Source organism: Taurulus bubalis (assembly GCF_910589615.1).
Source record: "Taurulus bubalis genome assembly, chromosome: 14".
NCBI lineage: Eukaryota > Metazoa > Chordata > Actinopteri > Perciformes > Cottidae > Taurulus > Taurulus bubalis.
Window position 1 is genome coordinate 16,449,798 of NC_136602.1, and position 102,848 is coordinate 16,552,645.

At 41.4% G+C, this 102,848-nt stretch overlaps 7 protein-coding genes across 11 annotated transcripts in view; 6 read left to right on the top strand and 1 right to left on the bottom strand.

Annotated features, from left to right (window-relative positions):
- Nucleotides 1–4,395, top strand: part of sft2d1 (SFT2 domain containing 1) — an 11,275-nt gene extending 6,880 nt beyond the window's left edge. The window contains exons 7-8 of the mRNA XM_079230182.1: nucleotides 1,624–1,653; nucleotides 3,771–4,395. Coding sequence (XP_079086308.1) covers nucleotides 1,624–1,653; nucleotides 3,771–3,810 — 70 coding nt within the window. The 3' untranslated portion in view covers nucleotides 3,811–4,395. The remainder of the gene's footprint in view (nucleotides 1–1,623; nucleotides 1,654–3,770) is intronic.
- A 2,288-nt stretch (nucleotides 4,396–6,683) lies between these two features.
- Nucleotides 6,684–7,451, top strand: prr18 (proline rich 18; the record flags this gene model as incomplete). The annotated part of the gene is made up of 1 exon (XM_079229910.1): nucleotides 6,684–7,451. The coding sequence occupies one exon, from the start codon at nucleotides 6,684–6,686 to the stop codon at nucleotides 7,449–7,451; it is 768 nt and encodes a 255-aa protein (XP_079086036.1).
- Nucleotides 7,452–18,870: 11,419 nt separating this feature from the next.
- LOC306746690 (uncharacterized protein) lies at nucleotides 18,871–19,999 on the top strand. Its single transcript, XM_079229642.1, has 6 exons — nucleotides 18,871–18,962; nucleotides 19,128–19,188; nucleotides 19,304–19,357; nucleotides 19,449–19,588; nucleotides 19,698–19,800; nucleotides 19,891–19,999. The coding sequence occupies exons 1-6, from the start codon at nucleotides 18,922–18,924 to the stop codon at nucleotides 19,930–19,932; spliced, it is 441 nt and encodes a 146-aa protein (XP_079085768.1). The 5' UTR covers nucleotides 18,871–18,921; the 3' UTR covers nucleotides 19,933–19,999.
- Nucleotides 20,000–20,930: 931 nt separating this feature from the next.
- tbxtb (T-box transcription factor Tb) lies at nucleotides 20,931–23,766 on the top strand (the record flags this gene model as incomplete). The annotated part of the gene is made up of 8 exons (XM_079230301.1): nucleotides 20,931–21,136; nucleotides 21,232–21,496; nucleotides 21,683–21,817; nucleotides 22,076–22,137; nucleotides 22,249–22,310; nucleotides 22,396–22,572; nucleotides 22,885–23,014; nucleotides 23,463–23,766. 8 exons carry the CDS (start codon nucleotides 20,931–20,933, stop codon nucleotides 23,737–23,739), a joined length of 1,314 nt encoding a protein of 437 aa, XP_079086427.1. The 3' UTR covers nucleotides 23,740–23,766.
- Nucleotides 23,767–28,316: 4,550 nt separating this feature from the next.
- On the top strand, nucleotides 28,317–75,400 carry pde10a (phosphodiesterase 10A; the record flags this gene model as incomplete). 5 transcript variants are annotated; one of them, XM_079229276.1, is made up of 22 exons in its annotated part: nucleotides 28,317–28,389; nucleotides 55,075–55,206; nucleotides 62,050–62,078; nucleotides 63,536–63,659; nucleotides 64,396–64,445; nucleotides 64,568–64,708; nucleotides 64,972–65,127; nucleotides 65,981–66,031; nucleotides 66,544–66,602; nucleotides 66,905–66,956; nucleotides 67,567–67,709; nucleotides 68,253–68,345; nucleotides 68,607–68,793; nucleotides 69,843–69,985; nucleotides 70,793–70,876; nucleotides 70,965–71,115; nucleotides 71,214–71,369; nucleotides 72,151–72,323; nucleotides 72,463–72,574; nucleotides 72,713–72,793; nucleotides 73,411–73,499; nucleotides 75,042–75,400. In XM_079229276.1, 22 exons carry the CDS (start codon nucleotides 28,317–28,319, stop codon nucleotides 75,139–75,141), a joined length of 2,379 nt encoding a protein of 792 aa, XP_079085402.1. In that variant the 3' UTR covers nucleotides 75,142–75,400. The 5 variants fall into 5 exon arrangements, with proteins under 5 accessions (XP_079085402.1, XP_079085403.1, XP_079085405.1 ...); XM_079229277.1 differs by having other exon boundaries at nucleotides 63,539–63,659; XM_079229279.1 differs by lacking the exon at nucleotides 28,317–28,389 and adding an exon at nucleotides 45,513–45,591.
- A 4,384-nt stretch (nucleotides 75,401–79,784) lies between these two features.
- On the top strand, nucleotides 79,785–83,023 carry LOC306746621 (uncharacterized protein C6orf118-like; the record flags this gene model as incomplete). Its single annotated transcript, XM_079229554.1, has 9 exons — nucleotides 79,785–80,381; nucleotides 80,554–80,676; nucleotides 81,103–81,162; nucleotides 81,741–81,865; nucleotides 81,953–82,014; nucleotides 82,300–82,484; nucleotides 82,680–82,733; nucleotides 82,823–82,884; nucleotides 82,975–83,023. The coding sequence occupies 9 exons, from the start codon at nucleotides 79,785–79,787 to the stop codon at nucleotides 83,021–83,023; spliced, it is 1,317 nt and encodes a 438-aa protein (XP_079085680.1).
- A 7,850-nt stretch (nucleotides 83,024–90,873) lies between these two features.
- oit3 (oncoprotein induced transcript 3) lies at nucleotides 90,874–98,146 on the bottom strand (the record flags this gene model as incomplete). The annotated part of the gene is made up of 9 exons (XM_079229617.1): nucleotides 90,874–91,038; nucleotides 91,207–91,306; nucleotides 92,143–92,555; nucleotides 92,718–92,878; nucleotides 93,543–93,665; nucleotides 93,779–93,901; nucleotides 94,704–94,814; nucleotides 94,910–95,284; nucleotides 98,095–98,146. 9 exons carry the CDS (start codon nucleotides 98,144–98,146, stop codon nucleotides 90,874–90,876), a joined length of 1,623 nt encoding a protein of 540 aa, XP_079085743.1.
- Between the last annotated feature and the right edge of the window lie 4,702 nt (nucleotides 98,147–102,848).

Consider the following 102,848-nt stretch of genomic DNA (forward strand, 5'->3'; position numbering starts at 1 on the left):
TGTTCATACTAGTTTAAGTATTGCTTTCTGACTGCTGCAGATAACTCAGACTAGATGACTGAGTAAAGAGACCAACGGGGCTGGTCAGCTCATAATAAGCCCTGTGAGTGACGTGTACGGGCATGTCAGCACTTGTATGTTCATTAATTTGAACATATTTGCACAGCAGTAACAAAAGGCTTTCAGGTTTGTGAATGTGCATAGAAACACAAACCCCCAGCAGCTCAGGAGGAGGGGAATGGACAATTTGATTGCATCACTGAGCAAGGACCGTGTCGGCTTCATCACTAGACTGCTGTTGCACCTACGTGTTGTACACTCACTTCCGCTCGGCCTGCTTTCTCAGAGGCATCGCCATGGTAACCACAAGCCACACATCTCAAGCGCATTCTTAACAGACGGGTGGGGGGGGGGGGGGGGGGGGGGTCATGAAGCATGGGGCACGCCCACGCAGGCACTCGGACGTCTGTGTGAAGGTGGTTCTGTAATAAGACACACACACACACACACACACACACACACACACACACACACACACACACACACACACACACACGCGCGCAAAGTCTAGTCCCGTGAAGTGACCATAGGATGCTGACGCAATACTGACTGACACTGACTCAATACAGGCAGTGGGAAGTTAATCAGAAACATTGACTTAACTTTATTTTGTTTAGATATTCAGGACATTCATGTGAGAGATGCTTCCAGAACTCGTGATAACCCTTAAAGCTCACAGATGAGGGTTCCCTGCTCACTGGGGGTAAAGTAAGATGGCAGTAAATCGGGCTTCGGATGTAGTTAATCATCCAACTGCCGTACCAAATTCCTCACATATTTCAAATGTAGTAGGTGCTTGATCAGGGTTTTTTTTTTTTCTCTCTCTTCACTTCAGCAGTAATCATTTCCTGGACAGGGTATTGTGTTTTTGTTGTGCTCCGTATTTGTCTCCCAATCCATCTGGACTCATGAGTGCAAAGATTACAGTGTATCCAATTCCTTCTCAAATTCATCACGTTTGGTTAATCCCCTCGCAGAGCGATCTTAAAAGACCCTTCGGCCCAATGATTACTGCTTAACTTTTAACACGTATTTTACATGTTGGTGTTCTGCTCATAAGGAGGCCGTTATTATGCCGCTAATGAGATCTACATCTACTTCAAATCCTGCATTCTTTTTGGTGTTATTTTATACTTTTAATCTATAATCTCTTTGACATCACATCATTACAATACAATGACGTCATTCTGACGAGCATTGTTAATAAAACATGTGTACCTTCAGTTAAGATCCTGAGATTTGCAGTGACTACATGTTAAAATACAGGAGGATGTGTTTGCAGTCATCTACAAGACATCTTGAACATCTATGTAATGACGAAGCTTTTGAAACACCACAGCTTGCGTCAAATATTTCCACAAACCAAATCTAACGTTGGATTCATCTGAGGGAAACGTTACACATTCATCAAATAATATGTGATATACATACTAATAGTAAGGTATTTTGAGAATATCTTTCTGATTTAGTTTGACATGCTCAGTCACAATATGTTCTATCTAAATAATGTCTTCTTCTGGCAGTAACTTTTCATCCTGACGTTTTTATATTTTTCTGTTTCAGGTATAGCATCTCTTACATTCCATTTGCCAGGTAAGACGACTTGATTGTATGATTTGTTGTGTCTGCGTTGACCTGAAGGTGATTTGTATGTCCTTTATGTTATGTCCAGTTATACGTGTTACTGACTGAATTCTGTCCATTTTATAAGAGCTACTATTCATATCTTCACAATGCCCTCTACAAACTAACTGGAGAGAATACTGTGTGTGACCCTTCAATGAAAACATGTTTTCATTCATCTCAAAACACTGTTTGCTGTTTTCCCCCAACATATGGCCGTAATTCTCCCCTCCCCCCAACGACTAGTGCAGGCACTTAATGTCAAGCAAATGGCAGCTTGTTGTTTCACGCTCCTCCGTGCTTTAGCGCTGTGACGCTATTTGCTTCATCTGTGACATCTAAACGAAATCATTTATTGTGCAATAGTGCTCTTTCAGGCAGATTTCCCTCAATATTTATCTCTCAAATGTAGCTTTTATATGACTTGTGATGAGCTTATGTTAAGCTCTATAGGGTTGACGCACAATGCAACATTTTGATTAGATCAAGACCCAAATAGTCTGTCCTGCATAAGAGAAGAGGATCAACAACTCTCATAAGTCGTTCTTACCTACTTTGTCTTTATTGTAGATAATGTGCAATATAGAGCCTAACAGCATTTAAATCTTACAGCGATTTATTTAGTAATTTCTTCAGAGTACACTACAGTAAAGAATTTGAATTAACAGAAAATACTCCCCGTTCACTTCTACTGTCCACCTCTATGTACCACCTCAGTGCTTCCCCAAACCAAGCACAAGGTGTGATGTTGTTTTGTCCGTCCAGCTGTAAGAGGGGTTACGTCTCATTTGGTGAGAAGTCCAAAGCCCCCCCACCGCTCCCAGCCCAAAAGCCTTGTGTATTTGGGCAACCCTATAATCTGTGCTGACAGCTGAGAGACCGCCCATAACCTCCCAGAGTGCCCCTCCCCCAACCCAAACGCTTATCACAATACAAAGCTGGGACAAAGACCTTTTGCCGTGCCACCCTTCCAAAAACCAAATTCCTGCAGACGTATGCAAATGTAACGGCCCCACCTTTAGCTGAATAGTGAAATTCTGACTATCACCTATTTATTTGTTTGTCCTTTGTTGTTGACACATTATTGTCTTTTCGCTTTAAGCTTCTTACTTTAATCAATTTTTCATCTAATTTAGATTTGATCAAGTATCTTGTTGTAGCGGAACAGCTTATTCTGATCACAGATCTGAGTGACGCATTAGACTTCCGGTCTGTTGGTCAAACCAACTGATACCGGTTAGCCACAACACCACATGGCCAATGGACTTGATCTTTTAATGTGTGTTACTTTGTTGCCTATTTATAACCTCTATTACCAAGACACTGAAACCTGCTGCACATGTACTTCCCACAGTGCTTTAAGGCTTCTGTTGCTCTGTGTTTAATCAGAAAGGAGGAGGGTCATTTATTTGTGCCATTTTTAGGGAAGCAAAATGGCATCAAGCCATAAGTGATTATTTATATATATATATATATATATATATATAAAAACAAACCTCAAGCTGTATTGGAGGAAGAAGAGGATTCTTTGCACTTGAAGGAGCTGGTCTCCCGTCTGTCCGCCGACCTCACCTCTTCCCTCCTCATCTCCTCCTTCCTCACCTCCTCCCTCCCAGACTGCTTATGATCCCCCTTTCTCCTTTTAACCTTGACTGGTCCCACACCTCCTCTACTGAAATTTCACCGTGGCTGGAGACAAAGTCTGCATAGCAACGCACCGATGGCGAGAGCAAACGGTGCGAGGAGGAAATGGAGCAGGCAACGACTGTCTATGGTTTCCATGGCGATCGCTCGTATTGCATCATCCCTCAATAGTACCTGGAGAAAGGGAGCCCCCATCACTCCGAGTGTGTGGTGCTTCCCCGACAAAACACACTCACTTATTCATGACGAGCCCATCCCAAATCATCTAAACAAAGGGTGGAAGTGCTTTTTATGTCGCGTTTAATTTTGTACGCATGACAACATTTTGCCTTTCGCTTCATTTTATTTTTTTTGAACACAATCAGCATTCCTTCATTGCTTTTCTCCTCTTTCTTGTCGTCTTTGCATTGTTTATAATGCTGGCTGTTTTTTGTTTTTTGCAGGGATGCTGTGATGAAATGCTTCACCACCTGTCTGAGTTAGGACTCCTTCCTCCACAATCAGTGAAGACTGGTCCTAATATGCAAACTGTAAGAACAGTAGCTCTGTAAAATATACATCTGTGTTGTTTATACACTATCTCCAGATTTTTACCATGGCGTGTTTCATACTGTGAATCCTCACTTTTTAAGTCCAGCTGAAGGTCTATAACTATAATCAGATTATAACATCTTGATGTGGAAGAGAGGAGCGCATGTAATGCTTAATATATTTAAATATATCCCGATGTGTTTTTGAAGATTTTAAACCAATTGCAGGGAAATTATTTTGACTGAGTGCCTTTACATTATTCATTCATAAATATATATCTATAGATATATACATTATTTGGTATATTACTGTTTATGCAGTAATGTTCTGTGTTCTCGCACACAAGCATTATTAAAACACATTCTTTATGTATGAGGCACTGATGTGAGGCTCTCAGATGCTATTCCATGTTTGTATATGATTATTTTCTTTTAGGTGATTGAGACACTGCTTCATTGATAATGCACTGGAATATTTGATATCCACCTTTTTTGAAGTTCTTTTTCCCAGTTAAAGAGATTAAAAAAGCAGCTCCTGTCTAGTCTGTTTGTCTGTGTGTAGCACACCTTCCCCCCTTAGCTCATCACATTAACGTTGCTTTCATGCCAGATGTAGCAATGACCCCGTTAATTACGCTTTTTTGAGCATTGTGATTTCGATGTGACCCAATAACCCAGAATAGCTTGCGTCTAGTTCCCTATGTTGCTTCGGCATGATGGCATAGCCTTTGAGGATGTGGTTGTCATGACAACCTCCAGAAAATTCATATAAACCTTCCTCCCCCCCCCAATCTGTGGTGCAGATGTTCACATTATCCGGAGGTGTGCTTTATTTTTGTATTTTATAGAATACCTTGGACCCGTGGTATCATGTATGGATGATATATTTAAAGCAGTTTCATGCATCAATAGCTCCATAGAAGGTCACAGGGCACCTTGTTTCCTTTGCGTAGCTGCAGGATTTGCCCAAGGTATAACGAGCATGCCTCCAGGCCGCCTCCTCTTTCTGCTTGATGCAGCTGAATAACAGCGTTGCACTTCCTGTTGTGCAGCCCCCACATAGTTTCATTAGACGCTCGGATAATGCTACGTGTTGGTGGTGGATTAGCATGGACAAAATCTCCCCTCAGTACTACTTTTTCAACCAACTTGGCAGGGACCCAGCAAATCCTTGAGCAATTAATCAGAGGGATAAAATGATTCTGTTGAGCGAAGGGCGTGTGGTTGTTTTTGTTATCGGTTTTCTTTGCCCGCTATTTTTGGATTACAGCGAAGTTTGAGGACGAGGATGATGGGGAAGAACCCTGACCTCGGAAATCTGTTCAGTCTCCCATGTGTTTCCTTTATCTGATCCATGTCAGCGAGGAGAGGATCCCACGCCACCACAACAACCAAAAGTTTGTGTCCCCTTCAGCTTAATGGTCCAGCTCATCTTGTAAAAAACTCTCCATGTCATTTTTTTGTATTCCAATAGTGAGTCAGTAGCTGCTGACCTGAATATATTTTTGGTTTTGTTGAAACATATTCTGCTACAGAAATGCAACTCAAGTCTCATAGAAATAGTAGAAAGTCAAACACAAAAAAGATTAAAGTATTGAACCACCATGGGCCCAGTGTTTTTCCTGTCTTTAAAGCAATTAATTTGTACACTATAATGTTAATTGTCTTTCCCTGAAATCCCTCATATTGATATAGAAATCACCAGAGCAGCTAAGTGGTTAAATGTTTCAAAAACTGTAAAAGCTCAACATCCTCTGGCAATGTCAGATAAACAGTCTAAAAATTGATTTTTCCTCTTAAACACTGAGGGAAACAAAATCATATTGAATACATTCTGTAACTGTCGGTGTGAAAGTGCAGATATCAGCAAAATGGAGGAGAAATCAATATTGTACATCTGTCTATTCCTCTGGATGTCTTTTGGGCTCCATGGCTGAAAGAACAACAAAAGACCTTCTACATACATCCTTTAATTGATATTTGAGATATTGACTGACTGACAAAGCATTGAGCCAATGACATGTGTTAGTTCAAGGACAGACAAGGTTATTTTACAGCAACAAGGACCAAACGGGATCTCTATGTATATCTACTTAAACTGAAGAATGCACATTGTGTGTTTCTCAACTTGTTTGCGTTAACAAGCTATTCGTAAAAAAATAATTTAGGCTCAAATTGATGCAGTATTTTCTGCTTCTTTTCCTATTAAAGTTACAAGTGATACTTTCTGCCACTGTGATGAAAAAATTAAGATCCTGGAAGTCATAATTATGAGATACTGTCTTATAATTATGAGAGAGTATATCATAATTTCTACTTAGTATATGAAATGGACGAAATATTAGTCCCATATAAAAACTCTTTATCAACCTGTCAAACACGTCGTCACTTTTAAAATATATCCATCCACACTATCCAACAATATTTTTCAGGCAGATAATAATGTAAATGTGAGCATGTGGGTTTAGTGACCGTGAAGCAGCAGAGAGGCGCTGTGAGGAAAGATGAGAGGACCATGAGGTGGATGTTGTTCATCGCTTGAGGAAGTAATTGTAAATTATGAAATGACATCACCACAGTTTTTGCCTGGCTTTGTTTGGTGCTTTGCGTGACCACGCCTTCCTGCCAGCCCCACCATAAAGCAGCCAGGCCGTGTGTGTGCACCAGTTGAACTCCAGTCATCGTGGACAACAGGTGCACTACAACAGCCCCTCTCCACCCCGCTGCTGGATAATGCCCGCAGAGCGCTGCCGGTCGCGTTGCGCAGGACTTCTGCACTTTGAACATTTGCACGTTTTTGTATCCTGATCTCTTCCGACCACAAATATGCCTTTTCCGCCCATCAGCCTCCACCAGCGGATCTCCTCTCCAGGCAGGGATCTATTCGGGAAAAAGAAAGCCAACGCAGTGCCTCCTCACACTGAGCATACCAGCAAATCCGGCGGAGAGAAAGGGGGATCCGATAAAGAGAAGCAGTCCACTTCTTGGACGTCGGCGAATTTAAGGAATTTGGGGCGCAAATCCCAGCAAGAGAAGCGCAAAAGCTCCGCTCAGAAGGCAGGTGCCGGCCAGGAGAGTCAGGAAAAGAGCTCCTGGCTGACGATACCAAAACCTCAGGACTCATTCGAGAGAGTCAGGCGCTCCAGCTCCATGGACTCCGCCAGACACCTCAACGGCAAAGAGGAAGGGAAGAAGGAGATCCAGTTTTCCCTTAGTCTCACACCGGAAGCCATTCTTGTCATCCAAAAGCGAAATCTAGAAAAGCAGATGATGGCAAAGCAGCAGAAGTGTTGCGCCTCGGCGGACTTCCGCCACAGGCGAGTTTTTCCTTCCAAAAAGACGCACGGGTCGACCAAGGGCTGCGCTCCTGTGGCCAAGGTGGAAAGCGCCGAGCAGGACATCACCGCCATCGTGAAGATATCTCTGTTGAACGATCAATACAAGTACGACGATGTGGAGTATGAGGAAGAGGATGGAGACGTGGATGAGACTGTCGTGAGGAAATGTAAAGAGTGGCTCAAAGGGGTCGAAAATGCCTCCGCTTTGGGAAAAGTCGACAAACTTTCTGCGCTCCCGCACCTTAAAGGCTGCTGACACCAAGACTTTTGATCTTTCTTTTTTCTTTTCTTTTTTTACACTGCAGACTGAAAGAATGATGGACTCATGAAAAGCGTGCACCGATGGAGGCCCGCTGTGATGGCATCTTCAATTTGAGTATTATAAATGAAACGTTCGCAAAAGAGGACAAAAGACTATCAACTCCAGAGGAATGTCAATTTGTAATTTGCTAAATTAGATGTCACACAAAAAACACACTTATTGAAGAAAATGAAAATAAGTAATCTACATTGGACATTTGGCATTCAACAGAAATAAGACATTAAAGCTGAATTGCAACCAATAGTGCTTCTTATGGTTCACAGGGATGCTGCTTTGCGAGTTTAATGCCTGTTCAATGTTTTGTTACAGTTTGAACTGAATACCTTAATATTGTCGTCCTTTGCACATGGTTTTTGTTTTCAGTGGGGCGCCTGTGTATTGGCAGAGGGGTTTGCGTGAAGGGACGTGAGAGCGTTCCTTTGTGCTGAGAACAATACTGTCAACAGGGCTTTATGTCCCTGCTGATGAAACCAAACGGGACTGTTCACGTGTTCCTCTAATAAGAGGGTTATATCCTTTTGTAGGGATTTATCAGCGATGTACAGTATTTAATATGTACTAAATATTTGTACTGTCTAACGTTTTCTCAGCTGATGACTTTATGCCATTTGAAGTAAAATTGTTTTTTTTTTTTAATTATGCAAGTGTCACTGATCTTTTTAAAGCGTTTAAAAGCAAATGTGTCTTGTTCCTCTTGGATAATTATGTTGCACAATGCTGATTTGCAGTCATTTAGACTTCTGGCCAGTTACCAGACTTTTTATTTATAGGATCTTGTGTTACTACCTGAAGCCATTTTGGCATTAGTGCTGTAAGCCTCTTAGATTTCATGTTAAGCAGGTTGACCGGTGTACCGAGGGGCCCAGGTGCAGGATCCCTTCAGGAAATTGCCTCCACTCTGCTTTACGTTTGTCATATCAAACCAAGCAATGCATAGAGGTACCAAGAATAAACAGCGTTGGTATACCTAATATCTGGGAGACAGCTTCACCCGAAGTGGCAGAACTATAGCAAATCTATTCCCAGTTGGAATTTAGGGCTTAATCCTGACATTCCCATACTTATGTGGTACTCTCTGAGCTAAGTTTTAATTATGTCTGCGGTAATGAACTTCATGAACTGCTCAGGGAGAAACAGCAGGTCAAGGAACAGTTGAGGGCTTCAAAACAAACCGGTATGAAAAGCAAAATAAAGCAGTTAAAGAGACATTTAGTCTTGTTGGTTCTTTTTAGCTGCCTTAAACTTTATCATGCTGACCATAAAACCAGTCAGGGGAAACTTTAAAGGAAGCATCAATCACATGCCAGCCGTTGACACAAATTAAACCTTCATGCAAGGTCACAAACATATTCAAAATGAGCGTACAGTGTGAAGGTTCCCCGCAATAAGGCTTAACTCCATTGTTCTCTGTAACTTGGTAACCATGTGGTACACTCTTAAGTCACACGTTGGACATAACCGTGTGTTTGAAAAGCCCATACACCAACTGGTAAGCTATTTTAGAAAAGTTACTCATTACCTCAGGTAACATTGTTGTTTGATACTATTTTGGAATCTTTTCTCTGAAGGTCAATAGAGGATTTACCATGAGATCTGAGTGCAAAGACCGTCATCGATCCAGCACTCTGGATGCACACGCATTACCTGTTGGTGTCAGAAAGGTATTTTAAATAACCCTCAACTCATGAGAGTTTCATATTTGATCCTGCTGTTATCCTGTCATTGTGGTCCGGGACAGGACATGACAGATTTCTCATTCATGTAATGTGAGTAAACAAACACGCCGCCAGAGTAAGACAAATTGTCCCCATTCAGTGTCACAAAAGTGTTTTTGTTGTTGCATGTTGTGGGCTGAGATCATGGCCGAGCCAGTACAGTGTGTACCAAGACCCGCTCGGTCCTCCGGGCCTCCCGTGATGATATTATCTACTGGCTCTGTGACCGAAAGTTGGGTAATCCTGCTCCATTGTGTCATTTCAATCGAGTCCTTGTTTGCGCGCCTCTCTCTGGTATTCACTGCTGTCTGGTACGCCTGAAGCTGAGCTGTTCTTGACTGTGTCTGTCCTGGGGGTCAGATGTCTGAAGTAGCTCAAATACTTGTATTCAATAGGAAAAGTAGAATTTAAAGAAGCAGAAGCTGGCAACACGTTGAGATGGTTGGCTTTGTTACAAGTGGAAACTCTTCATCATTTGGAGTTGTTATCCCTTTCTTTTCAGCTCTGCCTTTTTTTAATTTTCTTTACCTGCATAATCTAATCTTTATGGATCAGGAGTAAAAAAAAAGAAGAATAAATGTCTGCAGGCTTCTGTCCACCTCACTGCAGCATCATGGTCACTGTCTAGCAGAGTGACGTGGTACAGCCGGACAGCTGCATTATCCTCCCCTGATTAATTGTGGCAGGGAGCGCAGATGGATGCCGCCTTCGCCCGTCACTTACACTTTGCACACAGCAGTGAGCGCAAAGGGACTGCTGGTCCCTTTCCTCTGCCACGACAGTATTACTGTGGCAACGGAACAGATAAATCCTTCGATTCCAGCAGCTTTTGTGAGAAAAAGACAAAGCAGACACTTCCAGAACAGACTCGGCCCATAAACCTCAGTAATGTGGTCATTCAGTGGCAGTCTGTTAAGAAAAAGGCTTTTCCCTGAGACAGGGCGACCTCGTGAGAGAAGACTTGGATCAGAGAGTACCGTCCTCTCATAAAACTTCAAGCATGTTACATTCTTCATCTAATTGTTATAAAAGGGAGCCGGTAACTCCATGTTTTTCCTGTGTAGTTAATCTGCTCTGGCATGCATAATGTTACTGCCATTAGCCGTGCATTCTTTAGTAACATGCTCCACATTTTGCATTCTTTTCCATCTTATATTTTCTCTTTATACTCAGGGGCAAGACAGCATTTGCTTCACAGTGTGGTGGTTGAATTCTGCCTCTAAAACCTGCCTCTGCAACATCTGTTGGGTGTCAGTCTTTATCAGGATTAAATAAGGACACTGTTGCCCAATGACATACTTAGAGCAGATCACAGCCTTCCAAATGTGTTTCCTAGAGACATGCAGGAAATACAGTGACGGCTTTGTGGGAGAGGAGGTGGGCATATTCCTCCTCCGTATTCTTTATTTATTTTGTGTCTGGGTATTGCAAGAACACAATGCGAAGCTGTTGTGTGGGAGTTTGCTTTTGGCAGATGACAGGGATTACCAAAAATGCTTTCCTTTTGTAATCTTCAGGCAAGCTGGCTGACTCACTCCCACAGCATCTAAATTGAGGTTTTTACTGTTGACAGGGAAGGGATGAAGTCAAAGCTGAGCCCCGGAGGAGGAAAGCATTGCGTAACAGCGGTCCAGACCTGGACCAAGAGGCCAAGGCCCGGGCTCAGGCTCAGCTCGACCAGGTTGATAAATACTGAACCTTTTTACAATAAAAAAAACGACACATTCATTGTCACAAAGTGCTTCCGTATTGACTATAATTGATCAGTAAACAATACCGACACAAAATTTCCCCTTGGGGATTAATAAAGTATATATTCATTCATTCATTCACCTTTATCGTCGCTTTATCTTTATAGTCAATACTGAAGCACTTCCTGTATACTAACTCAGGTGGTGCTTACTTTTATCTCATGTCCTTTCAGTAAGTGTCCTTTCATTCCCTTGATTATCCTCCAGCGCCATCTGGAGGCGTACAGGAACATGCACCGTCTCCGAGACGCTCTGTGTCGCCGCTATGCCGCCTTGCTCAAGAACAAGGTTCTCTCACAGAGAGTGTGGCTGCAGCAGAGCGACGAGACAGCCAGAGCAAAGTCACAGAAGGAAACTAAGCAGGTAAATCAGATGTTAGCATGTCGAAACCGAGGGCTTTGTCTGAGTCCTGTGTGTATCGCAGAGGTCAAAATCTCTCTGGGATTCAGTTTGAAGTGTTTTTCCTAGTTTTATTTATTATTATATATTATATTCTTTGATATATTAAACACATCATATGTTTAACTTATATATTGGTGTCCATGATATCATGTTGATCTTTTTTTCCATGTCAGTGTTTCTCTTAGTTACCTGCAGGATGTCGTCACACTGTTACTCCATGCTACAACATGTGGGGGCAAAAATATATTAAATTAATTAGTTATCCAATCTTGAATATATTTTTCTCTCGACATGCACTACAACCGGGGTTAAGCAATTATGTTCATACATGGTCCAGTTTGTTCCAACTTTTCTTTATTGTGGGATCTAAGGACACAGTGGATTATTTGGTTTGTTTATTTTTTTCTCATTCATTTAAGAATAAAATTGTTTCATAAAAGTGTTTGTTTTGGGTATTTATCTCAGGACATGCTGTGTTTAAATAGCCTAGGGCTGTTGATTTGCATGCCTCTCTACACATGGGGGCATTGAGGGCAGTATTAGATCTAATAATGTCATATTTTTGGGAAATTACATGAGCCTTGTTTTTACATTTGTAACTACAAGAGAAAAGGTTTTCATGTAAACTGTGGAAGCCAAGTATGTTGGTGGGGGCCGGGTTTGGCTTCCCGGCTGCTATTTGCCTACCACTGAGCTGCACATTGTCTGGGCTCAAATACACAACCCTGCAATTCAAAGCCTCTCTGGTTCCACTACAACACCGCCACTTTCTCTTTTACTCCTCAAGTGACATGCATATCATTGAAAACATTTACAGCTGCTGTTTACAACGTAATCCTGTGAGTCTTTAGGTCCTGCAAACTATAGCCTGCTAACACTGTTGATGAATGGGACTTCTATTGTAGAAACCTGCTTTAGTTAAATGTTAACAAGCTGCAGATGAAACGAATCATTTGCAAGTGATGTTTGAGCCGTGAATCCATCCTACGGAAGCAAAGACAGGTCGTAACATTTTGAATCTTTTAAATACAGAATACCTTTATAGTGAAATTGAATCACGACTGCACTATTATTGTTGAAATTAAAAACACCACTGAGCATTGAAATGTAAATATTTTATTTTGAAAAATGTCTTATCTGAAATTTAGTTTTGGCATTTTTCTATATGTTTATCAATACGAGTGACCTTAAAACCACAAATTCAGATCGATGATTTGCAAAGTAAAATATGTCTAAGCTGTGAATGCAATGGCATTTAAACACCGACAATACGGTTTTAGTAATGGTGAAATTTCACACTTAGGTATTAAGTTGTTGATGAGACTCAAATTAGTAGGACCTTTATACAATGACCTTCACTCCCATCCATCCTTCCACTTCTTTTTGCTTTTCTTTTGTGTGTTTGCTTTTAGCAATTGTAGTTACCTGTTCTTGCATGTAATTCTCCTTCTCCGCCGTATCGGCTGCTGGGGTTGGCTCGTCTCTGACAGGGTGTGAAAAGAGCAATAAGCTTTAGAGAGTGGCTGCATAGAGGGGGTCTAACATGAGAGAGATCCTGTCTTACCCCCCCACCCCCAGTAAAAGCAGAGCTTCGTCAGGAGAATGTAAATGTCCTCTCTCATGACTTGCACTTGGGGGGGGGGACAAAACGAGCACAATAAAGGACTATAGAGGCCCTCCAGGAGGAATCCGCTGCTTCAAATTGCTAAGCAAATGAAACTACCCGTTGTTTCCTCAGCTCAGATCGAGAGGCTCTGTTACAGACACAGAGGTAAGGCAGGACCAAAGCAGGCAAAGGCAGGAACACCTGCTGGGGCCTAATTGGTCCTCGCTGCCGTTAATGGCTTCCTGTGGCTGCGTGTTTACTTCTCATTTGTTCTGTGTACTCTGTACCTCCTCTTATATTCTTCAGAAACAAAAGAAGTTGGCCTTCTCCAAGCTGCAGCACAATGACTCATACCTGAAGGCCCTCCCCAAAACCAGCTACTACCAGGTAGGTTTTGACTTTGATTGATGTTTCATCTCTCCCTGATATTCACAGTGTTCTGTCGCTGTATTTCTTTTCTGAGATCTTTGACCTCCAGAACCAGTTAGCTGAGCGAGGACATCTGAAGAGCCACCACGACGTGGAGGACTTCTATAGGTGCATCAGATATAATTGTCAGCCGTCTCTGCTGCACAAGAGTCTGGAGGATGTCAGGGAGAGGAGTTGAGTAACTGTTTGGTATATCAAATAAAAAAATCTCTTCACAGATCTATTATGGAAAAACCAGTATGACTTTGCATGTGTGTTGATGTAATTATTGTTAACAGTGCTGGAAAGCAGACCTGCAGCTGATTCGATGACTCGACACAAGACCTCAGAGAAGCACCGCTGCACTGCTGAAGATAGAGGAGAGGAGGACCAGTCCAGGTGGAGACAACCCACACAGTAATACCTCTGTATTTGTTTTAGATTTTCATGAGTATTGACCCCTGACCAATTATTCTTTTGAAATAATCATTATTTCTGCCGCCTTTTTTAAAAAGCCTCCAGCATTCTGTTCTTTTAAAGCAATAGTTTGACATTTTCCCCCAAAATTCGCACTTCTGCTTTAAAGTGACACGTAGAACTCTTGAGATTTGTTGGAAGATAATATTAAGCAGCAGCATAACATATTTTCACCAAATATCTTTCAAATAAATTTGAAAAATGATACTGAAAACAGTATATTCTGTATATTTGAGAATCTTCATGTCTGAAGTGTTATGTGTGAAAGATGCAGCTGGTGTTGGAGGGCTGGCAGGGTCATGGTGCTCAGCTGTAGAGGCCTCTGGTCTACTGGGGCTCTGTTTGCCTTCAAGAACAAACACAGACTCCACTGCAGGCTTGTTTAGCATTGACCCTCCTGAAACAGAGAGCTGATTACTCACGTAGAAGTGAGATGACCAAACACAAGCAGACCCCCGCTGTTGTGGAGACTCCCCTCCTCGGACGGCTGCTTTGACTCTGACAAACATCATCCAGGGGGAAATGTCGTAATTATGTCCGCAACAAAAGAGATATAGCAATTGAGCCAGTGGTGTCACTTCATGCCAGCACCGCGAGCAGATGTGGAACTGTTTGGAGAGTTCCTTCTCCTTTAAAGAAATATGGGCTTTCAGGCAAACGGCTTTCCATTTAACAAAATGTGGCAGAGATAATCTGAGAGACGACTTAATTGAAGATTTTGCTAACTGTTCAACCGACACCGTGTTTCCATTTTTACACTTGAGCTGCCACTCATTTCTTTCAGGACTTCTTCTGGCTCGAGTTGTCACCTAAAATGAAAATGTCTTTCAATGACACTTGACTGCACTTACAGTAAATTTGACTCTTCAACGTCATTCAGTGCTTACATTTTAACTGTAATTTACGCTTCTCCCAGCATCTATATTTTCCTTAGGCCCAAGTCCAACTGCCAACTGCTACAATTTGAACTACTACTGTTTCAAATTATACATTTCAAGAACAGGCAAAGTTACTTCAGAAAATGTTTCCTTTTCTTTATTGTAGATGATGATGATCAAAAAATATTACCTTGAAAGACCTTTGAAGAATTTTACATATAAGAAAACTCTCAAAAGCTTCATTTTTGCCCTGATTGGTCGGGCTTTCTGCAATTGTCTCTTTATTTCATAACACTGGCGATTAACCTAAGTGCTGTTAGTATCAAATACAGATTTCACAATTCATTCCACTTTCATTCCAAAGAAAATGATCTCCAAAGCATGTAGTTCAGATCCACCTGCTCACATCACCCTCGGTGTCCTTTGTGTTTAGTGATCATGTCATGACATGAGTCATGTCGTGAATGTATAACAGAACAGTGTCGGTCACCATCACCCTTTTTGTTAATTAGGGCTGAACTCTGTTTAGTAGAAGCATGTATGATGTTAGCACAAGGCTGCCACCGTGAAACAGCACATCGGATCGGGGACATTAGGAGCTTGGTAAGAAGGTAAGTGAAGGCTCGCGCTGACAAATCCTCCATCAGTGTGAAGTCTCACCGCTCCACAGACAAACATGGCACGTAAGCAAAGGCACATTTCCCACATGCGTAAGAAATACCCAAAATATAAGCAATTAGAGCTGAAGCCAAACATATCGGCAAAGTCTTTGTTTATTCTTTTAATTAATGAGCCAATTCATCCAGTCTGTTCTGCTTTGTGGCTATTTATATGCTTATTATTAGCTGCTATGATTTATTGGGCAGTTGAGGCAGCAATTTGCTATCGCTGTGGCCATCTGGTCATGGTCTCTTCAACATGTTGAATTTCACAAGTATGCATTACAGGTCTACAAAATTAGATTCACCAGGCCATGTCTATTATATGAATTGACTTCAATGAGTGGAACTTGCACATGAGACAGGGCTGGTCCAGCTGCCTCTTATTTTGTAGGATCTCGCTCGGCAACAATTAAATGAGTTTTTCATAATCAAGCTTCTGCACTAGCGCTGTACATATATGACTGAACAGGTCCACATCCTCATTGCTCCACCTGCCTGGTGTTTGTATGGGTCTGTTACCTGCTGCACTGTCCTGTGAGTAAACGCTGCCTTGCTCAGGAGTCCTCCCTGCAGCCAGTTTGCACCCAGCAGACAAAGTGTGTTGTCACCTGAGTGCGCAGTGTTATTGGGTGCGAGCTGCACCACACCATGGCTACTCTTGAGAAGTAGCACACCATTAGGAATATATTAACAACCCGACATTTTGTGTGCAGGTCAGACATCACAGCAATGAGGACGATAAATATGTTCCTCAATCATTATCCATTAGGTTAAATATTAAATGTCCTGTTGATGGCCTTTTGTTCTTCCCAGCTGTAGAATTTACTAGTTTTTTGTCTCTCTTTGTCTCTCTCTCTCTCTCTCTCTGTGTGTGTGTGTGTGTGTGTGTGTGTGTGTGTGTGTGTGTGTGTGTGTGTGTGTGTGTGTGTGTGTGTGTGTGTGGTAGGTTATTACAGCAAGGGTCTGGTTCAGAGGAGATCTTTGGTGGCAGCCAGAGGAAAGATGAAATTGAGCAAATGTTTCCCAAGGTTAGTGTCAAAACCACAAAGGCAGAAATCTCACTCAACAAAGTCAGTGAGGGGCAAATACACCTGGAGCAGTGATCACCCACTGCCTCCTCAAACCGACACACAGAACTGAGGACTTGATAATATATTTAATTTCTCGTTGCGTATTTTTTCCCACCACGTGTAAGTTACATCGTACGCTTAAAGGAGCAATGTGCAAGATCTGGCCAGCATTCTAGTTTGAAGCGTTGAAAACATTAACAGAGTGTGAAAAGGTTACAGTGTTGTATGTCAAAGATGTCTAAGTACTGTGTTGGAGAAATGTCTACTTTAATGAGCATGCTAACCAGCTAGCCCAGGCCAGTCCAGTCTTGTTATACCACTTGTTAATCGAGAGGCGGTAGAGAGTCCCTAGCATCCACTTTGGCCTCAGTCCAACGTAAAGGACGAAGAACCCTTTCTGAGTTTGAGGTGTTTTCTCATTTCGAACACTTCGGATTTAATCCGATAAACAAACTATCAAAACGTAGTCCGTAAAGCTCTCGCTTGGCGGCGCAGTAAACACAATATAGGCAGTGTTGTTTTGACCGTCTTTCAGAGTTTCAGCTAACTATTGCATTTTTAGTATTCTAGCCCTGTTGTTAGTTACTAGTTGGCTTTTTAAACAATTTGTTATAACCAATGACTGTTAATTATGATTGTATGGAGCCCGTAGTGGAGGGGAAATGCCGGCCCATATTTGTTTGGTGCATGTGGCTACATCTTGTATGTTATACTTTGAACAAACAATAAACTTGTTTTCTTTCATGCAGAGAGTTAGATAAGAGATTGACACCGTTCTAGAGCAGTTGTCAAAGGATAGGCTCACCATGCCGATGACCAAAAGAGCGAAGAGAAGAGTTTATGGTTTAAATCATGAAATTTGAGAAATATTATGAAGAGGCGCTAGAGGCATAGAGAGCATTATTCCACATCTTTCCAGTGATATACGAGATCAGGGGAGAGATGGTAATATTGGAGGTGAGGTTATGCTCAGGTGCTGAGATCAACACATACGGACAAGCACGCAGGGCTCATTTCTCTCTCACCTCCGTGTCAAACCGGGGCCTGAGCACACAGAGGATGAGCCGGCCTGGAGGGAAAGCAGGGGAAGGCAAACAGTGGTCAGACAAGACCGGTGAAAGCCAGCAGGCATGCAGGAGCATCACTCACCACAGCTCGGTGCTGACATCTCAGATCCTCCGCCTGTCACACCTATTGACATCCTGAAGGAGTCCATCCAGGGTTCAGGCTCTGGGTGTTTGTGAGGCACCTACAGTACGCATGTGTGGGAATACGTACCACTTTACTTTAACTCGGAATAGTATACGATATTCATAGCGTCAGGGAGCCGGTGATCAACTCTGTGGTATGAGGTCATATTTAGTTTTATTTGAATGATATTACATTATACTGTTATGTTCTTTAATTATTGAATCCAATATATTTATGTGATAAATGAATGAGGATGTATTAAAGGAGAATACCAGTGTTTCATCATCTTTGAGCCCATCAAAGGATATAGTTTATATGAAAACTGTTTGACTTGCTTTAGATATGTCAATGTGTTTTTCCCAACACACATTTTGCCAGATGGCTTCCTTTCATTTTATTATGTTAATCAGCATTGTTTTAATCAATCTTCACAGATAAACTACATTACCACGCAGCAATGCCAAACTTTAAGTAAAATCACAGCATACCCTACTGGGTGGAATGTAAATTAATGGTGGCCTGGAAGGATAATATCAGAATCTGTCATGTATTTTAAAATTCTGGTATTCTCCTATAAAAATGATGAGCAATAACGTTAAGTGATTTGAAGTAAATGGTTAAAAGATAGAAAAAAACACTCTTTCCTTTTAGCTTTACCAAAGCAAACTGAATGCAGACTTGACTGTGAAGTTTATTTGAGTTGCACCTACATTGTATCCTTTGAGGAATGAATGGGCCGGGGGATCTGTAGAGCACCATATACATCAATAACATTAATTCACAGTGCTGCAGGCCCACAACAGGAAGTGGCCTAGTGTGACAGTTAGCGGGTGGAGTGTTGGAGGAGGAGAGAGAGGCGCCAAACGAGACACTAGCATTGTGGGAAATGACACTGGCTGTGACACCTATGACTTTTACACCATGGCTACCTCAGCTTGTATACAAGGGGACTTCTCTTTTTTAAATTACAAAATGAGTAATGGACAAGGAAATGATAGATTAACGTAATATGTGCCACCCACAGATGAAAGCCCCCACATGTGCAACCCTACAGCCTCACTTTATGAGGAGCTTCCAGAGCAGGACGCCTGATTTGGTAGGTCAGCCGTCTTTTATTTACACTGCGTGGCAGTCCAGCACAGTGGTAAACGCTCCTGTTTACTACTTTGTCTCAATCACAGATTATCCCTGAGGTTCCTGAGACGAGCAGAAAAGCGGAGATTTACTTGAGTCGGCTGAGACGAATGCATGATCTTTGTTTGACAAACATGGCTTGCTCTAAACGGTAATTCAGCAAACAGGCAGAGACATCAAGGAAATGCTGCACTGACATGGACAATTAAACCTTTCTTCTATACGTTTAGTTCAGAAGCACATTAGGAGTCTTTCCACTGCTCTTTAAAACTGGGTGAGGTTTGTTTTTCTCTGCTTGCTGTGAACTCCGGTCCAGACTGCTGGACAGGGAGACAGACTCACTGAGCTGGCAGGAGGAGCGAGGCAACCAAGATTTGGTTAGTAACACAAACCAGCCACAACACAACACAACACTACAGAGCGCTATGGAAGCTAACACGTAGCTGCCACACACTATCTGCCTTAAACGTGTGTTTGTTTTTCCTCTGGAAGCCACCATGGCAACAGGTCACGCCAAATAAAGTTACCAGAAGGCAGGAGTTATTTGTGAGCATGACTCGTACACAGGATGTAAATCATGTGTTTCGTGAATTGAGTTATCAGCGAGATACTTTTTTCCAACCGTGTTCCTCCTTAGATGCTTCCCGTCATTGACTCCACACAACGGAAGACGAGCCAAACCAAGCGGCCGCCGCTCTGCTCTCAGAAACAGCCAAGAGGTGTCTGGGATGACGGGCCCTCGGGTCCTCAGCAGCCGAGCAGAATGACCTCGGCCAGGTGCATGGAGGCATACATGAAGCATATTTATTTGATTTGTTTGTTGGAGACAAAAGTCTGATTGTCACTCTGCATTGTGCATGTGTGTGTGTGGGTGTTTTCTTGGCAGACACCCGTTTTGTGAGACTCTGGTTTGGGACACAGCAGTGTGCTGCCGCAAAACACCTGATCCTCTATCCATTGAAGATGTGTGTCAACAAAAGCATGTGGAGGTTACAAATATTTCTCTGATTTAATTCATTTTTTGTAAAGATTGCATTGTTTATTTCAAAATGTAATTTTTTTTGTTTTTATACCTTTAGATAATTGACCATGGGATCAAGCTATGGAGAAACTACATATGATTGAAGATTTCACCACAGCATCTCTTATTATCTGCAATGTAATGTTATAAAGTATGTTGTAACATATGGAAAATATACATTTTATATTTATCTACAAACATGTTTATTCCATTTCATGTCACAATATTAGACTTTTATGTCATACAACATTTTAATACTTTATCAAAATATTTGTATATGTCCGTCAAATATTAATTTGAGTCATAGATAGATGTGTGTGTGTTTTCTGAAATAAAAGTTTTACAATAATATCATTTCACTATTTGAGCTGTGATCAGAATGGGTGATGATGCAGATGTAATTGTTAAGGACGGGGTTATTACACTTGAGCATCATTTTCATCTATTTGCTCGTGTCTATTTATGCAGTAATTTACATATTCATTCACTCATTTTAGAGAGCTTATTCTTTCACCAAATTGACAACATGTTAAACCACAAACACACAACTGAAAACGTCCCAAGTTTCTTGAAAATGGCCTAAACTGTTTTACCAACAATGTGTCAACATATAACATTTTGACAAGTTGTTATCATAAAAGTAGGCAATATTCCTAAATTTAAGAAACCATACTGGGTCTAAACCTGAGACCTCAGGGACTGAAGACCAACCAGGCTCAGCCTCACAGTGGTTTGGGTTCAGCAGGTGTGGCTTTGATCTAAGTGTCAATGTTTACAGGTTGATGTAATAAAGTGGGCTAAACTGCGTTATTCAAGAAGCTGCCATCCTGTGGACCTCAATGATATGGCTCCTCCGAGCCAATCGGTGGCAAGCCCGCAAAGATCAAAGAGGAGATGAGCCAACCATCTCTGCTCCAAACACCCATCCTGAGACGGAGCTTCTCTTCGGCCTATATATCTGGGAGCTGTTAGTGACGTCCACTGTCCTGAGATAACTGATTGTCTTTGTGGAGACGCAAAAAGAGGAAAGCGGTTTAGTTTTTAGTTTCCACTAAGAACTGTGATTACATCTATTCAGCCCTGGAGCTGCTGGACAGGATGGCCACAGGCGCCGGAGAGTGTCCCGGGAAGGCCAGTCAGAGCCGGGTGGACCACCTCCTCAGTGCCGTGGAGAGTGAGCTGCTGGCCGGCAGCGAGAAGGGCGACCCCACGGAGAAGGAACTGAAACTATCCCTGGATGAGAACGAGCTTTGGCAGAAATTTAAGGACCTTACGAATGAAATGATAGTTACAAAGAATGGCAGGTGAGCTTGAATACAAACACACAGTATACAATACAAAATACAATAAAATGTGAAATATAAATAATCATTTTTGATCATTCGTTCTTTTTATTCAGGCGCATGTTTCCGGTGATGAAAGTGAACGTGTCTGGATTGGACCCGAACGCCATGTATTCTTTTTTGCTGGACTTTGTATCTGGAGACAATCACAGGTGGAAATACGTGAACGGGGAGTGGGTCCCTGGAGGCAAACCTGAACCTCAAACCCCCAGCTGCGTGTACATCCACCCGGACTCTCCAAACTTTGGGGCGCATTGGATGAAAGCGCCCGTCTCCTTTAGTAAAGTCAAACTCACCAATAAACTCAACGGCGGAGGCCAGGCAAGTAGAAGAGAGCATGCGCGATATTGTATTTCCTTGTTTTTCTTCTTTGGAAGAAAAAACAAACAGTTCAGTCTTTTACATTTTCTTTTGAACATTCCCGAAATAAAAGTAAAAAATACACTTGGAAATTATACATCTTGCATTTTAAATAACCATCTTCGTGTTGAACTGTTTTTTCTTCAGATAATGTTAAATTCCTTGCACAAGTACGAGCCACGCATACATATAGTCCGGGTTGGAGGCCCAAGGAGGATGATTACCAGCCACGCTTTCCCAGAGACACAGTTCATTGCAGTTACAGCATACCAAAACGAAGAGGTTGGCAATACATATATGGCAATACACATATATATATATATATATATATATATATATATATATATATATATATATATATATATATATATATATATATTGAAAAAGTAATATTACTCACATCAATAATGAGTATCGTATGCGCGCGAAATGTGTGCGTAATTTACGCACATTTACGCACAGCATTTTGTATACCTTTTATTTTTAATGTTGGAAAAACACAATCATGATTTTTCTTGTAATTTATGTTTTGGATTTTAGATAACTTCTCTTAAAATAAAGCATAACCCTTTTGCCAAGGCCTTCCTGGATGTGAAAGAGAGGTAAGAATCCACATAGTTTCACAACAACATGTAATTAATGTCTTTAAGAAGTGTGAATGTTTAGTTTAACATTGTTTAAAGTATATCATGAATCAAATCAAAAATTTTCAGAAGTGATCACAAAGACACGAGAGAAGATGCTTTTGACAACCAGCAGTCGACTTATTCTCAATGTGAGTATTGTGTTATTTCTTCTGATTCCATGTCACATTGTGGTGCTCATATGCTTCATCATGTGTCTCCTCTCTGTGGAACCAGTAGGTGGTTGGTTTATTCCAGGCACAGGCGCTCTTTGTCCTCCTGCCAGTCCTCACAGCCAGTTTGGGAGTCCCATCTCCCTCTCGCCATCCCACGGCTGTGAGCGCTACACCTCCCTAAGAAACCACCGCTCTTCCCCTTACGCCAGTCCGTACGCCCATCGGACAACCTCGCCCAGTGAGTGTTCTCTTCCAGCCTTTACCTTCACACATCCAGGAGTTACACCACTTCCTCCCTGGCTATTAACAAGAAACGCAAACAAATGTCGCTGAGCACAGAATGTCTTGCATTCCTCTGGCTTTTGTGTGAGCGGAGCCACAAAGCTGTAAATGGTTGGGCTGGAATGTATGGAGAGAATAAACACACCTTCAACTGTCATACTGATATCAGGGGGACAGGAAGTCTTGAATCATACTGGGAAAGCAACAGGAGTTCTGACAAATATATTTGAAATCACAAGTGAACCAGTGCTTATCTCGTGTGTTACAGTCAGTTACTCCGATAGCTCGCCAGCCTGTCTGTCGATGCTCTCGAGCCACGATAACTGGTCCGGTCTACAGATGCCAACACACTCCAGCATGATGCCCATGGCCCACAATCCCACCTCTAACAACTCTAGGTTTGTGTTGTGATTTTTTTTTTATTGCATCAAATGAAATCATAACAACTCACAACCACAAAAAAGATGGCATAGACAGAAAGAATAACTCATTTACAAAACAAGAAAACAGAGCAGGACAACTGCTAAATATTCAAGTATCACAAGTGTAAGATAAACACAGATAATAAGATAAACATGCAAACAGTATGGTGAGAAAAGAAAAGACAAACGCTTGTATATCAGCCATTGTTGGGGGAAAAAAACTACATGAGTACAGTATTTTGATGCATTTCTTGTTTTAATGATATTCTGTGCACTGTGGCCTCTTCACATTCTCTTTAAATGTTAGATTTTTTAAATGTTTTTACAAAAAATAATTGCATCTTTAACCTTTTGCATAAGTTGCACTTCTAAAACCTCCAAAGAAAAGCTGAGTAAGACGTCTTCTCTCCGTGTCTCTGTCCAGCCAGTACACCAGCCTGTGGCCGGTGAGTAACTCGACCCTGACTCCCGTGTCCCAGAATGGAGGGATGAACAACAGCCTGAGCTCCCAGTTCCTCCGAGGGTCCAGCAGCCCCTACCCGAGCATGAGCCTGTCTCACTCCGTCACAGCGCCCTCTACTGGCTCTCCTCTGTACGACAGCGGCACAGCAACGGAAGTGCATGACACAACTCAGTATGACACGACCGCACACGGGCGGCTGCCTTTATCTTGGACTCCTGTGACTCCTCCGTCCCTCTGATGGAAGAGTCTGCAAGCTTGAAGAGAGACGGCCATTAAATGAAGTCTGCAGGCTGTTGGATCTGCTGTGATTTAAAGGAAGAATCAATCCCAAATTAAGGAGGTTTTATTTGTTGCCTAAAACCAAATTTCACGGACAAAAGGACTGTTTTGAGTTTTTGGGCGCTTGAATTAATCCTGAATGAATGGACACAGAATTCTTCACTTCTTAATTAATAAGAAACTTTTGAGTTTTGAAAGGCTTTGAGTTTTTGACCCTTTAAAAATGGGCTTTGGTCTCAATAAATCAGCAAGTGTTATGTGTTTTCAACTCAAGAAACAAAATTAATATGTTTGCCCTTATTTTTGATCGATTTTCACTAATGTTTTTGTTCAGCATAGCAGGATAAACTTATTTTTTAATGTTTGTAAACCAAAATCCATTTAACCTGCTTATATTAAGCATAGCTTCATGAAAACACAGCAGAAGGCAAAAACAATGTGGAGTTGAAAATTGTACATTGTTTATAATGTAAATGTGAAAGTAATTGAGGTGTAAATAGACAATTGCTTTGTACCACAGTGATGCCATTGAAGATATTTGGTTTCAGATTATTTAAAAAATGAAATGAAAAGGGGGATCTCATGTCAATATTCTGCTATGCAGATGATACAACCTCCATATCATAAATCATGTTAAGGTCTCTCAAGTGGCTGTTTTTTAAGCCAGCTACATGCCAATAAAAACTGGAATGTGCTTTGCTAAACTGCGCTTTACGTTGTTGTTTAGATTGTCCAAACTCTCCCAATTTGGTCACAACGTTCTTTTTGTTTTTTTTGTGCCATTGTGATGCCACACCACACCATGTGATTTAATTGACTGAAAAATAGGACGCATCCAGATTTTTGTCCCATTTATTTGATCCTTATATATAATGCCTGCTTGGACTATCCTCCAGTGACACAAGTCATAACCTACACGGGGTAGTTCACAAAGTCAGGTCCCGGGACCTCCAGGGTTGCTTCAGATTAATGGAGGTCCAGGAACAATAAGGGAAAGCTTGATTGAAGTGTTCTTTGGTTCCTTGGGACATACAATTGGGTCAGTGGTCTAATTCAAATCTGATTAGCGCTTCTTGATAAGATTTTCATAATCACAGGAGCACTGGTTTAATCGAATAATGAACCAAGCTCCCTAAATATATTGAGCCCCACTACAAAACACCAGATCTTTGTAAACACATCCCAAAATCCCCAAACCATTAAAATCCCAGTAGCCTTCCTATGCGTGTTTGCTAGTTTTGTTTGTTCATGAGTAACATGCAGGCAGCTGTTTATGATCAAATGTGCTGTACTGGTGCAGCAGCTGTTGCAAAAGAACAAAACAATAGTCAATGCAACATAAACTAAAATGAACTTGTTTTGTCCAAAAACAACATGCTGCTGTCATCCTGAAGGATCACACTATTATGCATGCTTGAATATGACAAGTGAACATTTTATTGGGTTGTTTGGTATTTTTTTCTTGTCATTTGTCAACATCGGTTATTACAATTTCTTTATTGTGTTATAACTTGTGATGTTAGCTTCAAAACGCAAACCCTCCTGCTCCCTTTCTGTGAGTAGAGAAGTAGAGAAGGAGAATTTTTCACACGTTGGTAAGGAATTACATCCATGTACATCTGAAAGAGGGGTTTGACTGCTGGCTGCATGGAGGGTCCACTGATGTCGGCTTATGAAACCCAAGAGATCAGCGCTCCGCTTTGGCCCTCTCACTCTGTTTCCATTCACGTCTCCCTGACATGAGGGCAGAAATTTCCCAAAAGACATTTGATGACGCATAATCATCTCCTGTGTCGTGCATTTAGTCAGAAAGGAACCAACTTATGTCACACTCACAAGTTCTTTAAATGCTTCAAACTGCAAAGTTGGATAATGCATGTTTTTCACGTTTAAATAGTTTCTGCAAATTCCAGTGAGCATAGCTATATCTTACTGAATATTCAAATTGAATATAATACTTTTAAAATGTAATGAGAAGTAAAACACACAAGCATTCTCCTTGTATATATGTTTTAATTAAGCTGCATATAGATGAGTTTTACAGTAGAGCACTCAGCAACATTAATAATATGTTCAGAGTATACTGTGTAAGGTGTTTGAATATTAAGACCTCGAGTGACTCAAAGCGCAGCATTATGGCTGAAGTGAGACGAGGCCAGTCAACAGAGCCTGCTCAGCCCAGAAGATCAAGGTCAGTGTTTGAGGACATCATTACAACCACCGACTGACAGGAAGGAACAGACATCTAATCCGTTAAATCGAATACACAACTGCATCTCACTAGTGGAGGACATGCTCTGTCTGTATAGTTAACGTGTCACCATGTGCATATACTATTGTGTGTGCTTGATTTGTCTGTGTACAGAGATATTTAAATGTCAGTAGTAATACGTCATAATAATCATGCAAAGACAAGATTATACCAAAGAAAAAAGGGGTTAATTTCTTCATTTTTGTGCACTATTTTATAAATAAATGCACTGCTGTTATTTAAAGGTTCATGCAAATTGCTGTTATAAACGACTGCAAATTGAATAGAAGAACTAAAGTAAAAAAGCACATTTTAGAATGATATACAATCATTCAATTGTGATTTGCTTTAAGAGCCAATTATGTCCTTATGAGGACTAATGTTTAAAGAGAGAAAAGATAATGCGACATCTATCAAAAAAAATCTAAAAAGCCATGAAGGCAGGGTATTTCTCTCAGCCTAATAATCCTATTATGATCCCAATGAGAGGAAAAAAAGCTCTCTGTCAAAGCAGGGAGCATTGACGCAAGCATGTCTTGACGTCAGTAGCTGCAGTGAATGAGGGATGGGAGGGGGGGAGAGCCAGAGAGAGAGAGAGAGAGAGAGAGAGAGAGAGAGAGAGAGAGAGAGAGAGAGAGAGAGAGGCGTGTTTGCCTTCAGAAAATACCACGAAATATCAGCGTCATTGCAACTATAGCTCTATAGCAAGAAACCCGCCACGGATGTGTGCATATAGACGCACACGCAGCAGCAGCAGCAACAACAAAAAACACCCAGCTTTTTATTTTCCAAACTATTTGCTCTGACATCCAAGTGACACATGTTAAAGGAAACAGTAAAACAGCTCTGGAAATCTAAACCATATGTAGTGAATGGAATACCCGGGAGTGTTCATAAACAAATCAGCATATGAGAAAATTAAGAGAGGAGGAAGAGTGTTACTCAACTGGTGTCAGGCACCCATCTGTGACTCTTACACAGCTAAATAAAATAAAATACGGTGTGAAAGTAGAAGTGATAATCTGACATGGTCTTTGCAGTTTTATCCAAATGGATATTTGAGTGCACGCACAGTCCATTGTTGCGTTGGTAAACGAGGAGCACTGATTATTTTTTTTCTCTGGCATTCAAGGCTGAGTCCACCGGAGGGGAAAACTGCCATCAAGCAATTTGTAAGAGCCAGACCGGTGGCGTCACTGCCTCCTCTATAGCCTATACGCGCAACACCATGCACGACTCTTCTGCTGCATTAATCACAGCGTTATCCTCAAGTTTCTCTCTGGCTCACTGATGTGAAAGCAACCCTGGTGGTCCAACACTTACAACATGCGTGTTAGTTCGATTTATGTAACTCTGGCACTTGGATTAGGAGGGTTTCCAGGAGCGTCCCATACAAATAGAGTGTGTTCTACTCTACGGTGGATTGGTGGTGTTGTAAAGGAGAAGGTAGGCTGCCGTACCGCGCGCTCCCCCATCTCCACCTCTGTACCACAGCGTCTCGCTGGGGAGGAATCCTCTCCTCCGTCACAGATGTTGCCGGAGAGCCTTATTTTCTACCAGCAGTTTAGTGCGCAGCGCAAATGCTGCCAACGGGACACGCGCTCTGGCGTGCTTTAGCGAGCAAACCACTTCCAGATAATCTCCGTTTATATTGGCCTATACTCTGCAAGATACCCAAGAGTTCCCGTTGTGCCGGCTGTGCGTCATCTATGACTGATTAGACTTTAAGTCTGACGTCGCCGAGCCCCATTCAAGCTAAACACCTCACACAACGTTGAAAAACGAAATTGATATTCAAAAAAGACAGGAAACGAAATGACGAAACCCACCACCTGGCAACCCACTTTAAGACGCGGATCAACAAGTTGCCTCCAGTGCGTAACTTCCACCGGAGCGGGGTTTGAGCCTATAACCCCGCGACGCACATGATCGACAAAGCACCGTGTCTGCAAATACTTATCATTTGTCAAGAGAAATACGCTCCAGGACTGTCATCCTTTCCGATAGCGGCGGGACTGAGGAGCTGACCGGCTCAATGCCTCGCTGCGTCTCCAGGTGCCCGGCTGGCCACCACATGGTAACTTTGCGCACACAGCACGCTGCAAAGAGGACATACAGAGAAGCGATCTGAATGAATGAGACTGAGATTAATTCGCGTTTCTCTTCTCGCCACCCCCCAGACTGTTGTTTGTGTTGTATATCCTGCCGGTTGAAGGTGTCTCACGTTATCAGCAGATATCGATTCAGCCGGTGGATAGATCCATCACTCGAATAGGGAGCAGCAAATGTCGAAGAAACGGAAAAGTCCTGACGACCAGAACTTTGAGGAATCCCCGTCAGCAGGATGCAGCGACCAAGGTAGGAGTCATGCTCAGAAATGAGTGAACGTTGAGCTGCTGCAGGAGTGCAGGCATGTGATACCTTCAGGGACTGCTTGGTGAAACAACAGAGCATGTGTTAGTAGGAACTTCAGGTTTATTGCGAAGTCCAAGGCACCAGGACTTGGTTAAACCTTCATGATGTGCAGCCGCTACAGCTGCTGTATTAACAACATACAGTATTAAACCTGGCTGGACAGAGACATGATGCAATGACATCACCTCTCCACTACAATAAGTATTTTATCCATAGAAAACAATATTGTGTGTTGCTGCAGGATTACTTTTTATAATCTCTCATCCATCCTGAGTGGAGTCACATTGTGTTTCATCAGGTTTGGTTGCAGAACAGACTCATCGTCAGCCACAGAAGGAAGTATGGGAAACAATGGCACAGAGTTGTTTCCACAGTATCACTCAGGCAAAGAATGACCTATTAAGGGAGAAACTGCACTATGGATGGTGGTTCACTGAGATTAGTATTTCCAGTTCAGTTGTAAACGCGGGGTGAATTTATTGTGTGAGTTCTGAGGGATGATCACAGCCAGAGCAAGCGCCCCCTTTTATGTGCACAGAGAAAATATAAATATACTGTTGTGGATACAAATAATAACCAGCAGCACAGACCAAGCACTCCATGTACATTTCCATTGGTAAATTAAACCAAATAAAATGTTTTACTTTACTTTCTTTAAATAATAGAAGCGCCATGATTAACAATAGTAAACTGTACATTATCAATAGTAACATTGTATATTCAGTGTGACAATTGAATGCCAATAGGAAACAATATCAATAAATAGTAAAAATGTAAAAGGCTCCCAGACTGAAAGTGATGCAAAACTGTTTGTGTCTCATTTTGGTCTTTTGGTGTCTCTTTGTAGCCGTATGACTGAGTTATGACTGATCAGTAATGCAGGTAGCAAGTCACTACTTCTGACTGGTTCACCAGAGGGGCCCCGGCCACTCAACTCTCATTGATTAATGTGGATCCTGCATTGAGTAGGAGAGGGTTATTTTCCACTGTTGCTTACTTACTGCTCTTCATTTAACAACAGACACACAACAATCTCTCTATCCACACTGACTGTAACACACGGTGATGTTACAGGTCAGGTCCCTTTGAAAATAAACCCTCGTTTGTGGAAGTCTTAATCCAGTCATAGGGATGATCACTTTGACTTGTAAAATATCAATCTGGTAAACAAAAGCCAGTACAAATAAATCCAGTCCCGTTCTTAGGTTATGCTTTACTTTCCCCAAAGTGCCTGTGATCTGTGCCCTGTGGAGTTGAAAACATTGGTTTAGCACATCCTTTACTGTCAAATTCAAGTGTTCTTCGTTTCCAAGAGGCAGTTTTTGAAATGCCTCGATGGGCCGTGTAGCTGCTGTTGTGCTGGCAGATGCATGACATGAGTTGTAAGTTCAAGGCCAAGAACAGCATCACCTTCAAGCAGAGGCGTGCCTGCCTGCATGAATACTGCTGCAGCATTGGAAACGGCTTGAGTGTGTGTCAGAGGTGTTTGCTGTTTCATTTGCATCACATTATTGAAGTTTAAAGCTGCGTTTGCCATATTTAGATTTGGGAAATTTGTATCCCTAATCAAGCATGTATACATCCTTTAACCTCAGCTTTGTATCTCTTTAACTACATCTACCATTTTACCTATGAAACCCTTGGAATTTACAGTTTTGTTCTACATAAAGTCTTAAAATTTGACACTTAAAGGGATCTGTTCACCCACTTTACAAAGACACTTGCCTGTAGTAATGCCAAGGCATGCAGATGTTTTGCTTTTCACCCGCCCAGGTTTTGAGATGTTCTGACCCCACCCTAATAAAGGGCAATGGGATTTAGTTTGTTGTGAATTTTTTATTCCAGAAATGTAACCAGCAGCATGTATTTCCATAAACAGTGCCCAATATCCAAAGATTTTTCATAAGAACTAGTTCTTTGATAGAAAGTAGGTTCAATAAAAACGATAGCAGTGAGGTCTGTGGATTCTCTTTTTAAAAAACATTTATTCTGGAAAGAGATTTTTTTTAATGTAATTTTTTTTTGTATTAGTGTGGAGGCAGAAATCTCAAAACCTCGACAAATTAAATCCCATTCATCTGCACGGTGAGATAGACGGTTTTTTTTGTAACTTGAGTAAACGGACCCTTTAAGACTTCAGTATAAACGCAAAGATGCTGTGCAAGAATTACAGTCAATGTCATGGCTTCCTCGGGCCGACAAACTTGTTTGTTTGCACTGAAGACGGGACCTGTTTGCATCACGGTCTTTGGCTCTGTATCTTTTTGGGTCTATGCCCAAATGAGAGTTTCCCTTGGCTAACATGGAAGGAGAGCCGGGCGCTTCCTTCCCCGACTGCGCCTGGCATCTGTGACTGCTTGGGGGGTACACGCCCACTGAACCCTCCTGCTCAAGGTCCTGCATGCTTTGATGCAGGACAGCACCACTACAACACAGCACATGTACATTTTGAACAGAACACTCTGCTTTTCATATAATTGATGAAGAATGGAGGACTTCATAATATAAATAAATGCACTGCTGTTGAATCTGTAAGCTAGCACCGGTCACTTAGTGTTGCTTCTGTCGCTGCTCCATTCACTGCCTCTGAGGGCTCACGCTCGTGTTTTATCATGGAGATGGCTTTTGTTCGCTCAGGTATCCCCGGTGGGGCCAGGAGGGGAGGTGTAGAAATGGGGGCATTGAGATTCATATCAGGACCACAATGCTTTTTTTGTCTTGCCTCTTGGTGTGCAACCCGGACCTGTCCATTACAGGGCCGCTCCAGGCCCCTCCCACCAACCACCACCACCACAGCTGGTCAGCAGGCCTTCGGCTGTGCAAATGACCAGCGATCCTCCATTATAGTAAGATACCAGTATAAAGCTCGGCATGAACCTTGATGTCTGAATACATTGCTCATTGGAATAGTTTTTTTTCCTTGTTCCTGGTGAATGGCAATGTGAGATAATTGAGCTGTAACCAGCATTAAGTAATATAGAGTATACATATAGACTGGACGCCCTGCCTCTACAGCAATACACCAAGAATATTAAGAATAATGGAGATTTCCAGCCAAAGTACATATAGTCCACCTCTGCTAAGACCAACTTATCTTGCTTCAATGCAACAAGATAAATATTATATCAGCGTCATTGCACTTTTATCTCCATTTCATTTTCATGTTGTGTTTTATTTTCATATATATACTTGTGTATATTTATATTTGTACATAGTAGTTAAATGTTTATGCTTACCTTTGTTCTACTATGTTGTCCTTGTTTTTAGTTTGTGTATTTCTGTGTATGTACGTTGAGGCAACACAAAATTCAGTCAAATTCCTTGAACAGTATGTATACGCATACATGGCCAATAAAGCTTATTCTGATATTAATAAAGGCATCTGCCTGTTGCTGATGAAAACAGCTCTGAAGAGAGCAGTGCCATTGAAAAGTCACACAAAAAAGCCTGCATGTGGGGTATAAAAAAAAAGGGAGTTTATATGATGGGTAGACAGATAACAATGTGATCTTGGTTTTCCTGCAACAGACCCTTTAGAGAAAATAGTTGCTACACATCTTCTCCATTGCAATAATGGTGGTGTTCCCACATTATTGACAGTACATAAATAAGAACAACCGTACAAAATGGCCTCCGCTCACAGGAACAAAAAGGCCCTGTTCCTCTGTGGTCAGTTAGAATTTCTCTTTCTCTTTGAATTTGAGTGTTGAGAGAATAGTTCCAGATCTTGTGGATTGGTTTGTCCTCATAGATTAAACTGAGGAACGACTCGGCGTCACACAATGTACAAGCTTTCCAGCGGCGTACCATGTGTGTCTCTTTAGCTTGGCTTTTTGCCCTCGATGTTGAAAGTGCAGAGGGCCGTACGCCACCATAGTGACGCCACAGAGCACTTAGTGCACAAAACCACATGCAAACTCGCATACTTTCAAATGCTCACACATCCTCATGAATATTCTCATCCATGTTCTTCTCTGAATTGAGCGGCCGCTCACAGCTTCAGTCTCCGTAGCCGCAGACGGTTAGGAACAAGCTCAACTTGTGCAAGAATACCACTTAGTGGTCGTAACGTGTATTGCAGGTCACAATACTGCACACAAAGATTATCATACATATATAATCAAACGTCTTTAATTTCATCCAATGTGTTGCATTTTTACATTTGCATTACATTTTGACCTTTGACCTCTATTCTTTGACAGCAGTTGATTGATGTCTTCATCAGTGTCCTCACACAGTTGAACACTAGGGGGAGCTAAAGTATTAAGATAAAATGGAGGGAAATGTTTATCATGTAGCAGACAACCAGTAATTCTGGATTAGCATATATATGTATATTCTTTTTTTGTAATTATTATTATTATTTACAGACTTGGTAATCATTGCTGAAAGGTTCCAGAAAAATGATTCATATGATCCTTTATTGTCAAAAGAAGTTTCACTGGCACAGTTTTAATGTCAACTAGCAGAAGGTAGAACAATGGAAAAAAAAACTAAATCCATCCTATTGTTTATCAATAGAGTAAGTGTTGTACAATACACGGAGGTTATTGGTTTATAATTACAGTTTACATTTGACAGCAGGCCTGAAAACAAGGTTAAGTCTTTCTTGAACAAGTTTGCATTCTAAAATACAATAAATCAGAAAAACAATGCTGTAGTTTCAAATCGAGTAAGGGCAAGACAAGGTTTGTGTGTGTGTGTGTGTGTGTGTGTGTGTGTGTGTGTGTGTGTGTGTGTGTGTGTGTGTGTGTGTGTGTGTGTGTGTGTGTGTGTGCGTAAGTGTGTTTAGTTCATGAATGGATTGTGTCCATGTGTTATCAGTAAACAGGCAGACCTGACGTCTGGCTGCTCGGCCGTCTTGGCCTGTTCTGATGTCTGCTGTGCAGAGAGATTGACAGGCCTGTACGTCAGCACCCATATTCCTTACCCATGATCACAATGACTTTGTTTGGTTTCTGATGAGGGCTGCAGGCAGCCCGCTACCGCTCAGCCCCCGGCCACTCCCAACATTAGTCTTGCTCAATATGGGCCTCTCTTTCTTTCTCTATTTTGGAAGCAAACAAAGAATACAATTTAAGCATCTGATCATTATTAAATATATGAGTAAAATTTTGTATAACAGTGCAATTAGGGATATCATTCTTCTTCTTTGCCCTGATAACATAAAGGCACATCAGGCAGGTTGTGGCTAAATTAAAGTGAACACAATTATAAAATTTAAAGAAAATAGTATATGTATTATTTTTTTGTAAATGTTGTGAGCTGTGTTGATGTGTTTTAAATATAATTTCTTCTTGGTGTGTGTTAAAGTGTAATGCTTGTACAGTCAGTCAGCAGCTACTCACTGTATACACACACACCGTACAGCGTCACACACGAAACACACACTGACGGGCTGTGTGACATCACTCAGCTGTAAGTAATGATCCGATCTGTGTGTTTGGTGGTTAAAAGGCTTAAGCTTGACCAGGACGTTGTGTGTGTGTGTGTGTGAGTGTCCGTGTGTGTGTGTGTGTGTGTGTGCGTGTGTGTGTGCATGTGTGTGCGTGTGTGTGGTAGAGAGAGCAGAAAGACGATTTAATGCAGCAATGAGAAGTATTCAGATCCTATAGTTAAGTAAAAGAAGTAATACCACAATATAACAATCTTTCTTCATTTTAAATATACTCTGTACAAATCTGGCATTCAAAATCTTAATTAGATAAAATGCATAAGTATTAGCATCAAAATATACTTAAAGTGCCAAAAGTATAAGTGTTCATTGTGCAGAATGGCTCATTATATATAATGTACAGATTATAATTAGTGATGCATTAATATGTGTAACTAATGTTGCAGCTGGTAAAGGTGGAGTCATTTCAACTGTAGAGAGCTAAACAAATATATGAATAGATTATACTTCGTTTTAACATTCTACATCTGCAAAGTAACTAAAGCTGTCAAATGAATTGACAATGAAAATACAATATTTTCCACCAAACTACGCAGACGTGTAAATTAGCATAACATGGAAATACCACAGTAAAGGACCGTAAAATTGTAAACAAATACGTTACTTGAGGAAGTGTCTTTAGTTACACCCACACAGGTTTGATGGAGGTGATTGGGTCATGGCTCATGTCTCCTGCTTGTGTTGTCGCCTATAGGACGTGACTCCTGCCAGCAGAGCTGCAGCTGCTCTCACTGTTCCAACAGCGTCAGAGGCACACACACAAAAAAAGAAATTGAATAATATTTTAGCTGTAATGTTGATAAAAATCATCATGCCAGTCAGCAAATCTGCGGTGGAAAGCAACATTTTAATAATGGAGAAAATGGATTACAAGCGGAAACAATAGCATTTAAATTTGTACTTTCTCATTTTATTTTCGGATAATATTTGTAGCTGTCTGTGTGTTTTTATATACATGAGTGAGCTCAACGCGTCATCGCACGTGCCAGCTCTCATGTGCACATCTGAGGAGACACATTTGACCCCCTGTTTTGCATCTTTTACAAGATTGCACAGTGAAGCGTTGCACATGGCTGAGTGACGTCAGCAAAGCAAATGAGCACTGTTTGTTTTGTTGTTGTTGTTTTCTTTGCCGAGCACAGACCTCCGACCACATGCTCATCATAATCATTCGCTAGAATTACAGATGTGATAATCTAGGTCAGAAGTGGTGCCATCAGAAAACACTGCCCGCTAATCTAAATAACCGGGATTAGCATGTGAGAGATGCATGCAAGTGTGTGTGTGTGTAAATATTGTGTGTATCGGAGAGAAAAAATGTAAATATATGTTTTTATCAATTTATTTCTGAATTCATGAAAGGTTGTTTATTTTCTCAAAACTGCACCTTTTCTTTCCTTTTTTCTTTTATTATCCCTAATTAATCAGTTGATGTTTAAGTACACTGCAGAGCCAATCCTGATAAATACTATTTAACACTATAACAATATAACATAAATAGAACATATAATATAATTCTGAACCGGTTGCTAGATACATCCTTTGATACTGATGTAAGAAAGCCATTTGGTTACTCTGGACATATCGGCAGTTGCATCAGCTATCTTGCCATATGTTGCATTTACTTTATATAAACATCAGCTAGATGGTGAACAGCGTGATGTTAGAATAATATATGTTACACTGTCGCTTTATCAGTAAATGTAAACAGCTTCCTTCAATTTCAGCGCTGTATTTTCATTTTTACGGGAATAAAATACACGACTGTTGGTCTAATTCAAATGTCCTTGAATGGTGCGGTATACTGTATTTGTTTAATGCACATGACGTGTGTGTGTGTGTGTGTGTGTGTGTGTGTGTGTGTGTGTGTGTGTGTGTCAAACACTCAGGCGGGCATAATGTGTGCCAGCTCTGTGACGTGGAGGACATGAGGCCCAGGTGGGTGCTGTGAGTGGCACTAACAGCATCTCCTGCTCGAGCCTCTCCCATCTCTGACTTCATTGGCTGCAGCTCTGACGCAGATGCACGCACCACCCTCCTCCCTCCCTCCCTCTCTGCACATTTCCTTTATCACGTTTTTCTTTTCTTTTTTTTACACCCATTTAAGGTTTTTTTCTTTTCTTTTTTGATTCATGTGCTTTCTGCAGTTCCCTCCACTGCAGCGCTCCACACAGCTCTACATTACAAATCTTTACCACCTGTCCGTTGTACGCTCGCTGAATGTGCTTTCTTCGTTTTTGATAGAAATTTGTCATTGATAGAAACCTTATCAACATGTCGTTAATTTCTCGCCATGTTACCCATGTTAATCCTCTTTCCTTTTGAATTGAAGTGTGCACTGCAAGAACTAAATCACAGTGAGCCACTGAGAGCTTTAGAGGTGTTATATGGTCACATTAAATTTGTCAGCATGTGGCACACAGGCAGACGACGGCATCCACTGTTTCAGTCAACCGCTGCATTAAAACGGTTGAAATGTGCAATGAAATACGTTCAACATGGATCACGTCATTACATTTTGTCCACAGTGTAGTTGCACAGCATATTTTTTGTCAATGGCAATCATGTAGTGCACAAGCTCTAAATAAATAAGCTATTGGAGAAAGAGGGTTTCTATTTTGTTTGGGACTGCCTTTTTTTAAATTTTGGCAGTAAAAAAAGTAAACATTACATTTATTCCTCCTGGTAGCATTTACAGTAATTATGTTGGCAAATTTACAAATATACTAAAACAAAAGAAAATTAGATAATTCAAAAGCATTTAATCTTTGGGAAGGGAAACTGAAAAATGTGTTGTGTGCTAACAGTGTGTCTGATGCTCTGACAGATGCTGTGGCAGTGCTCGGACGCTCCAAATTCTTCATTTTACAGTCGGGGTACGTTGTCCATGTAAAGGCCCATTTCTGCCGAGGACATGCTCAAAGAGCCCTGAAGCTCCGCCGGTAGACCAAGCCGGTAAGAGTTGCTAAAACAGTTGTTAGACCGGTGATGATTCACTATCATTGACTAGATTTTACTAGAGGTTATATTGTGTTGAGACTCTACCGGACTTGTGCCTAAATACTTGATGCATCATTTTTGTCCTTTACCATTGGCGTGTGGTAATTTTGCAAGTGAGGTATAGTTGCTGTTGTTTCTTGCTTGGTCTTGACCGAATCATTATCAGTTTGTGGTGTTTAACTATGAATTGACCAGATAAGTGTCAGACCTTAACAACCAGCTGTAAATAGGTTCTTGTTAGTTTAGAATTCAAATAGAAAAGCCTTTCAGAAAGATTGGTTGAACAATCATTCTCTCGAAGGGAGACTACTGAAGTCTCAAGCCTAAATTAAACTGGTATTTAATCTGTATGGCCTGCACCAAAATGGGTTGTATTATCCAGTCAGTCTAACCAGTCTGCACGCTGCCCCGGACCAGTCACGCAGTTTCATCGTTCCTTGCCCTTAAATCCTGGAGCACCATTGGCAGGTAGATATGGAGGGTATCCAGTTATGTTTTGCTGGTGACCCTGAAAGCCAGTCTTCTGGCTCCCACGTAGGCTGTGCTGTCAGGGTAACACACACAGCATCATCCTATATCACAAAACACACTTTAATGAAATAAACAGCAATGTGTGTCAATTATGAGTTCAACCCATCATCCTTCCCTAAACATGCTGTTACTGTCAGGGAGTCCATAAAAGGTAACTTTGACCAGATCAGCCTGTTTCCTGTTGACAAGCCAGTGCTGCACCTTCTGGTGGGACATACAAGCAACTGAAGAGCAAAGTTATCTGAGTGGACACTTGCCCTTGGTCACTTAGAGACCCAACATGTAACTCTGCTGTGTAATCTACACAGTGCTTTCACTGATGAGACAATGCTGACAAAAAAAAAATCTTCCTGTTTTAAGATTCTATTGTACTGGACTCTCAATTTCCTGCCACCAAGTTACAGCCTCAAAGAAGATGCCCATTTATCAAGCTCAGGTGGATTCCTGCCAGCTACCAAACTCAAAGCAGCTACTACATAATGGGTTATTTTGGCCCATTTCTGCAGCACTGTAAAGAGGTTGAGCATCACTTATAAATGTTTAATGTGTACATTTGGATCTCATTGAGAGAGCTTGGATCCAGATTTTATTTAATTGCAACAAGGAGGAAACCAAGATTCTGTTGGGCAATCGAAACATTCCAAGTATCATCTGGTTTAAAATCATTCTGGTTCAACCCAATAAATGTGCCACACTTTAGAGGCCCACAAGAAACACAGATTAAGTCAACCTTGACTTGCTCTACTCACCATCCTCTCTCCTGTTGTACATTCACAGTGGACCCACTAGATCCCATTGACCAGGCATTAAAGACCATTGTCGTGGTTCTGATAATCCAACACCCTCTGTGTGGGCATTGTCACCAATTTCAACAGAGGCGGGTGGCTGTATATGAAAGCCAAGACTTTGTTGCATTGTGGTGACACCACATCAATGTAATCCAGAGAAAAGCTCCTCTAATGCATTCAGGCTTTCTTGGCTGCCATTTTCTGAAAGAAACAGCAGTGACAAGTTACAACAAGCTACAAGCTAATGACAGAATTACTTAAGAGCACTGGCAGCATAAAAATACATTGAAAGATAAATACATAATACATACACAGTTATGTATTTGTTTGTTGGCTATTATTGTTTGATATAATGTATTTTATGTCACAGCAACGTAATGACCATGCTGATCATTTTTTATATAATTCAATTGATTAATTGCTGCAACCATTATAGTGCCAGTTGTATTTTCTCAGTCAGAATGGTGATGCAGTGGGAAATTCAACAACATTTTAGAATTTTTGGATTATCTCGTGTGCAAAATGTATTTAATTTGGAATAAAAATGAAATAAAAGATCCACATTTAGAGTATATAACCTGCAATTAAGTATGTACTTTTATATATTATGACTTTATTCAAACAATATGTAACAATATTCAATTCATATTCGTTCCATGTTTAACACACACCGAAAGATACATGCACCATAGTGACCCTCTTCTGTATCACTAACATTGCTTTAAATATTCTATCCGGCTTTCATCTATGCAGACCAAGATTAAATTAGACCTTTTTATTTATTTATTTGTGTAGGATCTTTTATTTTACAAGAACACATCAGAGACCACAGTAACACTGTATGTGGTTACGGACATAAACTATGTTACATAACGTCAATGTCAGAAAAGGTGCGAGGAGGAGAAGGAAAGAGAACAATAAGATTAATGGCTCTGGTGTCCTAATGATGTCTTAGAAGAAAAAAAACAGAAAGCGGTTCAGAACATTGAGCGGTAAACAAGATGTCATTTTCCCTCCTGGGACTGTGAGGACGTTTGAGGGAGCAACAAACCTTTCCTCTGGGTCGGTCTAATATACGACAATCTGACAGCAGTTATTCAAAATAGCAATTATTAAGACGACAGAGGACAGGCAATGATTTGTGTTTCCATTAACCTAAATTATGCACCTATCTCACATTTGTCCTAATGGATCACAGTGCAATGACGTCCATTGACGTCACGTTTCAGATGATCCGCATTGCAGTCGCATGCAAATGTGTGCATGCCAGGCTCTGTGTAAATGTGGAACTCCTTTCTTTTTATGATTTAATTTTTCAACAAATAAGAGTAAACAGAGACAGTAATATGCTCATTGGTCGTTGAACTAGTTGCGAGCCAAGCTGTGAAGATGTGCATAACTCCCTCAGCCCCCCAGGGACCCTGTATTTTCATGGGCCTGCCTCTGACGTCAATGCTCCGGCTGTCCTGTGGATTGTCAGAACAGACTATTCAGTTGGGGGGAGGGGACTGGAAGTCTCTGTGGTGTGTGTCTGCCACATGTGATGTGTGTGTGTGTGTGTGTGTGTGTGCCTACGTAGATGTAGCTATGGTCCTGTGTGTGTTCATGTTTGTGTGTGCTTGCATGTGATCTGTAAATGTTTCACTTACATCTGGGGCGTGTGTGTGCATGTGTGTGTGTGTGTGTGTGTGTGTGTGTGTGTGTGTGTGTGTGTGTGTGTGTGTGTGTGTGCAGAGTGCAAAAAGCTTGTACAGTGCTTTGAATCAGAAATGCGCTTAAGTGGATGAGGTCTGTAATGTGGGGGTAGGAGGGTACGTCTGTGTGTGAGCAAGCGCACACACGTCTGAAGATGTGCAGCTCTTATGGAGGGAGACTGAGGCCGTAGTCATCAGGAGGATGTTTGCTAAAAACAGCCGAGAGGGGAGAACAGTTTAAGCATGGCTGCCGACCACTTCTCTCCTCAGTCAGCTGTTGATCCCCCAGCGGTCGACAGTAAAGCTGGGCTTTCACCGACAGCCATAGGAACCTTCTACGTGTGACACACATATTAAGACACACAAGATTTCAGCTTCTTTCATCATCACCTTTTATATTTCCATACATTTCTCTTTAACTGGTATGATTCACAGATGGAGATAGGATTTGGTGGCAGGATAATGTTGTCAGAGAAAAGACTGCTTTTCCAAATTGATACAGATCAAACCGGAGAGAACCCCGACGAACATTTTGTGGTTGCTTAGTTCATTTATTCCAACTGTCTCCAAACAAATGAAAATATAGTGTGATGCACGTTGAGCTGCAAAATCCATTTGTTGACCAGTATGTCTGCCTATGATCTATGCTCTTCTGTAAATACATGATTTTTACATTATCCCTAATGAAGCACAATCTACAAGGAACAGAAAAATGTACTCAAGTACAATACATTAATACAAATGTAATGTAATCTACGTCTGCTCAAGTACAGTCAGAGGGAAATATTGTACACTTTAATCGCAATCATTTAGTTATAAGTTACATGGAATTTAAACATAAACTTTATTTTAATACTTATATATTTAAATGAAATTTGGGATGAGCTTAGAAAATATGATGACTGTTATAGATGAAATTACCCAACAGTAAATTAGACCTGAAATGATTACACTGTCCGAACAGTGTTGGCGATTGGACTGTTGGTTGGAGAAAGCAATGTGCTTTTGTTGAGAAAATAAGGAAAGAAAATTAGCAAGGTATAAAATGCAGGCCTTATCTGAAAGTAAATAATGTATATCATGTAAACAGTCTGTCTAATACAAAATGGCCGTATTTGACAAAAGGTGAACGGGCTGTTACATCCTGTGTGTCCGCTCCTCTGCTGTGTGCAGAGTGCTGATATCAGTGTGTCCGTTGACAGAAACCAGCGCTGAGCCCTTTATAAATCAAAATAATTAGCTCAACTTGAAGCAACTGAAAAAGTAATAATGAGAGAGAAGTAATAATAACATGTTTGATATTTTACACACATTTGGATAATAACACAAACTTGTACGTAGGTAACAATGCAGGATTTTTAACTATTAATGTCAGAAGTAACATACTAAATTGTGATACTCTCAATGGAGAGACTATACAACTGAATGTCTTACTATTATTATCACGGCTGCACGGTGGTGTAGTGGTTCGATCCCCGATCCTTCTGAGTGGAGTTTGCATATTCTACCCGTGTCAGTGTGGGTTCTCTCCGGCTTCCTCCCACAGTCCATGCAGCTTAGGTCAATTGGAGGCTCTAAAATTGCCCATTGGTGTGACCATGAATGGTCTCTATATGTGCCCTGAGATAGACTGGCGACCTGTGCAGGGTGAACCCTGCCTTGACCCAAATAGGCTAAGCAGTTTGGATCACGGAATGGAAAAAAGTAATTGGATATATATATATATATATATATATATATATATATATATATATATATATATACGTATATATATATATACATATACATATATATATATATATATATATATATATATATATATATATATATATATATATTAATTAAAACCTTGAAATGTCAGGGTCACCTCCCCGTCAGAGATGCCTAGCAACAATGTGTCCCTAACAAAATGCGGTTTGCTATGTGTACTTAAAATAGTACAGGTGACAGCTCAAAATGTGCTGTTGCTGCATCTGTATCATTTTCTAAAATAAGACTTATGTGTCTTAAAACAGAATGCATGCCGGTTTTATGTGCAAGGGCAAAAATACAGCTGTAACTTTAGTGCAATTTGTATTTATATTTTATGCTAATTGGGCTAACTAAACATAGTGGAAATGTGATTTTGGTTTGACAGGTCACGCTGGTCAGTTCACACAGTTATGTAATAATAATTCAAACTTGACAGCAGTTGCTCTGCCGCTTCGGTGAGCAGTGGATCAGAAGGGTTCACCGCTGGGTCACAAACAGAGTTGTGATCTACCACATTTTTCTATAAGTTCTTCACTCGTATTTGTCCCAAATAAACTCATAAACGTCCAGTCGTTTACTTTGCTGGGAATTTTTTCAAACGGTTGTCTTAGATCTAAATTCCCGTGCATGAGCTACTTGAAGTGCAGGCAGGACGCACAGCGGTGAGGCCTGAGGGAGCTCAGAGCTCTCTGAGCTTCTTCAACTCAGAGCTTCTCATTTCCCTTTTTGTGTTATTTGACAACAATCTCCTTTATTTGTTGTCATTAGTTTCATGATCCAGAGTAAAATAACATTAATGTTAATAAAATAAAAGGGATGAAAAGGTATGTGAATTTTCAGGACAAAATCTAAAGGATGTGCATCTATCCTCAAATGTTGCATGGTAATGGTTCTATTTCACCTAAATAGCTGCATTTATTTGGCTTTCCCTTCACTTAACCTTCACTTAACGTAACCTTCACTTAAACTCCCGAATTCCTGGACATTAAAAAATATTATTCGGTTATTATTACAAACAAACAGATGCATGCTTTATTGTATTACTATTACACTTTAAATAATCAAAAAGGCAGCATCGTACATGTGAAATAAACTGGTGTGATACTGTAAGATGCATCCCTCATTTTAAGGGCTTTTCTCATCAGGCTGAAATTGGAGAGAACCCATGATGTTATACCTCTGAATGGACCAGCTGCTCGAGAGTGTAGGAATGCCAGTGATTGATAGCACGCATGCTGACGCAACCCTCTCCCTCCTGATATGATCAGTATATGCTGCGGCCGTGAGGGAGTCCGGCTCACTGTATGCTGTATCATGTTGCCGACTTAGAGCTGTTGATGTGCCGTGTGAGCACTGATAACACAAGCACTCACCTACAAAGGTTGCAGAGATAGGGGGCTCATTTCATTTGGAACTTGATGTGGGATCCTCACTTAAACTATTCACACATATTTGTATTTGTATTGATTTAATCAGGATATAAAGTGACATTTTTACATTTAATGTGATCTAAGATCTTTATGTATGCTGTAACTTGTGTGTAGTTTTGCAATTTATGGTACAAAATGAGTTCCCTAGCAGGACTGTTTTGCTCTGACTTTGTCCTGTAAATTAACTGTGTCTCTTTCCTATGTGGATATTATTAGCGGAAATATAGAGATCGGTGATGATGCATTGCTGGGTAGCTTTAAGGCAGAAAGTGTAGAGTTAACAGGAACTATGTGGCCTTAAAGACGTCAGAGACAGCTAGTGGTACAGGAAATCCTCTGACTAACACTTGCATCTGAAAAGAAAAAGAAACAAAACTTGCATTGGGGTAATTATACCATAATCATGCCATTTTCTAATCTTTACTTTGTATAATCTGAATCATTGTCCAGCATTCTTAAAATTGTGTATCTGTGTATTCAGTTTCTATTTTTTCTTCTCCATATTGTCTTCAGTCTGTGCAGAATGTATCATCTGGTTGACCTCAATTTGAGGTTAATTAGGTTATTTTTTATAGTTATCTTTATGAGATTGGATATTATTAGAATAGGATTATAACTGGAGTCCAAATATTTAGTTGCACTGCAGATGTGCAGTTTTTTTTCAGTAGAAGTTTCTGCACCTCTTTTGCTAAAGGAATGGACTACATTCATGTATTTCATTGTGCCAATTCGAGGCAATATTTACAATTGCAATCCATGTACATGTGCGATCGTGAAATAACTCAATTGAATACATTCCTTAAGTAAATACAATTATCTGCCAATATTTTAAGTCAGGAGCTGAAATTTCAACAGTGACCCAGAAATAGGCAAAAAGACAAATCTTATTTACTTGAGACAAATTAACTTTATGGGAAATCTGAAGATGGATAAAACACAAATTAGACCTTGGTAGGATCAGTGTTTAGAGTCTAAACTTTAGACTGCGCCTGCTTGCTTGCTCACTCTCACACATACACACATTGTTAGTAGTTTCTGTATACATGCGTTCCTTATGCTGTATCATAATGAAAGTGATTTCAAACGTTTCATAAATGTATTCATAGACATTGATATTCTTTCTAGAAAGATCGCTTTTTGTCTGCTAGAGGGACTGTTCTGAATGCATATCGAACACAAGCCATGCATACAATTTGGCGTGGAAGTACCCAATGATCTAACTCTGCAGATTTATCCCTGTTTTTAACTCTCTCTATCTGCGGAGGAGGTCAGGGGTCAGGGACAGAATTCAGTGCCTTGCTAAGTGGCACATCCGTACGACAGTAAGACGCTTAACCACTGGGCGGCACCTTTTTCAATCCTTGTATGCGAAGGTTGACGCTCCATTAATTCGTCCTGCTGTGCTGTAAATGTGGAGGCAGCGTCTCCTCCTTGACCACTGAGCTGTGGCTCAGGAAACAGCGCGTCTCTGGAGAGCACCGGGGTTACATGACTCGGCCCCTTTACGCAGCCACGTTCAGGGACGGGAACAGCAGTTCAGCTGCGTCAATTCTGCGCTTCTCACCGGAAACGAGGACGATTTGCCCTTCAAAATAACCGTGAGGTGTGTCGAAAAAAGATGAATGAATGAATGAATGTAATCTCTTTGAACATCAGTGTTTTTTCGGCGATGACACACATTTATAAGCGCTCTGTCATGGTATTTGTGAATGTTTACAGGAAGCAAAACATATTAAATCAATGTATTTAAAGGCCAATGTAGCCATAGGCATCAACACTGCACGGTTACAGGAAATCCCTGAAAATGAATGCTTGACCTACTTAAATTATTGAAAAAAAATGTAATTACGTGCATTGCAGTATTCCTGGCTTACAGGACACCATACACCCTCATCGTGCAGTGGTTTGGGCTTTTACTTTGAAAACTAAAGCGGAAGCCGTGCGAGATAACTGTGGTTGACTTGACACTGGCGCGCTCCCGTCTTTCCCTCTCTCCTCGTGTGTGTGTGTGTGCGCGCGCGTGCGTGTGTGTGTGTGTGTGTGTGTGTGTGTGTGTGTGTGTGTGTGTGTGTGTGTGTGTGTGTGTGTGTGTTACTCCCGTCCCTCCGTGTCTATGCGTTGTCGTCTCCGCTCCCCCAGTCTGCTGCTGCACATCCACAGCGGAGCCACCACGCCGAGGAGGCGGGCCGACTGTAGCTACACCTCGGCCAGCGGTGCTGGGTCATAGCGCTGGTGGAGGGGGGGTGGGGGGGGGCAGCACACTGCTCTTCTTGCCCTTCCAAAACCGTGCACAGCCTGAAGCATTGAGGACACACCATCAGACCAACGCGTACTGGAATAGTTTTGCTTTTTGCCGAGACGCACCAAGTTGCAGCTGCAGAGGCGCACTTTTCTCCGTGGCTCCTCTCTCCTCCTGCGCTCTCAATCCGACATGGAAGATGGTCCGTCTTCAACAAGCTGTTTCAGAAGGTTAACGGACTGCTTCCTGGGTGCAAGTATGTGCTTTTTGACTAAACACTGTTAAAGAGTGAAACTAAATCCAAACTGAAATTTACGCGGAATATAAAAAAAAGCTTTGATTGTCAGGAACGGCTGTTCGTTATTTGCCCATGTGTCTCACCCAACTTTATGAATGACAGATTGGTAGCTGGTTTAGATGGGTGGGGACTTGAGTTGAGGGGGACCGGACAGGACAAAGTAGCGTGTGTCTAAAGTAGCGTGTGTCTCTTCAGTCCCTTTTCATACAAAAAGAGCGGGTTTATGCATCCCATCTCGGATGTGATCTGTCCGGTCCACCAGGAGGAGGACAGTCCGCGGAGCTGCAATCAGACATGGCATCAAAAAGCGAAGCGAAGTGGAGTGAGGACAGACAGTGGAAATGTTGTTTAGCCAGCTCCATAAGTCAAATTAAATAAACAAAATGATTCCTGCTGGGATATGAGTTTAAGGATATGGTTCAGGATTCATGTTCTTACATAAATGACTTAGCTTTTACAACTATATTAACACATTTATTATCTATTGTAATACTAGGAGTTGTATATTCATACAACATTCAGCTGTGATACATTTTTGTCCGACTCAAATTCATTATGGCTTTGGCGTCAGCTATTTCGCTTTTTTTTTAAAAGCTATTTTCGTATTGTCAGAGGCTGCTACACTCCGTAATTTCACAATATTTAAATAATAGAATGTATTGGGAAATGGTTGCCAAAATAAGAAATAATATGCAAAAGGTGTAGTGAATGTATTTGTATGTGAATGTATTTTTCTCAGTAAATATTGGCCTATAATATATTGTCCCACTCGGTGGTACATTTTATTTTACTGTGGGAAGTTCTACTTTGGGAGGCATTGTAATTTATAATTTCTGTGATTGTAACTTACTCTGTCTGTGTGCCACATGAATAGCACTGTTAGTGGTTCCATTTGTATAAGTGGCACCTCGAGTGACCTTTAGTGGCAACCCTGTAATAGCCAGTTAGCAGTGTGGGTCCTGGGGATACTGAGTGATGCCAAAATACACACATAGCAGTCAACTGCAGTCATGGAATGTATTATTGAGGTACAGTTTGTAGGTATCCCGCCCTCATACTGACCAAAAAAGGACACGAATTTGAGATTACACAAAGCTTCCACACTTTTTGAATTAACTAAACAACTGTAGCTGCAGCTGACTAAATATTCAAATTGCAAATGTGTCTAAAAAAACGATTATCTTATTTTATATTCAATTGTCTTGCACTATTTTCTAGCACTCTAAACAAGTCTTTCACAATATACATTGACCCGAGAAAAAGTTAATCATTTACTGCCTGCTTACACTTTTGTTGTAATTTGCATTATATGAGTGTCATCACTCACATTTATGCTGTAATGTTATAGCATACGGCTGTCAATTAATCTAGAATAAATGTAGGATTAATTTACACACTCTTTGCCTTCTCATTGCACGCTTCCCTGTGATCGGTTTGGGATCAGGGAATACGTTGATTATTTTTGACTGTCACAGAAACACATGAGCAGATATATTTTGTTTTTATATATTTATATAAAAAAAGTTTTGTTTTATTTTCCGGCAACTGCTGGCCTGTTTATCTCATTGTGGGTCCTTTCTGAAATGAGACTGCTTAAAGACAACATGTTGGCTCATTCACATTCTGGCTGCTCATGTGATTCTAAGCAGTGAGATATCCTGTGATATTATAAATAGCTGTTTGTAGCCTCAAGTTGCTGGAAAATATACACGGGTGTGCATGCTTTTGTGCATTGTTTGTGGATAGTTGTGTGGTCAGATTCAGAGGTCAGGCTGGGTCAGCCCTATTGTGATCTCTCAGGCATTTTCAAACCCAATTGGTTGTCAACGAATTGCTTAACTTCGTGAAGAAGGCTGTGTTGTCAGACAGGAAGTGCTCACGCTGGACATTTCCTGCCCCACCGCGTGCCTTCTCTCACAGTGAGGATTCCTCTCAGCATAGCCACTGAATAAATAAATACATATAGTGCTTGATGCAAATAAATATGAAAACGAATGCATGATTGTAATTTGAATGGCTAAATAATTCCAGATCGGGCTGAGCACATGCCAAATAGTCTCTTTGTGATTTGTCTTCAGTGTTTAAAGTCTCAGGAAATTCAAGCCAAAGAAAATGAGCTTGTAATGCAGTTTGAACCCTTTTTTTTTTACGTCAAGATCTGCGCAGGACTGGATCAGTTCCAGATCACAGTGCACGAGCTGAGCATTGAGACAGATGACATTCTCCTCAAGGCGTCCATTGACCCATCGTCAGCTTGCCGTGGGTTGCTATCTAAGGGGATGGGAAAAGGCCACATGCGTGTAGATTTCTTTACAACTTGTCCTTGTGTCAAGGCTCATAAAAGAACGGGGCGCTGGAGAAGACACACAGACCTGTGGTTCTCATTACCGGGTCCCCTTTAGCCCCTCTGCAGAGCGGCTGCAGAGTTCAGCATCAGTCCAGATGTTCAGCGGGGAACATGACCCCTGGTCACTGATGTGGCTCAGCAGTTGGGGGGGCAGATGCAGCGCTACATCGAACCACCGGTTTGAGTGAGATGTAAACTCCGAAGCAGCAACTGCAGCTTTAGTGTTAAGGCCCGCTGTCGTGGCTGCGTGATCTACCGCCTCTGGCTGTCTTTCAGGGAATACACAAGGAACTTTTGAGTTAATAACGCGAGTTGAAGGTGAAGGTTGACCTGCTATGTGTCTATAACTGCAGCTGGAGTGTTGCTGCTTGCCTGTGACCACACTATTAGGCTTTGGATCAAGGGACCTGCCTTATCTACATCTCAGTTTGCCATTTATTGCCCTTACCCTTTACATCTAATGACCTGTACCATGGAAGTGGAAATAATGCAAATTACATTTCCATGGAAATCTCCACCTCTCTGTTTCTCTTGAGTGTTAGGTGTGCATATTTGTGCAGCAATGTTTGTTTTCACCATGTGGGTGTGTGTCTCTGGAAGTGATCGGACTGCAGTTAGAGTCCAGGGGGAAACAACGTTTTCCTAATTTGACACCTTTTCACCGGCTGACTATTGATTGAGCCGCACCAGTCACCTCACCCTGGGCTGCTGTGGAATGTAGGGTGTGTGTGTGTGTTCACCTGCATTTGCACACACACACACACACACACACACACACACACACACACACATACCCAGGTTCACATGCACAGGCTCAATGAATAAATGAGTATAGCAGTGAGAGAGGAATCAAAGCGTTTTCATCTTCAGTCTTTTTTCCTCTTTGCCGCTCACTGAATGTGCGTGTTGGCCGCTGTGCTCCAGCCCGCACAGAGATAAGAACCACATGCTCTTCCCACCTCCTGGCAAGGGAGTCCCAGGCGGACCTGCTGACGCACGCACTCCCCCTCCCCCTCCTCCCCTTTCCTGCCTCAGCCTCATGTCAGGAAAGTGAAAAGTAGTACCTTGGCAGCTTGCCCTTGACTCTCTGCCAGAAGGAGTGCGCTTCAAGAAAAGTGGTCTTTTCCCTTTTTCTCTCATGTGCATTTTGCATCTATGTGTTGCAGAGGAGTAACATCTTGCTCACTAAGCATCAGCACCGCCGGGGTCGGCCTCTGCTGTTGACATTGCCGCCTGACATCGTTTGACAGGACCGCTGAAGACACACGTTCACTTCTATTCAGGCACTGCCACACAGAGGGCCAACTGCTTCATGGGAAATAGAGATGAGTGATGGAGATCGGCTGGAGCTGGCCATTGTTTTTAGGAGCTGTTATAATGTTCCTTTATCTGCATATGTGAGTTTATTCTTTCAATTAAACAAGCAGTCCCTCCAGGATTTGCAAATAAAGAAAGGGATGTAAATGGATATATTTGCCCCAAAAATGCTACCGTTCAAAAGTTTGGGGTCACTTAGAAATGTCCTTATTTTTCAAAGAAAAGCATTGTTTTTTTCAATGAAGATAACATTAAATGAATCAGAAATACACTATACATTGTTATTGTGGTAAATGACTATTCTAGGTGGAAACATCTGGTTTTTAATGAAATATCTACATAGGTGTATAGAGGCCCATTTACAGCAACTATCACTCCAGTGTTCTAATGGTACATTGTGTTTGCTAATCGCATAGAAGACTAATGGATGATTATAAAATCCTTGAATACCCTTGAAAACCCTTGTGCAATTATGTTAGCACAGCTTAAAACAGTTATGCTGCTAGTTATGAAGCTATACAACTGGCCTTCCTTTGAGCTAGTTGAGTATCTGGAGCATCACATTTGTGGGTTTGATTATACTCTCAAAATGGCCAGAAAAAGAGAACTTTCATGTGAAACTTGCCAGTCTGTTCTTGTTCTTAGAAATGAAGGCTATTCCATGTGAGAAATTGCGAAGAAACTGAACATTTTGGTCTGGGTGACCCCAAACTTTTACACAGTAGTGTATATCCATTTAGTATATCCCTTTTCTACATACAATACTGGTAACCTAAATAACTCAGGTCAAGATAAGTTACACCTCACTCTCAACTACAGTTGCACTTTCCTTTTAACAGCCTCAATTGTCTGTTAGCGTAGAAGCCTTGTTAAACGGCCCTTACCCCCAATGTGCATATTGCATCCACCAACCTTCACCTGCCATGTCTGACTTGAAAGTGAGCCCTCTCTACCCTCACACCTCAAACTAACCATTTTATTTTGAAAATGCTATTTCCGCCAGAGGATCATGCTATCGGTTGCGTGTGTGCAATGCGTGCGACCATGAGTGAGTGTGCACCTCTGTGTCTGTCCACGGCCAATTTGGCATTCTACTGCAGTAAACTGTACAATATGTTTGGTTACCAGTTATGATTGCATGTTAAAGAACCTCAAAACACATTTTAGTGCCTGCTTCCTACTGACGTAGACTACCTGTTGACTGCTCTCTCCTTACTCTTGCTCGGTAGAGGCTGCTAGTGATAACACAGCTTAGTGCTGTCGATCTGCTTCTCTGCACTCAGAGGGAGTGAATAACAGTTTGCAGTGTGTTTGGCGAACAGTGAACAAACTGCCGGTAGAAACACTACTGCAGAAGTATCAGCCCCTGCTTTGTGGTTCGCTTGTATTGTTTTCTCCAGTGTGTTTGGCTAACCGCTAACAGCTAACATAACTACCTGTTCACTGCGTTTCCTCTCTGCAATTCAGCCGCTGTTCAGCGTTGGTGAGTTTCATTTTGTTTTTGGCAAGACTGTATGACGTGTCTCACATGAAGACTTCGAGGAGATTGGCTGCATACATTTTGAGTTTGAATGAAGTGTGTTTTACGACTTGGGCCTTACCGCGTATTGGTGTCTAGACCTGCAGTGAGCCAATTGTGGGTTGTATTCATTCAATCACACAACACAGCAGTGGTCTTTGCAGACACACCTGGCGGAGATCTGCACTTTCTGCAGCGTTCTAGTTTGGAAAGAGTTTTGTCTGTTTGGAGACAAAAGTGTTGATCATCCATCATCATAACTTCAAAGAGTAACTAATGAACTGATGAACCTAAATTACAGTGAAATCTTAATGGGATTTACAAAGGATACCGTGTGATGTATGGATGAGTTTTTTCTCATCACAGAAATATCTCATATCAGAAATTCTGATATAAAGGTAGAAACCAAAAAAGAGAAAGAGGTAGTTAATCAGCAGGTGAAGGCGTCCTATAAAGAGATGTAGCGTCATAAATACTCAGGGGCTTTCTTTCTCGTGTGTCATTGATGCATGTTCACCTGTTCTTTCAGGACTTTTTGTGACTCAAATAAGATCTCACCATAACTGACTCAGCATGAGGTTTCAAAGCTGATGCTCATCTCAATACTTTAAAGGTTCCTATACTAATAAAGCATGAAATAATATGTATTGAAACCAGACCACATTGATTCCACAATCTGGTACCACGCACAATAAGGGTGCCCAGCCCAGGCTGTCTGTAACAAGGATGTGGGAGCGCAGAGACCCAGACAGACTGAGACTGGTTTGGCCTTCCCTTCCCAGTCCCAGGGTGTGGTGTGCTGCAGTCAAGATAAGTGTTATGCAACAATACCTCACTGAACATGAACTCAGGCTTCAGTTCTTACGCAGGAAGTCCAAGTCTGAGTCAGGCACCAAAATCTCTGCTAACTGGGCTTCAGCTGCTCGCAAACATGCTGCACAACAAGCTGCTTCCCGCCTGTATTTCTGTCTGAATGAGCGCCTTCATTTAGACTCAAACTCATTTAGGTGGGAAGTACGTAAGCACTGTATTTAAGAACCTCTACTTTACATAAATGTTTCTATTTTATGCCATACATCTATCCCACTAGATTTCAGAGGGAAACAATATACCGTTTCTCTACTGTATATATATGACAGCAAATACAGACTGTATATTAAAAAGAAACAAACGTTTGTAAAAGACTAAACCAGTAGTCCCATCCCGTTTGGCATGTGTCAGATGGTTTCATTTACATAATAGTTTAAGGCCCAATATTTTATTTCACAAAAACGATTTGTAAAAAGTCCAAATTATAAATAAAATTGTGTAAAACCAGCCAACTTTGTCCCCTACCCTATCAAGAACCTTGCAACCACAGAGATTTATTGTGTGACCACTTTGCACATCCTACAGTATAGAGACATGTAGATGTGATGTCATGGGAAGAAGGCTTGGGATGATGAAGATTTGGACTTATTTAATTTGTTCATTTTGATTTGTTAATGTTTGACGTGTCAGACATTGCTTTATTTTGTCTTGATGACGCCATTGTCTTCAGCAGCGTTGGCCCCAGTGGGAAGGAAATTTTACTGAGGTAAAAGAAGCAAAAAATTTGGGCCAAACCAGTCACCAAGCGTTTGCTTCTACCACAGCCGTCTCTCCCTCCTGATGGAGAGAGCACATGTGGTTCCCAGTGGGGTTAACCATTCTGGACCACAGCATATGGGACAGATCTGGCTGCACCTTTGCTTCGCCATCGTAGTCACAAGCCCAGGACACTGACGCATATCCCACAGCTCTGAGTGTCACTGCGGTCACATTAGGTTGAGCTGCGGCTCGATAGACTTAAGAAGAAATCAGAAGGAAAGTCTGTAAGGTCGACCGAAATTATCAAGAATGTTCAGACAAAAAGTGCCATCATTTCGTCAGCGCTCTTACATTTGCTTGAGAGGAAGTCGACCGTTGAAGGCTTTCCTGTCATGTGCACGAGCTTCCGTTAATGCATCATGATACTGTGTTACATTGACTCATCATAACATAGTTTAATAGGATATGTCTGGTGATAGTCTATATTTTGCTTACAAGTACAGTAAAAAGACCAAAACCAACCAACGTTTTGGCTTCTTTGGTTGTTTTTGGATTGATGTCTTCAAGGGACAAATGGGCTTGGAGGTGACAGTCGGAGAATACTGGGAGGCAAACTAACACATTGTTGGTTTGAGTCATTTTACAGAATGTTGACAATAACAAAAATAATGAATATGGCCAGCCTCATCCATTACGTAATTATAAGCCTTATAGTGGTTAGTTTTTACAAACTCCTGATGTTAGTAAAAACAAAAATGTGGTCACACTTTCAATCCATATTCTTGTACTTTTCAAAAGTGCATCAGCCAAAGCAAAAGGGGTTGAGTTGGGGGTCAGAAATGAACAGTGGCTGTTCTAGAGGGCCATGATTTGCTCTTTCTTTGGTGCCAGCTGGTAATTTTAAGCACAGGGATGTACCCAGAACACCATTTTAGCAACCATTTATATGCCCACAGTAAAATTCTAAGCACTGTCATTTGTTTTTGCCCTATGGAAATAGGACATTTGACTATTTCTATTCATGTGCACACATATGATAGCTAAATAATTTTCGACACAAAACCTGTATTCATAAAGTGATACAGCCTCCCTGTGTTTTTTTTTTTTTTTTTTTGTAATGTCACTAATCACAGTGCCTTCTTTGTTTCAAATAGGACAAAGTTGTGAGGGTATTTTGCAGCGCTTCCATTTTACTCCTCTCTGTGTGTCTTTCTGTCCCTTGCAGCTCCACCCACCCCCCCTTAACTTTCTCTGATTTATTAAGCCATATTCTGCCGATGTGCGTCAGAGCTGGCCAGGAGTCTCGTGAGGCGCTCCGTTCCTGAAGATCTGTGTCTCGTGTCTGGACAGCGTCAGACCGCAGCGTCCTCCACCCCTCAAACTTACCCCCACCTCTGTTTGCCTTATTTGCTGCTACCACAAGCCTGCTCAACCTATACACACCCACACACACACACACACACACACACACACACACACACACGGCGAATAGATCAAAGGTCGCAGGTGGCTGCTCAGACTGTTTACCAGAATAAGAAAACATTTTATTTATTCAAATGAATTGCTTTTCCTTAAGTGCAAGTTTTAAAACACTTTGTAAAGACATACAATAGTTACCTGTAGCTGAAGTGGATGCCTCTAACTCTGAATGCATCTGGTTTTATGTTGCATCTGGCACAACAGTCAGGTCTGCAGACATTAATTACCCTGATATCATCCAGGATTTTAGACAAACACACACCACTTTGTAATATTTTCATGCTGTGTGTATGTATGTTTGTGCGTCTGACTGCAGAATATCTGCCTTCCAGCTGTGTGTCCTCCTGTGCTTTACACTTGAAAGGAGGCGGCACAGATAACCAGACATTTTGTGAGAAAACGAAACAAAAACAACGACCTGTGATGCCTGAATACAATGGCCTGCTTTCTACCCTTATCTGCTAACGGATTTAATAATTACTGTGTGCCATACCATAAAATTAAAATGTAGCCCGGTCGTGGGATTTGCTTTTCTGTACCAGGAATTATTATATTCGGTTGCATTTCATGTCAGCATTGAGTTTGCGGTCTCATGATGTGATGACGTCTCACGGCTGAATTTAGACAGAAGTCTTCGTTTTAGAAGCACACCCCATTTGCGTGAGTGACCTTAACATTATGGTTTCCCAGTGCATCACGACGGCCACTCAGACGCCAGCGGGTGTATTAAAAACAACTTTCCCTCAACGATGGTCTGGCAAATGTTTTTTTGACAACAAAGACAGTAAACAGCAGCACTTAGCGAGCTCTCAAGAACCTAATTGCCTATTAAGCACAATTGAGTCCTCCTTTATCCTGCTGCCTCTGTTGGGGGCTTCTGTCCCTGGAGACACAGCTTTACAGTAAACATAAGCCAGCTAGCCCAGCTATCTGACAGCTTTAGCTAGAATAGGCGCTGCTGCTGCCGCTCTCACCTCACAGCAAAGAGAAAGAGATGACCTTCGGCGGTTTCTAGTCTGTGCCTTTTGTTTGGGGGGATGTCTGGAACACTGTGGGCCTTTGGCAGCGTGTCATATGACGTTTCTATACTCTTATATCTTATGTTTCTCTCCTCCATGCTTTTCTAGCATTTTTTTATTTTTACACTTTGATTAATCATGAATAAAGCTGTGCTTAAGCTGAAATAAGTTTTTATTTCTGTGCTTTTCAGGCTTGACAGATGAGAAAGTGAAGGCCTACCTCTCGCTTCACCCGCAGATGCTGGATGACTTTGTGTTGGAGAGCGTGAGCGCAGAGACGTTGGACAGATGGCTGAAGAGGAAGACCAGCAGCAGGCCTGCAGGCAAACCCCCACCCCACACACACACACACACACACACACACACACACACACACACACACGCACAGAGAGGGGGCAAACATGGAAACACACACTCGCTGCAGCTCTGGATCACTGTGACATAATGATTGGATCAGCGGATTCCAGGATATTGACGCAGAGTTGTAATTTCTGTGATATTTTGTTTCGGTTAAATGCCTTAATACGTTTTAGCTCCATAATGTCACGAGTTCCCGACTAGTCAACTATAAAGACAGGCTCAAGTCATTTGCTTTTATTTTATCGCTGAAACCTTTCTTCTTAAAGACCCAGGAATAACCATCATGTGCCTCAGCGGGTTGTATTTATTATCCCGGCCATATGCAGTACAAATCACTCATCCTCACATGTGTGTCCTTTAATCATCAGTGTGTGTGATAGACAGAAGAAAGGCAGAGGGAAGCGGGCCTGTCGGGTGTTTACGGGTCATTAGATGTGTTTGAGCGGGCCGAGTTAAGTCTGTTCCGTGCGCTCCACACACACACACAGTGGACCGTTTCTCAGACCATCCGCATCCATCAAGGGCCCACAGGGCTGGCACTCCGCCCAGTCGAGCTGCTGACGTCAGAGGCGACCTCCAGAGACATGCAGCCGGCTGAAGGGGGCCCAGGGGAGGGGTGGGGATGATGGTGGTGGTGAGGAGGGGGGGGTGTTGCGCTGGCTCAGGGTGTGTGTGTTGAAGTGAAGCGGGAAGCTGGCGGACGACGGATTTTGTCACATTTTGGAGCTGTTTATTGCATGATGTGTACAGGCGGTTGCGTTCATTTCTGTCATGCAGGGACATTGATTTCTCAAGTCTGAGCCTGCATTTTAAACAGTTTCCTGTGTGTGTGTGTGTGTGTGTGTGTGTGTGTGTGTGTGTGTGTGTGTGTGTGTGTGTGTGTGTGTGTGTGTGTTCAGGTTGACAAGTACGAAATGGAGGCCCTCATGTTAATCATTCTTGCCGGCGCCAATAGGAACTCATTTCACCCATGTAGTTCAGGTCAAAGCAGGTGAAGCCCATGCAAGGAAAAACTTTTGATTCACAAAACCTCACCACAGCGCAGACATGCAAAAGACTTCTAAAGAGGCTAATGTCTCTGTGTTTTTCAGCAGTTTTCAGTAATGATATGAGTCTTCAAACTAAATTCCCTCAATGCAAAGGTCAAATTTAGCTCTTAATTGCCCTTAAATTAACAATTTAAAAAAAGCATGTGAGCATGTTTACGACAAGTTACATATATTTAGAAAGACAGCATTGGTGGAGTAAGCAATGTTTGTATCCGTGAGGTGTTGAGGGCCTGCTGAGTTGGTCTTAAGTTGTTTGAATACTTTGGCATACTACAAAATGCAGTAACGCTATTCAGCCACTAGCTTCGTGCAGTTGGGCTCTTGAGTTATCCGAGAAGCGACCGTACTCTGAGTGAATCTCATTATGTTGCATGTCTTTCTCTTGGTTGAACTTAACATCACATTAGTAATATCACTTCACAAGAAGACACTCGGGCACCACTCTGGAGCCTTCCAGTGGCTGTATCCACTCACATGGCAACAAGCATTGTTTGATTTCTGGTTCGTCACACTGGCTGAACGGTCATTTTGTCGATATTATGGCTGGCATATGACTTGTAGATTTATTTGATATATTTCTCTGCTTGCTTTAAATAAGCTGGACCTCTCCTCTGTATGTATTTGTGCTGATAAAAGTTTCTAAAGATGGATTTCGCAGTCAATCTTTCGCAGTGAACCTTTTTAGAGATCAGATTGATCTTATAGTCTCTATGTGTGCAGCAGCAGCAGCAGCAGCAGCAGGACCTGTCATCATGTGATCGTCACTGAGATAACCACTGCTTCCTGGAAGCAGTCCCTGCAGCCTGTCCCGTTCTCACTTATCATGTGATAGGCTACATTGGATGACATAAATCAGTTTGTTTGTACACATTGACCCGAGTGTGTGTGATTGTGTGTTTGTCCAAAGGCTGTGTTACAGACACAAAAAAATAGCTTTTACATTTGCACACATAATATAATTAAATCACAATTTTCTTGTGACATTCTCCAGTCTTTTTGTCTTGTTGTCTATTACTTGCTTCATACAGTTCTACTTATGAATCAAGATTAACTTTCAAGGCAGGTGTTGGTGTGTCGTTACGTGTTACAGAGCAGATCGCTCTTATAGCAGTCTGTTACTGAACACGATTTCCAAGAATCCACACTGATGTCATTTGACATTACACCTCTCTTGACCAATGATATCTGAACCAGGACTGCCACTAATTAACTTTTTGGTTCATCATTTGATATTATTTAAAATGTCAGAAAATAGTGAAAACTAATTTCATGTTTCCAGAGCTTAAGTCCAAACAGCCCAAATGTTTAAGATATATATTTATAAAAAAAAGTATAATATGAAACAGGGGAAGTAGAAGATAATCACAATCGAGAGGCTGCAAACAGACTAAATCTGTCATGTTTGGTTAATAAATACCGTAAGTGATTAATCAACTATCAAATGTTTCAGTTCAGCACCAATCTGAACAAACTTGTCAGTATTCAGAACATCATTCAAAAGCTGAGCATCCCTGACATGACGATGGCCTCATTATTAATGGAGAACGTTGTTGGAAGAAGTGTGTGTGAGTCTCTGGCCTTTCAGGGCCGAGCTCCCGAAGGCAAGAGCTACGCCGAGCTGTTCAGCAGCTGATGCTGTTTCTCAGATGTGTTCGGTCGGCAGTCGCATGCAGACAAAGATGTGCTTGTGTAGCAGAACCTCGCACCCCGCCGCTGTGATAAGAGCCGTCTCACCTGCAGGGCTTTACATCAGGAGGGAGGAAGGCCCTTCTGCACAGCCCTCAGTGGAAGCTGTTTAAAATACATTTTCCAAAATGTTTCGCCAAAGATATCTTTCTCAAAGTTGTTGATAATTGTAGACAATTTTACAATAACTGTTTGTTTTCTGAAGTCTCATTGAGATCCCTGTTTGTGCTTATGTGAACTGAGGGACAAACTCATTTTTGAGTTAAAGGTGCTACAATTGATATTCAGAGCATTAATATAGCAGCGAAACAACAATTTGCTCAGTAAAGATATAATGGAGGGCTTTACATATCCAACTGATTCTGTGTGCTTTGTGGACACAGCCGGGCCGGCCCCGTGTGCTTTTAGTGCATGTTAGTGCACGTGAGTGTGCCCCGCTGGCTAGCTCATAGCCACCGTTCTGCTGTTGGGAGTCAAAAGAAATGCTCCCAATCTCGTATTTAGCAGCCTTAAGTCAGACGTCTCTCTTCTTTCAACGTGGTTTCCAAAAATCCTCAGAAAGTCAGTCTTTTTTAAGACTGCACGATTATGCCACATATCCTTATGATAAGGAATCTGATTAATCATGAAGTCCCAATTTCAGTATTTATTTATATCTTCATATCTACAACTGGTGCATGTCAACCTAAAGCTGCACATCCCAGTGTGCCACTAATATTTAGAAATTTCCGGTTCAGGAACCGTTTCAAGTTACAAGAAGACTTCTGTTCAGCCTCTGCTGCTTTCAGGACAGTTGTGTTTAGTGTTCACTGCTTACTGAGCTGGCAGTATATTTTCTAGGAACATGTCGGCCCTGTCCTCCTGTGTTTACTAAAAGCAACAGTAGGTTCCTGAAAATATGGGATGGCATTAGAACAGGCTGCTGGTCTGTGTCCCTGTGCTGATGGCTGACCACAAAACACACAGACATGCACACACACCTGTACAGATACGTTGCCTCTCGGCCCCAAGGGAAGCTGTATCATGAGGGTAAATCTCCCGACACACACCTGATGAAACTAATATGTTATTGTTGTAAAACTGGACAGACAAATAGTCAGTTTTATGTGTTTGGAGTTATATGTGCACATACATTTTTTCAACCACTTTTCTTTAGCAAGAAACAAGAGTATAGCCAAACATATAGCACAGTGTATTCTAGCTATTTTCTGGTTTCTAGGAAAACCAGGAGAGCCATGCTGGACCTGCACCTGCTGAATGTGTGTACGGCCCTGCATGCTTACTTTAAACAACCTGCTGGAACCGATCCAACCAGGCAACCGGTTCAACAGTTTTAAAGTGCATTTGCTTTTGTATGTCTGTGATTCCCAGGCAGGATTCTGCATCTTACCTGACAGGAACATTTTACACTAGTAGGCCATATAGGCCTACTAGTGTAAACGTTTCCTTTTACTTTTTGGCTCCTTAGACCTTTTTAATGTGTGTACACAGTGCTCAGTGCTCACCCTGTGTTTCCACTAGGAGCGCTACACATGAGATGCCTTCAGAGGTAGTTGGCCAGACTGTAATTGTACCGGCAACACCACAAACCAGTCCTCAAGGAGGGTCCTTAAAATGTGAGGGCAACCCACACACCCGGAAATACCTATGGGAATGGGATGTCTCTTATGTAGGACTGGGTGATATGACTGAAATATTGCTAACAATATATGTCTAATGTATTATTTTTGGAAATGAATGCAAAATCACTTATTAAACAATGATCAGTGCAATGGAGTATGTTCCACTCTTATGCATGACATCATATTGATTTTGGATCGAATCATTCATTTGCACAACTGAATTTTATTTTTAAGATATCATGATATGATGAGATCACCACCACACTAATTTACTGATAAGGTGTACAGTATCAGTGTTGCTGAAGTCATTGGCACTGCAACACCTCACAGCAATGTTAAGTGGCAGTGATGTGTTGGTGAGGAGAAGCAACAGACCTAACATGGCAGCCGACATCAACAGGCTTTACAACATAAAAGGACACATCCCTATTATAGTAACAGCATGTTATATATTTGCTCTTTCTGCAGGTACATCTCCAAACGACTTTCTGTTTAAGTCGGCTTGCATTTGGTTTCGGTGTCTGAGAGCTGAGAGTTTGGGTCACGGAGTGGGAAAAATTGTTTAATGCACTCATAGCTTTCAGTTACTGAGGCATCTGTACATGTTGCTATCAAACATAGACACAAAGGTGCTGTGCATGCAGAATACTATAAATTAAATAATCTGGTTAAAGGAGTGAGAAGTACATTTCCTGGTAGGTCTTTTTATATTTATATCCAAATTATTATCAACATTATATATACACATATACACACCATACATACTTACTACATACTTATCGTACTTGCCATGTACACATCATATACCACATTACATCATCACGTTTCTACATCAAAGGTAAGCAATTCAAGTGAGGAAACATGTGGCAACTGTAATGATCAGTTTTTCATATTCACTGTACATGGCTCCTGTACGATTCGGTTGTTTTCTCTCATTTTTTAGCAACATTCTCAGTCAATGACCTCTGCTGTCTGGTGTATAGAACACATAGACTTCTGCCCCTTACATGTTTCTAACACTACTGCGTTTGTAAAATGTGTCCTTCAAAGGCGTTCATATTCTTGGCTCCATCAAGTCATTAAAAAAAGAAAGGTTCTGTCTGTTCTTCTCCTCTTTTCAAAGGGGTTTGAAGTCTTTTCAAGTGTAGCTCTCTGTCCTCTGATTGACGTCACGGCCGGCCGGGGGTTCACTCTAAAATAGCTCTCATGGCTAAGTTAGGGAACTCATAGCATAGCGGAGGAATGTTTAAAACAACAAACAATGTAGCTGGCTGTAATTTCTTCCTTCACATCTTTGTTGGTTTGTTTCAACAGAGGGCCAGCTCAAGTCAGCACTTCAGTTGATGTTTCTAAAAGATTACTCAGCTTTTTGCATGGTTTGATCACATGGAGCGTTACCAGAGAGATCAGAGCGGTTACTGTTCTCGTGTGCTGTTGACCCCGCGTGTAATGAAGAACCGCTTGTAGCTGTGTGAATGGTTTTATTTTCATCCCAAGTAGCACTTTCAGACTATAAATCCAGAAATTGTTGGGACTGGCTGAGGTTTTCATTATTATCACATACTTTAGTGTCCAAAGACAATAGTCATATGTCTGCTGTCTCTCCAACAGCCTGAAATCACACCAGGAATTTGCACTCCAGGCCACAAAATGTTACACTTGTCAAGTTAGATTAATAACTCTCTTAATTCTATTTTAAAAGGAACATAATTTAAGCAAACGTCGCCCTGCATCAATGACAGATAAAGTATTAATCTATAATTTATACATAATGCATATTAATGCTTTATATACTGCTATCTTCTTTTATGCATTTGCTCATTTGCCATTCACCTGACTGACTACTGTTGTGAAGAAAACCAATGGTTTGGCTTATTTTGTTGCTTTTGCTGCTGATTTTGAATGTAGACAATGTTGCTTGTTGGGTTTGCATGCCATTTTTCAACAATGACTGCCTTAACATTTGCATAGAAACACAGATTTAATGAATTGTTTTTTGCTCAATGGCACATTGGAAGGGCTGTGAGAAAAGAGAGTTTTCACAGAGAGTTGCATCAACTCCCTTCCTTTTCTAATTTCTCCACTAGTTTATTAACACAAACAACACTTGAATCAAATATTTTTCACTAACCAATATTAGTTCAAGCATAACAGCATGTTGTTTGCCAAACAGCCACTGTGGCTACAAATGATAATTAATTATAAATGAGCATAGTGTAACAACAGGAAGAAGAGTCCTAAGGTCTACAAACAGACTCAGTTATATTACTATTGAAAGTATGCTCACATTGGCCAACATAAGCTACTGATCATACAAAACCAAGTACGCTAGTGACAAAATTCCTAAGTATATAAAAAAAACTGCAGGGATGCAATTTTATTGATTTTGAATGAATGTGTTGATGTTGTTTCAAGCTGTATTTTAACATTGTGATTTTTCTCTTTACAGATGACACATCAACTAAAGAAGTCAGCAGGGTAGGTTTTAGTTTCATTCTAAGTGCACGTATTTATAAGATAAGGCACATGAAGCTTCCCCTCACAGCTTCAAACACTGTAGATATTATATCACTTCATGTGCTCACTCATTCCTAAAGCTAACCGAAGTAAATTATTGAGTTTGTATTCAAGAATAGAAACTATGGCTGAACAGACACTGTCATTCACTCACACCAAAAATATCCTGGTGTACTCATTCAAGTTGCAGATGCTGCGATGCTCTTTGACAACAGTTTCATTAGTCCATGTGCTTACTTTCTATAGAACAGTGATGTTGTCTCTTATTAAGAATAATGGCATAGTTTGCAAATTCATACCGGTGAATTATTTGGCAGGATGGAGCACAATTGTCATCAGAATCAGCTTTTTTGGCCATGTGTGTGTACACATACATGGAATTACACTTTGCTCTCGTCGTACATATACATAGTATATACAAATAAACAAAAGACTTTAAAGACAACAGAGTAGAACACAGAAACTAAGCACTAACATTTAACTAACATGTACAATATAAATATATATATCGAATAATGTATATGAACAATGCATTTTGAATATTAGTGCAGAAAGATGGTGCAAGTAGTGATGCTTGTGATATTAACATTAGAGTTAAAGGCCAGGCTCTTTAAGCTTTCAGGTCAGCATCAAACAGATGATTCACAAAAATAAGAGAAACAACAAGGAACTTCGCTGCATTGTACACGCGTCATGTGTGAGACAGTGGCAGGAAGTGTATGTTCACACCTATGTCATCTTGATGCCATCGTGCCCCTCGGAGGCCTGGTGTCAGTGCCCACAGCAGGGCCCTGGAGCTGGGTAGAAGCAACTTTGCACACTGCGGGGGAAAAACGACGGGCACTCGACCCCTCAGTGTGTCATCCATATATACGTCTGTGCAAACAGGATGTGAGAGGATAGAAGGCGTCCCGTGGGGGAGGCTTTCTAGTACGCCACACTCCCCGCTGTCGTGCCCTCACCCTCTCTGCAGGCGCAGAAATAGACGGCTCTCTGGCCCCGTACAAGGCAGGAGGTCTGCCTCTTACGTAACCATACTTTTAAGCCGAGGCTGAGCAGCAGAGCTTCCCAGGGCTTTAATCAGAGCTGTGGGGCACCGGTGGCCTCCTCTCGGGACCGCGGGGGGATCCCTGGGCTCGGATGCAGCAGTGAAGGGGAGTGTAAGGGTGGGGTGCTGGGTAATGTTGGGATGAATGGCTCTGTCTTTGTGAATGGCAAGAAGATAATCCTCTTTCATTAAAAAAATCCTCCCTTTGGAGTTTGTGGCTAGCTGCTTCAGTAACATTAGACAGGGTGCAGTACAGATTGCAGGCTGTGGTCACGTGTTTCTGTGTCGTACGTCTTGCTGATTTCTGAAATTCAATTTCAGTGTTGATGCAAAGCTGTGGAGTTGCAATTTCTTTGTGCCTTGTGTCCAGCAGTACCAGGACACAAATGTGCAGGGTGTGGTGTATGAACTCCACAGCTACATGGAGCAGCGCCTGGACACTGGAGGAGACAACAAACTCCTGCTCTATGAGTTGTGCAGCATCATCAAAACAGGTAGAGGTACACACGATCCAGTCACAATGGGGACGTCAAGAATCTCCCTATGAGACGGGGATCGATCACTCAATGTGACACTCAAAGTCAATTTTGTGTACTTTTCTGAATTGCCCGCTGTGGTGAACCTCACCCCTATTCTGCTCCAATGAAAATACAAATATATATAAAATGAGCAGCAAAAATTATTTGTAAAAGATCAGTCCCAGTGTTTCTTCCCATTCAGCTAGGCAAACAAATCAAAATAGGTATTTTTACTTTATAAATGATCATTAGATTATTTGACAGTGTCTTAACATTTTAGTTCAAAGTCACACAATCTAATATGTTGCATTTTCTAAATACGTTAGCGTGTAAAAAATTAATTTCACCCAAACCACCCGACTCATTAAGTTCTTGATCATCGGCGTGTTCACCGATGCTCCTCCAGTCTCCCTGTTGTCACATTGTTTGATAATATGACCCATATATCAGTGTGAAATGGGACTGGGAATGAGATGAACTGGATGGCAGTCGGAGCCCTCGTTCAGAGTGCCCTTGTCGTTATGTGGGACATTGCTAATAGATTGTTATTAGATTGTACCCGGGCTGTTATGGCCCTTTCACGCTTTTACTCTCAGTTATACCTGCCATTTATTGTTGGACACATCTATATTAGAGAACTTAACACACTAACAGCTAATGTCAGTTATTAATGGGCTGTCTAACCTGACCAGTGTGTCTCTTATTGCTACAGCAACAAAAGCTGATGGATTTGCACTTTACTTCTTGGGAGAATGCAACAATGTAAGTGCAGAGGACATTTGGTAAATACATTTTATACACTAATGCGGTTGTGGATCTGTAATTTACATTTTCTTTTCACCATTTCTGCTTCCCTCTCTGTTCTCGTCTATGCTTCTCATTAGAGTTTATGTTTGTTCAATCCAACGGGGGCTAAGGATGGCCCTCCAAGCCTCATCCCCTCTGGCCCCATCGCATTTGGGACAACCGTTGCCGCTCATGTTGCCAAGACTCACAAAACACTGCTCGTAGAGGACATCATGGGGGTGAGGCTGTTTTCCTGCAACCAGCACAGCTTTACTCATCATAGGAATCTAACATGTCATGGCTGTGATGTTATGTTATATGTCCTCTTCAATGATCCTTTCTCATCGCCACCTTGTTCGATGCACTCAGCACCTTCAAGCTAAAAAAATATATGTAATAATGTAAATGTACTATATGCTGATGTACCAGCTACACTGACCTCCTTTGCTAAACGTCTTTGCACTTCAGGTGATAACGACCTTCACTGGTCTGTGTGTTGCAGGACGAGCGCTTCCCCGACGGCACAGGGCAGGACTCAGGGATCCATGTTCACTCTGTCCTGTGCCTCCCCATCATCACTGCCATCGGAGACCTCATTGCCATCCTGGAGCTGCATCGGCAGTGGGGCAAGGAGCCCTTCAACCTCAGCCACCAGGAGGTCAGTCTGACCCAGACAAAACACACCAAGAGTGGGAGGCTGCAGCAGTTAGCCTGGTATTCACCTTAATATGGATCTGTTTAAGATCTCTACTAGATTTCTGGGGTTCTATTGATTGTGTAAAATACTGAATAATTCTGTATTGTTGTCTCTAAGCACTTTCTATTAGTTGCTCATGAAACACATGCAATGAGCAAGAAAATCACTAAAAATACAGGTTGCTCAAGCAAGTATAGTCACAGTGAATACGCTTTGAAAACTCACACTTGAAATTAAAAACTTTACAACAAACATCTTTTTGAAACCTGTATCAGTAGATTTATTTTGGCACAATAAGCACAACACTGACATATCATCATCACCTTTTAACGTGATAGCAAACAGTTAGTGTCCAGTAATCGTCGTGCCCAATAATCCAATATTCACTCTACTTTTAGCTCTGGTTTGGTCTTCATTAACTCCTGAGGGGAATGTCTGTCTCTTTAGATAATACATGTTCTACTGTGTTCACCAGCTAGTTTAACTTTCAGCGTCCAGTGTGTTTATGTGCTGTTTAAACAGCTGCTGGAAAAGAGGTTGATACAAGCAAAAAGGCTTTAAGACCAAAACAATGAGCTGAAAGACATTTAAACTCTGTAGAGTTGAGGGGAACTGCAGTCACGCCATAACCTTCTGTGCAACCCTGTTGCATTACATAATAATACTTTTTCATATAGAAATATCTATGTTTAGACTATCTTCTATGAGTATGAGACTGCCTGGTGTGCAGAACAGATCATTATGTTGATTTTAATTATGTTTAAAAAGTAAAAATCTGCATTTCTTTGGAGCTAATCTTTACTTTCTTTTCCAGGTTGCAACAGCTAATTTAGCGTGGGCATCAGTTGCCATTCATCAAGTACAGGTGAGCAAAGTTTACTGTAATATTTCATTAAATGAGCAAGGAGAAACCTACTTATTCCATTCATTATGAACTTGGATGACTTTGTTTGTTCTGGTTCTGCACTGGTGTTTTTAATGGGGAAATCCACTGTGTACAAGAACTGGGTCGTCGCTGAGCCCAGTCCAATCAACTAAGACATAGATTCAACAAACAGCTCCCAGAGGACGTCATTACGCCCGAGTGCTGTTTTTATACAAACATATAGCATAACACCTCAGATAAGCAGACTGTGGCTACAGTGAACCTCTGAGCCTCAGTGAGCGGAGCAGCACTGCAGCACACTGCGCTTCTGGGTTAGCTGATCGCTGCAAAACACGCTCTATTGTTACTGAAACTCTTGACGGCGACCAACGGCCAAGTGTGTAGACATCAAGTTTTGTTGACAGTACACGCAGGATGCTGTTTCTGCTCTGTGAGAAATGTGTGACATGTCTGGGTGCCGGGGTCACGACCTATTTTTCTTTTGGTTCTAGGTGTGCCGAGGCCTCGCCAAACAGACTGAGCTCAACGACTTCCTCCTAGATGTGTCAAAGTAAGAGCTGCTGTTGGGACAGCTTGCCTATCACCAAATTAATACTGATGAAAACATATCAAAGTTGTATTTACACAATGTTCTTATTTTAGTCTAAGTTTGACAAAAATAATATGGGCTCTAAAGTGAGTTAGTGTCTTTACAGTTAGAATCAGGTCAAATATTAAATACAACCTTTTGCTCACCCAATAGAAAGAAATTACTGCATTTTAGGCAACTTAGCTTTCATGTCTTGAATGTGAACGTCATCAGAGCTTCCCATTTGTCAACATCTCAATGCGCCATTTCTTCTTTTCGCACAGAACATACTTTGATAACATTGTGGCAATAGATTCTCTACTTGAACATATTATGGTGAGTGTGATTTCTGCAAGTATGTGTACATTCACATTGTCTTCAAGGCTATACATCCTGGGAGTGTGTGTCAGTTTATGTGTGTTAAAAAGAGGAGTAATGCTGCTGTTATACAGATACACACAGGCTGTCGTAATACCTAAGGAGCACTGCTATTATTTCCTATTGTTGCCATTAAAATAACAATAATACTTCTCATCGTAATAAGTATGTTATCAATATAATAGATTCATAGATATACTAAAGACATGTTTGGACAGCTTGCAATATTTTAAACAAATGTGATCTGGTTAAATGTAAAATGTGTTTTTCCACTAAAACCCACCTCTATGTTTATATGTATTTGTTACCTTGTGACTGTGGTGTCATCTCAGGTTATTCAAGTCATCAGTTTCAACCGCTGAAATTAATTAGAATGACCTGTAGTTAGTTATACTCGGTGTCTCTTCATTGAACTGTTCCATCCAAAAGAAAAAAATTAAACTGCAGTGATGTGACCTGATTTATGAGGATTTAATAAATGTGCTAGATGTAATCTTTCATACTTTTTTCAGTTCTTTCAAACCCTCAGGGTTGCTAATAATGTTTTGTCCCTGGTGTTGTTTTGCAGATATATGCAAAAAACCTGGTGAATGCGGACAGGTGCGCTCTCTTCCAGGTAGATCACAACAACAAAGAACTGTACTCTGACCTGTTCGATATTGGGGAAGAGAAAGAAGGCAAACCTGTCTTTAGGAAAACCAAAGAAATTAGGTGTGTAAGATTGACCATTTTCTCCTTCAGTCTGCTAAGCAGTATACTTGATTTTTAAAGTTCTATTAGTATCTACATTTATCTAAATGTATATATTATATATTTGTTTTTATACAGATATCCATTTAAGTTAATTTTGAATTAGTAGAAATGTTTAGGTAAACCAATTAAAAAATGTTATGTCTCCACACATTCAAAAGTATGTTTCCTGCCCCAAGAAGACATTGTTCACCATAGTGTACAGTACACAAGGTCCTATTGTGACAAAGAAAGCTCAGACAGAAATTATTCCACCAATAGAAAGTCAATAGAAAAGCCGAAGGAACATCTTGAACTAGATATTTTACCATTACAATGTAATATCATCAATTGTACCCTCCTAAAAAAAATAACTAGTCTACACACTACCTGTGCTCTAAATTGCATTTTACAATCGTGTTTTCACATGAATTATCATATTATTGATTTTCAGCCATGCGCTCAGAACCGACAGAAGCATCCACAAAGCTAACTCTTGTCCTCTGCTCTGCTCTTTCCCTTTAGGTTTTCTATTGAGAAGGGAATAGCTGGCCAAGTGGCTCAGACAGGGGAAGTCTTAAATATCCCAGATGCCTATGCAGACCCCCGGTTCAACCGGTAAAAGACATTTTTACTTATTGTTTCCATGAACTATGATGAGGTGTCTATGTAATTAACTGAAGTTGAAGTAGGGATGTGACTTGTCCCAGACAATTCTTCTTCAGTTGACTTTACCAGTTGGCTAAAACACTGCAGTCATACTCATTACAGAGCCCTGAACATGCTGCACTTCTACTGTATATTTCACATTCTAAACTCACTGAAATAAAATCAATGATGAAGTGACATTAACATATTTCTGTTCGTCGTCCTTTACAGAGAGGTGGACCTCAAAACCGGCTACACCACGCGGAACATCCTGTGCATGCCCATCGTGAGCAGGGGGACCGTTATAGGTGTGGTGCAGATGGTGAACAAGCTAAGCGGAAGTGCCTTCACTAAAACAGACGAGAACAACTTTAAGATGTTTGCTGTCTTTTGTGCTCTGGCCTTACACTGTGCAAATGTGAGTAAAGAGTAAAGCGAATAAGTCTTATCCCTCGTGTTGTCTTGGGGTCAAAATGACCCATCAACACACATACATATACACTCGTACACGGGTCATTTTGACCCCCAAGACAACACAAGGGTTAAAATACAAAAGAAACTAGCTGATTTTCTCCAACAGCAAAAACATAATCGAGTAATTTCATATCTGTCTGCACAAGCCTGCTCTTTATTACATTGTGGATTATATAATGCTTTTTCACCATGAATACTTGATTGTTATTTTCAGAAAACTGCACCTTTGACGTAGCGGTCTCATCACTGCCTTAAATTCATTCTGTAGCCGGAAGGCTTGTTTCAGCTGTTACTCGGCTGTGGGTTTCCCTATTTGTCAAAGAAGACATTTTATTTAATTTCCAAGGTTGACAAAGATAGTGCAAATTGTATTTAAAGTGGGCATTGCCCCGAGAATATGAATAAAAGCATATTTGTATTATTCCTTACAAGGAACACACAGACGTTTCACAGATCAACTCTCAAAGACTGCGTTGTGTGGTCTGTCTGTCGAGGCCTTCTTCTCTCTGTGGGGCCTGACTCACCATCTCGTGCGACAAACTTACGCAGGAGCCGCGTCACAAAGTTGGTTTTAAAATTGATGAGGCGTGTTAATATTTTAAGACAAGCAGTCTGCATCCGTCCTCTGACAGGATTTATGTTTTGGTGTAATTTATGCCCCACGTCTCCAGGAAACTTGCTCGGGCTGGCTCCTGATCTACGCTGATTTATGGTGGAAGGTGCGAGGCTTGGCGCCTGTACCTGTCTTATTCCTGTCTGTCTGGATAGGGGACAGGGATACAAACCAGATGTGGAGACTCTTTTTGAGACAGATAAAATATGATACAGGACTGTTGCAAATAACTTAACTTGGTTCGACCGTTTTGGAAATTCCAACAGTGATACTTAAAGAATTCCATAAAGATATGAGATATCTTCCCCAGGTGTTTGTAGCGCCGGATTATTCCTTCTCAACATTTTACAGACTTATTCCTGCTCTGTGTGTCTCTGCAGATGTACCACAGGATCCGGCACTCTGAATGCATTTACAGAGTGACGATGGAAAAGCTGTCTTATCACAGCATCTGCACATCGGAAGAATGGAAGACCCTTACCCAGCTCAACCTCCCTACACCCATTTATAAAGAGATTGAAATGTGAGTGCCCTTTCACGTTCAGGTTTTGGTCATTATCTCTGCTGTGTCCCTGAGTGTGGTGGAGCCACGTGTCTGTAAAGTGACGATGACAGAGTCCAGAAGCTCTGCATAAACAGTTCAGGAAGGCAAGGCAGGTTTATTTATATAGCACATGTCAGCAACAAGGCAATTCAAAGGGCTTTACATAAAACATCAAAAGACAAAGTGCCAAAGAAACACATTATAGGCATCTAATTACAATTAAAAAGTCAAGAGATTAGAACATAAAAACAAGCTTAAATAGGATAAGACAGGTATAAAATAAAACATACAAAATTACAGTTCAGTCAAAGAAATATTTGAATAAAATTCAGCGGCAAACTATGGAAGCCCATTTCCCCCAGTAAAAGAAAAAAAAGAGATACAAAGGCTGGCTTTTTTGTGTGTTTTTTTTCCACCAGATAACAGGAAGAAAAAAAGAAAAAGCCAGCAACACTAAAGCACATGCGCACTTACCACTATCTCATAATTTAGACTTTCTTGTTTCATAATTTAGACTTTCTATCTCATCATTTTTTTATTTTACTTCTGAAATGGGCTTCCATAGTAAATACAAAAGTCTGAGTGAGAGTTTTCTGGGAGTCTGTTCCAGCTTTATGGTGCATAAAAACTGAACGCTGCATGGCCAAGTTTTTCCAAATCCTGCTGAGACATAAGTCAGGAAGGTGAAGGTCCTCTGGAGGACAACTTGACAGTTTAACACACCTCAGAAGTCCCCTTATATGTCCCACTGTGTGCTGTACATGCTAATGTAAGTCTCTCCTCCAGGTTCCACTTTGACATTAGTCCCTTTGAGGAGATCTGGCCTGCTGTGTTTATCTACATGGTTCATAACTCCTGTGGAAAGACCAGGTAAGGTTTCACTGGACCGTGATCATTTCAGTGTCAGCTAAAGTTCCGGTCGATCGGTTGTTAACCACCCGTTCTTTCCATGTGAAAGCTTTGAGCTGGAGAAGCTGTGTCGGTTCACCATGTCAGTACGGAAGAACTACCGGCGTGTTCCCTACCACAACTGGAAGCACGCCGTGACAGTGGCACACTGTATGTTCGCCATCCTGCAGAAAACCTCTGGGATGTTCACGGAGCTAGAGGTTTGCTTCACATTGGGTCTGGGTTTTACTGCTTCTAGATAAAATGACAGAGAAGCAAGATCAGTTTGTATTTCTTGTCTTTCCACTCTGGTCTACAGAAGAAAGGTCTGTTGATCGCCTGCTTGTGCCATGATCTGGACCATCGGGGGTACAGCAACTCATACCTGCAGAAGTTTGACCATCCTCTGGCTGCTCTGTACTCCAGCTCCACCATGGAGCAACACCACTTCTCTCAGACCGTCTCCATCCTACAGGTAACTAATCAGCCTTTTTTCATTGATGCATCCTCTTTTAAATTCTGATGTTTATTATGAAATAACGTGTTTTGACTTTTTCATCTAAAGCATAACAGCATTGCTAAAGACTTGCAGATGGTGAAGAAAGACATGGGGATATAACATGCAAAAGAATTGCAGATATAATCAAACAAAATACAACGTGCAGTAGCAAGGGGAGGGTGTCAAAAGTGATGCCATATGTGGACAAATGTTATGAGCAAAGCAGAAAGCAGGTCATCATTTGAATCCCACTTATAAAGACAGATGGACACTTTAAACATTACAACACATTTTCTAAAACACATAACTTCAAAAACTCATATTCACCTTAGAGCTGACTTTTGAGACTGAAACCACATGATAAAAATAGTTTTTATTTAATGTATTCAATTGCAGTGTGTTTGTGCGAGAGAAATAGATCAGACAGAACATTTTTACATTCTTCAACACTTGAATAAACATATAATTTTTAAAAAACGAATGCTTACACACACACACACACACACACACACACACACACACACACACACACACACACACACACACACACACACACACACACACACATTGTGTACAGATACAAAGAAAGGATCATATGTATATATTTAGTACTGACTGCCCTCTTTACGTCCAGGAACTGCATTAACCCAAGATGGCCTGAGATGGATGTGAGATTACAACCTGTTGTGGTCTAGCTGAGCTGAACGCCTCATAAGTGGAGCTTTTGCTTTTTTATTGATCTCTTTGTTTCTCATAGCTGGAAGGGCACAATATTTTCTCCAACCTGAATTCCAGCGAGTACGAGCAGGTGCTAGAGATCATCCGGAAGGCCATCATCGCCACGGACCTCGCCCTGTACTTCAACAACCACCAGCAGCTGTCGGAGCTGCTGAACTTGAGTTCGCTGGACTTAAGCAACCACTCACACAGGTGAGCTCACGACTCGCACTGGTGCACAGGTCAAGTCAAGGTCACCCCGGGTCGCATAGCTTCAAACGCAGACCTACTGAACATAAACGGCACATTGAGTTTCTCCTCATGGCTATAACGAGGCTCTACTTCCCTCCAGGGACCGTGTGATTGGTCTGATGATGACGGCATGTGACCTGTGCTCTGTTACCAAGCAATGGCCAATCACACGACTCACAGCCAATGACATCTATGCTGAGTTCTGGTCTGAGGTACGGTGGGATGCTGCTGGAGTTTAAGCAGTCCTACAGTTTGTAAAGCGCAAAAAACGTGTTGTCTAGTGGTCAGGAGATTTGCCACGGTGTGGAAGAGTATAAGGCAATTTCTCTCTTTCTGCTGTTCCCCAACAGGGAGATGAGATGAAGAAGATTGGGCTGCAGCCGATCCCGATGATGGACAGAGATAAGAAGGACGAGGTTCCCCAAGGCCAAGTAAGACCAGCACTTTTACTCATATGTCTCTAATGGGGCTCACACTCTGCTCTGCACTCACACTCAAAACCTTTCACACAAGTAGGAGTACTAGTAGTTGACTTAAAGTGGAAATAATTTATTTAAATGAAATAAATTGTACAATAACCAGTATCCTCACTATATAGATAACATTATAACAACTTAAAGTTGTTATATTGTTAGATTTATTTTGTTATTAATGTCAATCACGCATAGTCCACACGCATAGTTTACAGTATTGTAATTTTACAATGACACTTAAACTACATACACAGGCCTCAACAATACTAACTACTCAGCCATTTTACTTGCATGAATTATGAGGATTGATGTGTACCCATTAAAACATAATTCTTTAGCGTGAATTTATCCCCAAAACACCCTACATGACAGTCCATGGTCATATTTATTATCTATAGCTACAAATTAAAATTTAACAGACAACAGAGAAAATTAGAAGAAGTGTGTTGCATTTCTAATATATGGCATTAATGTATTATGTGTTTGTGAAAATGTTAATACAAACTCCATTCAAACATTTCTGTATTGCCTCATCGTTCATTCATCGGCATGTGTTTTTTTGTCCTTTTCTTCAGGTGGGATTCTACAATGCTGTTGCAGTTCCATGTTACACGACACTAGCAGAGCTTTTCCCTCCATCCAGTCCTCTTCTCAATGCCTGCAAGTAAGTATTCAAAGCTACGGTTTGAAAGTGTGAGGGAAAGTCTTGTGTCGCCGTGTGCTTTGACAAAAAGCCTGCAAGATTGTGAGGTGACAGAGAGTGTATGCAGCGTATGTGTTAAGCAGTAAAAGATTATATAACAATCTATCTAATTGTAGGAGTTCTCATTTCTATCTTTTTGTGAAATAGGTCAAAGACACAAAAACGATCAAAATTCTACTTCAAACAAAAGTGTCTTGCTGATTAATATTCACAAAAAATGTGCGCTGACAACAGCTTGAAGAGCACAAAATGACGTGCGTGCTGACCTCGTCTGGCCAGCAGCGGTTAGCCAGACAAACAGAGGCGATAACAAGTGCGTGTATAGGCGCACATTCCGAGAGTTCCACTGAAAATACAAACAAAACACACGTTACTGCGCTGATATTGTATTAAACAAACCTGTGCTCGAACTTTCTGAAAAACATATTCAGATGAATACATCTCAATATAGAAGGCAATGTACTAACAGGAAACAGCGTGTATGTGTATGTGTTGGCTTTCTCAATCAATAAGAGAGTACAAATTGTGTTTATATGTGTAATTTCAGCTTGTTGTACTATACAGGATCATATGGCACATATGCCTGCCCTCCTGGAGCAACCCGCTGGTCTTTACAACGTTGTGACCTTGATCCGCGGGGAATGCAAACAAAGTGAGCAGTGTAATGTTTAAGCCCCGGCTGTACGTCAGCAGCGGGCCGTGGGTGGGCAGCGAGCCTAGACCCCGTGGAGCCCGGCTGCTTGTTGTAGGATCTGCCACAGAAGTGTAAACTGCATCAGTGTGGCTAAGTGAATGCAGCAAAGGGCAGCGCTTTCTGCACTTGTGTGTCAGGCTTAATTATAGCACAGAGGGGAGAGGTCATGACAACGAGGCTTGATGGGACCGCTCCTGCAGGTGACTGGTGAATTCCTCTGACATGCGTTTGACCATTGTTCATTATGTGTCGTTGGTTAATACAGTTTGGTGTGGTTTAATGCCGCTTGTGTATTGTATTGTTGCAACGTGTTGACATATAAATTGGATCTTTTTCGGACCATAATTGACATTCTGAATATGTTGGTATTCTGTTTTTTCTGTTTTAATATCATTGCTAAAGTTGCATAATTTCAGCTCTGTTGTCCATGCCATTTTTAACATCAGATACACACCCTTGTGGCAGCAAAGTGCTATTATTTTGTGTGCTCACTAGCGAGCCACATCAGTATCTACAGGAGTGCATTTCATTTTCAATTAAGATGCCTAAAATTGTCATCTATGAATAAGAAACACATATACATGAGGAAATAATAGCTTTTTCAAATCAAAAATAACATTTCATTAACAGTGTGTTTTGTTTGAAATAACTTAATAATAACGTAATGTTGTCCAATTATGGATGACGTGTTCATGTCTTTGATTGATGCTGATATGATTCTTGGCCATGCAGCAAGAAAGGAAATGTTTCTGTCAGTAAACCGACGACATGCCGAGTCTGTATCTGATGGAGGTGTTTTGTCTTTGCAGGGAGAACCTGGGCCAGTGGGAGAAGATATCGCGGGGAGAGGTGCAGGACGTGGTGCCCAACCGACCATGTGATTCAGGGCCTGTCAAGGTTGACAACTGACTACCAAAGGGGTTACTGGCCCCCCAAAGGAATACAACTAGAATCCTGCCACGGACCTGGTACTTAGGTAGGGGGAAGAACCCACATCCTGTGAGAGCAGGAGACGGATCAGCGAAAGGCGACTTGACTTTGAAAACACACAGTTACCTCATTGGGTGACGGAGGTGTCAACACTGACGGTTCCCCCGATCCCAGAGACTGACAGACAGCCGATGGGGAGGGACTTCAACCCATCGCTCCACATCCACTCAGCTTGGGAATTCATTTGGTCGAATGGACATGTGTCGTTTTGGTTGTTTTAATTCTTTGGCAGTTTTATGTTATGTTATGATTCTTTTTTTTATATGAGCTGATTCTTTAACGGTCTTGTATTTGCAGAGGCCTTACTCTGAACCTTTCACAGGCTAGAAATATGTGAAATATTGTTGTTGGTTCAGGCTTTTTTTTTGAAATGGTACTGTTTGCCTTCTGTGGTAGGTTTATTGTACGCACACTACTTCACCAAGGTATTTCCAGAGACAGAAGGAATGTGTAGAGCAAATGTATGGTTTAATGCCACCTTACTGAGAAGGTGGATGCCGGAATGTTTTTTATTACTTTTTGAGCAAAAATCCTTTGCAGTACTTGAATACAAACATACAGCCTATTCTACGTGGAGAAATCCCCCACCGCATGTTCTACAAAACCTGGAGGAACTGTGGCGAGAGGATTTAGATAATGTAGACACGTGTGAACACAGTCACAAGAGAGTCACAATGTTTCTCCCTGAAGTGGACCCCACAGCACTGCCCCAGGACCCTCCTGGCATTTAGGAACCTGCTGTATAGTGCATCCACTTTCTTCTGATGAGCAGAATCTGACCCCAGGTCAGCAGAAATATAGCGTGCAGGAAGGAAGGAAGAAGATGCATGAATAGCATCAGTTGTAGTATAGATGTGTGCAGGCTTATAGTAATGTAGCCTTAAGAATTTTCATTGTCATAACATTTTATCACACCACTATCACATCATTAATTATTTCACGCAACAATCTGGTTTCGCCTCATTAATCAGTAATCATTTCCACAACCATGAATAAAACACAAGTAAAATGAGGATACTGCACAAGTTGGTTAAGCGTCCCAGTAGATTCTAAAGAGGTCTTTGTTTGCAGTGACATAACAAACTTTGTACAAATGGCGACTACAGCACCCTGATTCATTAAACAAAGTTACGGTGTTTTGAATTATTAAAGGTATAAATTAAATAAATGGTGAGGGGTGGGATAAATCGTAGACTATACAGTGACAGTGAGTTGCCGGTTCAAAGCCGTAGTGTGAAACCTTTATGACACTTTTTTGCTGATGATGCCGAACACAGCAGCTCACCAGTCTCAACAGTGAGACTTCATATGTTCACACAATGTCAAACCTGTTAAGCTAGATGTGCATCATATGTATATCTCTGGGATTGCAACTCAAGAATGTTTGGTTGACGTTCTGCAAGTGTGTCACAGAAGTTCCCCTCATTTCCATGGCCTGTCGAAGGACATAAAGCCTCCTCCTTTACGCTCACTCTCCAACGCCATGCAAGGGGGTGTATTTGGACTCTTTCAAATGAGTTTCCGAGATCTTCCGAAAAACATTTTTTTTCGTCTGAAACTGTCATTCCAGTGGACATTGTCCCTCGAAGACTGAAATTACCGCTCAAATAATTTGTTTTTCAACTGGTACTGTGGCTCCCAAATTGTGTGAATGTGTATTTTGATGAATGTTTTGTTGATCGCAGGTCCTCGGTGGTGGCATGTGGGTCAGTGCGCCATCAGTTTTCATGATGTGCTCTGTCTTACTTTTCAGAATTACTTCCAGTAAGCTTCAACCAAGAGCAACAATTAGCATGCACCTCAACTGAACTTGATATATCATTTTGCAGAATACGGTAATGGGTGTATATTGTGTGCAATCTAGGAATTAGTTTGTACAGACTGAGATGTATGCTCTGATGGCGCTAAACTGAATGGCAGTTGTGCACTTTCAGACTGCGTGCGTGTGCATGTGTGTGTGTGTGTGTGTGTGTGTGTGTGTGTGCGTGTGGGAGAGAGAGAGAAAGAAAGAGAGCTTTGACTGTCTCTTTTCCCACCGGAGAACATGGATAAGTCCATAACACTGCACTGTCCCTTCTACTTTTCCGCACCAGTTATATGTCATTGTCTGCACTATGTTTAGCTTATGATCTTTATCATTATTATTATTGATGATTATTATGATTACTATTGTTATTTTCTTAATTAGAGTTAAATTTAAATTAACTTATATTTTTTATACAAAGAGAAATAATGTTGGCCTTTTTGTTTTGTACAAATTAAACATTAAGATAAGCAAAACGGTCCAGACATGTTACTGTTACCCAGAATAATTGCGGAATGTCTCAACTGTAAACGTAAGAGCAGTAGCCCAAATGACTTTTATTAAATACCTGGAAAATACGTTGGTGGCAGATCATTCTTTATTTCCTGTTAATTACCTACTGGTTTGCATTTATTTGACTGTTAATGCATAATATTGTATTGATGGAGCTACAGAGATGGCGTTGGGTGTTGGGTTCCTGATTGATCAGCAAGTTATTGCACTTATGCAGGTACATTTATTTAATTATCCAAGAGATAAGTCAGGGTCAGATATGTGTACACTTTTGTAAAGGTTAAAATATAAATAAGAATTGGGGATCTTCAAAATAACTGGCAATGGTGAGAATATCCTCCCTTAATGTCTTGTTGACCTAACTGAGATACAAAGTAACATCTGTGCTAAACGTTGTGCATGCAGAATAGTTGATACAAAATCAGCACCACCACATTTTAAAACAAAATTAGCAAACAAATGTGTTACCTATATCTAGCCTGCTAATATTTGGTCATACATTTCACCCTTCTAACCTATCAAATGAGAGTTTCTGGTAGGTCCACCATTTTTATTGTGCCCTAGATCCAGCAATAGTTAATGTATGTGTATCCGTCCCATTCTTGTGAACTTTGGCACAAACGCCCACTTGGACTCAAGAATAAACGGATTTGAATTTTGTTGTCAAACGTTATAGGTCGCTGTGACTTCAGAAAACATGTTTTAGCCTAAAATTCAAGAATTCATGACAATTTCACACAAATGTCTAATAGTATAAAATTATGAAGTGACAATTTGGAGAAACATGGATCAAACAATCATCAACAATGCATTCTCAAACTACTGCCAAGTAAGCTATAGGAACCACTTCCATCCTGCACTGCATTTTATTTAACATCATTTTCTTAAATGTTAATAGGGGACACAATATTGCAAATTAATGCAAGCCCTACTTGTTTCAATGAAGCATAACATCTTACACCGTCTCTTCCCGAATGCACATCTTTGCCATCTGGGTGCTATTCCACCTATTCTGGCCGTTCAAGCCTTAAGGCCAACTTCCACTCTCCTTCTATTCCTCCCTCTCTTTTGCTGTAGTCTAAACTCACTACTGTGCGTTTACTTGCACACAAAAGGCCAATTGTTGTGAACAACCAGAAGTAGATAATAGAGAAGTTTTTGAAGTATTTAGGGGAGTTTTGCAATAACCAAATTTACGTCATTTCTAATTGAGTTGCTGTGTGCACGATTTTGTGGCAGTCCACAGGATTCATGTAAATGTCACAAATTAAGAAAACCCAAGGAAATAGGAGGATTTTTTTCAGTCCATTGTTTTCAAAGGTACGGGCAGTTCTGTTATTCACACTGTTAAGAGACCACAGGTCATGTACATATTGTTTCTGGCTCATGACTGAATCAAAACACAGTCTAGGCTTGTTTATTGTATGTGAAAATTCTAAAATATTTGGGGATTTTTTTTTAGGGTCGCAAATAAAGTGGAATGGGATTATGGAAAGGATGAGCTCACAGGAGTTTGGATTTGAAATTCAGGGAATCGGTTGCTTGCCCTTTTTCATGACCTGCAAATATTCCAATCCGCCTATGCTTTGCTGTGATTCTTTACACGAGGTCCGCTGCCCACGATCACACACACCTATCACTCACAGTGTGCCCGAGTGCACCTGAAGGTTCATGAGTCCGATTATTGTCAAAACCTTGAATGCAACGCAGACATTACGCGCTCGGTCTCCTTGGCGACTGAGCAAAGAACAGACGGAAGAAAGTTTGTTTCGTCGTGACTCCGCACGAAACTTCAGCTGACAGGTGAGGTCCTTTCTTACGGTTTCTGTATGCGTGCTTTGTTCACACGCTTCAACTGCTTAATAGCAACATTTAAAAGTAATGTAAAGGCAAAGTTATTAAACACTGTTGGTTCCTTGATGGTGACTCGGGATTGTGGAAAACCAATTCGATCCATTCACAGACGCATGCGCGCTGATTATATCATTGATTTACTTTACCTCAATTTGTTTTCACAATATTTTGTTTTTAGGACTGAGAATATGTATTCAGACACACGACATTGCTCATTGTTCATTGTTATTCACCTATGTCATGCCCTTTAGGCCTAATTGTCAACTAAGCAATTTGTGTTCAATTTAATTTATGGAAACGTCGCACTTCTGCTGCTAATATAGGACGTTTATTGTCACTTTGTGTGACTTTCACAAAACTTTACAATACTGTGTTTTGTCCCCTCACAGCCATGTCCAGCAGATGTAAGCCACAGCCCGGCTGCTTCAGGAGTGACATCCAAAAACTGCTGCTGGCTGCTGAAGCTGGTCAGAAGGCGGACATCCTGACCTACTCCACGGGTCATCTCGGGCCCCGCAGCCTGAACCACAGTTCGCCTCACAGTGAGACAAAGCAGTCTTTCTGGAGGATGTCTCAGGGCTTAGAAGAAACCCCAAACCAGACACGGACAAAGGCCCTGACCTTTGCAAAGAAGAAAGAGATGAAAGAGTGCCCCTTTGAGTTCTCCACTGACACTGCCGTAGTAGAGTCTGATGTCTCAAGGTCACGACGAGGTCAGGCGTCGCATGCAGACAAAACCGAAGATATATGTCTACCTAAGATAGCTTACTGTTCCTTAAACTCTGTGCCGCTCCAGCCGATAGCCTTCTCCCAGAAAAAGGCTAACTCTTCATCTGATCCAGAGGGGAAACAGCCTTCTGACCAGAAAGGCCCGAGTAATGAAGGCCAGTTAAAGACGAAACAACGGTTTGGCAGGCAAGTCAGAGCCAAGCAAGATCTCTGGACTGGAAGAAATGTTGCTGAGATGCATGAGAGGAAACTACAAAAGGTGAGAACGATCTCACAAACCATTACATCCCCGCAACAAATTTTGTAATTGAACCGTTTCCTGGCTAATTTTACACGAGATGGCAGTTTGAAATGTCCTCTCAAACTCTTGCAGAAGGTGTACGCATATCTTAACTTGCGAAACGTTTTGCGTGTGCTCCTGTCATACCCAGGAGCTGAGGAGGTTGTCAGCGCAGAGCTGGCCCAGCAGAGACCGCCTTGCGGTGTTCAGTGACGTCTTTGATGATGTATGTGAAGGCTCGCCAGTATTTGGACGCATCCTGAGGGAAATTAAGGTTTTTCCATTTCCTCTGTACCCACTAGCACATTTTTAGCAATTTCAGTTCCATCAGAGCCAAGAGAGATTGAGTCCCTGGTGTAGCAAGCGGAAGTGGAGCAACCACTGGAACCTGGTCATGATGCGTCTGGTAGCAGGTCATCAGTGGGCAACGGTTGCATTACTGCTCATTCACAAGAAACGTCTCGGGGTCACGCAAGTTTCTTTTTTGGTAGAACCGCTTTGCATGCTTCTAATTTAGCATTGCACGATTATAGCTGTAATGCAATGAAGTGTGTGTTGTGACAAGCCCATGAGCAGTACATTTAAGTATATTATTGTTTCCAAAATGTCGGTGAAGTTTGGATTTCTTCTCCAAAGACACATCATTTAAAAATAAAATAAAAGTACTCAGAGTGAAATAATGTTTTCTTTTTTCTTCCAGACAGATTATGATTTGTATGTCAACCACTTGATGGCTTCCCAATCATTACTACACAACATGGTAAAGCACACTGCTCATAATGTGTTTAAATAAATACATAAGACATATGAGAAGGCCTGAGAAATGTATGTGACTTTCTGGCTTAATTTCCCATCAAAAACATTAACTCCCTTTATATGTTTATAGTGTTATCTATAAAACATTATGAATCTTAGGCACTTTCAAAGTCTTGAAAATGCATTTCATACTGTGTGAATGTCGCCTTCCTCTAAAAGAGGAAACATTAGTGCAAAGTTGAATACAAAATATTTTCACTGCAACACAACTGCTGCTATAGTGCAGCAACAGTTCATGTCAAAGGTCACTCTTGTCACAGGGCCTGTCATCCTTTCCATGGTAATATAATAATTAGAAACTGATCTCAGGGCTGCTGGCAATGTGATATGTTTTCAGTGGAGAGAGTATAACCTCATGTGTTTTTTTTGACATAGCAGAATATGTTTATGGGGTCATGACAGATTTTGCAATGTCTTGGCGCATTGAATAATTTCGCAAAAGCCACAAAACAAGAATTTCTCTTCAGCATCTTTTGTGTTTTTTTGGAATACAAGCGTTCATATGTTTTTGTTTTGTTACAGCCTTTGGAGACTTCACGCAGATATCTTGATAATGACAAAGTAAGGCAAATGGAGTTGGAGGATGCTGAAAAAGAGATTTTCAGACTGGAGCAGGAGGCCAAGAGAGCTCTAGAGGAGAATAAACGGTACTGCAAAGATCGATCCACCAAAATCAAAGTAGATATAGTAGTATACTGTCTCATTATTTTAAGTAGGTTTGTTCCTAACCTCAGAGTCCGAGAGGAATCACAGAATGTTCCAGCTATCATAGGCCCAGAGGACAGTGACATGACGAGTAAGTCTCAAGACTACCCTGCTAGATAATCATTGGGAAACCACTTCCAGGCATTTGCTGTATATTACCCTGCAGGCCACAGCACATGCTAACTTGTAAATGTCCTGTGTCTCTGATGTGGATGGACTGAACAAATAATGACTTTGTCATGCCAACAGGCATAAAGAGGTTTTTTTTAGTTTCAGTGAGTCAGCTGTGACTTTATAATGCCTGCAGGGGTGTTTATGTACAGACACAGATACATCATACAGTGCATTCACGCGAGGCTCTTCTGTGCTTGCACAGATACACCTCTGTCAGGGCTGCATGACAGAGGAGCTGCCGTCGGCCACACCAGCAGTATCCAATCCAAGAGGCTTCAGGTGCTGAACACGTGGCGGGAGAACCAACAGCTGGAGGAGGAGCTCAAGGAGAAGCTGGTGTCCTCTGTTACGACCAGGGTCACTGAACGATGCATCAAGGACATAAAGGTGCTGGGAGATAAACTGCCTGAAATACTAATATATTCTGCCCTGTTACTCACATGTTTATGACTGTTGGATCCCATTGAGCATCAATTTTGCCTTTGCGCTCTTCCAGAAATGAAATGAAAGCAGGAAGTGTAGAGTAATTGGTATGTGCTAAAAGATGCATATGGCTGCATGTTTTATTTGGTTTGCTTCCAGATAGAGATAATGAGACTTATAGCCTCTAATGACCGTCTGAAGACCACCAACAAGGCAAGTTTGACCTTTGACAATCTTACTTTAAGTAATAAAGATTTTAAATGCATGTCCTGCTATGTAATACTTTGTATTTTTCCCTAAAGGATTTGGAAAACAACATAAACATGGTGCTGAACAGAGAGAAAGCCAGCAAGGCCGTGAGACGGTATATGTTCTATTGCACATACTTGACACTTGACTCCGAGACTTGTGACTCCTTTTTATCTGCTGTTGTTTTCTTATGTTTTACCACTAGGGCGCTGTGGGACGAAATACATTGTGATCTACAAACAGAGAGTGAATAGCTTCATCAGCAAGTGAACTAGATGATCCTTTCTTGAGATGGACGTTCCAAAGTGCAATAAAATGAAGGAATACGTATTCCATAGAGTCACAACTGTCACCAACAAGCCGCTTAACTGTATTCGAATATCTTGTCGTAGCCCTTCAGTTTAGTAAATGTGGTCGTTGTCCAGAAATAACACCCTAGAATAGATCATAACTTAAAACTACCACAGTATCAAGCAAGCAATAACACAATGTACAAAAACAGTCAAATGTACAGTACATACAATCAGTGTTCCCTCTAAGCTGCACGCGTGCGCAGACCGCACAAACGATTTTTTTCAGGGGTTAAAAATCTTTTTTTGCGCCAGTGTTTCTGAGATAGGAGTGAGCCATCTCCACAATAATAAGATCTTTGATGTGACGTGACGAGTCTTCTTGGCCAATCAGCATCCCGTTTCTCGACATGCTCTCTGTACCTCTGCTAGCGCTCTGCCTCCGTTAGCACCCCCACCCTCGCTGTCCTTCTCCGGACGCCAGGTGTGAAGCTCGCCTAGAGCGCCACATGAGCTCGGGCCGGCGCTGTTTAGGCTCCTCTTGGCGGGCTCCAGCAGTTATTGGCTACCATGGCGAAAAGAAAGGCAGAGCAGGTGCCCCAGAAAAAGGTCTGCCTAACGTTCAAACATGAGTGGCTAGATGAAATAGTCCAAACTGACACAGGTAGGATGAAACTTTCAGACATATTTAAATATGAAGAATATGAAGTTATTACATTGTTTATATAGGCTACCTTTAGGAAAAATGACACCATGTCAATTTAATAGGCCTATTATTATTGTTAAGCACTGCATTAACATTTTTCTTTCAATGACGTTCCACTTAAATGTTGTACCTGCTGAGAAATGACTAAACACCTTTGATACTTTTATTTTTTATATATTTATCATTATCAGTCATAACCAGTGAACCAATCACAACCTCCCCTTATTGAAGTTCAACAAAGATCCTTTAAGTTCAACTAAACTGACTGGTAAAACACTATCATTAAAATGTTCCCAAAGTCCAGCCATTATAAAGGATATTGAATAAATATCAACCTTGTATACATATTGATGCATTTGCTGTCATCTCTTTAAATCCTCTATGGCTAACGCAGGCTTGTGGTCATTTTCGGCGGGTCGCGTGGTTGTGAATTGCTCAGAGTGCTGAAATGTGCGCTCAGAAAAAAAAAAATTGCTCAGTGCTGACATTTTTTTTGAGGGAACATTGCATACAATTCAAAAGTACTAATTATGCAGAATAGCCCTTTTAAAAGTAAATTTTTTTACTGAAACATTTTAGAAATATTTTGATGTTGTAGGTGAAGCTAATATTAGCTATTGTATATATCATTAGTTTATTCTATGATAATACATCATATTTTAAAAGATGTGTTTTGTATGTTAAAACTTAATTGACATTAACTAATATTATGCTAATATTTAGTACTATATGTGTCAAACGTACAATATTTACCTCTGAAATGTGTACATTTGAAGTATATATAAAGAATACAAATTTCAATACAGCTTTGAGTAATTGTATTTAGTTAGAGGATGTCAAGTTTCATAGTTTCCAGCAATCCATCCGTTAAAGAACAGCAGTAAATTTGACACTTCACACACGTTGTATTTGTGGCCCAGAGCAGCCCAATTAATACAAACAACTTCCACGTTAAGGTACAAATCAAATAATATATGTACAGCCTGGAGCGACTCGAATGTTAATGAATTGAAGAGAGAAGTGTTTCAAAGCAGAAAAAAATCCTGGATATTATTGCATCCATCTTTTTCATATTTTGTTGATGTATGGAGCTGCATATACATATATACATATGAACCATATATGAACATGAAACCACAGACAATTAGGAGGATATTAAGTAATTATCTCATTGCTGGTCACAGGAGATGATGGTATTCATCTGTATGGGCTGAATGAGACATTGGAAGGAAAACCCTTAAAACACCATGAGATCATTCACAACTGGTATCCTTAAAACAGACCTGTGATGTGGGACATGTTAAACAAAAAGGTCAAAATAATCCGGAGCATTGGAAGTACATTTCTCTCCAAACACCAGAGAGCAGCAGAGACATGCCAAGTGAATACAATTATTTGTGACGTTATGTGATGAGAACCGGCCTTCCCTTTGAGCCCCAAACTCGTGCATCGTTTGCTAAATTGACTGATCGACGGACCTGGTAACCCTATGTATCTACAATAGATTGGTTGTTAAATGGTAGCCAGGCATCTTCTATTCTGCAAGTAGGACTCGCTGCAGGTCCACAGCACTGCATGAGACCCCGGAACGGTTTAGGCAACGAAATACTTGAGTGCCAAAACTAATTTGTTGGGTATATTAACAAACACAAACTGCTTGGTTAGGTTCAGGAAGAAGAGAGACGCCAGAAACGGTTAATTTTAACCCAAAACATGATCTTTTCCTAAACTTAATTTAAGATTTGTTGCCCAACCCAATGGAGATTTCTGGCAGAGGACAAACTTCTCTGTGTCCTTTTAATCCGGGAAGAATCCGGCGTGTTGTGCAGACAGGGCAAATCCTCCGACCCCTTCAGTGAGTACAGCCAAGCGTAACTGATGTCCTTTAACCCAGCATTTACATTAAGTAACATTAATTGTATAAAAGAACACAAAACTAATTAAAGAAACTAAAAATGAATTGTCTTTCTCAGGAGTGTTGGTTTTGTTGCAGCCCCTATGACAAAAGTGTGAGTGTTACAAAGCACCAAATTGTCTCCAGAAAACCTCTCACTTTACGGCAGAGGGGTCTGGCGGTCGGCCCCTCGTCGTCCTGGTTCTGGTTCATCTTTGCCTCCCTTCCCTGAGGTGGGCCCCGCAATTCAACTGGGTCTCAAGCAGTGTTCATACAGCAGCCTCTATAATATATAGCCTAATAGTAATGTCTAGTCTCTTGTAAATTAATTACTAATCTAGTTTTTCTAAATGTGGACCAGAAAAAGCTCAGAGTGGTATTCACAAAATCCTTGGGCTTATGGGGTCAAGGGTCAATAGTACAGCCTTGTTCTTTTTCTTTTGTATTTATGTGTGCGTTTTTTATGTTTTGTTTTCTCTTGGCTGTGTCTGCATGTATAGCTGTGACTGTTTGTGTATTGTGCATCTTTGTGCCATACAACTTGTGGACATGATCCACTTTTAGATGCTTCAGCATTTATTCTGCATTTCCGCTCGTTCTGTTCTGCCATAATGATCCTGATCCTTCTATGGGTGGTGATTGCCTCGAGGCTCAACTTTTTGTATATGATCTTATCCAATTTGTTCTGAATTGCAGTCTGCGTTTAGCCCCTACAACTCTGGCTCACAGAAAATGAATTAGTGTTGCAATGGATCGGATCAAAAATAGGATCATCACAATAAAAAAAAAGGGGCAAATATAACATTTAGAGGTCATAGATGATCCATATTGTTGTTTGATTGGAGCAGCATGTCTACGAGGCTCCAGACTATTTATTTTTTGCCACTGCCTTAAAGATAATTTCAACCGCTGTACACAGATCAATCCGTAGTCTAATACCTTCAAACAACTGGATTTATTCAAGTTTCTCACCAACACTATATGTTACGAGATTACACGTGAACACATCATGATAACGTCAGAATTTACTTTCGCCCAATACTCATTCACTGATCCCAAAACGACAGATTGAGTTACTTACATGATTGCAGCAATGGTAAACATCCACAAAGTCACAGAGATTGGCCGGGCCACCATATTGGCTCGTAGTACTTTGATACTGCCACCAGATGGCAACAGACAGCAACAAGTGTGACATCATTCTACTTCCCTGAGCCATAAGAATCTCATGAGACTAGTGTATTTTAATGTTTTGTGGAGATTTATGTTATTTGTAACCTGGCTATGTGAACATATCAAGTGAATCATAAATGTTGCATTTTAGTGTATTTTCATCAAATTTACTGTCTCAGTTATAGTACAAAAGTAGTAGAAGACATTCAGTTGCACTATTATTGCCTTTTAGGTATACATTTAGATTATATACTAGACAAGACTAGAAATGTATTACATTTCCTCTGGAATGGTAATAGAAAAATGCAAACTTATAAGGAATTCATATTCCTTAGCTTTTTACCTTTCAAAGGTGACCAGAAATATGCATCTAACATTATGGTTGAGGAGATGTTACTGATTCATTTTGATGTCATTTTTGTTCAATGCTTTGTCCAAATTGTGCTTGTGGTGTATATGAAGGGTTATAAAAAGCATAGTATGTAAAAAAAAATGTATTGCACAGTTGGCGAAAAAAAGGTAATAGTATAATGTGTTGGAAAAAAGTAAAAGAAAGTCATAGAATAGAATGTTGAAAAAAAGTATGTTGAAAAAAATCATAGTTTAGTTTGCTGAAAAAATTCTTTGTATGTCAAAGCCCCAATGCTCTAGTTTTATAATAGATACACATTTTGTTGTTCATATTGCTTTCAGGTGTTGGGCAGATATCAGGCACTATTAGAGCAAACTAATTGGAACTAAATCCAATCACTTGGTGAAAAATTACATCAGATTAGGGCTGGAGGCTCATTTTTCATGGGAGTGCATGATGAAATTACTAATTTGATGTGTTTAAGAATCACAGAGAAAAAGAGGATTAGAGGAATTATTGAAGCTTTCTTTGGAATGATATGGAGTGACCTTTGCCCCCAACATGACAGCGTGCCTTGCTGTCTGTTCGAACCTAATCAGAGGTCAAAGTCTGCTCACTGGCTTGCAGGGCCAGTAGGAGCAGTGTGTTTGTGTCACTGTCTAAGCTCTTCTCATCCTGTTTACAGCACCTTGTGCTTGAATTGTCACCAGTTCAACGCCATGCTGCTCCGGGCTGTAGTTCTGCTCTTCCTCTGCGTGTCCGTGGGTATGTGTGCCACTTTAGGCCACTACCAGACGCAGCCAGTGGAGGAGGAGGTGCCTCCTGTGGACTCTGCTGCTGTTACTGATGGTGTAGCAGCTGAAGAAGCTGCAGCTTCTGCAGATACCCAACTAGACAACTCCGCTGCAGTTGAGGAACCGGCAGCCAATTCCATTTTTGGTGACAATATATTGGCTAAAATACTGGCAGCGGATACCCCTTCAGCTGACAAACCAAAAGCGGATGTCCCAGTAGCAGATGGAGCAACAGCTGAAGAGCCAGAGGCAGACAGTGAACGGCCTGCTGGAGACCCCCCTGCTATGGAGGCTGTCATCCAGCAGCAACCTCCTTCCACTGAGGCGGAGGAGGACAATGACATCAGACCAATCGAGACAAACCAGTCGCTAAAGGAACCCGTGGCACAAGAAGATGACAGCAGCTGGAGCCTCAACTCAATTAGAAATAGTTTCCAGAGTATCCACGGATACTTTGGGTCGCTGGTGGAGCTGGCAGGGGGACAGAATGGTGTGTGCCAGTACCGCTGCAGACATGGTAAGAAGGATTCTCTTGAATTAATATACTGTTGTTTTACTGAGAACCAGACGTCTTTTAGTGTCCTGGAGGTGGGAAATAGTTAGATAGTTTGAGTAGTTGTAGATCAAAAGAAAAAAGAAAAAATAGTCAGTGCACCTGTTCCACAGTATGTTTTTGTTGATTATTTTGTTGTCCACGTCCCATATTCCTTCTGCTATGATGTATTTGTTATCTTTTGTACGTGTCAAATCAATCCCTCTGCTGTCAGTTTATCAGCTTCTTATTTACACCATGCTAGGTGGCTGATAAAGAAACCTGAATACATTCTGGTTATCAGTCTGAGAGGTAGATGTTCCTGCAGTTACACAACCAACACCAATGTACTCAAACAGAAGTGACATCTTATCTGTGGAACGACACACACACCCAAGAACAGAGATATGGTGTTCATCCTAGACTGGGAGTACATGACGACATTAGTTTGTTGATGGGCCTTCACTTGAGTTTTAAAGTTTAATGGAACTGTTACTTCTCTGTTTTCTCAGGAGAACCTGCTCAACCTCGTGCCGGCTACCAGCTCCCAGAGCCGAACGGGTGCAGCTCCTCCCTGGTGGGATTCCAGGTGAATGCAGTTGTAGGTGGCCTGTTTATAACCCCAACAGTCCATAATCACATCATTAAGCACATACAATGGAGCTAAACAAAACCATAATGGCTGGAAAGGCTATAGGTTCTGTATTATTAAGCTGCTCTGACAGCAGTTATTTCTTTTAACAGCTTGACCTGGGGATCCCTGCTATGACAACGTGCTGTAACCAGCTCGACGTGTGCTACGACACTTGCGGCACGAACAAGAGCGACTGTGACTCAGAGTTTCGCTTGTGTCTGCATGGCATCTGCGCCGACCTGAAGAAGAGTCTGGGCTTCGTGTCGAAGGTGCAAGGTGAGATGTTTGCAGATATCTCCAGCTGGGTGGAACCAGTAACATCTCACACACATTGTGAGTCATCAAACTATAATAATAAACTCTGCCTCCTTCCCCTCTCTAATTCCTCCGTCTTTGCGCCTCAGCCTGTGAGTCAATGGCAGACGCCCTCCACGGCACGGTGGGGACTCTCGGCTGCAGGCCTTACATGAACAGCCAGAGGGCAGCGTGTGTCTGCGAGGGAGAGGAGAGGGATGAACTGTGACACAGAACACTCTGGACCAAATCCCTGGATGCTTCCGCAGACAAATAACTGAGTCACGGGAATTTCTACAGATTATACTGTATATTTATAGGCTTTTGTCAAAGAGGATGTACTTAACAAGAGCCCACTCGAGATTCACAGCCAGGGAGTAAAAAAAAATAATGCAAATGAACAGTTTCTCAGGTTTTATTCAGAGGCAGTACTGGCATATATTAAGTTTCTGAATATTACTTTAATAATGTATGTAATAATGAACTGCTTATGTATGTTATACTCTTCATACTCTCCATTTCATTTTAGGCCATTTTTAGGCCTCTATGACTCCATTACCATAACTTACTTTGACTCCAACTGTGCCTGATGGGAAGGATATTGGACTTGGATTAATTTCCTCTAGATCGAATGACATCATTTAATTTACTAATGTGCACACGGTTTGTTGTGTGCAGCTATTTATCAAGATAGTATGCTCAAAGTCAGTGTCATGTAAATGTGATGCCTATTACAGCTAGTCAGTTATTTGCCAGCAATTTGATATGCTTTTATGAATGAATACATGAGTAATTGCAGTTTAACTGACATGATTAATTCTAGATTAATTGTCAGTGATGAATCGTTGGCATCATCTTCCCCCGCTATCTCTTTCCCACCATATTGGGATGTGTGACGTGATCCCAAGTCATCAATTAAACAGAGTAAATGAGTCAACATACGTCGATGGGTGTTCCACGTGTATTTCTCAATTCAGTGATGGTGTGAAATATAAACTACTTCTATAAATCTATGAAGTCTTTAAGCTGTAATCAAGCTTGAGAAATGTCTGAAAGTGTGACCTAGAAAAGCATCCTTCACGCTGTAGTTGTTACAAATGAACTGTGGTCCCTCCGAATGATTTCTAATAGAAATGTCATTTGCTTTAATGTCAGCACATTTGGCTGCAAGGCAAAGTCGCAAAGACACACTTTGATGCATTAAGCAGAATCCAAGTGATCTACATCCCTGTGACTGACACTGGAACGTACATAGGAGTAAATAAGAGTGCATATACTGTACATCTGCATGTATATGTGTATGTGAAGGACCTTTAAATACCAAATAAACTGAAATGCTCAGTTCATCTCCTTTCATCAAAATGATACTCTGCAAATGTGATTTAGCTGCTGCTGTTGCTGTGCTCTCATGATGCTTTTCTAATGCATGAGTTAGTTAGCGTCCTGGCTCAGGCAGGATGAAGATGGGGCCTCCAGTCAGTGTGTGATGCTCCTGAGGTTCCCCGGTCCGAACCTTTCGTCGGACGCGTCCTCGACAGCGCTGAGCGCAGTGGGAGTCTCCAGCCCCGCACACCAACACCTGGCAGTGGAGGAACACTTGCTGTAGACGGAGGAGACAAGCTTGTTTTGAGTAGATGGAGAAGAACACAACGCATGACACTGCTACTTCCGATAGTGCAGGCATACAGTCTTTACACTATCGTGCCACACAGACATAAGCCCACACACACACTTGCCAGCTGGCTCCCAGCATGCTGTTTTGACTCACTCGGTTGTCCTTGCCAATGAACTTGAAGACAGGGACCTGGTAGTGCTTAGAGAGCTGGTCCTTTGATGAGTACTGAGTCACTGTTTCATCAGAGATACAGCTGGAGAATAAGCCAAAGAGGAAAATGAAGTCATACATGCAGTATATATCTTAACACAATCCTCAGTGATCTATGTTTCTTTAACTAGCCACTTCATCAAGGTTAGCAGCCTCAGGCCCTAAAATACTGTTGTATATTTAAAAGGATTCATGGAAATAGATGAGAGCCCTGCTCTGTTGATGTCTGTACAGTAGTGTTGGAGACTGTGAAGTAATGGTTGGCTAAAAGTCAGTGTTCTGTGTTTTGATTCTTTTTTTTAAACTACAAATATTCTTGTTTTCTTTCCACATTGATCATAGTATGAAGCCAGTAGCATTTTCCCCTTGACATTTCATTGAAGGAGTGGACATTTTCTGTATTAGATGCTAGACCTTTGTGCTCACACAGCCGTTATGGCTGATCCTGTTGTCGTTTATTATAAGGACCATTAAAGCTGCAGGACCAAAAGCATTTCTCGTATTGATGAGACAATGTTAGAAAACAAAGACATATTTGTGCTGTTTTAATTGTCTGCACGATACTTTTTTCTTTTTAGTCAGCCACTGTGGGAGGCTATAAAACACTTCACTCAGGATTTATTTTTAATACATACCTGACATCTGCAAATGTAAAAGTGATTGTGAACTTGGTATATGTATAATATTTTCTTATATTGTAGCATTAGAGGGTAGCAAACCTATTCATTAAAAAAAGTAATATATACATTTGTCCAGCAGCTATCTTCTGGATCAAGGCATTTGCTGCTATGTCACTGCTATGTCACGCAGCACTACATTTAAACTACACTACATGTGACATGTGACTACATGTGACATTTAAACGTCCACTTTATTCACCCGTCTTTGATGAGATAATACTTAAGGGCCTCGTCAGCTCTGGGCCCTGGGGTGGCGAAGCAGCTCTCCACCAGTGCAGAGAGGCCCTCCACCCTCTCCTTTGGCTCCACCCCGAAGAACAGGGAGTCGTGCAGGCGGAGCTGTGGTGGGGTGCGGTAGGGCTCCGAGAACTCTGCGCTCCTGAAGAGCTCCAGGGAGAAGGGGAAGACTCCCTCGCTGTGGCCGGCCAGCTGAAGAGCCGAGCTGCGCTGACTGGCCTGGTATCCGTCTGACACCTGGTATTCCCTGGGGAACTCACAGGTGACCGGGAGCACTAACTTGCTGGTGCGAACTATCAAGTCCCTGCTGCTGCCTGGGCTGCTCCGAGGGAGGCCTGTCACCAGGTTGGTCCCCACAATCTTGTCATCCGTCACCTGGGGGACAACATTCAGTTTACGGAAACATCACACCGCCAAGGATTAAGGCACAACTCTTTAATAATTTAAGATAATCAACTATTTCTTCGAGCTCAAGCCGTATAGAGACTAAACCCTGAGCACATGCAGTCTAAAAAGTGTACAACCAACAATTCTGACCTCCACCACGGTGCCGCAGGTCTTGAGGCTGAAGCTGAGGTTGATGTGTGTGCCATTGGAGACACCTCGGCAAGACGAGTTGGACAGGGAGAGCTCCAGTCCTCCTACAAGGTCTTTAGGAACGGACACAATAATAGAGCTGGGATCACACTGGACTGGCACTGCAGGAAACAGAGACAAAGGTATGACATATTATTACGGTCATAATGGCACAAATCGTACAACGACAGATAAAAATATACCACACTATCTCTTTGTTGGCTAAGCACGTAAAGAAAGCTAGATTATTGAGACAGCAATTAACATTGATGCATTAATAATGACATAAAAATGCTTTTTTTATTTGATTGGATGGGATTTGAGGATGTCTGATTTTCACAATTTCACATTTTTTTATTAACCTGTAAATCAGAAATAAATTAGCTACTCAAAGTAAACTTTGGCTGTCCTTTGCAATCAAGAAGGACGTTGATGAAATGGTCTGAAAGTAACATAAAATTTTGCCCCCCATGTCTCATTTCTGAAACAAAAGGTAATTTGATTATCATCCACTGCTGATATAGTTAAGGATCCTCCCTGACATAAAAAAACCTGCACTGAAATGTTGGGAATTCAGTTATGGCCAGAGGCAATGCATTTTAGTCAAACCTCTACTATCAAGAACATCTTTTCAGATGAATGCAAGCATGCATCTCTGTGTCAGCTTGCCTTGCAGTCTGATCGATTATCTAACTTATCTTAGATACCTTTCTCAAGCGCACACACACACACACACGCGCGCACACACACACACACACGCACACGCACACACACACTGATACACACCCTGACATGTGCGTTTATCTTCTCCCAGCTCCAGCCCTCTGGGACAGTGGCACTGATAGGAGTCCAGCAGCGAGGAGCAGCCATGGCTGCAGCCTCCATTGTTAAGATGACAGCCTGCTATCTCTGCATGAAGCCACACAGATAAAAATGGAAAAGATGAAGAGCATTGTGTGGTTCCCTGTATCGCTGTACAATGTTGACTGGTGTGTCATATGAACATCACAACACCGCTGTACCTCTGCAGTTGTGTCCATCCTCGTCCAACATGCGACCCGACCCACACTCACAGCGCCTGGAGCCTTTGGTGTTCACACACACCTCTGCACAGCCACCGTTGCTCTTTCCACATTCGTTGAGATCTGAACATAGGACACACACCAACATAGGACACACACACACAGCTGGGTCAGATATTATTATCAGATGAGCTCTGGTTTAATCGACTGAGTACCAGATGGGTGGAGTTCATCACCTTGAGGCAAATCACTAAGTGTTCTTGGGAGGAAGATGATGAATGGACTTTATAGGAGGGCTGGAAAATAAATAATGATAGGTGAAATAAAAGGGGGGACTAAAGTGTGAGGGAGTGAGGAAAGAGAGTGAGTGAAGATTGAAAAAGGAAGAAGTCATTTCTGAGACAGCGGAGGGCAGATTTGGTTGATGGGTGAATAATGAGATAATGGGGTTTTCAGGCTAGGTTCCCACAAGCTTGTCACCCATCATTAGGTGTACCACACACACACACACACACACACACACACACACACACACACACACACACACACACACACACACACACACACACACACACACACACACACAACACACACACACACAAACACACACACACAAATATACTATTAATACATTTCTTTGAGAAAAGGAAACTCTCCACTTGATCCTTATTGGCTTGTGTTGTCTTTGCAGGGAATGCCTCACATCGTGAATATCATGTGCATGTAAATAGGAATAGCCGAAAAACAGCCTATCCATATAAATGAATGTGTTTGTCAAAACAATGGGTGGAGACACTGTAAAGCCAGACTGATTGCTTTCTCTTGTTATTGTCTTTCAGAAACCATTTCCACCAGCCTATCTGTCTTCCACTTCTGTTCCACAACGTATCTGTCCTCTCTCTTCCTCCCTCTCTGTCCGCCTCACCCAGGCATGTTTGTCTGTCCGGTCCCAGGACAGTTCCAGGTGCACAGACGCAGTCAGACTCGGGACATCTGGGGCCTGCGCAGCCCACCTCATCACAGATGTCATAGAAATCTAGGTGTCACACACAAACACATATTTAACACGACAATAGACAAGAAAAGGAGAGTCAAAAATGGGCTTTTTACATATCACACATGAACACTCACGGCCACAGTACACATGGAAGCAGACTGAGGGTCTGGGCAGGCGGTAGACAAAATATCCTCCGGTACAGGCCTTCACATCAATACTGGAGTTCCAGTGGCAGCAGTTGTCGTTGAAGCTGGCACACACAGGCAGGGTGACGATGCCTTCGTGGGGTTGAGGGTGGCTGCCGTTGAGCCAGATGGGAGCATGCGTGCCACAGTGGTTCTCAGAGACGCAGAAGGTGGGCATGGCGTCCCCGGCCATGCCCGTGAAGCGGTACCATTCCCCCATCACGTGGCTGTCACAATAGGGCACGCCGGATGACTGGTTGACGTGCCAGTCTGTGTTCCTCCAAGGTTCATTCAGGCTGATGTATGCGGAGCATGGGTCCAGGGCTGAGGGGGCAAAGACAAACAAGACTTAGTGGCACATGGGGGAAAAAGTATGAACACGATGTAAATATGTGTTTAAGATAAGCAGTATGAGCTAAAGAAAGGTGGAAAGTAACTATTTGCTCAAGTAATTAATACGTACAAAAATAAGTACTTTACTTGAGTATTTTCATTTTGAGCTAGACTTAATATGTCTAGTCCACTTGATTTCAGAGCTAAATATTATCAGGTTTTTACTTTGCTAGATTCATTTTTAAGATCAGTTTAAGACTATACATGAACAACAAAACTATGATAGGTTTACACAATATTATGCCTTGACATGGGTTGGATTACATTACCCACCAGAGTCCCATTGAGATTAAAAATCACTTTTTCGAGGGAGACCTGGCCAAGACAGGCAGCATCATAAATAAAAATAAATAAAATACATATATTCATAATATATGAATGATATATGTATGTATGTATGTATACACTGTCATAAATACATACTAATGTTTTGACTTTTGCTACAGTATCTATATTACTACTCTATAGGAGTATTGTATATCGTGGTATTGCTACTTTTGCTGATTACTCTAAATGCTTTTTCCATCACTAATTATGACAAGAAAACAGATTAGCTCACTTTATTTTACATTTCTGAACTACACATCAATTTAATGGAGGTGAAATGAATTTTCTTTCTGGTACTCACAAGAATTCAAAATGAAAAGACTTTCAAAACAGGGGCACCCTTGAAACAGGGGTTTATGTGGCTCACCATGAACCACAACACCGTTGGAGCTGGTCGTGACCTTTGATGCTACCTTCCCCATATCTCTCTGCCCTCATTTCCTTGGGGGTCAACTCTTTACGAAAGGCATACAATGCCCACAAAAACAAGGTCCTGTTGCTGTTACTCTGAATAAACTACATACCTCACCTTCAATAGCTTTCCATAGAAAGTAGTTCTAATGAAAGAAATACAATTCAGAAACCAAAACTACCTGCATGGCTAGATACATCTGTCTGCCTCAATGTGAGATTATCTTTTTTCAGTGAAGAGATCCTTCAATTTTCTGCTCAGTCATGTTCTGTACATCTATATTGGTCACTTGAGCAGAGTTGTTGCCATGAAGCAGACCGTTGGACCTTAATGACTAAAAGCCAACCAACCATATACACAGAACTCTTTATCCAGTCCCGTCAGTGACTCTTTTCACTACAGCCAGCGTTGCAGAATCAGTAGAACAACTGAATGAGCAGAGTAAACAAAGTGCAGCCAAAACAATCAACAGTTTCTCCTTCTCTTCCTGACAGCTACAACATGGTAATTAGGAGGCAGACATAAAACAAAAGGAAAGAAGAAGAGGTGAGCGTTGATGGGAGTGGGCAAAGTGGGCAAGGGTGAGAGTTAGTGTTATTCACTGAGAATCAGTTGAATCGGCTGGGATGAAGAAACCGTGGGAGGCTGATGAGCCCGGCAGTAAATCATCTTCAGTGATAGGCCAACAAACATGACACAAAACACTTTACTGGAGCAGTAACCTCCACTATAGCCAAACTGCAGACTTTCCATTAAGTTGGATACCTCGACATAAAAACCTTGTGCGAAAAGCGCTTCTGACATCTAATGGGGGCCGAGGTTGACCAGAAGTGTACGGTAACTGTCCCTTTCCTCCTATCTGCTTTCACAAGTAACCATCAAAACACAAGCACATATTTCAAATCATGTTTAGAGGTTCCTGAGTTCCTTTGTTCCTGAAAGCTGTCAGGAAATGTGCGAAACTGGACTCATTTTGTGACCAAAAGTGATGTCACACACACATCATTTTCACCCCTCATCCTCTAATAGACAGTCCATCTTTCACTACTTGCTGCTCCTATAAAAGCAGAGAGATCCATCCTCGGCCTGGACCCACTGACAGCATAAACGATCCGTTTTGGAGACGTACGACTGACCAACTGTGTTTTAGCTCAAGCAGCACAGAAGGAGCAGAGGACATAGCTGACTCATGCGGGTGAATGCTAATGTGGACATTAAATCTTCCAGATGGGGCTTGAATAACTTACTATGGCTATTAAGGAATTGTGGAGCCAAGCCTGACCCGAGTCAGACTCCAGCCTCTTATCTGCACAGATGAAACATGAAGACTCAAAGGAAACAGAGTCCAACCATATTGTTCTTCATAATGAATGCTATCCTTTTTGTGGTAGGATAAAGCTGGCAATGATCTAAAAATCGTGTGAAGAGATCAAAACCAATAATGAATGGATCCCACTAACACCTGTACACCTTCAGTGCCATAGACGTCCAGTATTGTCCAAAAGTCATTAAAACACATTAAGCTATTAAGGCACACAGTTGCATTGAACGACATCTGTGTTCATAAAAAATTCCACGTACAAAAATAGTGCTGAAAATAGTCCTGCGAAATGCATTATTTATCCCAGTTTAGAAACATTTGTTGAATGCTATGGAGGTCCAGCTGGTGTAGGAACTTATTAAGCTGAAATAAATGATGTATACGTGTAACCTTTTTAAAGACTAACATCTTCAGTGGAAATAAATAGGCTTGGGGTTGATTGTGGGGCTGTTAAGGGAAGTCCGAAAGTACCGGATAATGGACATTGTTTGTTCTGCTCTTTTTAAGGGGATTTGTTGATATCAAATATATAGAACAATGTCAACCTTTCTTCTTTAATTTAAAGTAAAACACACTGCAACTGCTGTTATTGCTGTACAATAATTCAAATATAAATCATAAAAAAGGAGATACCTGCTTGTTTGTAAGTGAAAACAGGACAAATGTTATACTCACCTACACCTGCAGCTGCAACACTCTCCAGCAGCAGACTTGTAATCACCCAAAAAATCATGATGTGTTTTCTCCGTGTCGGCTAAATGATGCTCAGGCCTGAGTGTTCATGTGTCTCTTCTCGTTCATCCTCAGGGGGAGCCGGTCTTTAACAGGCGCCTCTTATCTGCATGTGTCATTTTGTTGTGTCTGTCTGCCTCACCTTGACCCCTTGACCTTTTGCTCCCCACGTCCTGTGACGGGACCATCCTCCCATTGTTTCAGTTGGTACAGTCTTCACACTCTCCTCCCTCGACCCTCACACACGACCTTTAACTACACCAAACATAATATATGTATTTTTCTTGCAATCATGCTGTGAAAAAGTGTGATTGTGGCCTTTTTGTAGATGTCTTGATGTATTTTATGCTCATTCCTTCTTGATTTAAAGGGAATGGAACATCGAGCAATGATTTAATCTGCCGCAGCATTAAACCAATCCGATTATTCTTCTTAGAGTCGTGCTGATGCAGCTTTCACTTCAAGGCAACGCTGAGGTTTGGCACACTAGCGGGGCAGAGTATCTGGCAGTAGAGTGAATATGTTCTCATCTAACTAATAACTTAACCTCTGTTATTTGCCACAAATGTCTAAAGCTTAGCCCTTTTCATTTAGAAAGCACCCAAACTAACCTGATGGTTGCAGTTTTTGTTTCACATAATGTAATTAAATCAATGGAGACATTAATCCACCAGGCTGTTGGAAGAGATGAGGTGGAACATGCCAGTCTTCTTCTGTGATTACTCCTGGCAATTAGACACCGTCAGCCAGCAATTATATTGGCAGCGTTTGGGTTTGTTTTAGTGCCTTCGCTGCACTGAAATGGGTTGCAGTTTTGGAGGGTTTTCAGCCACGCTCGAGGCGAGGCATATGGATGGGAAATCAATCTGATGGGCGATGACAGAACGGACTGTACTGGAATATCGTTTTGCATAACATCTATGGCCCCCAGAGCCTGGTAACTTTGATCCCGGTACTTTTCCTCTTGCCCCACCTGGAGTTTGACCTTTTGGGCTTTTAATTGGAAGGTGAAAAGTTGATCATGAAATTAGGTTGACCTGCATTCATGCAGCCCTTAGGATGGATTTGACCCCCTTGGTGATCTCATGACTTTACATTCAGTATAATCAGGTTAAAAATAGTCGGATATTTTGGTTTATACCAAATACCCGAAAGACAAATGACCTTCCCATCAGCCGCAGCTGTACTTTGTGTTTAGTGCGGCGAACATAGCACACTCAGCATATATGAGTTAAATGATCAAACCTTTCCAAATGCAAAGGAAAAACAAATATTGCTATGTTTTCTTTTGCCATTTAGTCTTTTTTTTTTCAAAATAAACTTTTAGATTTCATAATCATGCTTCATGTGCCTATTGTATACAAACAGTTTATCCCCTCAGGTCTATCTTATAGGATGTCCTGTACAGGAATAGCTGAAGGCCAAGGCAAACCGGAGGAGGTGGTCCAACCTTGATATACTGCTTCTTGTCAATGTATCATGTCCAATAATCTCTTCACTTCCAGTGAGAACAACAGATGCTTCAACTGGACCACCGGCTCCAAAACCTGGATAAGGATTTTATTGATAATTGAATTACATTTCTCTTTTATACATATTTCATAAATGGTACAGGATTTTACATTTTTCTTTTTCGCCAACATTACAGCATCATGTCAACAGAAGAAGAAAGGACAAGAAAAACAAAATAAAAAAAAGAGGTCAGATTGGAGTACAAGATCATTTTCAATCCTATATTCTGCTTCACTCTTTAGGCAATTTAAACATCTTATTGTAAGTGCACACAAACAAGATATTCAAAAACATAACACACATTCAAAGAATAGAATAATAATGTCGCTTTGGAGAAAAAAGGCTGAGAGTGGATGAAAATGCCAGGAGAGAGGGTTGAGGATTGGAGGTGTTCCCCGATACGCTAACAGTGCGCCTGACACTTTTCCTTTGGACTCAGATTCAGGATGTTTGCACTGAGGTCAAGAGAACTTTCCCTTACAGTTACACCGAGGATGGAGTTTTTTTTTTCTCCATTTATTGGGGGAGGGGTTCATGGGAGTAAATAAGGTGAAGATATGAGTGGGGTTTGATGTGGGTTTGAGCAGTTGGTTGGCTGGGATTTAAGTCAGATTTGGAAGGGCGGATTCTAAAGACGCAGCCCTGTCCACTGCCCTTTATAACTAAGAATCTCTACAAACAACGTTCTTAAATTATCTTTGCAGTTTTTTTTTGATAAATCATCTTTTTTATTTTCACATAATTTCCCATGTAGACATACATTCATGCAACACCCTCTTTATAATAAAGTTTCCCTATATTTGATATATTTCGTTTTTAAAAAGTAAACAAGAAAATAAAATAACCAAAAGCAAAGGCAATAACCGGTGGATGGCGTGATAAAAAGGAGGAGGTGATGATGTAGAGAAGTGTTGTGTAGTAACAGCAGAGGGGAGGATCTCTCACCTGCCACCGTACATCTCCAAGGAAACAAAATCGCCACAGTGTGCGCGTGTGTGTCTATAGTTGGCCTATTTTGGAAAAGATCTCATGACTGCTATGAAGTGGGATGAGGGTGGAATTGATTTCTACCACTATTGACAGTAAGTGATTGAGGGCAAAGGATTCATGAATATAGCGATCTGAACTTTGTCCCCGGTGTACTCACTTATCAACACGTGGATTCCACAAACACAAATGTTCACAGACACACAGTGAGATTGATTCTCACTTCCAAACATTTAAATTTAAACCTCCCCAATATGAAGGTGTTGTTCCAAATAGGAGATTCATTTTCTCAATGATCTCATCATTGCTGTTTACCAATTTGCTACATCATTGATACTTTTTAAATCATTAATCAATCAAAAGGCACAATTTCCCTTGGAGTCAACACACACACACATTAACAGATTAGACCAAATCCTGCCTTGAGATCGGCATGGAGAACTTTTGATTTGACCTAAAATCATGCACTGTAATGGAAAATCTGCAGTTAAACACATCGATCTCTTCTGTGGGATTCAGTCAACTTTCCACACAAGCAGGATCTTGAACTAGGGTTCATGTTCAGGGGTGTCATGTGATTGGGCTTCCTCTCTGCAGGTGATCTACAGCAGTTCAGAGTGTAAACAACTGATTTTGATCAGTCCAATCCTAGACCTGAACAGAAAACTAAGTAAAGCTGAAAAAAGTTATTTCAGTGACCATTTCCCCCGAAAAATGGACAACACAAACATATGGCTTCTACATTTAACGTATCAAGGGGATGAGACTTCAGCTAGATGTGGCAAAGAAAAGTGTCCAGTTAAGTATAAAATTGCAATAATGCTCCTACACATTCACAAATTTCTACTAAGGGCATACCACAGCATGCAGTCTACCCTGCCTTGCCATCGAGGGAGCAGGGGGGCATTACAGCAACAGTGGGAGGAGAAAACTCAACAAAGCCTCTATGAATGATTTTTTTTTTTAAGATGTAGCCTTCTGTTATTTTTGTCTAAAAGCTTTGTGAGGGAGAATCGTAAAAAAAAAAACCTCACTTATTGAAATGCACATTACATGCTGTTAAGATAAGGGCCAGATCATTGAAAATCTGGAAATATCAATTTTACACCTCCAAGAACAATACTTTTGATTGGACAAAGAGGAAATATATGATATTTGAAAAAAGGGATATTGAACTGCAGGCAATTTTCTCAAATCCTGCTCCTGTTGCATTTACTGTTCTTTAAAGCCACTCAGTTCATCCCATATAGTAAATGATAAAGCGCCAGTGGGTTTGTCCAAGACAATGCTCACTGCACATTTTAAACCTTTCATTATGTTAAGCATTTCTGCAGCAATCTTTGTATTCATGAGATGATTATAGAGGTCACGGATGGCATTATTCTGCATTGTTCAAAATCAATTCCAATCTGAACAATGTTCACCCTGAATTGGCTTCAACATTGTTCCCCCCCCCTTTTGGTGACCATGCACAGGAGCCTTACGACCTGCCTGGACGTAGTCACTGTAAAATACATTGTGTGTGTTTGACAAGATATGTAAGAGTTAGTTCAAGGTATCAATGCATACATTGTGATGCTCTTTGTGTGTGCGCACGTTGGACTGCTAGCGGGGGGTCCTTCATGGCAGGAGATCTTCAGAGGATGTTAATTGATGAAAGCTAAGAGAGCTCCTCCCCCCACTGAAAAAAACTAGCCTCTGGTCATCTGTTTATTTGATTGTATACATATATATATATATATATTTATATATATTTATATTCTTTTCATAACAAATATACTATGGCTTTCAAAATAAAAAGTGCCAAAATATTTTTTTTTGGAATAAAAGAACACACAGTGATGTTGTTGTCGGTAGTACTCTCATACTTGCGCAGACCGGGCCGCTACAGGACGTCAACAGGAAGAGGAAGCGAGGCGTCGTCATGCCTCTATCCTGCGAGTCGAGACAGGCTCCTGACAAAGGTCACACTGGGAGGGACAGCTGTCCGTCACCCGGTGAAGGCGTGGCCCAGGGAGGGAGAGGCAGCAGGGTTCAGCCACCGCAAGACGAAAGTCCCCCTGATGGTGCGACCGCAGTCAGGACTTTCTTGTAAACTTTGGGATAGAGACTCTTTCTGGAGCCTGTCCCAACCAAGAGTAGGTGTGTGTGCGTGTGTGTGTGTGTTGACAGTTTGACTGCTAGAGGAAGCAGGACTATACTGC

Coding starts and splice junctions, on each gene's coding strand:
- LOC306746690 (XM_079229642.1), top strand. CDS start 18,922: ATGCATGATCTTTGTTTGACAAACATGGCTTGCTCTAAACG. Junction 18,963..19,127: donor AACATGGCTTGCTCTAAACG/GTAATTCAGCAA, acceptor ACTCCGGTCCAG/ACTGCTGGACAGGGAGACAG. Junction 19,358..19,448: donor CCAGAAGGCAGGAGTTATTT/GTGAGCATGACT, acceptor GTTCCTCCTTAG/ATGCTTCCCGTCATTGACTC.